The 116,985-nt window shown below is 54.1% G+C and overlaps 5 protein-coding genes across 8 annotated transcripts; 3 read left to right on the top strand and 2 right to left on the bottom strand.

The window, feature by feature from the left end:
* The first annotated feature begins 23,261 nt into the window (after positions 1-23,261).
* Positions 23,262-27,343, top strand: LOC142047565 (fibronectin type III and SPRY domain-containing protein 1-like). The gene is made up of 5 exons (XM_075071358.1): positions 23,262-23,333; positions 25,671-25,766; positions 26,280-26,411; positions 26,506-26,607; positions 27,200-27,343. Exons 1-5 carry the CDS (start codon positions 23,262-23,264, stop codon positions 27,341-27,343), a joined length of 546 nt encoding a protein of 181 aa, XP_074927459.1.
* FSD1 (fibronectin type III and SPRY domain containing 1) lies at positions 26,864-35,329 on the top strand. Its single transcript, XM_032806539.2, has 9 exons — positions 26,864-28,113; positions 28,491-28,612; positions 30,104-30,313; positions 30,808-30,906; positions 31,653-31,812; positions 32,247-32,326; positions 33,021-33,272; positions 33,764-33,852; positions 34,709-35,329. Exons 1-9 carry the CDS (start codon positions 28,004-28,006, stop codon positions 34,817-34,819), a joined length of 1,233 nt encoding a protein of 410 aa, XP_032662430.2. The 5' UTR covers positions 26,864-28,003; the 3' UTR covers positions 34,820-35,329.
* Positions 35,330-38,708: 3,379 nt separating this feature from the next.
* Positions 38,709-51,018, bottom strand: STAP2 (signal transducing adaptor family member 2). Its single transcript, XM_032762301.2, has 14 exons — positions 50,913-51,018; positions 47,909-47,980; positions 47,135-47,263; positions 46,994-47,050; positions 46,079-46,230; positions 45,426-45,557; positions 45,017-45,086; positions 44,147-44,249; positions 43,408-43,485; positions 42,830-42,946; positions 42,440-42,481; positions 40,849-40,926; positions 39,817-39,924; positions 38,709-39,580 (listed from the first exon to the last, which is right to left on the bottom strand). The coding sequence occupies exons 1-14, from the start codon at positions 51,012-51,014 to the stop codon at positions 39,522-39,524; spliced, it is 1,299 nt and encodes a 432-aa protein (XP_032618192.1). The 5' UTR covers positions 51,015-51,018; the 3' UTR covers positions 38,709-39,521.
* A 10,883-nt stretch (positions 51,019-61,901) lies between these two features.
* Positions 61,902-72,589, top strand: MPND (MPN domain containing). Of its 2 annotated transcripts, none has more exons than XM_032803298.2 (12): positions 61,902-62,113; positions 62,776-63,006; positions 63,793-63,952; positions 66,310-66,394; positions 66,970-67,066; positions 67,948-68,020; positions 68,207-68,283; positions 68,495-68,663; positions 68,993-69,063; positions 69,561-69,650; positions 70,524-70,616; positions 71,546-72,589. In XM_032803298.2, the coding sequence occupies exons 1-12, from the start codon at positions 61,967-61,969 to the stop codon at positions 71,630-71,632; spliced, it is 1,380 nt and encodes a 459-aa protein (XP_032659189.2). In that variant the 5' UTR covers positions 61,902-61,966; the 3' UTR covers positions 71,633-72,589. The 2 variants fall into 2 exon arrangements, with proteins under 2 accessions (XP_032659189.2, XP_074926975.1); XM_075070874.1 differs by having other exon boundaries at positions 63,793-63,856.
* A 59-nt stretch (positions 72,590-72,648) lies between these two features.
* Positions 72,649-88,817, bottom strand: SH3GL1 (SH3 domain containing GRB2 like 1, endophilin A2). 3 transcript variants are annotated; one of them, XM_032774719.2, is made up of 10 exons: positions 88,727-88,799; positions 88,556-88,628; positions 87,575-87,718; positions 85,116-85,249; positions 83,612-83,770; positions 82,855-82,958; positions 79,440-79,564; positions 78,868-78,921; positions 74,443-75,805; positions 72,649-74,387 (listed from the first exon to the last, which is right to left on the bottom strand). In XM_032774719.2, the coding sequence occupies exons 1-9, from the start codon at positions 88,733-88,735 to the stop codon at positions 75,609-75,611; spliced, it is 999 nt and encodes a 332-aa protein (XP_032630610.2). In that variant the 5' UTR covers positions 88,736-88,799; the 3' UTR covers positions 72,649-74,387; positions 74,443-75,608. The 3 variants fall into 3 exon arrangements, with proteins under 3 accessions (XP_032630610.2, XP_032630522.2, XP_032630695.2); XM_032774631.2 differs by having other exon boundaries at positions 78,868-78,924; XM_032774804.2 differs by lacking the exon at positions 78,868-78,921 and having other exon boundaries at positions 88,727-88,817.
* Between the last annotated feature and the right edge of the window lie 28,168 nt (positions 88,818-116,985).

Below are 116,985 nucleotides of genomic sequence, written 5' to 3' on the forward strand. Positions count from 1 at the left end.
GGAGCAGGGCTGGGGGAAGCCTCTGGGACACAGACAGATGCTGCGGGCTCTGCTCAGCCAGCGGGTCCTCCCCGGCCCTTCCCACCGCGCCAGTCGGGGTGACTGCGCCTTGCAGACCCTCACCAATCGCCGGATCTGGGCAGCCCTTTTCTCCCCCACCTGGACACAGCCACCCACCCACAGTTGGGCCTGTGCACGGTGCTGTATGAGCGGGTGACAGGCTGACTCCAGGACACGTGCACACACGGCTACAGACACATCAGCCTGGGCACGGTGGTGCCACTGGGCTCTGTCCCGATTTTTCATACAACACTGGCTAACATGGGATGCATGTAAGTCCCCCTCCCCAGGCCTGGGGTGAACCCCACCCGCCCGCCAGCTCATACCCCAGGGGACTGGCCCCTGCCCTGCAGCCGCTGGCCCGGCGGGGGTCACATTCTGCTTTGAATCCAGCGCTGCACGGGGGGGGTGGGATTTCTGATTAATTCATAGACCCTTTTGGCATCCAAAGGGGGGTGCAACCAGTGCCCCTCCCACCAGCAAAGGGGGGACAAGCTCTTGCCTCCCCTTTTCTTAGCATCTGACTTTGTCTGTCTCCCTGTCCATCCGCCTCTGCCTGTTTCTCATTTCTCATCCTCGTCAGTTCCAGCCCCTCAGCCCGGCTCCATCCCACCCCGGCTCCTGGAGGACACCTGTCTCCATAGAAACGGGGGCAGCCCGCGAATCGCAGCTCCTGTCACTTCAAGGTGAAAGATGCCTGGCGCAGAACAATGGCAGCCAGGCGGCTGGGACCCGAAAGCGTCTGGTTTCTGTCCATGCTGACGCCTCGCCTCGAAGGGCACCACTGGGGAGCGCGGAATAAGCTGGCGCGTTCCGGCACCGGAGCTGCTCCTGGGCGACTCTCATGTCCCCCAGACCGAGCCAGGCCCCAGCGCCCGCGCTGCCCAGCCAGCCTCCAGCCCGGCTTGGCACACAGGGGGCCATGCCACCAACAGAGACACCTCGATCAACCCATGCCAGGCACACAAAACCCTACTCCCCAGCTGACAGCGGGGCAGGGATAGGCAGGCCCCCGGCCAGCACCCTGGGCTGCCCTGCTGAGAGCTTTGGCTAGTCTTAGTAACGTTGTCCTGGATCAAAGAGCGTCTAATTTAAGAAGCCTGGGCTGGGGGGGCGAGAGAGAAGGGGTGGGGGGGCATCAGAGCATTATGGGTGGGAGGGTGGCGGCGCTGAAGGATGAGACGTAGCCCTGGGAGGCAGGACACCTGGGCTCTATTCCCATCTCCCCCTTGCTGAATCACCCTGTGGGCCACAGCGGCCTGCCTCAGTTTCCCTGTTGGTAACATGGGACGTGTCAGATCTAAGGGTAGAAAGCACTCGAGGCTGGAGCGGGTTGATGTTTATTTCATGAAGAAAAATGGCTTTGGGCCCAACCCCAACATTTTGAACCAGAAATCGACACTGTTTGAAAACTGTCATCGCTATGAAAATGGCCTGGCCAGCAAAACAAGAAAACGTTTCTTTGTAGCTGGCCACAAACGTCATATTTTCATGGTTTTGGTTCATGTCCCTGTGATGGAGTAGGGGCTGTGTGTGTGGGGAACGGGAAGGAGTAGGGACTGTCGGTGTGGGGAACGGGAAAGCAGGGGATGTCTGTAGGTGGCGGACAGGTAGTCAGGGGGTAATCCGAACCCGGCAGGGGGGAGGGGGGAGCACCTGGGCGGAGGAGAGGGGAACAAAAGTTTTTTCGGCCGGAGGAGGAAAGGCAGGACAGTTTGGGTTTGGGCCGTGGGGAGGAATTCAGGGGATCCTAGCTGGGATCCAAGCACCCTGAACCCCCAGAAGGACTCAGTGGAGGGGTCCGGACTGTGCCTGCAAGCTCTGCTGTAACCTGTGTTCCTGTTGTCCAATAAACCTTCTGTTTTACTGGCTGGATAAAAGTCACTGTGGGTCCCAGGAAGAGGGGTGCAGGGCCGGACTCCGTGACAGTCCCTCCCTGTCTCGCCCGAACCAGCACGGTCCCATGGGTGGGCTCTGGGCTAGGATGTAGGGTCTTGACCCTTATTCTGCAGCAGGCTTCCTTGGGCAAATCTCTTAGCCTGTCTGGGCCATAGTCCCCCAGCCGTAAAACAGGAATCATCCCTGCCTGACGGGGCCTGAGGTTTTGAGATGCTCAGGCCCAGAGCCCCAAGGGATTGAAATCAGTGGGTGTTAGGACTGTAAATACTTGGAAAAGCTGGGCCTCAGATACTCTAGCGCTGGTAGCTGGAGACGTATCCACCACCGCTACCCAGGTGGCCCAAGATAACACCTAAGGGCCATTTGTTTCCTTTTCACACAAAAAAAGGAACATTTCTGGGAGGAAAATATCTTTTGAACCTCCCCCCCCTCCCCCCCGAGAAAACAAGGGTTTCTTTTGAATGCTTCCAGCGGGGTGGGCCCAGAACAGCGTCCAGAGCTGCTGTCAGTGCGCCAGAGACAAGCACCCACACAGAGTGTCTGGGGGGGTCAGCGCAGGAGCCCACTGCACCAGGGCTGGGGGTGGAGGGCTGCAGAGCTGGAGTCCCTGCAGTGCAGAAACACTCTCCCCGGTGCACTGCTCCCCACGGATTGCCGACTCAGCAGTTCCTGCCCTGAGCATTTCCAGAGCTAAAGCAGGACGGGAAGGTGGTAGAGGGGCCAAGACACACTGGGGGGAGGGGGGGGGCAGGATCCTGATGCATTCCAGGTCAGGAGATAGGAGGAAGAAGGAAAAGGGGGGTGGGATTTGATACTCACACTCCAGCTGCCTCCCCTGCCTGCCGTCCTGTCTGCAGAGCGGGGGCAGGATGCCCTGCGGGGTGTGTCCGGGGTGTCTCAGCAGATGCTGTCCCAGGTGTGTGTGGCAGGGGGCGGGCAGCAGCCCCTGCAGAATGCCTGGGAGCTGTGGCTTGATCTCGGCAAGGGCTTGGAACTGATTGTGCCCTCCGCTTCCTCAGCTGCCCCTCTCCAGAGCGTCTCTCCTGACACGAGACTGGGTGTCCCCACAGCCAGCGATGGGGCAGTGGAGTCCTGGCGCTCCAGAGCTGGCAGCCTGGGCACACGGGAGTCTGGGCCCAAGGGGGGACTCTGGGATCCAGACTGCGCCGTGGGTCTATGACTCTGGGATCAGGGCTGTGGGTGGGTGCCAGGCCTGTGGCGCTGCGATCTGGGCTGCGGCGTCGCAGCTCTGGGGTCCACCAGCGGCATCAGGCGTTCAGGACCCAGGCCACAGGGCTATGGGTCTGGCTCCATATCTCAGGGTCCAGTGCACCGGACCCCACAGAGGGGAGACTCTGAAGTGATCTCACCCCAGTTTTGTTTGAGCTGGCACTGCCTGCAGCTCCCCAGGCAAGTTGCTGCCCTTGCAGATGGGGGGGCCGTGGGCCCCTGCTTTCAGCAAAGGGCCCATCCCCTTGAGTGACAGGTCAGAGGGGCCATTTAAGGGGTAATCAAATGGAATCAGATCAGCCTCTCCATTCACAGCTCCTCCACCCCACCCCACCCCACCCCATGATTGCAATGCAGCCAGACACCCCAGCCCCGTCAGGCCCTGTTCCCCTTTATTACCTCCACCGAGCCCCACGATGCCCCACGCCCAGCCCATGGACCCCGCTGCGGGAGCCGCAAGGCAGTCAGCAGGCGTGAGCGCTGGGTATTTTTAGTAAGTGCCCCACTTGTGGGGCTACGGGAGCCCTGCCGGCTGATTCACTATTAAGCCGACATGCCCTGGCACTTCCCGGGGCTGAATTATGGATGGCGCTCGGGGCCTCGGCCCTCTGTAACAATTAGCCGTCCCTAGCTAGGGGGACACAGCTCTGAAAGTTCTGGCTTCTGCTTCCCCGGCCTTCCTCTCTTCCACCCCCTCGCTCCACCATCCCCCTCTCCCTATTCTCCCCCCAGGATCTCAAAGCGCCCAGAGCTAGGAGGACTCTGGCTTTGCACAGGAGTTGCTTTGGTGTGACCCCACCTTGTTTTAGAGGAGGGGAAAGTGAGGCATATAGAGGTCAACTGATTTGCCCAAGGTCGCGTGGCTGAGCAGGGAACAGAACCCAGGAGTCCTGATTCTTCTCCAGCTGCTCTCAGTAGCCCTTCCCCCACCCTCGAGAGTGGGGACAGAACCTCACCTCCCGGTGGGATTCGGGGTCAGCGGTATCTGGCTTGATGTGATAAGCTGTGAACGCCAAGCGGCAGCGCAGGGGAGGCGCTCACGTCTGGAGCTCATGCTCACACCAGGCCACGGCGCTGGGACTAGAACTTGCCACCTTCCCAGCTGGAAACCCAGGCCTCCCCCCTCCGAGCGCAAGGAGAAGCTCCCTTTGCTCCTAACAGTAGTAGTAGGGCCCTTATCCTTGCTGTGGTCTGTGCTGCCACTAGGGGTGAAATAAATATTTGCCCAAAGCTTGGGTCGGCAGAAAGGAGGTGGAAGAGCAGCCACCAGGCTCTGCCAAGCTAGGCCGAGGATAATTAGCTAGAGGCTGACAGCTGGCACGGGGGTATGGGGGGGGCTGGGGAGCGAGGCCTGGAATGCAGCAGCCTGGGGCTGATCCCCATCGGCCCGAATTCACAGCAGTTCATTAGCTGGATGCACATGGGGGTGGCAATCTCATGTGTAACCCCCCCCAACACACACACCCTGTCCCTGGTGCCATCCCACGCACCAGCTGCCATGGGAGGCTGTGCCCGGGGAAGCTGGCTGGGCCCTGATCAGTAACAAAGAGACGCAGCCCCTTCACAGAGGAGATATTACAGGAGCTTTTTCCGTTGCACAAAGGGAGTCTCCCCCTGGGGATCAAAGCCGCTAACGAGCAGCTGGTCTAATCAAAGTTGTCAGAGAAGGAGCCAGGGCAGCAGAATGAAAAACTACCCAGCTCCTGCTATTGATCGCCTTTCCGAGGTGCTGGGGCAGGGGCCGATGGGCGGCTGGAGACTGACTCTTGGAGGGGTTCGATGTGAGGAGAGGTGGCCACGTGTGGCTCTTTGCGATGGCAGATACGCGCAGCTGGAACCCTCACCTGGACGCCTCCCTGGGAAATACGCCGGCTGGACGAGACAACCCGGTGACAGGCCTGGCACTGGGGGGTCACGCCCGGCATGTGACGAAGACCGGTTATCAGCGGTGACCGGCTCAGGAGCCTGGGAGAGCGACGTCGTGTCCGATATTGGCACAGACCCGCCGGCTGCATTGTCTCGCATGGCTTCGTCTGGGCCACTTACTCAGCCCCCGCTTCCCCCCAGCTACATGTCACACAAGCCTGTAATGAAGTTTCCCAATTAATTACTGCCATTAGGAATCCAATTAGTGTCTCAGAATCGCTGGCAGGTGGGGGGAGCTGGGGGAGGGGGAGCTTGGCACAATGCAGAAAACCGGCGTGGAATTCTTGCCGCTGCTCGTCCCCTGCCTGCACCCCGGCACAGCACCTACCCAGGCCTGGATACTGCTCCGCCCGCACCGGGGCAGCACCCAGAGCAGAAGGGTTGGGGGAGAACTTATCTGGGTGAATCATGTGGGTCAGATCACATGGCATAGGCCTGTTTGCCTGAGCGAGGCTGCGGCCGCATGCCCTGTGCTCACCTGGCACGCAGCATCTGCAAACAGGGCCTCTCCCTGCCCCCACCTCAGCAGACCCATGCAGCCTACGACCACACCCAACAAAGGCACCCCCCTTTCCCAGGCTCGCACCCACAAGTCTGGGTGCCCCCACATGCATACGCTGCACTCAGTCGCAACTAAATTACAGCCTTGTGTGCACCCAAGATTCATTCGTGCCTAGAATCACATCCCGCATGCACACGTAACATCCGTTCACACCTCGACTCACGCCCATGTATGCACCGACAGTCATTTGCAGCCAAAATCACACCTGCCTGTACATACCCTAGGCAGCCCCAGCTAGAATCACACCCCTGTGGACACACTGAACTTGTTCACCCTCAGAATCATACCCATAGGGCTGCAATCCACTTAAACCCACCTAGAAGCACACTCTTGTGCGTACACCGTGCTCGGTCACACCCAGAGTCACTGGAATGGCCAATCACACTCATGCACACCTAGAATCACCATATGCATGTGCAACAGGCACTCCTGTAAGCATGCCCAGGTGCCTACATCCCCCTTCAGTAGTGACTCTAATCGTGTGTGTGTGTGTGTGTGCTGGGCAGCCTCCCCACCACCCTGCAGCAGCCACACCTTCTGGGCCCCCACATGGATTTACCCAACAACACCCCCCGCCCCACACCCCGAAACTTCCTCACCAGCCACAGCGGAAGCTGCTCTGTGTCCTCGCTCCCCAACCTGCGCCATTAGCAGGCGCAGCACCCAGCCCCCATTGATCAGCCCGGTTTGAAAAATGAGCCACAAAGGACTCTGCTAATGAAGATAAATCAGGCCTGTGGGCTCCCGCTGCCTGCCCCAGAGCTGGGAATGCAGCCCGTGGCAGGGACCAGCACCCTGGGCGCTCCTGGGAGCCCCCCACCAGCCCCACACGCCGACAGGCCTTGGGCCGCGAGTTAGTGTTACAGGCTTGCCTTGAAAATTCAGCATCATCAGGGCCCCGTCCCTGCCAGATCAAGGGTGAGTCACTGAGAGCACGAGCCAGCCCAGCACCTCTGTCAGTCATCACACACACACAGGCACATTCCTACCTAGGGACACACAGGGCGCACCCACCCCTGAGCACCTGCCCACAGTCAACCTGAGGTGTGTACACACACACACACACGCAAACTCCTGCACATACCCATGCAAACCTTTATATACACACAAACACACACACACACACTTTTGCATAAACATAGCAGCTCAGCTTTCCCCAAGCACGCACAGGTGCACACCCTGAATGCAGGCATAGACACACTTTTGTGCACACACACGCACACACAGAGGCTCCTGTACTGGTGAACGAGGAGCAGAAGCCAGGTAGGGGGGCAGGTGGGAGATGTAAAATAGAGAACCCAGCACAAGTTCCTTTGTTAGTGTGGGGGGGAGGAGAAACATATGAGGGTGTATGTGTGCATTATATAGGGGGTGACATACAGGGGTGTGCGTATGGCCTATGGGGTTCATGTGTGCATGTAGCAGGGTGGACTCCTGCTCCGGGGGAGAAGGGGTTAAAACAGCCCTGGCAAGGGGCCGTAGCTGGAGCCAGAAGCCTGGGCTGATGGCGGGAGTGGCTGCAGCTGGGGGGCACGCCCCCACACTGAGCCACAAGGCTGTATAAGAAGGCCAGGGAGCCAGAAGCAGGGAGAGTTGCTCTCTGACTACAGGCTTGGGTGCTTGGGGACTCACCCAGGGGACCTAGAGGAAGGCAGGGCTGGGGAAAGGCCTTAGGAGCTGGGAAGCCCTAGGCCGGCAACTCCCCAGGCTGCAGGGGCTAATTCTGGGCCTTCAAGGTACTGGGCTTGCAGAGGGGCAGCCGGAGGGCGTGTAAAGGCAGCCAGGCCAAACCCCCTTTGCCTATGATGAGTGGCTGATACTGCAGCCTGCCCCAGGGCGTGGGGGCTAGACAATGACTGGGCAGTAGCCAATACTGAAGCAAAGTGGGGATAGTGGGGTGGGGTTCCCCTGGGGGGGGGCAGTTAAAGGGGCACTGAGGTCCAGGGAGGGGCCCGGACTCAGCATAGGACAGGTGGATCACCAGCCTGCAGAGGGCGCTCCGTAGCTGGAATTGAGCTAATTCCCCGAAGCAACCAGCAGGAGGTGCTGCGGGGGTGAGTCTACCCATTTAGTGCACTCTATAGGGGGTAACATACAGGGGGGGTGCATATGGGGGGTACATGTGTGCACTATATAGGGGGTGACATACAGGAGAGGGCATGTGCCCTACAGGGGGGTACATGTGTGCACTATATAGGGGGTGACATACAGGGATGTGTGTGTGGCCTACGGGGGGGGGTTCATCTGTGCGCTATATAGAGGGTGACATACAGGGGTGTGCGTATGGCCTATGGGGGTGCATGTGCGATCACACGTGCACTGTAGGGGCTGGAGGGGGCTGTGTCTTGGGGGGTCAATGAGTAACTCAGCCAAACCACAGAGAGGGCAGTTCCAGCCCTGCCGCGTCCTGCAGCCAGTGCTCCATGACTGCTGCTGGCCCTGGTTGGACACACTGGCGACAACGCTGCTCAGGGTCTAATGGGCAAAGCTGGGGGCACAGACAGCCGCAGCCGACCACCGTGGCCAGCAGCTCAGCCCTTCCCTGCACTCGGCAAGGCCGGCACCGGGGGCGGGGGGGGAGTCAGAGGCAGGCTTAGCATGGCCGGGGGCTGGTGGTGGAGCTCGGGAGGGCAGACTGGGGGTGGAGCTGGGGGCTCAGTGACACGCTGCTCTCTGGAGCCCCTTTCACCAAGGGCTCACCAACCTCCTGGTAGCTTTAGGTAGGCCCTGCAGTAAAATGGGGAAACTGAGGCACAGAAAGGGGTATTGGCTTGCCCCCAGTCACACTGTCCAGAGACAGGACTAGAACCCAGCAGTCCCGAATTGCAGTCGCTAACAGTGCCCACTCCCTGGGTAAATGATTCTAGGATGCTCCCGCTCTCCACTCCCCTGGGCACATCCAAAGAGACACACACACGCTCCAAGACTGGAGTCTCGATGTCTCTCCAGACATGGATCATCACAGTGCGCTCCCTGGCTAAGATTTCCCGTGTCTTACACAGCACTTGCCATCAGCAGGTCTCAAGGTGCTCCAAGTCTCTGACCCTCTGTAACCCCCCACCGCCCCATTGTGCAGCTCCCAACCCAGACCCAGGGGGTGGGGGACAATCCCCCCAGAACAGCCTAGCTCATCCCTGATCCCCTCGACACTGAGTCCACCTGCTCTGGGCTGCAGAAGGGAACCAGATCCCTGCAGTCCCCAGCTCCAGGATCCTGCCCCCCAGCTCCCTCCTCTACCAGCAGTGCATGGAGCTGGGGGGCTTGCGAGGCACCGAACCGAGGGGTGCAGGGGTGGCTGGGACTGACACGCTTGGGCTGACAGCGTCCTGGGGATCAGGCCCTCGTCCTCTGGAGAAGAGGAAGAAAGGAAGAGCAGAGAGGAGGGAGAAGCAATGGAGAAAGAGAGAGAGCCAGGAACTGAGCGCAGCAGGGAATCTCACACCACAGCCGCCCCCAGGCTAGGATGCGGTGCTGGCGCTGGTCTGTGGGCTCAGAGTGCCCTCCCCGGGCAAAGCCAGGCACTGCACCATCAGCACCCATGTGATGCAGCTGCCAGGGTCTGCGGCCAGAGACCCATCAGGGCAGGGGCAACCAGGAGCGGCGCCAGGGTTTTTGGCACCCTAGACGGGGGTCCTTTCGCGTTCCCAGTCAGCGGCAATTCTGCGACGGGGGGTGGGGGGGGGTCCTTCCGTGCTCCAGGTCTTCAGGGCACTTCAGCAGGGCGTCCCGGAGCGAGTGAAGGACCCACCGCAGAATTGCAGCCAAAGACTCGGAGCGCGAAAGGACCCCCCGCCGCCGAATTGCCACCAAAAGCAGCAAAATGCCGCCCCCCCCCAAATCCTGGCGCCCTAGGGGACCGCCTAGGTCAGCTAAATGGAAGCGCCAGCCCTGGGGGCAACAGGCACCGAACTCCAGCCAGGGCCTGTCCCTGGACTGCTTGTCTTAGCTATCGGCGCCTGTGCCAGTGCCAGGCTGGACGGGGATCCCCAAGGGATGGGCTATGTAGAGCAAAGGAAGCGATTCAGGAGAGAATCAGTCCCAGTATCGCCCCCCTCTGTGACCCAGTTACACCTTGGGAGACACTGCTGGACACCTGGGCCGAGGCCCTGGGGATGCCGCTAGCCACCCGGCTGCCTGGGCCGAGGCCCTGGGGGACTGCTGCTGGCTACCCGGCCACCTGGGCCGAGGATGGTATGGACTGGAACCTGGAGATGGCAAGACGGGGGAGCAGGGATTGGCAGGCCCCAGTGCTGTGCAGTCGTGAGCTGGAATACGTGGTCCGCCCCGGCCTCGTCTGCACTGGGCACGTAGACTCCCACAGCCTGGATGCAGCCTGCCCCCCCCCCCCCCCAGGAGGACCTGCAGAGCCCCAGGGCTGTCAGGGATCTCTGGCACATTGACACCGCGGGGGTCGCGTGAAAGAAATGGAGTTCAGAGCTCAAGGGCTGAGGTGCTCATGCCATGCATGCTGTTACGCCTTGATTCCAGCCACGTGCCCCAGAATCCTGCCCCTGGTGTGGGGTTGAGGCCCCGCTGGCCAGGTGAAAACCATGCAGGCTAAGAATCAGCCATTGCTGGACTGATGGCCCAACGCTCTGTTCTAGGTAATAATCCCACACAGAATAAATCTCAGTGTTGCAGCCAACCACTGTAGAGAGAGACTCTACTCCCCTCAGCCCCTCTGTCTGCAAGCTTAGCTGCGCTCATAGATTTTAAGACCAGAAGGAACCGTGGTGATCATCGAATCGGACCTCCTATATAACACGGCCTTTAAATCTCCTCCTCGACTCCTGCATCAGGAGGGCAAATGGGGCACGGCCCATTATAGCACCTCCACGTGTTTTATTTTAATGTGGTTTTGTGGGCTTGAGCTTGTTTGTGCCTTACAAATGTTGTCTGGTCTTCCCTTGTCTTGGAGAACTCCTGGGAAGAGCTGGAGATGCGTATTCAAGGCTTTCTCTGCCTGTAATTGAACAGATGGGACATGGACTCGAACACAGAGCGCTTTCCACCCAGCTGTTCGTTAGGCATTTGAGTAAAATACATTAACAAAAATCAAACAAAACCCAAAAACTTTTGATCAGGTTGGGAAAAAATCACTTCTTCCCTCATTTAGTCAAATTTCACTTCCCTGGTATCTATGATTCTCTCCACCTCCTTTTTCTGCAGAGAGACTTCCAGGAAACAAGGAAAGACAAAATTCAACAAGCAAGAAACTGGCCTGCATTGTGCAGGAGGTCAGACTAGATGATGATAATGGTCCCTTCTGACCTTAAAGTCTATGAGTCTATAAGAAACAGGGAAAAAATTGCTCTTTAAATAAACCTGTCAGAGTGGGGCAAAATTTTTCAGACAAATCATTTATTTACTGCAACATTTCATTACCACGTGAAATTTTCTTCAACTTTTTGATTTGCTGAAAAATTATGGAAAATGTTGTATCATTTGATCTGATTTTTCCCCCAAAAAATTACCAGTGAACTGAAAAATCCATTAGCCACCCAGCTCAACTTTCAGGTCCTCTATGCATCAGAAGAGGCAGGAAACAGCCTTAAAGCCAATCCCCACCTTCTAAAACCATACGCAGCTTTGCTTGTTTGATCAACACATCTGCTTTTATTTTAACAATACAAACGTCAGACGCACACTTGAAAAAGCCGTCAAAGCCAGCCTGCATCTGAACAAGCGTGCAGGGAGGTCAAGACATGACAGATGCCAAAGGACAGTGTTGCATTCAGACAGCTTTTCTTTAGAGTCCATTTTACAGAATCCACTGAGAAGAAAATATATATATAAATAATATAGACAATAATTATAACAGTAATAAAAAAACATTGCATTTACAAAAGCATCTTTCATCCAAGGATCTCAAAGTGCTTTAGAAAAGTGGGTAGGAATTATACTCACATCACAGAGAGGGAAACTGAGGCACAAACAGGGAAAGTGATGTCTCTGATTTCACAGTGAGTTAGTGGCAGAGCCAGGATTCCGAGCCAAGTCCTCTGCTCTAACCACTAGACACGGTTGCCTTGCTACATGCTTATTACATACAATGTGCAACAGATATTGCAACTGCATGCACAGTCTTTGGAGACCGTATTGTGTTACACAGATGAATGGTGTATGTGCTGCTTGAGGGCCTGGGCATGTAATTAGAGGTGCCAGGCCTCCAGGATTGCTCTGGAGTTTCCAGGAATTAAAGATCAAGCTTCAATTAAAGATGATGTAACATGACAAAAACCTCCAGGAACATGTCTGACCAAATTTAGCAGCTATGGCTGCAATTGCCAGGGCCTGTGTCCAGGAAGGCAAAGGTGGAGAATGATTAAGCTGAATCATTTAAGATTATAAACACCTCCAGAGTCTACTTAACACCCCCCCCCAACCCCAGGCGGGAACAGACTGATTCAAACTGGTTTTTTTCAGACATCAGCCAACAAAGAAAGGGCTTTTGGCATAATGAGGCTGGGTTTAAACTGCCTCAGGGCATCTTTCTGAGCCAGCCAGCGGATGGGAGCGTCTGGCCCCAACCCTTCCAGAAAGACCTTGGCCTGCCAGGGCCCCATGAGACTGATGAGTGACGGCCAGGCAGCTCCTAGCATGTTCCTAGCAACTTGTCTTTCCAGGTTTACTCTGTAATGGTGTCGCCTTAAGAATGAAGGTGCTTGTTCAGAGCTGGCTGGAAACTTACAACTGCAGGCCCCCCTGTTTATAGCCCTCGGGGGGGAAAAGCAAAGCCCAAGCGCTGGCCTGCGGGCAGACCAGCTCGCTGGGATATTACATGTACAGCAGGAAGCTGTGCAGACTGAAAATCCCCATCAGGCAGAGGAGAGACGCCCAAAAGAGGCGACCGCTAGGAACTGGAAACCTTAAGTGGGGGCCCTCCAGGGAGCACCGAGGGGGAATAAAGGTGCAGTTACCCCGACACTGCGACGCCGTTTACACGTGAACAGTCCGGAGAAGAGTTTGCTACATTTTCTTCATCGGTCACCATGGACAAGTCGTCTGACAGCCCGTCCGCCTAGGCACTGTAATCCTAGCCAGGCCGGTGGGCATCCCAGCTAGTCCCTGTCTCACGAGGGCTCCCCTGCCAAGCCACAGGGCTGAATGAGAAGCAGCACACGTTCCCTCCGGCAGCCCAGCTGGGCAACGCCAGCAGGTGGCTGTTGAATCATGACTGGGGTGGAGAAAGTACACAAGGAAGCGTTATTTGCTCCTTGTCCTAATACAGACCTAGGGGCCTCCAAATGAAATGACTAGGCAGCAGGCTTAACGCAAACAAAAGGAAGTATTTCTTCATACAATGCACAGTTGAGCTGTGGAACTCCTTGCCAGAGGAGGTTGTGAAGGCCAAGATTATAACAGGGTTCAAAAAAGAACTAGATATATTCATGGAGGATAGGTCCATCAATGGCTATTAGCCATGCTATGCCGTGTGCAGCCCCGAGCACATGGGCAGCACTTAACCCCAGTGAGAGGCAGCCCCAGGGTCCAGGTGGAGAGAGGCAGGGTTAGAACCACAGAAGCAAAGTGGGCAGGGCTCTGACATGGGGGCATCCGAGTGCTGTATGGATCTTCATGGCCTTTCCGTTGCCCTCTGCTTGAAGGAGGAGGCCTTTTTGGAAGCTTTCGTGGGGCCAGGGCTCCGTTCTGTAACTGGAGGCTTCCAGTTGTGCCCGCTTCTCTGGAACTCCTGGATGTAGAGGCTGGTCTGCTTCATCTCGCTACTGGCTCGGGAGCTGTCTTTCTTTCCCTCTTCCTTTTTGCGGAACAGAACGTTCACATAGATTGCCTGCCCTGGATTTCAAACAGAGGTTATGCCGAAAAGCGTTAATGGCTGCCGTCCAGCACAGATAGTCACAGACCTGGTCAAAGCCGCTGCGTGTGCTAAGCATACTTATTTCAGCCTAAAAGAAAGGAGCAAGTAAGTCCTTTTGTGGCGTGAGATAGCTGGAGATAGTGGGAGACAACAGAAGCCACCGCCCAAGGCAATCGACCCACATGGCAACACCTGTGCAGCGCTAAGCCATGTGGCCTGAGGGGTTTCCCTTGGACTGGTTGCAAATGCATAGCCGAGGGGATTGCTTGGCAAGCTGCGTATGTCAGTGAGGCAGAAAAACAGCAGTTATTAAGAGAAGTCTTTGGGAGCATGGTGCTGAGAGGGTAAGAGAGAGCCCCGTGGGGTATAGGCCTTGGTGGAAAAGCAGGATTGGCATTCATGAGCGAGCAAATTGCCTGCAGTTGTTTGTTCCTACTGTGTTCAGGGAAACAGGACTTTGTTGACATTGCTTGTAAGTAAACAGGCTTGCCCCCGAAGAAATCTCTGACTCATATCATCAATCTCTCCTCCGACTGGAAACCACCCAGCCAGGCGCCACTCAGGCCAAACACACACAGCAGAAATGATCTTCTGTTACCCCACGGCTTTTCCTCCTGGAGGAGTTTCAGAATTATTTGCAAATGCTATACCCAGGAATTGCATTCTCCTGCCCCATGGAATGCAGCCCATTCTGGGGCAGGACACAGCAGCTATTTAACAGCTACACAACAATGGCTGCTTAGGACAGGAAATGAAAAAGGGTCCTGCGTCTGAATGAGACAGCACGGCTGGTGGGTTGTTTCAAGAAGTGGAATGGAATCCGTACAAGATAGCCAGGGCTAACGGCTTCCCCTGTTGGTAAATACCTGCTGTGGCCTTTAACATCCAGGAGGGACGTCACCACTAGCAGCGCTGTGCCCCCTGGCGTTAGGGTGACCAGATGTCCCGATTTTATAGGGACAGTCCCGATTTTTGAGTCTTTTTTCGTATATAGGCTCCTACTATCCCCCCACCCCGTCCCGATTTTTCACATTTGCTGTCTGGTCACCCTAACTGGTGTCACACTGGGATACTGCCTCAGGGAAGAGTGTCATCCCCTCAGCCATCAGCACCCCCTTGGAAATTTGCCGTCCCAGTGCAGACCCTAGCTCACCCTGCTTGGTTTGCACCAGCTGAGTAATCCAGAGAAGTGAGGATGCAGGAAGCGAGTGCTAGTGGATAGGGACCAGTGCAGCAGCTTCCCAGTTGGTGCGGGAGGGATACCTCAGTGGTTTGAGCATTAGCCTGCTAAAACCAGGGTTGTGAGTTCAATCCTTGAGGGGGCCATTTGGGGAACTGGGGTAAAAATCTGGGGATTGGTCCTGCTTTGAGCAGGGAGTTGGACTAGACACCTTCTGAGGTCCCTTCCAACCTTGATATTCTATGGTTCTGAAACTCCGCTGATGGGTAAGGGGTGATTTTAACCACATGCCCTCTTGTATGTAGACACGGCTTCTTTAAAAGTCCCTGCTGTCTGCCCCCTGCTGGAGGGCAGCACTGCTCAGCCAGCCCCCCTCGGTATAGGAAGAACAACTGGGATCTCTGCCCAGGTGACTCCCAAGGCAGGGAGTCGTTCACTGAAGTGGCCCAGGGGGTCACAGAGCCCTGGGGGATCCTCGCCACCTCTCCTCCAGGCCGGCAGTCTCTCAGCCAGCTAGCCACTGCAAGGGGCAGGGTCCCTGCTCCATCCCTGGGGACATGGGCTGCCCCGGTAGTCCTCAGGGGCTCTCTTACCTGGATCTCTGCGGCTGCGTTTGTAGCAACAGATCACGGCTGGCAGCAGCAGCAGCGCGGTGATGGCCAGCGCTCCAGCCAGGCCCAGCCACAACACTAGATCTGAAACAGCAGGACAGAGCCATCAGCCTCTCCGGGTGCCCCACGCGTCCTGTCCCCAGCACCCTCCACCTGGAGACAGGCAGCTCTGTCCCTGGGGAAGTGCTGGCCTGGCCTGATGCTGCGACTCACTGCAGAGTCCCAGGCAGTGACTTCTGCTCCGGGTTCCTTGCTGGGGCACCATGTCCTGTGACGATGCCACAACTTGCTGCCATGGGGAATGTCCGGGGCTGGGCCAGGCATGGGCAGTGGGGGCTAGACAGGGGTTTCCCGACTTTGGATGCCAAAGTGGTGTTCCACAATCAATTTCAAGGGCTTGTTAGCCACAGGAAGGGGCTGGCCCAGGTGTAGCAAGGAGAGATCTGGAGGCCGTAGGAGAGTTTGGCTGGGTGTGACCTGGGTCTCCCGGAGGGGCAAGGCGGGGGAGGTCTGGATGGGTGTGACTCTGGGGTCCCCTGGGCCCATGCCAGTGTAATCCTGTGGGTTTAACGCCTCTCACCTCTGCTGTGATTCCTCAGCCAACCTCCTCCTCCTGCTGCTGCTGTCAAGAGAAATAAACACCTGTCACTGGGCTACTTCCCCAGCCCCCCTTGCTCTGTGTCCTGGGGGAAGGGGGCTGCCCCAGCCAGGGCTTACTGTGCTCCTGGAGTCTGCCCTATTTCATTCGTGACCCCCAGCAACCACGGATCCCCCATACGAGGCTCCCCCCACCCCGCCCCGCCCTTTGGATCTGAATTCACTTTCTCTGCCCAGTGCACGGTTCTGCAGACCTTTCGGTCGCACCATTAGCACTGCACAAACACGGAACATCGGTGAAGTGTGAGAGGCCACGGCGGCCGGACTCCACGTCTGCAGCAGTTGCGTTACGACTTTCAGTCTTCTGGATTTTACACCTGAGGGCTGGTCGGCAGAGACCTTCGCAGCTTCCCATAATCGTTGAGTGTTTATAACGCTCCAGCAAATTTCCTTTAAACAAATAGGTCTGCTCCGGCTTCTCCAAATGGCCGCTATTGATAAAATCCCATGATTTCTTTTCCGTGATTTTCCATGTCTTGGCCACAACTCGGCCTCAATTATTTGAGGACCCTCCCACCTGATTCCTGAACCATGCCCAGGGCTGCCAGACGCCACGGTGATGGGCACGTGAGTTACATTAGCCAGGCTTTGAAGGGGAACATGCCACAACTTCAGATATTTCCATGGCAACCATGTGATGTGAGAGAGAAAATTCATCACAACCCGTGAGGTTACCGCCTTTCCCGTGGCGAATGCCACGACAGCAGCATTTTCCAGTGCCACGCACTGCGAGAGCCCAGCACGGGCAGGGTCGAGGCCAAGCCCCTTGCTGGTGCTGGCTGAGTGGGGGGCACTACCCACACAGACTCTATGGCCTGGCTTCCCCTCCCGTCCCCAGGGGCTGCTGAGAGGGCTGGGCAGCTGGGGACCCAGCGAGCCAGCTGCAGGGAGCTCGCTGGGCACCGCTCAGCAATTAGCACACAGGCCATCTGTGTTCCTCGCTCACTGGCCAGAGGGTGCCCGGCTGGGGAATTCTTTCTGCAGGGTTCCAGCCAGCCCCGAACTGGGAGCCGCTCCCAGCATGGGCCCAGTTGGGTGCAGTGGGGGGGAGGTTGGGGGGTGGCCATATGGGGCCTGGAGGAGACACGCAGGCAGACATGGTCTGCAGTGTGCATAAAGTCACAAGGCAGAGAAGCGGGTGCTCCCTGGAAGAGGCTGGCAGAAGACAGGCTGCAGAGCCCACAGGGGAGAGGGGCCCGCAGGGAGCAGGTAGGGCCCAGGGCCCGTAAGGTGGGCATGCAGCCTGCCGTGGGGAGGAGAGAGACAGCCGAGGGGGCTGCAGGATGCAGGGCCCCGGGCAGGTCGTGCTGTGGTTTCAGCACTTCACGCTGTGGGTGGCACATGAGAACGGAAGCGCAGCCCTGATGGGAAGTGAGAAAGCTGACATCCGACCAGGGAGGGGGATGGAGAGACCCCCACTCGGCACCATGCTGTGGGGTGCAGCTTGGGGGAGACGAGGGGCTCTACCAGTAAGTGGGGCTGTAGAGAACTGCCCTCCCCAACTTCCCGTAGGGAGCAGGCAGTGCTCTCAGATGCTGCCCCATCCATCTGGAGCCAGATCATCCCCCTCACCTAGGGGCTGATCCTGTTTGGTGCTGATCCCTGGAGCAGGCCCACTGGCCCGACTAGGAGTGAGTTGCAGGTTCTCTCCCCTCTCTGCCCTGGCAGCGCCCCTGCCCCCCTACCTGAGATGTTCAGCATTGTCCCGTTGCCCATGGCATCCAGATACACCGGGATCTCCACGATGGCTTTGCACATGTACCACCCCACGTCATCCTCACTGATGTTGCCCATCCTCAGGGTGAACTTAGGGGGGTGCCAGGTGAAGCTGAGGCGGGCGTCATCACAGACCCCCAGGCCCCTGCAGCAGTTGGAGACGCTGGTGTTGTTCAGCACCACCTGGCAGAAAACCGTCAGGGGTCTGTCCCTCTGCCACTCTACACGGAGCTGCTTCCAGCGCTGGGTAGTGTTGATCTGGCAGGACAGCTCCACCGAGCCCCCCAGCGGGGCCAGGATCTGGGCAGGATCTTGCCTCACTTTCAGGGTCCCTGCTTCCTCGCTGGCTGCTAGAAGAAAGGCTGAGGGGAGGAAGCAACTGCATAGAGACACTTCCACCATGGATCTCAAAGCACGTCCCAATGATGGGTTTTACCACCCTCAATTTACAACTAGGGAAACCCAGGTACAGAGACAGGCAGTGACTCACATAAGCAGACACAGTTGGTATCGAACCCAGGCGTTCTGACTCCTGGTACCCGCTAACCACTAGACCACACTCAGTCCCCGAACCAAGTATAGTCCTGACCCCTCGCCTCCTGCTCTAACCACCAGATGACGTGGCCTCTGAACCAAACTTTTTTTCTCAAAGGCACCAGTTCTGAGATCCCATGTACAGCCTTGGGGACCCCATCAGAACAGCTCTGAGCCTGACTGACCCCCAGACCAGCCATCTTGAGTCACAAATCCCAGGTCCGCCCCCCTTGTCAGAACATCTTTCCCCTGAAGAACAAGCCCTGCCGGTGCATCTGCCCAGGCACCAGTGGTTTGAAAGCTCGATCCTGTCTCCACAGTTCAAACCAGCTCCTGTGTTTCTCTCACCCAGAAGCAGAGCGGGGACGACTTTCGGGCTTGGCTGGGTGTGTTACGCTAGCCCTCAGCAGGCATCGCTGAGGGCCGAATCCAGCCCTGGACTGGCTGCTTAGCCCGGAGTTAGGGTTAGTTAGAAATGAATTTGTTGAGCTGGGAGGGTTAAATCATATTAAACCCAAAACCCTCAAAAAGGAGACCAGAGGTTTTTCAAAACCCCTAACCCCCCTGGGTGCTCCTGCCCTTGCTGGGGAGGCTGAGAAAGGCCCCGATCCTACAAAGACAGTCTTCACATCCTATTTTTCATTCAGTGTTTGTGCTACACCAGGCATGATGTGGTCCTAGTCTCTGGCTCCGAGGAAACACACCATAACGATTCTAATTAACTCTCTGCATGAGAGCAGCCCCACTGGGACTATTCAAATACATAGTCCCTGGATGACTGATCAGGGCCGGAGCGTGCCTAGCTCGTGGCCCCGATCCTGTGACTGACGATGCTTGGGCATTGATTCCAGCTGGGTGCTGTTCCAGCACCACAGGCCGCCTGCCCGCTGTCATTCACAGGATTCGGGGCCACCATGGGCCAAGCAGGCCACGAGTGCAATTCCCCAGCAGTTTTACGTGGAAACCCAAGGAAGGCAAATGCTCCCCCCACCCTGGATCCATCCTGCCTAGTTCGTGAGCTCTCTGGGACAGGAACTGTCTAATCTCCTGTGTTTGTTCACCTCCAGCACAGCGGGACCCGATCTCGGCTGGCCCCTAGGCCCTGTTGTAACAGACATCATTAATAATAACGTGGTGGCTGCGCTGAAGACAAGAGGAGATCGGCAGCTCTGCAGTATTGGGCGGCCCTGAGATGTCACCAGCCCGATGGAAGTTTAGTCCTATAGGTTTTGCACGAGTCCTAGGACAAATGGGAGGGGGGGTCTTTTAGGATACCTCCAAAGTACCCAGTTTCAATTAACAGAGGGAGGGACGGGAGAAGACCCCCTCCCTCTTCTGGAGGGGAGGGGGGGTTCACTCTGCCAGCTGGAGAATCCTGGGGCCACAAAGGGGACGGAACAAAGGGGTCACAACAGGAGGTGATGGGACAAAGGTTGCTACGCAGGCCAGGGGAGGGGCGGGAGATAGGGGTGCAGTAAATTATCCCCAGGGAGAAGCTGAGACAAAACGGCTGCTGCTGGGGAGGGAAAGGAGAGAGGCTGCAGCAGCAGAGCCCCCCCACCCCCCGCCCATGGCCCCGTGCATTCTCTGGTGGAGTTGGGGGGGGAGTACACGACTCTCTCCCTTGCCTATCTCCCAGCCTCCCCTTCACTCTGTAGCCCTACAGGAGGCATTGAGAGGGGATTGGGGTGTTACCAGTGTCCGGTGTGATAGGGCCCCGGTTCTATGAGGCTGGAGAGTCCCCAGACCCGGTTAGACAGCGCCTAGATGTTACCACTGCCCAACGGGCACCAAGCGAACTGCAGTGAATCCCTGACTCCGGGAAGGTGCGTATCTGCCATGGCCACTCATAGAATCATTGAATCTCAGGGTTGGAAGGGACCTCGGGGGGTATCTAGTCCAACCCCCTGCTCAAAGCAGGACCAATCCCCAACTAAATCATCCCAGCCAGGGCTTTGTCAAGCCTGACCTTAAAAACCTCTAAGGAAGGAGATTCCACCACCTCCTAGGGAACCCATTCCAGTGCTTCACCACCCTCCTAGCAAAATAGCATTTCCTAATATCCAACCTAGACCTCCCCCACTGCAACTTGAGACCATTGCTCCTTGTTCTGTCATCTGCCACCACTGAGAACAGTCTAGATCCGTCCTCTTTGGATACCCCTTTCGGCAGTTTGAAAGCAAGCTATCAATCCCCCCCATTCTTCCTTCTGCAGACTAACATCCCAGTTCCCCAGCTCGCTCATAAGTCATGTGCTACCAGCCCCCTAATCATTTTTTAGCCCTCCACTGGACTCTCCAATTTTTCCACTTCCCAGCACAGAGGGCTTCCTGCCTCCTGCTTCCCTGGAGCTTGGCCAATAGGCTGGAGCATCCCCGAACTTTGCCTGGCAGGCAGGGCTGGAGCTGGCCTGGCCCTGCAGAGAATGTGGGGATTGAGATCCAGCTGGCTGGGTGGATTGGAAATCCTAAAAGCGGGCCCTCGTGCCTCCCCAAATAGGCAAAGCTTAGCCCTAACGCCTGGGCTTGATCAGTGCTGTGCACCACTGCTAAGAGCAACAGGACGGAGACTACAATCCCCAGCCTCTGATTGCAGCTTGTGGGGAGGCGTGGCTCGTTAGTGGCTCTCTGGGTGTCTCCACAACTGGTTGCTAAGTCTTGACTGACCCTCCGGCCTGAGATCTAAGAAGCGCAATCTCTAACCTCTCTCACCCTCTCTGCGCTGTGCAAGACACTGAGCTTCTGCACACTGTCACCAGCATGACTATCTAGCAGGGAAGGCAAAGAGGCAACGTCTCCAGCCAGGCCCTCTGCTCTCTCAGCTATGACAGGCTGGGCTCAGGGGCATTTAATGGGTTAGGTGGATAATAATCGCCTTTTTACAGATAGGGAAACCGAGGCCAAAGAAGCAATCAAACTCAAGGTCACCAGTGCTCAGCAGCAGAAGCCAAGAAAGAGCTGGAGTCTGGCTCCCAGCCCAGGGCTCTGACCATAAGAACATGCCAAACTGTCAGACCAAATAGTCCCATCAGCCCATGTATCCTCGTCTTCTGACATGGTCAGTGGAGATCTATGAACAGAACAGGCAATTTATCAAGTGATCCCATCTTCTGTCAGACAGAGTTAGGACACCCAGGAGCATATACTGACCATACTCGGCTAATTGCCATTGATGGACGATCCTCCAGGAACTTATCTAATTCAATTTTTGAACTATTACAGTTTTTGGCCTTCACAACATCCTGGCAATGATTCCACAGGTTGACGTGGCGCTGGGCGAATACTTCCTTCTGTTTGTTGTAAACCTGACTGCCTATTCATGGATGATTCCTGGTTATGTGAAGGGGTAAATAACATGCCTTATTCACACGCCTTTATGATTTTTAGATCCAATCATCATCCTGGCCCCCTCTTTCCAAGCTGAGCAGTCCCCTTGTTTTAATCTCTCTTCCTATGAACAGCTGTCCATACCTAATATTTTTGTGCTCATATCTCTGTACTTCCACTGCCCCATTTATCATATTTGAGATGAGGACAGAATACAGGCAGTATGTCAAGGTGTGGGGCCTACCATGATTCAATATAGTGCACTATGTATTTTCTGTCTTAATATTCTTCCTTTTTCCTAATGGTTTTCCTAACAATTTCTGTTTGCTTTTTTTGACTTCTGCTGCATGTTGATCTCCAGCCAAACCCTCTGCCCCAAGCTGGAATAGAACTCAGGAAGTCACCTGGCTGCGTAGTCCCATGCCTGAACGAGGCAGACAACTCCCTTTGCCTTCACCTATCACTCACAGCCTCGAGTCTGGAGGAGGGTGAGGTAACGACTCATTGGGATTGCCTCCTATTCCTGACTGCAAAGTCCCTAAAGCACCCCCTGTGGAGTAAGCTGGGACTGGAGAACAGCCACGAGCTCCCTGGTCCCCCCTTATAAGCTAACACCCTCAGCAACATCCTCCTAGAGTGCCCCTTCTGGGAGAGTCAGGCATTGGAGGGCCCTGAGTTTCCCCACCAGCTGACTTTTAGGTGACTCTGCAACACACGGAGGCACAATCTGGAGACAGCCTCCCCAGAGGCGAGCGATGGGACCAAGGTGAGCTGCAAAGTTCTTCAGAGAAGAAAGCGAGAAACTGAACAGCACTCCCTCCCAACCATGACATCAAGGCCTCCACGCTCCCGCTCGCAGAGGGACACAGCCTCTAGGCAGCACACAGAACGTGGTCTTCATTTGCGACATGTAGGTTCAGTGACCAAGAGAGCTCAGAACTAGAGCAACCTGAAATGGCATCTTAGCTGTGCAAATTGAGCCCACACCTGCTACAACACAGCAGGGTGCACTGGAAGCAATCACCTCTGCATTGACATCACAAACTGCCAGCTACAGCGGAGAGCCAGGCTGTTGCACCAGTCATGCCACCCTGCACAGGGGCAGGATAAAACCCATGCAACAGAAAATTTACCCCTGTTGTGTGCTCAGTCACCCCGCCATGGATACCAGACACTGAATCACCACTAGGGTATACAGAATCCCCACCCCCTTGCACAAGTCAGTTTCGCTCGTACCAGCCTGGCGTAACTCAGGATGCAGGAGCAGAACACACACACCCCGTGTTAAGCGGGCCTGATGCCCCACCCCTGCAGAAATAACCAGCCGGCCGAGGGAACAGGCTGCAAAAGTACAGTCCACGCTGCAGAGCGATGCTTCACAACACTTGAGCAAGGGCCACCACACTGGTAGCACGGAATCACACCTCACCGAGGCAGCAGAGCCACAGGCAATGGCAACACATCCTCAAAGCGTGGGCATCGTCTTTCCTCGTCCACCAACTGGGCACATGCTAGCCAGCTCCTACCCTGCTAACCCAGCAAACTCTAGCCCCCTCCTGGGACTCTCTCTGACTCCCAGCGACCCTCCCACTACCCTGCGATTCTAGCCTCCCTTAGGGTGACCAGATTCCTGATTTTTTTAAGGGCCTATTGGGGGTCTTTTCTTATAGGGTCCTAGTACCCTCCCTCCCGTCCGATTTTTCACATTGCTGCTGGTGACGTCCGACCCTAGCCCCTAACAATGCGCCATCAAGCTCAAGACACCTTCGAAGCAGGGCTGGCCCGTAGGACTCCTGCCTCCCACCCTGAAGGGGTAAGAGCTGGGTGGCCTCCCTAGGCAGGACCAGAGCGGGGGCTGTGTGTGCATACCCCACCCTCTACTTCTTGGGCAAGGATACACTTCCCAGGATGCCCGTGCACCTGCGCACTGGGAGAGCAGTGCAAAGTCCCAGGCTCGGGGATTTGCGGCTGCTTTCCCCAGCTTGTGGATGCCGGAGGGGAAGGGCCGGGCCGGGCGCGCGGCACACCGGGCACAGAGCCCTGCGACGCCGCTCTCTCCATGCGCCCTGCCACCACCGCACACTGCTGGGCTGGGCAACGGCGCTCTGAAGATGGGGGACCAAAAAGGTGAGCTGGCTGGGGGGGATGCATGGCTCGGGAGAACGGCGCCAGGGGATCTGCAGCAGGATCTGGTTCCACAAGGCTCGGGATGGCAGGCGATCTGGCAGCGCGAGCGTCTCTCCCGTGGGGGGGGCCCCGGCCGGGCCGGCGGGGAGCAGAGCGGAGATGGTCCTCGGCTGGCTCCGTCCCCTCCGCGCAGCTGGGGGCTCGCATGGCCTGCAGCCGTGTTCCAGCACCCGGCTTGTCAAGGTCTGTTCTTGCACGGGCGATGGGGGACAGGGGCTTCCTCCCTCCTCTGGAGGGCGCGTGGGGGGGGGGGGGGGCTTGTGACTCTGAGGAGGGCTGACTTGCATTGGGGGGTGTGGTGTAATTCAGTGGACGTGCAACAAAGAAGGGTGTAACATCCCTCCGCAGCTTCATCCCTCCAGGGAATGAGTTGGGAAATCATCCCCTTCCTCCCTGCACGGTCGGTGGGTCAGAAATGAAAGCAGCTTGGCTGGACATGAATAACAGACACCCCAGCCTGAGACTCAAGCGGATGACTAAGCAGACCCCCCCACTACCACAAACTGGATGGAACTAACGACACCCCTCCCTCTACAACAAGCTGGATGGAACTACAACTCTCCCGCCCCCCCCCCCGCCGCCTATTACCACAGCTGGACAGAACTACAGACCCTCCTGGCATATTCCCCAGCCCCTGGCAGGACAGAACTCCAGACACTCCCGTTTCCCAGCCTTCCAGGTCATCCTGTTGTAATGAGAGCAGATCCAGCTCCCCCAGATCTCCTGCTGGCTCCAGGGGGTGTTCCCAGTGTGCAAGGAGCTTCTTTGGTGCTGAAAGTATTCCCCCAGGGAGGAAAGACGGGCTAAGCTCTGCCCCCGACTCAGCCCACGACCCTGGGACTGGATCGACATAAGCGGATGAGAGTCTGCCCATGTGGCTCCACTCGTAGCGCGGGGCCTGCCTGGGTGACCTTGGCCTGCTCTGCAGAGGTGCTGAATCCCCTGGACTGCAGCTGGAGTTGTGGGGCCTCGTACTTCTGAAAACACCCACCCTCTGTGTGCCTCAGTTTCCCCACTGCAATGGGGGAGGTTGTGATTCTCACACACCTCCTGGGGTGGGGACATATTTGAGCTCCACCAATGGAAGGTGCTGTGAAAATTCTAGTGTCCGTCATTCATTAGTAACACAGACCCCTGGCGAAGGTTCGTCTGGTGATGGTGGTGGTTTTTCAATCATGAATCAAAATATAGGTACAGAAAGAGGCTCTGCTCTGTACAGGCACATCCCAGCCCGAGACAGTATTTTGATTATTTGCATTAGAGTGACATATAGAGACCCCCAATCCAGATTGGAGCCCCACAGTGCCAAGCCTGGCACAGACACCTACTGAGATACGATTCTTGCCTCAAGATCCTTACAGTCAAAATAGACAAGACACACTGCATGGGGAAGGGAAACTGAGGCACAGGGACGGGACTTGCCCAAGGTCACCCAGCAGGCCAGCAGCTGAGCTGGGAATGGCACTGGGTGCCCTGTCCATAAGACCCCACAGCCTATAGCCTGGGGAAAATAAATGCATTTGCCAGTCTGATGGTAAATGTAATATCTGTGCGTAAGCAGAGTAGGGAAGGGTCATACTTGGCATAAGAGAGCTGTGGGAGGAGAGAGATTAGGAGTCCAGACTCCTGGGTTCCATTCCTGGCCCCTCCATTGAGTTCCCATGTAACCTTAGGCCATCTGTGCCTCAGTTTTCCCCACTGTTTATAATATAATGTTACTCCTCGAAAGTGCTGTCAGCCTAGGCACCTCGTGTCTGGGGCATGTATTGAGATGCTTAAATGGAAGGCACGAGGGGCAGCGTGGCACAGCATGATGCGTTGTATCCCTGTCCCAGTCAAGGGGCCCCCCGTGGAGATCTGAGCTGGGCCCTGAGGGACAGTGATTTGCCCCCGGCTCAGGAGCAGGGGTGGGGGTGGGAGCCCAGGGGTGCCACTGTTGGCAGGCGTTGGTGTTTTGGCCTAGGACGCCCTACGGAAGATCATCACCACGCTAGCCGTGAAGAATGAGGAGATCCAGAACTTCATCTATGCCCTCAAGCAGATGCTGCAGAACGTGGAGGTAATGGGAGGTCCAGCCTGGCTATGTAGGGCTCCCCTTGCCCCAACCCCTGCTCTTTGGGGGTTGGCATCACAGCACCCCATCACCCTCCTGCATGACACTTCCTCCCATCATCTCCTTTGCATTGTGTTGGCATGACAGGACCCCTCCTCCACCAATCCCCCAGCATTGGCATGACAGGACCCCTCCTCCACCAACCCCCCAGCATTGGCATGACAGGGCCCCACCTCCTCCAGCTCCCCAGCATTGGCATGGCAGTGCCCCCCCATCACATCCATGCCCCCTGCACTGGTGCTGGCCTGGTGTTTCCTTGGGGATAGAATTCGCCGCTCGAACGAGCCACTTTTACGAGCGTCGTGAAGGGTGAAGCCGAGGGGCCCTTCCTGAGTCATCTGGCTAGGGCAGGGGCCTGCTGGGGCGGGGACCGGGAAGGGGGTAGCTCAGTAAGCCCCAGCCGGGGTAGCCATCCTGAGCTGGGGCCTGCGCTGCTCTCCCCCGGCCTGTCTCCCCCAGGCGAACTCCACGAAGGTGCAGGAGGACCTGGAGGGGGAGTTCCAGTCCCTGTACTCCCTGCTGGATGAGCTGAAGGAGGGCATGCTCATGAAGATCAAGCAGGACCGCGCCAGCCGCACCTATGAGCTGCAGGTGAGATGCCCCCGCCCCCCACTCCAGCCGAGCCCCTGGCTGCCCCTGCCCGTGCTGCCCCTCACTGGGCCAGGCTCTATCTGTTCCGCTGCAGAACCAGCTGGCAGCCTGCACCAAGGCGCTGGAGAGCTCCGAGGAGCTGCTGGAGATGGCCAACCAGACGCTGGAAGGGGCCGAGAACCACGACTTCAACCAGGTGCGCCCCCACTCCCCGCCCCCCGCTGGAGCCAAGGCCCCCTGTGGTGGGGCTGAGGGCGAGCTGGGGGGGAGGCAGCAGTCAGGGGCACTTCGTGGGATGCCCCTTCCTGGTGTGGTGAGCAGCCTCCATCACTGGGGGAGGTGGAAGGCCAGACCCTAAGGGGGCGTCCAGTCTCTGGCATCCGTGATCCAGTGTCTGACCCCCCATGTCTCCCCCAGCTCCCCACCCCAGCCACAGATGAATGCATCTGGGCTGCTGGTGTAGGTTCTCCAGGCCGTGCCACACTCTCTGCAGGGGACATGGGGCTTGGCCTGGTGCAGACTGTACCAGCACCCAGCCGTGTTCAGCCACATAGGCCCAGGCTATGGGAAAGGTGAAGGGTGCAGCTAAGCGGGGGGGGCCCAGTGCAGAGGGTTATTAAATCCATGCCACTCATTGCACCGCAGGGAGGGACCAGGGTGGGTCCATGGTGCAGGTTTGTCCCACTACAGTCCTCCTGGGGTGGCAGTCAAGATTTCATGCTCCTTATCTATTCCTGTCCTGGACCCCTGGCTATGCCCCCTATTCTGTTTTCCCTTAATATCACAAGCATTGCCACACTGGATCTTATACCATTGACCTTGCCAGTCTGGTCCCACCAGTGGATGCTTCAGACAAAGACCTCTTCTCCTCCCCACCCCGTAATGCCCTGGATTCTGCAGTGTCACCCTATGGAGAGCAGACACCTTCCTGACCCCCGGCTCCCCGCAACCCAGAAGCATGAAGGTCGCTTTACCTTGTAACTGTGGAGGCTGCGCTTATTCCTGGGAATTCCTACTCCTTTCTTGAATTTTACTAAGCTATTTGCCTCTGTAATCTCCAGCGGCAGTGAGGTCCGCAGGTTAACTCTGCGTTGGATTATATGATGATGTAGACTGGGATCACCCCATCCCAGGTGAGAAGGGAACTGCAGCTCCTGTGAAGGTAACTTAGGCCTGCCTCTACAGAGAAACGGGCCAGACTGGAGTCCTGGGATGTAGCTTAAAACAGAGAATTGCTGATTTCAGGAAGACTTGGAGGTGATACCTAGTGGCAGAGCAGGAACCAAGCGGCGGGATTCTGAGTTTCTAGTCCTGGCTCTGGGATAGTGTTACCTAGTGGGTAGAGCAGCGGACCCAGGTTCTACTCCTGGCTTTGGGATGGGAATGTTGTCTAGTGGCTAGATAAAGATGGTTGGGAGTCAGGACTCCTGGGTTCTCTTCCTGTCTCTGCCGCTGACTTGCTCACCTGGGGAAAGCCACTTTCCTGCTCTGTGCCTCAGTTTCCCCGTTGTGGATTTGTGTCCCTGACGGGCTCGGAGACCTTCCGCTAGGGAGCGCTACAGCTGCACAGAGTATGGTGATGATTATTTATAATGCACCTGGCTGCCCTGGCTGACTCTCTCTCCCTCTCTCTTTTTTGTTCCCTCTCCTCTCTCTCTCTTTTCCTCTCTGCTTCGAAGGCTGCCAAGCAAATCAAGGATAGGTACGGTGCCCGCCGCCCCCGTCTCTCACCCCGCCCCATGCCATCACCCGTTCTTACTAACATAGTGCAGGCTAGCAGGTAGCACCATCCTCTCCCTGTTGCCCTGAGCCCAGGGGGTGAACCCCCAAGGCTGGAAAGGAGAAGGGAGCTGGATGTCCGGTCACTGAAGACGACCCCAGCATTCCTGGCGGGGAGGGGAGATCAGGGACATGTTGAGTCCTGGCTGAGTATGAGCACAGATGGTGGATGGTCTCTGATGAATCTGGGTGCTTCCCGGCTCCCCCTAGTCTGCAGGGAATGGGGGTGCGGGGGCTCAGCTGTGTGGGTGCATTCTGAGAAGGGGCCCTTCTGACTCTTGTGCGTCCCGTCCCCCCCAGCGTGACGATGGCCCCGGCGTTCCGGCTCTCGCTCAAGGCCAAGGTGAGCGACAACATGAACCACCTGATGGTGGATTTCACCCAGGAGCGCCACATGCTGCAGTCCTTGAAATTCCTCCCAGGTAAATGGGGCCCCACCTGGGGTTGGGGCAGCCACCCTGGGCTGTCGTGGGTGCCAGAGGGTTTCCCGCAGCCAGGCCAGGCCATACTGGGAAGACATGGGGGTTTGAGAGGGGCTGGGCCAGGCCGTGGCTGGTGGGGGGTGATAGGGTTTGGGAGGGGCCAGGCCGGGCCGTGGCTGGTGCGGGGTGGTGGGGTTTGGGAGGGGTCAGGCCATGGCTGTGGCTGGTGGGGGGCGATGGGGTTTGGGAGGGGCCAGGCCGGGCTGTGACTGGCGGAGGACGATGGGGTTTGGGAGGGGCTGGGCCATGGCTGGTGGGGTGTGATGGGGTTTAGGAGGGGCTGGGCCTGGTCGTGGCTGGTGGGGGGCGATGGGGCCTGGGAGGGGCCAGGCCCTGGCTGGTGAGGAGTGATGGGGTTTGGGAGGGGCCAGGCTGGGCCATGGCTGGTGGAGGGTGGGGGGGTTTGGGAGGGATCAGGCCGTGGCTGTGGCTGGTGGGGGGCGATGGGATCTGGGAGGGGCCAGGCCAGGCTGTGGCTGGGGGGGGGGGGGGGGGGTTCCAGTGCCTCCATGACCCCTGTGATGCTCCCGTACAGCGTTGTCAGGACGGCGCCTCTGGCGTGGCGGCTGACAGGGTCGTGGGCTCTGTGGGGGGGCTCAGATGGGGGCCTAGAGGAGGGTGCCAGCCGAAGCGCCCTCTGGCTGGTGCCGGCCCACAGGCCAGTGACTTGTCCCATTCTCTGCCTAACAATTTTTGGAGGCTAGTGATGCAGTTTGGGAGTAGGAGGCGACCAGGCTGGGCCATGGATTCGCCCTTGGCTGGAGACGTGCAGGGGGGTTTTGAAGGGTGAGTACATCGGTCTGCTGTTGCATGCTCTCGATGCGTAGAGCACTCCAGGTGGGCTGGTCCTCTCTTCACCCGCGGGGCCCGCTGATCGGACGGGATCTGTCGAGGTGCAGTGCCAGCGCTGGGGTACATCTCCAGCGTGACGTTAGTGCGTCTTGGATCGTTTGCGGCGTGTCCTTCGTCGCAGGTAGGTCCTGCCGAGCCAGGCGTTTGTGGCACGCCATATCGGGCGCGCACAGGCCTGCAGTGACTGTGAGCTCGGTATGTCAACCTCCAGCGCTGGGGATGAGGCTTAGTTGAAGAGTGGGAGTATGAGCACAGCGGATGGAGCCTAAGCGCCAGGCCGGGTGCGCTTGTGCTAGTCGCGTGCGGCTTGTCTCGGCCAAGAGGCTTCTCAGTGGAACTGGCGGCCGCCGGCCGCGCGAGCCACGGCCGTGGGCCTGCGGCCAGCGTTGACCGGGCCGGGCCGTGGCTGGTGAGGGGTGTTGGGGGGTTTGGGAGGGGCCGGGCCGGGCCGTGGCTGGTGAGGGGTGTTGGGGGGTTTGGGAGGGGCCGGGCCGGGCCGTGGCTGGTGGGGGAGATGGGGTTTGGGAGGGAGCACAAGGACCGTGGCTGCCATCCCTTTGCTCTCCCCCTTTCATCTAGTTCCCAGCGCCCCGGAGATTGACATGGCTGAGTCACTGGTGGCCGATAACTGCGTGACGCTGGTGTGGAGGATGCCCGACGAGGACAGCAAGATCGACCACTACGTCCTGGAGTACCGCAAGACCAACTTCGAGGGGCCCCCGCGGGTGAAGGAGGACCAGCCCTGGATGGTGATCGAGGGCATCAAGCAGACCGAGTACACCCTAACTGGTGAGGGGAATGGGGGTGCCTACTCACTGCAGCCCCAAAAATTGCTTACAGAGAATGGGATAAGTGCACTGGCTGTGGGGGGAGCTTTGGCTTCTCCCATACCAGCCTGTCCCAGCAGGGGGCGCTGTAGGGAGCGGGGCAGGAGCACTGGTAGTGGGGCCAGTCCCTGGCTACCCCAGTCCCAGCCTCACCCAGCAGGAGGTGCTGTAGGGAGGGGGACAGGAGTAGGGAGCAGAGGCAATGGATGTGGGGGCAGTTCCTGGCTACCTCAGTCCCGGCCTCACCCAGCAGGAGGCGCTGTAGGGAGGGGGGGCAGGAGCAGGGAGCAGGAGCACTGTCTGTAGGGGAAGATCCCAGCGACTCTGGTTCTAGCCTGTCCTACTAGGAAGCGCTGGAGGGTGCCGGGCAGAGGGATGGCTGAGGGGGGCTTGCCGGCCCTGCTGAGTGCTGACATGGGTCCCCTGCTCCCGTCTAACCCCGGCGACTCCCCTCAGGGCTCAGGTTCGACATGAAGTACATGAATTTCCGGGTCAAAGCCTGTAACAAGGCTGTGGCGGGCGAGTTCTCCGAGCCAGTCACCTTGGAAACCAGAGGTGTGTTGGGGGGGGGAAGGGGAACAGAATTAGGGGGTACAGCCTGCATCAGTGACACCCTCTGCCACTCCCATCCCACTCTCCTGGGTGGAAGTGGACCCCACTGGACACCCCCCAACACTCCCACACTCGCCTGCGAGTGACACCCATGTGGCTGGGGGCATGGGGCAAGGCTGGGTGTGCCTTGCAGAGCCCCTGGCACCATTGGGCTGCCAGCCCATAGGGCAGCCTCTCCCTTACCCTGACTGGCACTGGGGGAGGACAGAGGGGTAAGGCACCCAGCGTGGGGACCCAGGGATCCTCAGCACCACCTGCGAATCCCCCTCACCCCCCATCTGGGACACCTCACTGACCTCAGTGATCCCCTGCATGGGTGGTGAGTCCCCCTTGAGATGGGGTACAAAGCTGGGGGAGGGGTCCTCCCTGCAGTGTTTGGGGGGTGGGGTGGAGAGAAGGTGGAGCTATGGGGGGGGCTTGTCCCTGGGAGGGAGTGATATGGGATGGTGGGGAGCGGAGTTCTCCTCAAGTTGGGGATGAGATGAGGGGGTGGGAGCAGGGAGCTGGTGGAGTTTGAGGGGATGTGGGAGGGGTTCCTGCCCAGGGTGGGGTGAGATGGGGTGGTGGGAGTGGGGCTCCCTGTGATGGGGGTGAGGCGGGATGTTGGCAGGGTAGCACTGTGGAGGGGGCTCCCCCCAGGACAAGGGGGCTCAGTCCAGGTCTGACTGTGCCCCGGACTCCCTCCCCAGCATTCATGTTCCGCTTGGACGCCAGCACCTGTCACCAGAACCTGAAGGTGGAGGAGCTGAGCGTGGAGTGGGATGCCATGGGGGGCAAGGTGCAGGACATCAAGGCCCGGGAGAAGGACGGGAAGGGCAGGACAGCGTCCCCAGTGAACTCCCCTGCCAGGTAAGGCCCCGGCCCTCTGTAGCACATGCTCACACCCCGCAGCATGGAGGGAACAGAGAAGCTGAGAATAGCGGGAGGCTCAGGAGCAGACACATCCTGTCCCAAAGTCCTCAGCCCCTAGGCCCTGGGGCAAACCCAGCCATGCAGCCAGGGGAGGGGGGCTGGAGTACAGGCTCAGTCATGGATCAATCCCCCGGGGCGGATCCAAGGGGGTCATGGAGGAAGCCGGGGTGCAGGACCCACCCTCTAAGCCGTTCTCAGGGGACAGGACCTGGGGAGCCTGGTCGGAGCCGGGGGGTTGGGCCCCGGCCTGTCATTGGGAGATGACAGAGTGAGGGCAAAGGCCAGGAAGGAGTCTCAGGGTGAGGGCGAGGGGACCCTGTCCCTGGGGCAGGAAGTGGCTGCAGCCTGTTTGCCTGTCCCACCTTCTGTAGGTGCCTGCAGTCTCCGAAGAGGATGCCTTCGGCCCGCGGGGGCAGGGACCGCTTCACGGCCGAGTCCTACACAGTGCTGGGTAAGGGGGCAGGGAGTCTCTGTGTGCGGGCATGGGGCAGGTTACACTGTCATGGGGGACGGGGGGGGCGGAATAATGTCGCCTGCTGGCAAGCGGGACCCCTAGGGGGCCCGTGAAACTCAGTCGCGTGTGCCAGGCGCTGGACTCCTGATCCGATTTAAATCCAGACTATGTGCTGGGGGGCGATCGAGGGGTAAGGGGATGGGGCAGCCAGGTGCTGGAATCCTGATCCAATTTAAAACCAGATCGTGTGCTGGGGGGCAGTCGGGGGGTAAGGGGGTGGGGCAGCCAGGCGCTGGACTCCTGATCTAATTTAAAACCAGACTCTGTGCTGGGGGGTGATCGGGGGGTGAGGGGGCGGGGCAGTCAGGCGCTGGAATCCTGATCCGATTTAAAACCAGACTGTGCTGGGAGGCAGTTGGGGGGTAAGGGGGTGGGGCAGCCAGGCGCTGGACTCCTGGTCCGATTTAAAACCAGACTGTGCTGGGGGGCAGTCGGGGGGTAAGGGGGTGGGGCAGCCAGGCGCTGGACTCCTGATCCGATTTAAATCCAGACTGTGTGCTGGGGGTGATTGGAGGGTAAGGGGGCGGGGCAGCCTGGGATCCCCATGGCCCCTGCTCCCTCCACCCATACACATGTGGGCGGGTGGGTGCTCGGATCCCCGTGGGCCCCCCTGACCCCCATCCCTCCACAGGCGACTCGCTGATCGACGGGGGAGACCACTACTGGGAGGTGAGGTACGACCGGGACAGCAAGGCCTTCGGCGTGGGCGTGGCCTACAGGACCCTGGGCAAGTTTGACCAGCTGGGCAAGACCTCGTCCTCCTGGTGCATCCACCTCAACAACTGGCTGCAGGTCAGCTTCACCGCCAAACATAACAACAAGGCCAAGGTCCTGGATGTGCCCGTGCCCGACTGCATTGGCGTCTTCTGCAACTTCCACGAAGGTGACAAGAGTGTGTGTGTGTGTGTGTGTGTGTGTGTGTCCCAGCAGAGTCCCCAGGAGGTAGCGGGGTGTTCTGTCCCCCCCTGCCCGAGAGCCCCTGCTTCTCTGAGTTGCCACCAGCCGGGAGCTGTGTCAGGGCACTGCCAGCCTCGGTTGAATCCAGCTGGTGACCTGGGGCTGGGCTGCCCAGTGGGATCCTGGCAACTGCCTGTGGGCTTTGCCCGGATGGGGCTGCATCAGGGTAGAAATTCTCAGAACTGGGCAGCCCCTCTAGGCCGAAGGTTCCCCACACGATCAGACGCTGACGCGCTTCCCAGGCCGCTGGGGCTGGAACGGCAGCCGGGGAGGGGGTTGCAGTTTCTCAGGCTGGGCTGGGTCTGACCCAAGGGCTGAAGGGGAGGCCAGGGGTGAGAAATCCCCTCCTCTCGCACCGTACACCTTTGCTGGGCTGCTCGGCCTCCCTCTTCTGACTCTTCCTGTGTCTGCCCGCAGGTTTCCTGTCCTTCTACAATGCTCGAACCAAGCAGCTGCTCCATTCCTTTAAGGCCAAATTCACCCAGCCGGTGCTTCCTGCCTTCATGGTAAGGGGTTGTTCACGGGGTGGGGGACACTGTGGCTTGAGGCTCTGGGAGAGGAAGCTGGGGTCCAGATGCTCTTCCCTTCCTGATCAGGGAGGGTTACTGCATGAGCCCAGCCCTTGGGGTGGTAATGGGGGTGGGAAAGGAGGAGGGTGGACCCCACTACAGCCCCTCCCCAAGGAGGGCTCACTTTGCCTTGTTTCTGTCTTGTTTTCTGGGCCGGGGTCAGACCCAGCGCCCAGCAAAGCCCTCGGATGCTAGAGACTAGATTTAGATGGCTGGCAGAGGATGGCCCAGCTGCCTCTGCTGGGGACACTGCTGTGGGGGGAAGCTCGCAGCACCAGAAGGCCCAGCTGTCTTAGAATGGGCATAGCTCACCAGACAGTTGCTAGCTTGGTGGCTAGCAAACCGTGGTTTGCCAGAGGACAGCGAATGGGAGGGGAGGTTTCTACGGGACAATCTCTCACTGGTAATAATAATTAGTTTGATAGAGTGCTTTTCCTTAGACCGTCTCCATGCGCTTCACAATCTTTAACGTATGCGAGGTGGACTGGGCTTCAGGAGACCTGTGTTCAAGTTCTGGCTCTGCCCCGGGGGGACTCTGGGCAAGGCACTTTGCTGTTGCGTTCCTCAGTTTTCCTATCTGTAACATGGGGATAATCTTGCTCTGCCTCCCAAGGACAGGTGGGAGGTAAAAGCCATGGCCGGGAGCGAGGCACTCAGAGCGAGATAAATACCTGGCTGCCATGACGCCTGCAGCCCCCCTTTTCCCTGGCTGTGGCATCCCCCGCATGCTATGTCTACTGGGGATGGCGCCCTCTGCAGGCGGCTGCAGTAACTGCCTCCTTGTCCTCCCCAGGTTTGGTGTGGCAGCTTCCACGTCTATTCTGGACTGCAGGTACCCAGCGCTGTCAAATGCCTCCAGAAGCGAAACAGCGCCACGAGCAGCTCCAACGCTAGCCTGACTTAGATGTACGTGGCCCCCAGGTGCGGTGGGACCGGGCCACCTCCTGGCTTCCTGCAGCCAGGGAAAGACGCACTGGGGCCTGTTGAGTTTTCTTTCCTCCCAGTTCCTGGAAGGCTGCTCAAGGCGGAGAGGCTGGTGCTGCAGCGACTCGAACGCTCTGAACGTACCGAGACTTACCTACCTACGATTGTAAACCCCCCTTGCTCTCCCAGAGCGTCCCTTCCCGCCGCCTCAAACTTGCCTTTACGAGACGGGGACGTCCACGAGCCAGCCTTGTGCCAAAAGCAGGCCCTGCGGACGACCGCCTTTAAGCGCACCGTGATCTCGAGTCCAGGGGATGGGGCCTCCTCTGGCTGAAAGCGTTTGGTGGTTTTTGTGGGTTTTTTTGGTCCTGGCAGTCATAAAGCCTGACGCTTAAAGGTGGTCCCAGGAACGTGGGCACTCATCTGCTTTTAGAGCCCGTTAGCCTCTCGGATGGCAAAAGCTGCTTCTGGCCTTAAGAATAAACCTAGCTCTCGGCATAGCCTTCCCCTCTGGTGTCAGCTTGTGCTTGGGCGAGCCAGTGGCGGTCAGGGGCCAGGCGCAGGGAAGGGACAACGGCGTCTTTGTCCCTTGCTGCTCCCGCCTCGAGGCACCATTAAAATCTGGCGCTGTGCTGCCCGCATCATACATCTGCCTCACATCTAGTCTGTCCTCCCCCCCACCCCACCCCCAGGTGGGAAGCCACCAGCCAAATCACTGGGTTCTCCTGAAATTCCCAGCATGGGTCATTGCCATCCACAGCAGTGCTCAGCAGCCTGACTCCTGCCTCCCAAGCGGCTGGCCCCCACCAAGGACGGGGGAAAGGCCTGATGCGGGTGGAGGGGTTGACTGCTGAAGGAGGTTTTACATCTGACTCTTCTGTGCACCACCCCCTGTAACAGAGAAGAGCTCAAAGCAACCCCCGCAACCCTGCTTGGCCTGATATGGGCTGGAGTGCAGGGCAGTAGCTTCCCACAAAGAGGTAACAGCTTCTCTCTGTATTAGCCACAGTCCCACCCCGGCTGTGAGCAGTGGAATAACATTTCTCTCTTCCATTTGAGGACCGTGGAAGAATGGCACGGGGATGGGTAGCGAGGGACGGTAAGCTGAGCTCAGCTCAGCTCCCAACCCAGGGGCCCCTGGGGGGAAAGGTTTAGTGGGGGCAGGCAGCGCAGGAGGGTGGGCAGAGGGTTTCCAGGCTGGGCTCCGTACCGCTCTGGTGCATGTAACCCCTGTGAGGGATCTGCAGCCATTAGGGCCTGGAAAAGCCCTTTCGGTGCAGAACAGAGCCCTGCAGCCCCTCCAAGCTGAGTCACACGGCATGGCCAAGCTGGAGGCCTTCCTGGGGCTCCAGGCTGGGATTGCATAAGGGCCCACCTGGCTGCATGCCAGTATTGACCCAGGATGGTGCCAGCTGGTCATGACCCCCTGGCACCCTGGTAAACAGACAGGCCAGCTCGGGGGTGGAGCAAATCAGTGTGGGCCAGCAGCAGGCAGAAGGACGACAGTGAATTCAGCCACGCTTACTGTCCGGGGCAATACCTCGGTCCCCACAGGAATGAAGCCGCTTCCAAAATGACCATGCATGGAAAATAAACCCTTTGGGGTGTGGGCGCAAGGCTGAGCCGGCCCCCTCAAAACCCACTAGTTAAGCTGAATTTCTGTTCCAGTACAGGCGAGCTGTGAGACTGCAATCCAGGCCTTCGGTACTCAGACAAAGGGCTGGGCCCGCTGGCCATGGGCACGCTGCTTTGGAAATAAACAAGCTTGTTCTTTACAACGCAGCCGGAGCCTGCTGGCCTGTGACAGCTTTAGCACACTGCTTACTCAGTGCACAACACTGCAGATCCCCCCGCAAGCAGCTGCCATGGCTAGCAGAGGGAATAGCATCCAGCTGCCCATTCCAGCTGCCGTTTGCCGCGTCACCCTGCAGCAGGCTGGGCTCTCCCACAGATCCTACCAGCCCAGCTGAGCACCTGCCCTGCCTACCAAAGTAACGCTTGGTACCGCTGTGGATCAGCCCCTGACGCTGCAGCCGCCAGCGGGGGCTTGGGGAACCTCCCCAGGCAGGGTGGTGGAGCTGGCCGCCAAGCGGCAGGATGGTGCAAGTAGAACCCAGTCAAAGATCTTTTATACATTGAACACCTAGTGTCACCTAGTGAAAAACACCCATCAGGGAGAAGAGATCAAAGCAGCTTCCTGGCTGGTTTGCATCGCCCCTTGGGAATCCAACATGATAAACCTACCGCCCCCATGGTTAACCCCCTGCCTCCTTTCATAGCGAGAGTCACATCCTACCATTCCTAAAGCACCTTCTCAGTTAGCTCGTGCGCTAGTTAAGTCCCAGTGTACAGCCTGGCTTTGGGCCCAAAGGGGGAAGCCCAAAAATTCTCAAGCGGGCCCTGTGCTGTGGGGTACCCAACCTGAGGCAGCTGGCACCTGCTCTTTAAAAGGGCTGAGCCTCCCGCTGCTCCCACTGCTTTCCACAGGAAGTCGGGATTCTCAGACCCTCTGAAAACCAACCCCAAGCGGTCTCAGGTTGGGCACCCCAAAATCACGAGCGACTCACCCAAGGTCACACAGCATGGCGGTGGCAGAGCCACGCTTCAAAGCCAGGAGGCTTGACGCCTACCATCTTGCTCTAGCCCCTGCACCCCATCCCCTCTCCCCAGCCGACGTGTGCAGTTAGGAGATGGCTGCTACTGCAGGAGGCTGGGGCTAGCACCAGTGAGTCGAGGGGCAACAGTCGCTTTTATTAGCAATGTATGCAAAGTAGGTAACAATCACACTGTACAAATCCTTTCAAAAGCACAGGCCCCCGTCCAGCCGGACAGCCAATGAGCCCGTCCTCAGCTGGCATACAGCGGCACGGCACCGCCGCTTTCAAGGCGCTATCGAGTGCAACGTACAGGATGGAGGGGGACGGGCCTTGCATCACTCGGTCCAGCATCATTGCGCACCGTGGCACGTGCCAGAGACAAGCTGCCCAGGTCACTGCTCGGAAAAGTCCGGTGCGCAGGCCAGGCCAGTCACTCTGGCCGCCTGCTTGCAGGGGTTAGCAGGAAGGGAGGCAGCCTGTGCAGATCAGAGAATTGCAGGGGGGGTTCTGGGTTGGGCCCTGGCCTAGGAGAGGGAATGATTCACAACTGAGGCTTTAAAGGGAATTTGCCATTTGGAAAAAACACTGATTCACCCTGAGAGGAATGAAGGATCTTTTCTGCACAAAGGGAATTAGGAAAATTAAGGATCTAAATTAGCTGTTACAACCTAAGAAAGATCTTGGAGCCAGTGTGAATCATTGCCTGAAAACATCTGTTCAATGTGCAGCAGCAGTCGAAAATGCTAAACAGTGTTAGGAACCATTAGGAAAGAGAGAAGACAAAATATCACAATGCCACCCTATAAATCCATGATACAGACATACCTTGAATGCTGCCTGCAATTCGGGTTGCCCCATTTCAAAAAAGATATTGGAATTGGAAAAGATATAGAGAAGGGCAACAAAAATGATTAGCGGGCTGGAACAGCTTCCATAGGAAAAGAGGTGGAAGCGATGGACTTTTCAGCTTGGAAAAGGGATGACTAAGGAGGGATATGATAGAAGGAAGGGTTATTTACCCCTTTACATAACAAGAACCAGGATTCACCCAATGAAATGAACAGGCAGCTGGTTTAAAGAAAACAAAAGGAAGTATTTCTTCATCCAGCGCACAGTCAACCTGGGGAACTCATCGCCAGGGGATGTTGTGAGGGCCCAAAGTATAACTGGGTTCAAAAAGGAATTAGATCCGTTCATGGAGGATAGGTCCATCAATGGCGATTAACCAAGATGGTTAGGGGGGTCACCCTATGCTCCCTGGTCAGCCCTGCCACTGCCCCATAATTCTAGCTTCCAGGCCCCCTGGCATGCCAGCCACAGGTGTGCCACTCCTGCCCCCCAGCTCTGCCTTTGGTTTACTGCACTGTGAAACACCCCTAAGCAAACTAGGCATAGGAAGGCGTCGCCCGTCTCCCCCGCCGCCCAAGTCTTTTAACTCTGAGCCGCAGCATGCAAAGGGCCTGACCTAGGCAAATGAGGCCGAGCGCAGCACCCAGCCCCTGGCGCTTCCTCCTTGATCTGGGGGCGGGATTAGCCCCTCGCCCACAGCCCTCCTGGGACTGCGGGAATCACATGGCTATTAAAGGTGCTCGGGCGTTACCCGCAGAGACCCCCTTGCTCTGCAGCAGGGCCAGTCACAGCCTGCCGGGGTCTGGATTAGCTTCCTCTCTGGTGGCGAGAGGGCCCATGGGGCATCTTTCCCTCCCTTTGGCCCTTGCTGCTTCTCTAGGCACGTGGCACCCACAGACCACCCCCTACCAGGCTAAGGGGCAGCCACTTTGAGCCATGGAAGGGGGACAGCCAGGGCCCATGCGAGGTGGCAGCCTTGCCCCTAGAAAAATCACTGCGAAGGACCCAGAGCTAAGGCTATCTCGGGGGGGCTGCAGTTGGGCAGAGGGTGCTGGGAGCCCTATAAACCCGTGTTTCATGGTGCTGGGAAAGGGCCAGAGAAGCAGGGCTGGGCCTTGGGTACGTGATCAACGCTGCACAAGAGCCAGGAGAGGTTGGGGGCCAAGGTTTTGCTCCCCGAGAGGATTGGAACCCTGTGTCCCCAGCAGACGCCTCCTCACCCGCCAGGCCCTCGGCTCAGTTCTCAAGGTTGGCTCTTCGCTTCTGTAGCTTCTGCGCCAGCTCCTCAGAGATGTCTATGGGGAGAGAGAAGGTGGGTACAGGACCCCTCTGGAGCTGGGACTAAAACCCAGGGGTCCTGACTTGCTGTCATCAGCTCTAGCCACGAGACACCACCACCTCCCAAAGGTGGGACCACAACCCAGGACTCCTGGCTCCGACCCCTGCTCCGGCCACACAGTAACCAGCAATGCTACACTCAACTGAAAGTCAAGGGCAGTGGGCCACATCTCGTGCCAGGGGGCCCCCTTACCTGGGGAGAAGTCTCCGACCCATGAGGTGGCCTGGTGGGAGGAGCTGCTACCATGTTTGAGGGTGCTGCTGGGGCTGTTGGGACTCCTGGTTAACTGGCCTTTAGTGGCTGGGAATAGAGAGTGCAGAGCTGGTCATCAGAGCATGGGAGCCCCCATCCTCGCCTCCGGCCCCATCCTGCTCCACCTCCCAGGCCGGAGATCCTTTCCATGACTCCCGCAGCCTGGGATCTGCTTGCATGGGTAGCCCTTGGGGAATCCTGCAGTGCACTGTGGGGGATGGGAGGGAGCCTGGTGCCCTGGGCAAGTCACTTCCCTTTTCTGTGCCTCCGTTTCCCCCCTCTGTACCATGTGGCTGGTGATACTGAGGGTCTGTGTTTGTGGGGATATACAGATAGGAAGTGCCAGAGAAGCACTCGGGGTTATTACCCACACTGCTGGAGGTCAGGTCTCAGTTCAGACAGCTGTACGGGGTTTCTGGACGCTGGGGTCCCAACCCAAGAGGGTGAAGTGAAAGCACCCTAGGGACTCGGGACAGCTCCCCCTTTATCTCCACTCTGGCTGGGGCACATCCCCCCACCCCCACCGGAGCTCTCTACTGTGCGCCCACCCTGCTCCCCACTGGCCTGGCCAAGCGAGGCAGAGGGAGATGGTGGCAGAATGAGCTTTGCCTTGGGGTTGCCAGATCCCCAAGGTGTAACGGCCAGCTCCAGAGGCAGCCCCGTGGGGCAGTCTCTGCTCCTGCGTGGGCCAGTGGGGATGCGGGAGGGGGCAAGTCGAGTGGCTCCCAGGGCCTGAGCAGAGCCAGGTCAGGCCCCAAGCGAGTGGGGGACAAACTAGGCTTATCCTGTTGGAACCTGCATCTCTCGCTGCCCCAGCAGGGGCGTCCTTAGCGGCCAGCTAAGGGCTCAGGCACGAGCTCTGGCAAACGAGACAGGAAAGGGGGGCGGTTAGAGCACTGAGGGTGGGGGATGGAGAGCAGAGAGCCCTGGGGGGACAGGGGCGGGCACCGAATCAGCTGGCAATGGCTGTACCTGGCTTGCCGGTTGGTATAGGCAGCGAATTGGTCTGGCCGCTCCCTCCCCACATCACCTTCACGGCGCCCGCTGGGGCTGAAAGCAAAACGGAAGACGCTCAATCCGCTGGATCCTCCCAGCACATCCCCCCACCCTAACCCCCCAGAGCTTGTCCCTGCAGCTGGAGGGGGAACCCGCATCTGCCCCGGAGAGAGAGGCCAAGGAACACCCCAATCCAAGTCACTTCTGAGCACTGGGAGTGTTTGGAGCCAGAGTAAAACTGAGCAGCCCAAGACGACCCCTGAAAGCGGGGCTATGGGGTCAGCATCCTTGGCAGGATGGGGGCCACCCACCCAGCTCCTCGCCCTCATCTGCCCATCCCAACTCATCCACCCTCCCTCTCTGTGCCCTCCCACTGTGACATCCTCCCAACTCCCAGTCCAGCAACCGATTTCAGCAGGAGTTGGGCACCTAAAGACCTTTGAGGCTCTGGGCCTGGGCAGCTAGGATGCAGTTTCCAGCAGTCCTTGGCCACGTAGTATCGCGGCTCCTGTCCAGTCCCCAGCCAGGCTGCCATGTGTCGCCCTACCCCAGCAGGAGGCTGGGGAGGGATCCAGAGGACAAGAACCCGGCTCAGATGCTACCCACCCTGAGCTGCATCCACACTCTGAACCCCGGGGTACTGAGCCCCCTGCCCAGGGAAGACCCAACTAGCAGCCCCCACCAAAACCGCTGATGGGCCCAGGCACACTAGTTCCGCATGGAGGAAATTCCAGGAAGCGGCTTGTGCCAGCCAGCAGCACCCAGCCTGTCACTACCACCAACCCCTCTCTCGTTCTCTGCTTCCGGCTCTGACTCGGATTCCTGGCTTTCCCCCGGCTCCGCCCTGAGGCCTGACTCAGGATTTCCAACTCCGGCTCTGCTCCCTAGCCTGGCTGACTCCTGCACCAACCACCCGGCCCTGCTTATGCTCCAACCACTAGGCCTGACTTCTGGTCCTACCCGCTAGGCCAACCCACCCACGTCCTGGTCTTGCCAGGCTGCCCCTGCTGGTCCTTTCACCTCTCCCCTCATGTCACGCAGATTTGCCTCCTCTCTTTTCCCTGGGATTCCCCCCCTTCGCCAATCACTGTCAGAGAGCAGCTCCTTCTCCTACACTAGCTGTCCGGGGACCAGTCTCCCAAGGGAGGTGTTGGAAGCACTAGACAAGACCCATCCCACCTTGGGAGCCATGGGAAATGGACTGGAGGGTCCAACAGCCTTTTCTGTCCCTGACCTCTGGGAGAGCACTCGGGGCTCCAGGCGGAGCAGTGGACTTGACAGCCCCCAGCATCCACCAGTGCGGCTAGCTCCATTCACCCTCCTCTGGGCTCCCAGGGGTGCTGCATCTCCCAGTTGTATGGCTGGTCTGGGGCAGCAGATTCTGCAGGTGGCAGGAGCATTTCCCTGCCCCTAGGGCAGCCGTGGGGAAAAGGGGAGTGCAAAGCCCAGGTGTGGGGGGCAGGGCGGGGGACAAGACCCCGGGTACATCCTCTGTAGCAATGTAGCCTCTTGTGGTGACACAGTATCTCCATTTTAAAAGGTCTTGCACAATCGCCTGTTTACTCACAGCTGGCTGACTTTGCCTTTGTTCCCGTGATCGCTGCCACGTCTGGAAAACACAATCGAATGAGAGAAGGGGAAGGAAGGGGGCGCCTGAGCTGGGATCTCCGGGGGAAAAGCCAGTCTGTGACTTTTCTCCAGTACAAGGTCCCATTCCCACTCCCTGGTGCCAGCCTCTCCCTCCTCGGGAGGGATCGTGCCCTTCCATGCGGCACCAGAGATTCCTCTGAGTAACTGCACCAGCGTGGTGGCCCTGGCAGGCTCAGCAATGAGGCCAGTGTTATTTTATTCACCCGCCAGCAGGGGGAGCACCATTTTACCCAGCTGTGCCAGCACAAGGATAGGACCCAATCTCCCCAGATTTGGGGGGCCCGAGGCAGGGCAGACTCCAGCTCACCTTCGTCATTCATGTAGGCTTGGTCTTCATCCTCCTTCCTCATCTCAAACACAGGGGTAGGGGCAGGGGGCTTCACCAGGGCACTGTTTCTGAAGCTGGGCGGAATCGTTGCATCCACTTTGGCACCAGCAGAAGAACCAGACGGGCACAAGGTTAGGCAAGGGGCACTGGTACACAGTGCGGAAATACAGATCCTAAAGTACAGAGCTCTGGGTGAGCTGCCCAGGCCAGGTCGGAGCAGGGGGGTATTGTGGGGGATGCGATAGTGTGGGATGGGCACAGCGAACATGTTAAATGCAACATCCAAATGGTGCCAACAGACATCAGGGCACTGCTGTGGGGGGAAGCTCGCATTGCTGGGGTCCCAGCTGGCAGGGGTGGGGCACTGCTGTGAGGGGAAGCTCACAGCTGCCCTGTGCCAGCTCTTCAGAGCTGCGTTGGGGTCAGGCTGTGGGAGGTCTGTGGGGCCTTGCATGCAGATTCTTCACAACTCAACAGCCCCGAGCCCTGGAGGAACAAGCCAGGTCCCCTGAGCTGCAGCCAGGAGCAGGCACCTGGAGCAGGCTGGGCACATTCACCTCTGGAGGGCTTTGGGCAGGGGGGCAGGGACGCTTTCCAGACGCTCTCGCCATTCTCCTTATCGGTCTCCACAAACTCTGCAAAACACGCCAGAAACAAATGGGTCTGAGAGCTGGGGAGGACGGGGGGACTGGCCATGGGGGAACATGAGGCTGGCATGGGACGCTGGGCAACCCCATAAGGGCAGGGGGCAGAAGGAGAGGTGGCTGGGGGCAGGGGGGAATCCCAGCTCTGGGAGGGAGACCCAGTGTTGGGGGGGCGGGGGGCAGCTCTGGGAAGGAAGGGGCCTGGATAGGGAGGGCTGACCGGGCTTGGAAACAAGCAGCTGAGGAGACTGGGCCAAGGTCCCCTACACACAGCCTGGCCCAGGGACCGAACCACTTCCACACACCCTCCAGGCATCAGCACTTCACCCCACCCAGCAGTCATATCCTCCCCGCTGTCCCCCACCCCCGCATCCGGGCACCCTCTCCCAGACACACTGCCAAATGCGCGTGCCCCCCTGGGCCCACCCTGCCAGCCCTCATTGCCCACCCACACTGAGCCGTCCAATGTACATGCATCCTCCCCCATGTGCACCCTTCCCCCACCCCACACTCAGGTGTCCCTCCCCTTGAGGTATCTGCCACATCCCCGTATCGGTGCCCCTTGCACTGCCACCCGGCTCACCCACCCATGCAAACCCAGCCCCCGTGCCCAGAATTCGCACCCGGAGCCCTTGAGGCGGGGGAAACCCACCTAACTTCTCCGAGTAGTCCTCGTCCAGGATCAAGGGCACCAGAGTCTTCTTGGTGTTGGAGACGAAGTACTGTACCACCTCGGACAGCGAGGAGCAGTGGTGCTGGGGGGGGGCGGGGGGAGATCCTATCAGCAGCAGTTCTTGGCCACCCTCAGGCCCCTGCCACTGAGGGACTGACCAGCCTTTGCACAACCCCCTCGGGGCTCCTGCTCCTGGCCTGCAGGGCTCTCCGTTCCTAGCTGACACCCCCAGTCACTGCTGGGAGGAGGCAATGGCCCCAGAAAAGTCCGTGAGCTGCAGACAGTCACCCCCTGCCTCAGAGACATCCTAGCCTGTTGGGCCGATGGAGCGGATCAGTGCATCCAAGCCGGAACGCCACCTCTCCCCGTGACAAGCGCAAGCCCGCCATAATGCACTTACCTGTGCAATATCCCCATGGGGAAATATCCTGCCTGACCCCCAGCTGGCAGCCAGTGTGTGCCCTGCAGCATGAGGGTTACCAGCCCCTGGTACTGTTATCCTAGCTGGCGTAACGGTTGAGATTATTCATATTTCTACACCTGTGGCTTTTGGGGGATCTTGATGAGCCATTTGCCACATCGTTGGTTCATGACATAGGGATGAATGGGGGAGCAGAGCTGGGAACTGCTGCCTGGAACTGCTTAGCTGTGTGTGTGTGTGTGTCCTAGGCCCTGTAGAGCTTATGGAGATTCTCCTGTAGCATAGGTGATCAAGGCCTGGCTTCTACGCCTGCTATCACCCAGATGTTCCTTGGTGGCTGTGCTTCTGGGAGCCGTTTGATCCCCCTGGGGCCCAGACCCAGGTCCCAGTTTCTGCATAAGGTGGAGATGCAGAACCGGCCCACTCACCGGCTGCTCAACGTCGACGACGTATTGCTGTCCCACGCGGCTCACTCTGTAGTGCTTCACAAGCGGGGTGCTGCAAGAGAAAGATGGGGAGATTGCTCAACCCAGCCTTCACACTGCTTGTGATCACAGCCCGTGTGCACTGGGATTCCCCCCTCCACACTAGTGCCAGGATTCACACTCCCAGCCCCGTGTGCACTGGGGTCACCCCCTCAACACTAGTGCCAGGATTCACACTCCCACCCCCGTGTGCACTGGGATCACCCCTCTCTCTCTCACACACACAATAGTGCCAGGATTCACACTCCCAGCCCCATGTGCACCCCCTCAAACACTAGAGTCAGGCCTGTCCCCTTCCAGCCCCCAACCATCCCCCCAGCAGGTAGCCCCCGACCATCCCCCACCTTCTCACCCGTTCAGCATCTGACGCGTGGTCACCGAGATGCTCTTCCCGTCGCCCCCCGGGCGCAGCAACATGTTGCCACAGTCCGGGTTCCTCTCCAGCAGGACCTGGGCCTCTGTCCTGGAGACCTTGAAATAGCAGCTGTGAAACACAGGAGAATGGTGCACTAACTGGGTCCTGTCCTAACCCTCCCTGTGTGACCTGGGACTCTCAACCCCCCAGAGTCGCTGGCCCATGGCCCAGAGCCTCTGGTTTATTGCAGCTCTGAGACCATCAGGACAGGGGAGACGGTGAGCTGCAAGCCAGCCAAGGCCCCTGCTGCTCAATTCCCCACCGTGGGCTGGCGCGAGCAGGGGCAGCTAAGGTAACGGGGCCAGACGACTCTGCTGCCCCAGAGCATGGACAGAGGGCGGGAGAGAACTGGACAACGAGGCCATCAGATGGCATGAGCTGGGGCAGGGGAAGCACCAGGGGCCACTTGCAGGGCAAGATGGAGGAACACCGGACAGGCTGGCCTGGTGGCCTGGCCTGACACGGGAGGGGAATGCCAGACAGGCGGCCTGCCCTGGCAGGACATGGCAGGATGGAGGATGCCAGTGACACGCCCGCGGCACCTGCCCACGACAACCTTGGGTTCTCCCTCCGGCCCAGGCCCCACTCACGCCGGCATCTGCTCCTCCACTGACTCGTAGTCAAGGGAGCTCATGGTGCAGCGCTGGCTCAGCTCGGCCCGTCGCTCCTGCTCTTTAGAGAGGGCTTCGGACATCATGTAGATGTGGCCGGGCAGCAACATCAGGCTGGAGGGGACTTTCATCTGCAGGGACAGGACGACACACGAGTCTGCCCCGTGACGTGCTGTGACCACGGCCTACAGACCAGACTTCCACCAACTCCTCTCTCTTGGGACCCCAGCGCTGCTCCCATCCCTGGCCCAGTGGGGGCCTCACACCGGCTCTCTGTGCGGCCCACGAATCAGCCAGCAGGAGGCGCCAGCGCTGCTCCCACCTTCCTTCTCCTATCAGTCCCGCCACGGCGCCAGAGCCCTGGACTCTGACCAGCAGGGGGCAGGCTCTCTGCAAAGGGCCTCCAGGGGCTGAATCTGACATACGACAAGGGGGCTGGAAACCACTGGGAGGAGAGCCCAGAGTGGGCTCAGAGCACCCGAGGGAGACCTGCCCTGACAGGGCTGTTGAGAAACACGGACTCAAGGCTGGACAAGGGCTCTAGGGTCCTTCAAGGACGAGCTCTCGCCACGCAGGATAGCTGGGGGTGAGAGACGGGGGGCAGGGGGGCAGGGCTGTGTCTGCGCGCGCAGGTTTGGGGGGAGGCGGGTACTGGCGAGTGTATCTAGGGAGGGCAGGGGCTGAGTGTGGGGAGGGGCGGGGAGGACAGGAACGAGCGGGGGGGCGCGTACGCAGGGTGAGCAATGGTGTGCGTAGGCTGGGGGTGTGGGGTGGGTTGTGCGGGGATGGGGTGAGCACCTGGGGGTGCAAAGGCTGGGTCGGGCAGAGGGGGGCCGAGAGGAGGGCAGGCCAAGGGGGCGGACTTCTTATTCTAACATCAGACGGGCAAGTTACCTCCACCATGGTGAGGATGAAACCCTTCCACATCTCCCGAGCTTCCAGGCTCTCAGCCTGCAAGGGAAACACATGTTACTGGGGTAAAACCCAGAGCATGTGGGGGAGGAGGGAGGCACAGGTCGTGCAGGGCGAACGTACCTTTAACTTCACTTCCTGCCCCCTCAGCTTCAGGTTGAGCCCCACCTCATCATCGCTGGCCCTGGGGCCACTCCGGAGGCAGCCGTCAGTCAGGGACACGAAGGTGTCCAGGTCGATCTTCTCCACGTACTGCAGAAGGCAAAGCATAAATCAGTGCTGGTGGGGTGGCAGGGTTGGCCAGCCCCATTCTTGCAACCCAAAGCAGGGCCCTAGGTGCCTGCTAGGGAGCCCTGCCTGGCTAGCTGCCCCCCAGCTCTTCTCTGGGATGGGTGTGTGCGAACACTTCTGGGTTGCTGGTTCAAACCAAGCCCTGCTCAGAAGCATGGCTGACAGGAGTTGGCTGGGTCTCAATGGGCTGGTGCCCACGTCACCAAACCCACCCCTGCCATGGGCACCAATTGGCTCCCCAGCCACCAGGCCCATGGCCGCGCAGGCTAAGCGAGCCCCTCGCCCTTAACGGCGGCTCGAGGGAATGGCCGCCCCCATGGGCAGAGGAGGGGGAGGGGGACTCTTTCCCAGGTCAGACGGATCGAGGCCCTTGCCACCTGGACAGCATGGGAGACCCACAGCAAGCCGAGCCTCCCCAGGAGGGATGTCCCACCAGGAGAGTTGAGACAGGTGGGCCTGACCCACAGAAGTGCTGAGCTCCCAGTGGCTGGGCACCTGCCAAGATCAGGCCTTGAGAAGACAGACCCCCTCTCACCCCCGAGGCTTTCCCAGGTCGGACCGGGGAGCACCACACAGCAGCTCATCCGTGGGGCAGCTCCTGCCTACCTGCACATCTCGGCTGGCGTGGTAGAAAAACAGCGTGAGCCCCCGCAGGCCTGTCCAGTATTTCTTATACCCCTGCAGGGACAGAGCAAAGGGGCATTGGAGGCTGGGACCGGAGGGGGCCAGCCAAGGGAAGGGTCGCTCAGGTGAGTGGCACAAACGCACTCGGCCTCGGCAGCGAGGGAAGCAATAACGACCTATTGACCATGCACTGTGCAGATACCTGCCCCCCAGCAATGCCCTAGCCCTGTGCTGAACCTGGCATGGCCAGGAACCTGCAGTGGGATGTTCCCGGGATGTTATGGTGGGGGGGATGGCGAATCAGTGCCCACCCCCTCTCCCTGCAGGCTGGTTTCATCTCTGCATGGTGGACCCTGCCCTGCCAGGGCAGCTGGTCCAGCCAGGCCCTCATCCCCACGCCCGGGCAGAGGATTGGTCTCTGAGGAGGCTGCTTTGGCTTCCTTCAGCACCTGAATGATGCACTGTGGTGTGTTTTCTCCAGCTGTGTGGGAGCCCTGGAACAGGGGCAGCCTGGTGGGAGCCAGTTGCTGCCACTGGGGAGATTCTTGGTGCGAGCTGATGCTGGCCTGACACGGCAGCCCCCTGCCCCAAGTCGGAATCAGCTGCCAAAGCCCGTGAGGGAGGGCAGAGCCCAGACACCTTCACGCGTGGGCTGGTCGGGAGGGCTCAGGAATCAAAGGCTCTGTTGTTCGCTGTTTGCCATCAACAGCCGAGTGTTGTGACCCAAAATAAAGGTTCTGCTGCCTCTTCCCCTGCTGCCCACCCCTGCCAACAGCTCTGTACTGGCCCCTGGGCCAGCTGGGCCCCAAAGTGGCAGATTCACCCATGGCAGCGGGCACACCGAGGGCACGCACACGCCAAGATCCTGCCCCTTTGGGCCGCCACAAAAGGGTGCCGACAGCTCACGCTCACCAGGAGAGCAGCCTCACACACAGGTGGGTACATGTCAAGGCAACGCGTACATCAGGTGTCAGCATCACCCAAGTGCAGCCATGTCACGGTCACACGAACCAGGGATGTCACACTCACGTGTGGCTGTGCACAACTTCCACTTGTGCACAACGGGAATTGAAGTCCCGGGTTTAACAGTTAGAGGACAGGCCTGGGAGTCAGGAGATCGGGGTTTTGAACCTGGCTTTGCCACTGACTCACTGGGTGACCTTGGCCAAGTTGGTTCTCTGCTCTGTGCCTCAGTTTCCCCATCTCTAATATGTAGCTAATGCGCCTCACCCAACTCTGTAAACCACCCTGAGATGTAGGGCTGGAAAGGAGTTGAGCAAGTGCAATGTATAGTTTGAAGGTTATTCCTACAGGGCACGTACAGGGTCAATGCCCATCCCCATACTAACGGGACAATGCCGCTCTTCACAGCTCAGTCCCACATTCTGGGGGCCTAGAATTCTCCAGGCTTCTAAAGAGACCCCAGATCGTCTCAGCCATCCCAAGAGGATGACATTGCCTGCTGAGATGTCCTTATCCAATGCCAGCAAGCTAGTGAAAGACCCATCCAGGGCAAACAGCCTGCGTGTCACACAGCCTGACTGGAGGAGCGCCTGCCCCTGTCCCATTAGGTTTATGGCGTGAATGTGACAGGTATCTGATCTGCATGCCAGAAACAGCTGTCCTCAGCAATCCAGACAGCAGGAAAGTTCAGGGGCCATAAATGCAACCAGGTTAATGAATGCAGCCCAGGCAAATGCGTTTAAATGTCCAAGTATGTTTCAGCGGCGGATTGTCTGTGGTGTTCGGAAAGAGAATTGCCCCCTCTCGGGCTGTCAGGTTGGCACCCAGCACCTCGGGCCCAATCCAGGGCCTGGTTATGTCAATCAGCGTCTCTACGCTCAAGCTCGTACTTCATCCAACAACCATCAAAAAGAATGACCCAGGCAAACCACGTGGTAGAAAGCCACAGGGAGCTCAGGTTTGGCAAGAGGAGGGTTTGCAGTGCAACAGACGCCGGAGAGCACAGGGAGCCTTCACAAGGCAGACTAGACAAGCATTTCCACAGAACTGGAGGGAGTATCACCTGTCCAACACCCCACCCACCGCCACTGCGCCCTGCGCTCCCTTCTGCGCACCTACTCCAGGATTTCCCAGCCATTGCCGCTTGCATTGCCCCAACTCTGGGGCTAGCTGCACCGCGCAGGGGCTGCTGTTTCTAAGAGCCGATCTTGGTGAGACAGTCGCACTGGTTGAACTCAACGGGTGAATTTAAACCAGGGCCAGAGCCTGCATGGATGTCCCTAGTTCCAGTTAAACCAAGCGGATTTCAGTTTAGCGAAAGTCGATTCGAAACGGGCTTGAGCTAAACTGAAATAAGTGGGTTCATACTACCCAGTGCACTTCTTTAAATCCACACCTTAGGTTAAAGCAGTGCAACGTTCTTGCCTAGACAAGCCCTTAGAAACAGGCTCAAGCCAGAAAAATCCACTCCGGATTCGAAGGACCCCAAAGCTTGAGGTTGTGCCTTAGCCTGTTAGGAAAATAGGGGCAGCCGGTAACATCTGGCTTTGCAAGTTTGCATTTGGCTTCTGCCTGGTATCGTCTACACTTGAAAGTTAATTCAGATGAAGGTAGGGAGTGGATTTAAAGGGCTATCTTTATGCTAGAACAACAGCGCACCTAGGCAAGCCCGATTCGGCAATGGCAAGCGTTTCTAGGAGGTCTGGGGCCTTGGCACCTGAGCACCCAGAGCTTGCCGGGGGCAGGCACCTGGAAGATCCAAGCTGGCTACAAAGTTCAGCCCTGGCTTGGGGTTCAGAGTCTGACGCAGAGTCCTGGAGAGCCTGGCTCTGGGCTTTGGGACCGGGACCAGGACCACTTCTGGGGGGGGCTCTAGCTTCTTTCGCCCCAAGCCGGCTCCCCACCCCGATCTCTCCGTGCCAGGGCCCCGGCTCGGGGGAGACATGGCACCAGAGGTTCCAAAGTCACAGCTCAGCCCTTGGCAACTCGGAGGCTGCCCTGTCCCAGCCGGGGGGGGCCCTACCTTGTCCTGGGGCCCCTTCTTCTCCAGGAAGCCCTCGTAGTAGTGCGGGGGCGAGCTGGGCTTGGGCTTGGCGCCCCGCAGCGACGGGGGCAGTAGGGCCATTGGCCCCCGGGCAGGGGCGCAGGGGAGGCTCCCGCACGGAGCCCGCAGTCCCGGAGCAGGAAGCGCAGGGGAGGAATAAACCAGGCGTCGTGGGGATTTTGCAGCCCGGGCGGGGTCCTCCCATGCGCGCACCTGATTGGCCCGCCCGGCTCCCTCCTGCAGGTGAACGGGCCGGGAGGCACGGCCAGGCCACGCCTGGCTCGCGGGGCGACTCCACGGGGGGGACTGCTCCTGCTCCCGCCCCGGCCTGGGAAAGCAGAGCCCCCCAAACACAACTAGCTCCTGGGAAAGCAGAGCCACCCCCTCGCTCCTCCGCTCCCCCCGGCCTGGAAAGCAGAGGCCCCAGACAACGAGGACTGCTCCCCCCTGGAAGGCAGCGCCCCCCCTCTTCCTGCTCCCCCCCACTGGGAAAGCAGAGCCCAACACAGCACTGCTCCCCTGGAAAGGCAGAGCCCCCCCACTGCTTCCTGCTCCGCCCCCACCCTGGGAAAGCAGACCCACACACACTGCCCCCCTGGGAAAAGCAGAATGCCCCCCACTGCTCCCCTCCCCTGGCCTGGGAAATGCAGAGCGCCCCACAGACCACAACTGCTCCCCCTGGGAAAGAGAAGCCCCCCACTGCTCCTGCGCCACGCCCGTCCTGGAAGGCAAAGCCCCACACACACTGGCCCCCTGGGAACCGCAGAGGTCCCCCAACTGCTCCTGCTCCCCCCAGCCTGGGAAGAGCAGAGCCGCCCCAGACCCACTGTCCCCTGGGAAAGCAGAGCCCCCCACTGCTTCCTGCTCCCCCCCGGCCTGGGAAAGCAAGCGCCCGCCCAGACACACTGTCCCCCTGAGAAGCAGAGCCCCCCCCCATGCTCCTGCTCCCCCCCGGCCTGGGAAAGCAGGCCACAGACAGCACTGCTCCCCCTGGGAAGCAGAGCCCCCCCACTGCTCCCACTCCCCCATGGCTGGGAAAGCAGAGCCCACACACACACTGCTTCCCCCCTGGGAAGCAGAGCCGCCCCCACGCTCCCCTCCCCCCTGGCCTGGGGAAAGCAGAGCCACACACATGGGTCACTAGCTCCCCCTGGGAAAGCAGAGCCCCCCTCACTCCTCCCCTGCCTGGAAAGCAGGCCCCCCCCCCCCAGCTGCTCCCGCTGGCTGGGAAAGCAGAGCCCCCACGCTGCTCCCCCTCCGACCCCCTCGACGCTGGGAAAGCCAGAGGCCCCTCACACTGTCCCCTCCCTGGCTGGGAAAGCGAGCCCCCCTCGCTGCTCCTCTGGCCAGGGAAAGCAGAGCCCCCCCCACTGTTCCCTCCCTTGCCTGGGAAAGCAGAGGCCCCCCACTGCTCCTGCCTCCCCGGCCTGGAAATAGCAACCACCTCCCCCCAGCCTGGAAAACCAGAGCTCCACCCACTGCTCCCCCTCCCCTTATCCTGGGAAAACAGAGCCCCCCTCACTCCTCCCTCCCTGGCCTGGGAAAGCAGAGCCCCCACACACTGCTCCGCCTCCCCCCAGCCTGGGAAAGCAGAGCCCCATCACTGCTCCCCCTCCCCTTGGCCTGGGAAAGTAGAACGCCTCCCTCACACACACACACTGCTTCCCCACTTTTCCCTGGCCTGGAAACCAGAGCCCCACACAGCTCCAGACTCCCCTCCTTCAGTCTGCTTGAACCAGCTGCCCAGCACAGCTCCCCACTGCTCTATGCACCCTCCGGGCACGCAGGAATTCAGCCCCCTGAACCAATGGCCCCCGCACGCAAAGCCCAGGGAGCTGGAGTCAGGTCACTGGCCACCAGGGAGGTGATTTGCTTTGATCTGGTGATCATGGTTTTCATGCAGGAGCCGGCATTGGAATGAGCAGGGTTATCATTTGTACTGTGGCCGCCTAGGGCTCCCGCCTCCCCTGGCACAAACAGAACAGAGAGTCCCTGCCCCAAAGAGCTGCCAGGTTCAGTATGAGATCAGCACCAACCGGTGGACACAGACAGAGCACAAGGGAACAGCAAGACAATTCTGACCACAGGCCGGGTACATTAGAACCAGCGGATGCTGCTTCGACCCGAATGGAGCCGGAAGCCACACGCTCTAGGATCTGCCTGCGGTTTGGGAGGGAGGGCGAATCGCCGCTAAACCCAGCTGCCTCTCCCACGCGAAACAAGGGCCCGTTTCGGCAGGTGGTCACGCTGTGCTTGGCTGGTACGGTTCCTGTTCCTGTGCCCAGCTACTGCCTGGGCCTGGAGGTTGCAGTTTGTCCACACGGCCTGGTTCCTGTCCCAGTCAGTGTCACAGCTGCTATTCTGAACAAGGGAGCAGCAGTCATGGGAAGGTCTCCCATTCGTGGGAGAGGACCCCACCCCACAAATAAAGGGGGAGGGAGACAGCAGCAGTATAGTCCCCCCCCCACAAAGCTATAGTGCTAGGGGAGGAGGAGAGGAGCTGACCCCAACAATCAGGAGGCTGATGGGACGGGCGGAGAGAGTAGGACGCTTTCTCCCAGCTAGAAAGTGCAGCCGGAGGGGTCCTGAGAGCTTCCCAGGTACGTACGCATAGTAGCCCGAGGCTGATGTGATGGCATCACTCAGGTACTGCCCTGCTCAGCGCTCGGTGCCGTGAGATTCCCGTCTTGGACTCACGCAGCCCCATTACAACAACCACGCTGCTTGCACACAAAAGGGTGGGAGAAGGTAGGAGCCCCACAACCCCCCCGCACTCCCCACCCTTCCACAGCAGCTTAAAAGAGAAAGGAAGCAAAGCAGCTTTGGCACTGTGTGGTGACGGGCACCATGGGGAATCTCTCCCATCCTGGCTTTGTGAGGGTTGCCCCATGGTGACCCTGCCCTGCTGGGTAAAGGGTTAACAAAGGGAACCAAACACCTGACCAGAGGACCAATCAGGAAATGGGATTTTTCAAAGCTCAGGGAGGGAATGTTTGGGTCTGGGTCTTTTTGTCTGGCTCTCAGCTATGAGAGGGGATTTTTCTTTCTTTCTATCTTCAAGCTTCTAATCTTCAGTTTCAAAGTTGTGAGTACAAAGGTAGAAAAACAATAGGCTGTTCTTGTTTTTTTTTTTTGTATTTACATGTGTGTAGTTTGTTGGAATGTTTTAAATTGGATATCTTTTTGAATAAGGCTGTTTACTCATATTTTTTTTCTTTTAAGTAATTGACCCCTGTATTATTGTCAACTTGATACAGAGAATATTTTTATGTCTTTTTTCTTTCTTTTTTATATAAAGCTTTCTTTTTAAAAACCTGTTTGAGTTTTTCTCTGGTTAAGGCTAAGGAAGAAGGGAGGGGGAAATCTCTTTTGTGTTAGCTTGACTAGGTTTGAATCTGCATAGCTCAGGGGAAGACCGGAGGAGGGGGAAGGTAAATTGCCCTCTCTGTTTTGCATTCAAGGAGTTTAAGTACAGTATCGCCCAGGATAACCCAGGGAGGGGGAGCTGGGGATGAGATAAAGAGGAGACAAGGGGAGGAGCTTGTTTTCCCTTTGGTGTGAGACTCAGGGCCTCTGAGTCTTGGTGTCCCCCAGAGAAGGTTTTGGGAGACCAGAGAGGGAGTCAGGCCCCGGAAATTCCTGGCTGGTGAAAGCTATATCAGATCTAAGCTGGTAATTAAGCTTAGAGGGTTCATGCTAGCTTCTCAGTTTATAAACGCTAAGGTTCAAATCTGAGTAGGAAGCTACAACACACAGTCCCTTTGCTGCCACCCCCTTTCTTGCCCTGTAGGGGTAGAGAGGTGGGGTAACTGCTCCATGCAGGTGCGCCCCCACTGAATTTTGGCATGCCCCTGTCTGGAGGGCAGCAGTGGAACGTAATGGCAGGGGCCAGTGAGGGGGGGCACTAGGAGTATATGGTGATGACCTCGCTACTGCCCCCCCAGCACCAGCCCCTGCTACCTGGCCTGCAGTTGGGGATGTGAAAGTGCGGGTATCTGAGGATGCTCCGTGGACTCCTGACACTTCTGATCTCCCTAGTCCCATCCCACAGCCTGCATGTCCCCCTCTGCTGTCTCTGCCTCTTGCACAGAAGCTGCCTGCTCCTCCACACCCCCAGTCTAATCCTGCTCAGAGCAGAGCACTGGCCTGTCCCCACCAGAGCCCAACTGGTGCAACGGGGAGAGATTTTAGGGGGGAATCTCAGCATAAGCCAAGCCCAGGGGCCTGCTCCCACAGAGTTAACAGCACAGGCCGGAAGCCTGCAGAAATAACTAAGCAACTAAAGGAAATCCCCAGAAACACATGGGCTAAACTCTTCTGAACCTGGCAGCAGAATGAGGAACTTGGCAGAGCTGAAAACAGGAATTGTTGAATCCCCAACCACGAGAAGGTCAAAATTCAGATCCAGGCTGTGCTACTGGGGGCTATGCCGTGAAGGGCTGAGCTTCCCAGAAGGAGAGGCTGGGCGGGGCATTGCGCCGCTCTTGTTATGCACAGACCCTGGGACAGACACCCGGAAAGCGATCTCTTGCAAGCACCGAGTGATGACCGAACACCACGTTCTCCAATAAACACCAGGAAAACCCCAGTTCATAATAATGATCAGGGCTGTCCAGAGGATTCAGGGGGCCTGGGGCAAAACAATTTTGGAGGCGTCTTCCATTAAAAAAAGTTGCAATACTATAGAATACTATATTCTCGTGGGGGCCCCTGCGGGGCCTGGGGCAAATTGTCGCACTTGCTCCTCCCTGCCCCCCCCCCCCCCGGCAGCCCTCATAATGATCATAAATAGGCCAGGAAGGATTCTATTGTTTCATTTTTAATTAACTCTTACACATATTCACTTTCATTTCCAACTCTTGGTATATCTTATGAATTCCAATTTCAACTTAGTCACTCAACACGATCGTTTCTGTTTTTAAAAGCCTCAGACTCTAGTCATTATTTTCACGGAAAAAAGGTCAGATTGGGGCCATAAGGACCGTAGAAGGGGAGAATCAGAAACAGAATAAAATACAATCATTGCATTTCCAATTAGTTTCTCAAATGACTAACAGAGTCAAAACTGGCAACAAAACGGGGCCTTTGACATCTGAAATTTGTACACAGCCTAGCCAAATCCAGTTGTAGGATCAGATCCCATAGGAGTCTAACTTTGCGTCTTGCAAGTTTGTTTCCAGTGGCTTTTGGCTGCAGAAAGAAAAAGAGGATAATGGACTATTAGTGCTTACAATCAAACCTTTCCGGCCTTAACTCCATATATCAGCCCCTGGAATTCCTCCCAACCCCTTAAGGAAAACAAACCTTAGCAAGAAAATGGTTTAAAGGGTTCTGGACTTAAGGAACCAAAAGATGAAGGCTGAAGCCAATGGGAGTGTTATCGATTTATCCTGCTTGTAGTAGCCATGGGGTTCAGCCTGCTTCATGTTCCCACTGTGCTAGTTTTGTACAAACAGGTAAGTCTCTGCCCCAAAGCGTTTGCAATAAGATCTGGATCTAATCCAAGATCAGTTAATTCTTGAGTCTCCTGCTTTAATTGGCTGTGTCACTTGCCCCACGTTTCATGCACCAATGGGGTCAAAAATTGATTGGCTGCATAATTGTCCTGGACTTCTGATCAGAGCTTCTTGGAACTGATGCTGGTTCGTGCCAATTAGATTAGTCATTTCAGAGATTAGAAGATTAGAACTACAGAGGGGGCAATGTCCACTTAAAAATCAACCTTGTGCCTTTGTTACCTCCTGGTGTGACTAGCAACCGCCAAAGATGGCACGGCCTGAAAGAGATTAAAGGAGAAACATGTTTTCTTGTCTGTTTTCCTCTAGCTTTGTGCTTTTGACAGGACGCTGCCTGCAGCCTGTGTCGCTGCCTGCCCTGTTGTCCATGTGGGTCTTTCACACAGACACAGGAGAGAGGGAAAAAATTAAAACCACAAAAAACCATCAGCTGCAGACTCCTGTTATGAAACTGAGGCCATTTCAAGGTGGCGCTGGCCCTTTAAGGCCCAGTCTTGGGTGGCTGGCTGCTGGAGAGTGACTAGTCGGTATTATCTGTGGCTGGAGTTGGATTTTGCCCCCTTTAGCCCTGCATGCACCTGACAGGAAGACAGCGCCTCTGGATCCTGTTTGTTGCTAGAGAAATATTTATTTCATGTCTTCTGCCCTGCTGGGTTACAATGCCCCAGACACAAAGAGCAAGCGCCCTCTGGTGGCAGAATGACGGTATCACGCTGTCAGCAGCCTTGCCACCGCAGCCCCCCAGCACAGGGTGAGCTGCTGATGGGGCCGCCCCTGGCTTATGCATAACTGAGGTTACAGATAACTACAGCCCCTTTCACCTTCAGAGGTTAACTTAACCTCACAGCGCGCTGTGCGTGTGTGTGGCGGGGTTAATATTCCTCCCCGCCCTGGTGTACAAAGGCGGGAAACTGAGGCACAGAGTGAGGAAGCCAGAGTCAGGGACAGGGCTGGGAACAGAACCCAGGACCCCGGAAATAGTAACTTCTGGACAAATGAGTTGATTCTAAATGAATAAGGGAGGGGAGTGGGGGTCTAATGGTTACAGCGGGGGGAGTGGGAGTCAGGACTCCTGGGTTCTATTCCCAGCTCTGGGAGGGGACGGTGAGTTGGTGGTGAGAGCAGGGCAAATGGGAGCTAGGGACCTGCAGCTGATTCGATCCAGTGTTTGCAAAGTGGGGGGCTCCATGCACCCCCTCACCCCCCCAGGGGCTCCATGCACCCCCCCCCATCTCCACCGCCCAGGAGCTCCATGCCCCACCACACCCCATCTCCCCTCCAGGCTCCATGCACACCCCCATCTCCACTCCAGGGGTTCCATGCACCCCCCACCCACCCCATCTCCCCCAGGCTTCCATGCACACCCCCATCTCCACCCTCCCCACTACCCCCATCTCCACCCCAGCGGGCCTCCATCCCCCGCCCACCTTCCCAGGAGCTCCATACCCCGCCACACCCCATCTTCCCTTCAGGCATCCATTGCACCCCCACATCCACTCAGGAGCTCCATGCACCCCCCACCACACCCCATCTCCCCTCCAGGGCGCCATGCACCCCCCCACTACCGCCGTCTCCACCTCAGCGGGCCCATGCCCCGCCCCACCTTGCACCCCCAGGAGCTCCATGCATCCCTCGCTCCTGGCGAGGGGCCCCTCCCGGGCGGGCTCCCCGGGCTGGGTGCCCCGTCGGCTGGGGGTGGAGGCGAGAGGACAGGTCGCCGCATATTCATGCTGGGAGAGCAGCCGCCGGAGCCAGTGTACTTGTGTCTGATTCACTGCGCCGAGGGGTAACAGAACAGGAAGGGGTGAGCGGACAGCCTGGGCAGGTAGCGGCCGGGGCGGGGGGCGCCTTCCTTGCTCCCCCCATGCAGCGGGCCCTGCCCCCTGCCACGCCCCCCCTCACCTTGCGGCTCCACCCCCCGCCTGCCACCTCCCCCACTGCTCTCCTCGCACCCGCTCAGACCCCACGGCCGCCCCCCCAGTCCTCTCTCGAGCTGCCCACTCCCCTCTGCCTGCCCCCTAGTCCTTCCCCCGCATCCCTCGAGCTGCCGATCCCTTTCCAAGGTCCTGTTCCTGCTTGGAAAGATCCACCTGCCTCGGGTGTCCCCTTGCTCCGCTGGGGGGTGGGAGTGGTCTGGGGGTTGCCCCCCCCATGTGACACAGACACGTTGCTGTTCATCAGTTCCTGGGGGAGGCTGGCCTGGACCAGTCCTTCCTGAGCCATGGGGGATTCCTGGCCCCCGGAACAGCAATGGAGCCCCCAGTCCTGCAGCGGGTGGGTGCACAGAGCCCCCAGTCCTGGGGTGGGGGAGGGCTAGAGGGGGGACTTGGATCTCCCAGCCCCTGTAATCACCACTTCTGTTTGGGAGGGGGGCAGCCACCTGCTCAGCAAGATGAGTGAGAGTTACATGAACTCCCCCCTGCCCCCCCCCATTCCAGCCCCGTGTGCCCCATGGCAAGGGACCTATAGCACATTGGGGACCCCGCCCCGCCCCCCTGAGTTTAGGGCAGTGGCTGCTTTCCTCCTGTGGAACAAGGCTGGGAGTTAAGGCCCAGCTCAGATTGTTACCAAGCTTTTCTCCTGCCCTGGACAAACTTGCACCCCGGGTAGAGGTAGCACTGGCCATCAGCAGGGACTAGTGACAGGTTTGTCCCTGCGGCTTTACGGCTCCTCTGGGCCGCAGCCTCCAGATGGCCAGGGGGGGACGCAGACGCAGGCACTGGGCGAGAGCAGGTACAGGCACAGAACGCAATAGGCCGTAGGCTACGGGTGGCCCGAAGAACATTCTATTTTGTATTGACACAGTCCTCCCGGGGCCACTCCCCTGGGGCGTTTCACGTGACGCGTTGGGAATCTGCCCCATTGCTGTGGGGAGGCAGTGTCCCTTGCAGCCTCCCCAGTTACCTCCTATCGCCTTGCACCGCAGTTCCAGGAGCAGCTGCTGTCCCATTCCATCCCATCCCTGTGGCAGCAGCTCGGTAGCGCCCCCCCACTGGTAACCTGTCATAGCCCGGGCGGCTCTGTTGCCTGCTGGGATGTGGCAGCCCTAGCCAGGGTCAGAGCCCCACCTGCCCGGAGCTAGGCAAATCGGTTAAATATTGACTGTGGCCTCTGGATCACGCTGAGATAATGTGGCCAGCCTGGAGCCCCCGGGCTAGTGAAGAAGATGGACGATCGGAACCAGAAATGGGCACCGCATGCTGACCCCAGCAGATGTTCCCCCTTTCCCCAGCTTGCGAATGGTCCGCGAAATTCTCCAATTTGTTCCATCTTGAAGATTCTTCATGGATCTTCCCCTCCCAGTCCCAGCACGCGCCCGATAGCCCCCAGTCATGCCCTGTGGGGTTAGCCAAGTCACAGGGTAACGTTGCTGGTCCTTGACTGGGCGGTTTAGGTGACTGGCTGGAAATTTTATTCTCAAATAGGCCGTTTAGAATTTGGCCTTGGTGAATATTCCGGCTCCAAACTCGCTTTTGGAGGGATGTGCCCTGGGGATGCTCTGGCACTTGGCGGGCCTCGTGTGTGGCCGGGAAAGGGACCGAAGGCGACTGCGTCAGAACTCGCCTTTGAATTCAAACCAGGATTCTCAGGCAGTTTGGACTCAGCTCTAAGAGGGAGGCTGGGCTGTTGGGACGGGCAAAACCAGCTGGCAGGCGGTTCAAGCGAAGGGATCCGCGCAGCCATGAGCTGAGATGGTTTCTGTGCCAATCCCCGCTTTGCGTGAGTCGTACGACCAGGACCCGCCTGGCTGGCAGCGCCCCACCCACGCACACACACCTGCTCTCTGTGCTCGGGCATCTCTGGCTGGGAGCCAGGGGCCACATGGCCAACTCCCTGGGGTGTGGGGGGAGGATTCTCCCTAGCTAACCCACCCAGCACGCCTGCCAGCCATTCAGAAAAGCAGGTGGTCGGTGCCTTTGTCTGGTGGGTCATTCAGCTCTGTCTGCTCCCCAAGGGGTCCAAGCAGGGACACTTTGGCAGGGTGTGGGAGGGTGACAAGGGTTGGATTGGTATAACCAGGACTCTGGGCTATGGGTGGTGGAGGGGTGCATGGCAGCCCGAACAGCTGGTACCTGGTTTTCTTTTTTCCTTCTAAAGGGCTTGTCCTGGTACTAGTGAAACCGTCGCAGGAAGTTTGGGAAGTTGCTGCTACCCCGCAGCTAAAGTGCTGTATATGGACCAGGTGGCCTGTTGCCTCTTATTTATTTTTTTATGCCCGGCTTTCAATCTCTTTGGGCTAGAAGCCCCCCGAGAACTAAACAACAGGGGGCCAGCTCCTTGCAGAGGAAAATCAGCAGCGCTCCATCCAGGGCAGGGGCTAGGGTCAAGGACTGGGCTGGGTCCTAGAAACCTGGGCTCAATTCCTGGCCCCGCCCACACACTCCTTGAGCGACTCACTTAAGGTGGCACTAAACTAGCCTGCTGGTTTTATGAGAAGGATAATAATTATCATCCCTAGCTCCTCTGTGGGCCTTTCCATCTGTTGACCTTAAAAGCAATTGACAAATGAGGGCAGCAGCACGATCCCTGTTGTACAGATGGGGAAACTGAGGCACAGGGGGGCAGTGACTTGCCCCGGGTCCCCCAGCAGGTGTTTTCAGAGCCAGGGGGCTGCCTAACCCCCTCCTTCTCTTTTTTGGGACTTAATAGTGAAGAGCAGTTTCGGGGGGGCAGATTTTTCAAAGGTGACATGGGATTTTGGGGGCCCAATTTGAGACCCTTCAGAAGGGGCTGATTTCCAGGAGGTGCTGCATGCCCGCCTATCAGCCCCTGTAAGGTGCCTGAAGATGGGTGTGCAAAAATCAGTAGGCCCCGCTAAAAATGTCTTTTGTAGTTTTAAAAATTGCCCAGGTTGTTAAGATCTCTGGTAAAGCCATTATATGTTTGGGGTTTTTAACAGTGACCCTTTAATAGACTCATTGGTTTATTCTCATGAGCTATTAATTATACTGATCCTGCACCATTCCATACCCCACCTATCTGAGGATCTCAAAGCACTTGGCAAGCTTGAGTGAGTTCAGACTCCCCAACCCCTTGTTAAGTAGATCAGCATTATCATCCTCAGTTTAGAGGGGGAAACTGAGGCACAGAATGGGGAAGCGGCTCATCTGACACGACACAGGTGGTGAACTCTGGAGTGAGACCTGGGCTCTGTGGACCTCACGTCCTTGCTCTAACCACTAGCTATGACACTTAGAGATGGGGTTTTAGTGGATAGATCTCACTCCTTTCTCAGAGCCAGGAAGAAAACTCAGGAGTCCTGAATCCCAGTCCCCTGCCCTAACCACTAGATATCACTCCCCTCCCAAGCAGGAAATAGAACTCACGACTCCTGACTCCTCGTCCCCTGCTGTGAGCCATAGACCATGCTCTTTTCCGGAGCTGGGGAGGGAACCCAGGAGTCCTGACTCCCACTTCCCCAGGTCAGGCTGTGGTGTTTGTTTCCCAGCTCTGGATGCCGATTCCCCCGGAGCGGAGGAGTGTCTGGAAGAGGACGAGGAGGAGCTGGAGACGAGCATGGAAGACCCAGAGAATGAAAGTGCCGGGAAGCCGGCCCCGGGGGGGCGCAGCTGCATCCTCACCCGGCGCGGCATCACGCTGCGAGTGCTGCTCAAGGATGGTCTGATCGAGCCGGGGGAGGGCGTGCTTTCCATCTACTACCTGGTGAGGGCAGAGTGCACCGGGCTGGTGCTCCTTCACCCCTGGTGGATGCCGGTGCTCCCCAGGGGACTGGGGGTGCCTACGGCTCCAGAACTGCTGCCCGTTGTTCCAACAGCCTCTTTAGTGGTGACTGAGATGCTGGGGCCCAGCCTGCAGCCATAGGGCTGAGCAGAGGTGGACTAGCCTCCAACAACCCGGGGGACTCTGTGATCTTCCTCCTGCTTCTCGGACAGACTCCTCTGTGCCTCGCCATCCCTTCCCCTCCCCCTCGCCTCCAGCTTCTTCCCCACATGCAGGCTCCTGGTTCCCCACCGCTGCACTGAGCCCCCTTCACACCCCCCAGGCCTGGGTCTTGCCTGGATCCACTTCAGGGGCCAGAGCGGGTTTTTGGGGCTGGTGAATTTGGCCTGGGGAGCCATTTGCTCCTGTACCAAGCCCGGTGAGTGGCGGGGAGGGGAGAGCCTGCTGCTCCCAGAGCCGTGTCTGAGAGTCAGTGGAGAGCAGGGCTCCTGGGTAGGTGCCCTCACACCCTCTCGAGGGCCAAATCTTGGGGCACCTCTTATGACAGCTGAATCCCCACCACCACCACACTGGGCCTTCCCCAGTGGGTTCCTTCCCATGCCGTTGTGTTAACGGAGCCTGCTGCTTCCCTCCTGCTCTCCCAGGGGAAGAAGTTCCTAGGGGACTTGCTGCCCGATGGGAAGATCACCTGGCAGGAGACGGGGCAGGTGTTTAATTCGCCCAGCGCCTGGGCCACGTACTGCAAGAAGCTGGTGAACCCGGCGAAGAAATCGGGCTGCGGCTGGGCCTCGGTAAGGTACAAGGGGCAGAAGCTGGACCAGTGCAAGGCGGCCTGGCTGAAGAAGCATCAGCCCAATGCCTCCGCGGCCGAGGAGGTGAGCCGGGCACCCCCCTCCTTTGTTTGCCTCCACAGCCCTGGGCCCCGGGGGGCTTAGGCAGCAGGAATGCCTCTGTGGGGCTGTTACACCCCATTGCTGCAAAGAGGGGCACTCATCCCATAGCTTTCCAAGTGGCGGTGTAGCTGCGTTGGCCCCAGGATATTCGACACAAGGTGTGGGGGAGGTAACACCTGTTGTTGGACCAGCTCCTCACGGCGAAAGAGACGCATGTCTGCATATACACAGAGCCAGACCCGGAGGAGGGCGCGGCGTGGCTCGAAATCTGGTCGCCTTCACCCCCAGAAGTTGGGCCAGTTTCATAACGGGCTTTTCAGTCTAGCTGAGAAAGGGCTGACCCAGAGCCTGGCTGGAAGTTGAAGCTAGACACGTTCACACTGGAAATAAGGGGTCAGTTTTTGCCAGGGAGGGTGATTAACCCGTGGAAGGATTCCCGTGAGAGCAGCTGAGCTCTGAACCCCAGGAGAGCAGGAGGGAGGCTGGGAGTCTCCCGGCTGGACCTTATGCACCCAAGACGAGCCCTGGACTGGCAGCACAGTGGCCGTGGGGCACTGCCAGCTGGGATCAGACCCCATGTGGGTGCTGGGTGGAGTTGCTTCTTGGTGTCATTGTGCCAGCAGAGGGTGCCCGAGAGGCCCTGCCCCTGCAAAATAGCCATTTGCAGGGGGCAGAGAGCGGGACCCGGGGGCATAGGAATCCTTGGGGGTGACGGGGGGGCCTGTTTGTCTTGCCACGTCCCCTCCTCTCTCCCTCCCTGCCCTGCAGAGTTTGGTGAGCGAAGGGGAGGAGGAGGAGCTGGCCGAGGAGGACGAGGCGGAGGCCCGGGAAGGTAAAATCACCCTCTCGGAGCCTGCGCTTGGCAAGAAACTGGAGGAGAAAAGCAGGAAGCACCAAAGCAAGAGCCTGGTGGAGCAACACAACACTGGTAACGCTGGGTTAAAGGCCCAGAACAGCCTGCTCCATGCTGGGGGTGGGGGAGGTCCGGGAATCTGGTCTGCTCCAATCCATGGCAGGAGTCTAAAGGGTGGGATTTGGACTGACCAGGGTAATTCTTAGACCTTGCATCTCGCGTCTCCCTTTGCCCGATTCCTCTGCCCATCTAGCACCACCGCCCCTGCCTCGGCACTGGGCGCGAGAGCCTTCCCCTCTGCAGCCCCTGCCTCCCTGCATGTCTCCGCCTCCTCGCTTATGTCTTCACTACAAAACACAGACAGTTTTCACACAGCCTTGGCGATCTCCAAGTCTAGCAGAGAGGAGGTTTCTACCTTGCTGTCCCTGCTCCAGGCCAGCCCGAGGCCCCTCTCCCTGGGGTTGGCCTCCACCGGCTCCATGGCCCGAGGGCCACATCTGGGTATGGAAATTGTATGGCGGGCCATGAATGCTCAGAAAATTGTGGTTGGGGTGTGGGAGGGGGTCAGGGCTCTGGTTAGGGGTGCGGGCTCCTGGATGGGGCCAGAAATGAGTTCAGGGTACAGGAGGGGGCTCTAGGCTAGGGTATGGGGGGGGCTCCAGCTGAGGGTGCAGGCCTGGGGTGGGGCTGGGGATGAGGAGTTTGGGGTGCAGGAGGGTACTCTGGGCTGGGACTGAGGGGTTCAGAGGGCCAGGAGGGGCATCAGGGCTAGGGCAGGAGTGTGGGGAGAGGCTCAGGGGTACAGGCTCCAGGGGTTCAGAGGTGGGGAGGGGGATCAGGGCTGGGGCAGGGGTGTGGGGAAAGGCTCAGCGGTGCAGGCTCCAGGGGCTCAGAGAGCGGGAGGGGGATCAGGGCTGGGACAGGGGCGTGGAGAGAGGCTCAGGGGTGCAGGCTCCAGGGGCTCAGAGGGCGGGAGGGGGATCAGGGCTGGGGCAGGGGCGTGGGGAGAGGTTCAGGGGTGCAGGCTCCAGGTGGCGCTTACTTCAAGCTGCTCCCTGAAGCAGCAGTATGTCCCCCCTCCATCTCCTGTCCGCAGGCACCATCCCTGCAGCTCCCATTGGCTGCTCTTCCTGGCCAATGGAAGCTGTGGTTCCCAGCCAATGGGAGCTGCAGGGGCAGCGCTTGGGGTGAGGGCAGCATGCAGAGTGGAACCCCCTGGCTGCCCGGGGCTGGGCCGCTGCTTCCAGGAGCTGCGTGGAGCAGCCCCCGACCCTGCGCCCCAGCTGGAGTGCCGGAGCGGGGCAAGCCCCAGACCCCGCTCCCCAGCAGCAGCTCGAGGGCTGGCTTAAAATGGCTGGTGGGTCAGATCCAGCCCATGGGCCACAGTTTGCCAACCCCTGCTCTAGGCGGAGAGAACGGCAGAAGTTAAATGATCAGCACCAATAGCGCGGAGCCAACTGGATTTATAGGAATTGCTACCCTGGGTCGGACTGGTGACTCCAACAAGTCTAGTGTCCTGCCTGTTCTTCAACTGAATTGTTTTTGATGGCAACGTTTCAGGAGTAGTCAAGACCAGGGCCCCACTGCACTAAGCGCTGCACAGACAAAGCAGTAGATAGCTCCTGGACAGCTTAGAGTTTAAACAGGCAGAGCAGACATGGGGAGGTAGGAAAACACCTCGCATGGTGGTCCATGATTGGGGGCACCGAGGCACTACTGCGATACAAATCAGAAATAAGACCGCACAAGCAGAGTGAACGTGCTGGCAGCAAATGGGACAGTGGCAGCACCAGATGCTTCAGAGGAATGCTGCATAGGGCAGTTACAGTAGAGCCTGCCCTTAGGGGAGGTTTCTTCCTGACCCCAGCCAGGCAGTGGTTCTCTTATGCCCTGAAGCATGAAAGTTATATACAATTTTATCCTGTCTAATGGGCTGTTTGTCCTGTTGTAGTGATCTCAGGTGGTCACATATAGGAGGAAATGGGTTATTTGTTGTTGTTAATAATAATCCCTAGCTCTTATCTAGCCTTATTCATCAGTCAATCTCAAAGCACTTTAAAAAGATCAGCATCATGAGTCCCATTTTACAGATGGAGAAACTGAGGCACAGAGAGGGGCTGTGACATGCCCAAGGCCATGCACAGGCTAGTGACAGAACCAGAATCAGACCCCAGGTCCCCTTAGTCCACTCCACTGCTCTGTCTACTAGGCCACACTGCCTCCCCTTCAGCTGGAGATCAGCTCATCAGGACAGCAGATGTAAACGAACGGTTAATTCTGGCTGGAGAGTTGCACAGGAAGTGAGATGAATCCCTAGGATCTTGTCTCCACAAAGGCTCTCTCCCCACCTTCCCCTCCCTCTCCTCGGTGTGTCCTAAAGGGGCCGGGGTGCGAATCGGACTGAGTGGGGACTGGTCTTTTTGCCTTTGCAGATAACGGGCCCCATGGGAAGCGACTGGAAAGCAAGAACTGCACTCCCGTCCGTTACTGCACGCTGGGAAGCCGGGACTCTGCCAGGTAGCGCCCCACTGCAGCTCCCTTCGCAGCATCCTCTGCCCAGCTGTTGGCAAAGTTCTCGGGAGAGCTAGTCGTTCTGGCAATGCCAACGCACCCCTCCCATCCTGACCTGCAGCGCCCCCTGCTGACCCGCTCCTAAAGCTCTGCCCTTCCGTGGTATCGGCCCCTGCCATTCTGCTTCTGAGGCCACTGCCCAGCTCAGCGGCATCCCTCCTATCCCATCTCTCAGCACCCCTGCTAGTCCAGTCCTGGGCTTGTCCCCCAGCACACAGCTGTCAGTGCTCCCTGGGAGCAGAACAGGACCACCTGCCTGAATCCAACCTAGTCCCCATCTGTCGCCCCCCTGACGATTCAGCGCCAGCATCGTCTCCTTCTCCCTGTCTGTCCTGGTGAGCCTAGCCCCGGGGAGAGGGCCTGACTCTCCCACAGGACAAAAGGCTACTCCGCCACCCCCAACTCTCCTGGTCCTTGGCCCAGCATGCTGGGGTTCAGAACAGACAAAGCCCGGGGGTGTCAGGTCAGCGCAGGCTGGGATTTGGGAGTGCGTGTTGGAGAACGGGGCTTCTCTGTTCCAGGAGTCCGCACACCCTGGTGGAAGTGACCTCCTTTGCAGCAATCAACAAGTTCCAGCCGTTCAACGTGGCCATCTCCAGTAACGTGCTGCTGCTGCTGGTACGTACCAGCCTCCCCCTTGCACCCCATCCCTGGAACGCTCCCTCCAGCATGGGTCTGGTAGGCTAGGCCAGGCTCATGCAATTGCCTGCATCCCTGTGTCTGGTGGCACCCACAGCCAGCGGGCAGAGAGGGGCACCACCAGCTGATGGAAACTCCCATTGGCCTCTGCCTAGAGCATCCCCGCTGCTGCCCAGGCTGGAACGGCTGCTGCACAGTCCGATTACTAACCATAGTAGGGGCAGTTTAAGGGAGGAGAGGGATGATGGCTGAATAATGGGCCTCGATGAAGGATTTGCTGGTTGCCAGGAGAAATGTGGCAAAAAGTCTGAGTTGTTGGGGTGAAGGCAGGCAGCCACGTGCCGTGCCTGTGACCGAGAGACCTCGCAGGCTGGGAACTTCATCAGAAACTACAGAAAATGATCTCCCCAGAAAAGGGTGGCCAGCCTTTGTGCACCCCATCTCCTGCAGGCCACATCAACGTGTAGATTATTAGCAGTGGCCTGAGAGTCCTTCAGGATCAAAGCAACACCCTGGGGCTGCACCATGTTGAATTAATGTTGCCTCGGCCAGGTGGGCAGCTCCCAAGGAACAGGCGTGGGGCGGGGGAAGAAATCCCAGATCTGCATGCCACAGGGAGACATGTTAAACCGAGGGTTTGACACCCGCAGACTCAGGGCTGAGATGTCACCCAGACACCTCCTGGTGAAAGCTCATAGGTAAGGGGGGTGCGGTGCCTTTGGATGCAGGTGGTGGGAACCGAGGAGCGGGCTACGGGGTGATGGGAGAGGTGCAGGGGAGAGGGTTGTAGAGGGGTGGGACCAGAGGGAGGGCAGGTGGGAACAGTCCTTGTTTTAAACTCTCCCCCGTTCCCTCTTTAGGACTTTCACAGCCACCTAACGAGGAGCGAGGTGGTTGGCTACCTTGGAGGCAGGTGGGACACCAGCAGCCAGGGTAGGTACTGGCCGAGGTTTGGAGGTCTTTTCACTGGGGCTGTGATGGCCGTGCCAGGCCCTTCGTAGGCTGCCTTGGGCCCGAGGTTCAGCCCCCAGGCTCGGGGCGTTAGCTCTAACCAGCTTTTCTCGGCTGGATGGAATCTGTGACCAGCTGGGATGAGCTGATGCCTGGCGTTCCTTGCAGTGCTGACGGTGCTGCGAGCGTTTCCCTGCCGGACGCGCCTCGGAGACGCCGAATCGGCAGCCGCCGTCGAGGAGGAGGTAACGGCTGTGGGGAGCATTCGCTGGCTGTGGCCTGCGCCGTCCCCCTGAGAAAGCCACTGGGCCCACAATCCAACCCCATTGTCCCCAGGCTGCGTGGTATCCCTGCAGGACTGGGGTGGGCTCCGGGCCTGAGGGAGGGCTCTGAGGAACATGGTGATCCCAGACAACCGCTAATGGGTCCTCCCTCTTTTCTGTGCCTGGGTCTCAGATCTGCCAGAACCTCTTCATGCGGGGGCTGGCGCTGGTGGGCTGGTACCACAGCCACCCCTTCAGCCACGCCCTCCCTTCGCTGCAGGACATCGACGCCCAGATGGATTACCAGCTCAAGCTGCAGGGGAGCAACAACCGCTTCCAGCCCTGCCTGGCGCTCATCTGCGGTAAGAGCCGGGCCGGGTAGGGGAGCCGGGTGTGGGGCCTGAGACCCTGTCCTTCAGCACAACCAGCTGGGGACCCAGCTCCCCCCCCGGGGCACCATCCGGCAGCTTGAGGCTGGAGCCCCGTGGTTCAGGGCGGCGGGATGCTCCCCCGTAACGGGCTGCGAACCTAGCGGGGTGGGGGCTGGACTGCAGTCCGATGCCACGCGGTCTCTTTCAAACCACCTCCCGGCGCTCCAGGGAGCTGCATTTAATGCCCTGGGCAGGCAGGCTGGGCTGCGGAGGGTGGTAACCTTGCCCTCAGTCCAACTCCTGGCGCTCTCTCCCCACAGCACCATACTATCACGGCAACCAAGGCATGGAGTCCAAAATCTCTCCCTTCTGGGTTATGCCACCTCCGGAGGTGAGTTCCACATGGCGCCAGGGCCAGGCCTGGCGCCTCCGCCCCTGCTCCCGCTGGCTCTCCGGGCCATGCAGCCTGCTGCCGGCTCTTCACGGGGGTTCTTGGCAACACCAGACGTAGGCCTCTGCTGGTTCCCGTGGCGCAGGGGTGTTTGCGGAAGGAGAAGACCCTGGGCTGCTGGGGGCTACTGGATCGGGGCCCCTGCTGGGGTGTGGGGGAGGCCCCACTCTCTCCAGCCGGAGAAGCAGTCGGACCCCTCTCTGCCCTGGATAAATATCCTGGGCCCTCAGGGAGCCGTGGCCAGGAAAAGGCCTTTTCCTGACACTTGGGCTGTGACGCCGCCAATCACGTGTGCCTCGGCCCCAAACTGGCCCTTCCCTGAGACTGGGCTGAGTTAATGCCCGCGCTTCAGCCTGACCTGGGAAGCTCCCGGCTCGTCCTGCGCCCTCCAAGGCCGTGCCTGGCTGGAAGCCACTTTGCTTCCTTTCCTCTTGCAGCAAAGGCCCAACGATTACGGCATCCCCATGGAAGTGGAGGTCACCTACGTGCAGGATGGGTTTCTCACCAATGATGTCCTCCATGAGATGGTGAGATCCCCGAGCAGGGGCTGCGTGGAAGACTCTCCCCCACACACACACCTGGGAGTATCTAGCTGTCCAGGATGGTCTCAGTAACTTCATGCTACGTGTGTATAGTCCCTCTCCCCCATAGGACCTTTGTGTCTCCTTCCCCATCATACCAGTTGGTGTGTTGCTTTGCCTGCCTGTGAAACGCAGCCACCTCGGGGTTGAGAGCTGCCTCGGGTGGTGAACCAAGCCTCATCTCCACAGACGGGCAGGCGTGGGGAGGGTGGCTCAGGAAAAGGCTCTGGGGTGACACACGCATACCCATGTCTGTTGTCTTTAGCCACACGAGGCAGCTCTACCAGGCTTTCTCCCTCCACCATACCTCCAGCGAGTCCTCTCAAACCTTTTGTCAGAGCCCTTTCAGAGAAAGGAAATCCCACGGCTTGGAGCAAGGCGAAACATGCAGACAAAGAGCCTGTACAGCGGTCTGGGGTGTAGTCGCCCTGTGGGTGAGCTGAGAGACTCAGATCCATTACCTGTCAGCCATCCCAAGCAGCAGCCCGGGCCCCTGCCCAAACCAACTCCCCTCTCCTGTTAGCAGTAAGGAAGAGCTGGAGAGGGGGATAAGCAGAGACCATCACTAGAACCAGCTGGTCAGAGGCCTAACGTCCCTCCAGGTCTCTCTAGATTCCAATCCTAGGTCTTGACAATCCACTAACATTCCTTCTCCATGGGACAAGCAAGCTCAGGGTTTCTTGGAGCTGACAGGCTGATCCTCTCCCCTCACAGCTCTTCCCCTCCTGCTGCAAAACTGCAGGGTGCAGGTGCCGCTTTCGGTGGGACTTGAGCAATTGTTTGGCTTCTGCTGACTCCGCTTTCCTTTTGCGGCTCCAGATGCTGCTGGTTGAGTTTTACAAAGGGGCTCCAGACCTGGTGAAGTTTCAAGATATATGGAGCCAGGAGCAGACCTACTTAGATAAGCTAAAGGTGAGCAAATGGGGTTGAAATGGGGGGAAAAAAGCCACCCCATAATATGCCACCTGCAGAGATGGTGGAGAGGACATTCTGGTGGCTTTTTCTGCCATGTTTTCTAGGCTTGCTCTGAGCTAGGTGAAGTATTGTTACCTCCTGTATGTTGGCACTTCCATGGTTGGGGAAAGTTGGATCAGTTTTCTTCCTTGTAGCCGTACTCTCTGTGACTTGCACTGAGGTATTAAGCTGCACTGAAACAACTCCTGCAATGTGGATGGAGCACATGGAGGGGAGGGTCTAATAGCTTATACCAGCCCCACTTCCGCAGTCCTTACTCAAGCAGAGTCATTGGAGAACAGGTCTAGTGGCCGGGGGCAGATCACTGAGCTAGCTTGTCCATGGTGAAGATCCGCTGCATTGGGTGGAACTCTCTTCCCTTCCCTTTTAGGTGACCAGGTGCTTGTCCTATGGGGATGGGTTACCGAGTGGGTAGTTCTGTACAGCTAGGCCCCTCCCCAAGATGGAAGATAGAATCATAGAAGCTCAGGGTTGGAAGGGACCTCAGGGGGTATCTAGTCCAACTCCCTGCTCAAAGCAGGACCAACCCCAACTAAATCATCCCAGCCAGGGCTTTGTCAAGCCTGACCTTAAAAACCTCTAAGGAAGGAGATTCCACCACCTCCCTAGGGAACCCATTCCAGTGCTTTGCCACCCTCCTAGCAAAATAATGTTTCCTGATATCCAACCTAAACCTCCCCCACTGCAACTTGAGACCATTGCTCCTTGTTCAGTCATCTGCCACCACTGAGAACAGCCGAGCTCCATCCTCTTTGGAACCCCCCTTCAGGTAGTTGGAGGCTGCTATCAACCCCCCCACCCCCCGCCGCCCTTATTCCTCTCTTCTGCAGACTAAACAAAGATAAACGAAGCTGTTTCCATTTCAGGGCTCCCTCGCCTCCAGGACTCCCAAAGATCAGGGCTTCGCCCATGTCTTGGAACAGATCTACAGCCTCCTCAAGCAGAGCAGCTGAGGCAAGGCCGGAGCCTGAGTTGCAATGAACTCGTACCCAGGTGCCTTTACACCAGGTGGGACTCAGCCTGGCAGCCCCGTGCTTGGAGACACTCGAGTTTGAGCTTGGCGCGGAGCTGTCTTATTAATCCAGGTTAGCAGGGACGTTGGAGCTACAAGCCTCGAGCAGCTGTTACGCTGCAACAAAGGCCTGCGAGTTCGAGCCATCCTGCAGACGGTATCGGCGCTGGGCTCGGGTGCATTTGTTCCGTGGACCGCCTAGGCGAGTGCTACTCCTGCAATATGACATTGTGGTGTAGCGTGTAGGTGTGAATGTGAGGGGACGGTGGCAGCCTCTCTCTGGGTGTAAGTTATTTGTGGATGTGGTAGTTCTGATTAAAAAAAAAGTTGCTGACCTGTGTTGTGAGAGAGCAGCTCTGGGCCTATGGCTTAGAAGGGAACCGCGCCCCACCTATGAAAAGGGAGAAATGGGCTTGGGGAAACCGCTCCCTCTGTATCTGTTGGAGACTCCAGAAGGGAATATGTGCATAGAACACGCCTGCTGGGATTGCGTGATGATAAATTCCACCCCCCAGGGGAAAAGGAGCAGCTGGAGTCAAAGCCAAGAGACATGACTGCTCTTTCCTGGAACAAGCCCTCCCAGGAGGTTTTAAAGGCACAGCCTGCTGCTAGAGTGACTTCCCATCCCCACGAGAGGTTCTCTTCAACAGACAAGTGAAGTCAGTGCTGGAAGCGGCTGCCTTGGCGAGCCACGGGAGGCATGGGCAAGCTTCCTCTCCCCCTAAGGGGGTTGGTGGAAGGGTCAGCCTGGCTGGTCCACTCACTCTGTGGCTCCTTTGGGGCATCTTCACCCCGTGGACCAAGCAGTGCCAGCCACAACAGGAACTGGAGACACACACTAACTCGTGAGCGGGTAATGTGGTGGTTAGCCAAGGGGAGGTTCTATTTCCAGCTTGCTACTTGCACAGCTGCAGGAGAAGGAGGCCCTTGCCCTACCCCACAAGAGAAGGCCCACGCTTTAGAAAGAAAACATTTAATACTTTTATTTAGAGATTACAAGTCAAGATGGGTTGGTTTTCCTCCCTAAAACCAGGAGGAACCATAACAAAAGTTCTATTAAATTGTCCCAGCTCAAAGACTTATTTTAATCCAACTGAATGTTCGCTGGACCATACCAAAGACACGAAGCGGCCAGGCCACGGGTTTCAAAGGAGAAAGTTAGAAGCTACAACCTCAGAAAATACTAATCAGCTCTTAGGGCAGATCCACCATAACAGATGGGGGGAACTGAGTCTGCCCAGCAGCTCCAAACCTGAGGCTGGACCCTACTCCGGCTGGCTTAGTGGAAGCAGGATTGGGCCCCTGAAGGCTACCAGCTGCACAACCAGGGAGCCTGGGCAGCTGTATGAGCCAGCTCTGAATAAAGCACCTGCAAGTCTTGGCCTCTGCTGGGAGTTGGGTCAGCGACAATATTGACGGGAGTAATAAACGTACATCAACATGCATGGTTAAAAAAGTTAAAAAGGTTCTGTTTGTATATGTAACAGGACACCGAATCTGGCTAGCGAAAAAGGTAGAGGAAAGCACTGCAGCATGAGACGATTACATAGTGACAGGCCAAAACCCCCCACCTGCCAGCAGAGATTTGTTTGCTATTAAAAAAATACAGACTCTGAAGCAATTCTGGGGCTGATGGCAGGAAAGCCATGGGGCCAGTGTTACAGCTGTGCTGTGCCAGGCCCTGCTAAGGGCAGGAAGACACCAAGCCCTGGTTTGAGGGTGATGTGAGCTGTGGGCACAGAATGCCCAGGCTGCAACAGTGGCACCACGGGAGCACCCGTCACCAGCTTCAGTCCCTTGTGCTTCAGCTCCCTCTCAGCAAAGGTGGGGCTAAGGAAAGCGGGGTAGGTATGTTCTGCAAGATGTGGCTTTAGACACCCCCTGTGAGTTCCCCTTGGAAGCAGCATCTCCCTTGTGCTGCGGTTCAGAGAAAGTGCAGTAAACCTCAGAGCAGCTCCAGGGGTGAGAGGGAGTCTCTCCAGCCAGAGCTTCTCTTAGCTTCAAGCCCATCTATCCTGGATGCAGCTGGGAGAAGTGGGGCAGCTACAGGAGCCACCGATGCCCCTCATGCCCCTCAGGGGTTGCGCTTTGTCCCATTGCCAGCAACAGGATAGGTGCTGTGATGGAAGCATATTTACATACTGAGAGGCAGAAGAGAGTTCCCTCGTGATTCCACCTAAACAGACAACGCCAGGCCCCAGCAGATACCACCTCACGTTCTGCCTAACTACCAAGTCCCTCTGCCAAGCGGCTGCTTCTCGCCACCTGCTCAGGGAGCGGCTCACCACCACTGCTAGAACAGAGCTGCTGGGCATCAGGCAGGAGTGAAGTATTGCAAGGAGGTCCTAAGAAAGGGCATGAGAAGAGGAGCGCCCACGGCTTCCCCCTGGATGTCCTTTCCAGGAGATAAGAGAACAGGCCCTGAGTTAGAAAGTCTAGGAATACAGCAAGGCCTTCTCCCATCACACCAAGACAAGCAGCTCCTAGGTTCCAAAGAGCCAGGGGGTGAAGGGAGCTGGGAAAGGCACATAAAGACTAGATCACGCCAGGCAGTTTCACCTTGGCCTCAGCCTTACTGGGATTTCTAGAGCTTTCATGGGATGGAAAAACCACTTGAGCAGGAGACGATAAGGGCATGTTGGTTTGTGCCCATGCGCTACGGGCTAAGTAGCTGCCTTCCCATGACCTCTCATCTACTGGCAATAGTGCCTTAGTCATAATTTGACTATGGCATTATCCCACGCCCCACACCATACGAGAGCCACTGGTACAGTCCTTCCTGGCCAAACCAGCTTCTTCCACGGGGAAGCAGCAGAACCAATTCATCTCTCCCAGTTCAAACCACTTCTCTGTGGTCAGAGGTGGAGTCTCAAGGTTGGTGGCCATTGAACAATGCAGACGCCAGAGACACTATGGGCTGACCCTGGCCCTGGAGGAGGTACACAGCCCAACACAAAGCTGAGTGCACAGAAAGCAAGAGGTGGAAGCGAGGGGTGACAACAAGGAGGGCGTATTTAGTGTTTTCAAGCTGCTTAGTAGTGTTACTCTGACATATAATCCCTCATCTAAGCCCTGTCCTTACACAGGAGCAGGATGGGTGAGCAAGGGAAGCCCATAAAGGCAGCAGGCCATGAAGCAGCCATGCTTCTGCCTCCCTCAGCAGCATAGAGAAATTTGATCCATCACAGCCCCTGTAGCACCCAGCTTCAGTGTTAGGACAGGTGTGAACTGTGGCCAAACAGGGAGGATGGGTCAGTGTCTGACCTTCACCCGTCACCGATGTGCCCTTTTCCTACAAGGAGAGCGAGGGGGCTGGTAGCGTTCAGTAGAAGCCAACCCCACCCAAGCGAAGCTGCGCAAGATATTTTTCTTGCTGTTTGATGTCTAGAACCCCCCCTAGAACAGGCTGCGTGGCCCCTTTCTCTCCCCCTCCCAACACACACTGGCGGTTCTCATTGGACTTGCCCAGTGCTCGGCCCTGCATGGGGCCCCTCGTGCTTGCCCGCGGGTAGGACACCCGGTGCACCCACGTTCACAGGATCTCCAGCATGGCTGACCCACTTCACCTGCTTTCCCCAAAAAAGACAATGACACCCAAGGAGATGCTCAATTTGGCTTATTGTACAAAGTGGAAGGAGCCTGGTGGGGTTGAAAGTACCTAGTTCGAGGCCCAGAATGAAGAACTTGAATGGGGCTGCCCAGCCCTTGGGGCTTGTTCCCTGCTGCCACCCGTACACCGATCCAGCGCCCGTGCAGAGCGAACACCATTCCGTTCTCACAGCCCCGCCCCGCAGAAGAAGCCTAGTGTTGAGTTACAAAATGGAATGCAGGAGAAGAGCAGGGCTCGCCCGGCCGTGAGTTTGTATCTGGTGGGGGAGGAGGAAGGGGAAGGGCCGGGGGGTGGGGGAGATGCAGTTTCACTGAGGTAGCGGGACCAGCACTTCCACATAGTTGAGCGGGAAGAACCCGGACTGGCCGTTGATCATGCCCTCGTACCAGTTTTCGTCAATCTGATTGGTCAATGTGATGATGTCACCCTCCCTAAAGCCCAGCTCGCCGTCGTTTTCAGGTTCAAAGTCATAGAGCGCCTTGCAGCAGGGCTGGTCTAGGTGAGCTGGAAAGAGACAGACAGAGCCGAGGTGAGCCTAGCGCACAGACCAAGGGAGCCTCCCCGGGCAGCCTCACCCCCTAGGACTCCTTTACCCCAGAGCAATCTGTTCACGACCATTCGCCTTTGCAGGGTTTCCTGTCCACTGCAGCACTAAACTTTCGGGCAGAAGTTCGATCCAAGAGTCATGCTAGGCTCCCACCTCCCTGCCAGGGCCGACTGTTCCCTCCTGCTCAGTTTTAGTTCTAAGAATGCCAAGCAACGGGCTCCCACCCTCCCCCTGGTAGCTATTCCGCAGCATAGCAGGGAATTTCTAGTCCAGGTCTTCCTTTTCCACCTGCCATCCCATGCACCACCCTAAGTTACTTCGCCCTCCTTGAAGGGAGTTAACACCAAGCTGTAGACTCAATTTCCCTTAGCCCATCTGCTTCTCTGCCTTCCTAATCTACCCATTCTTAGTCCCTCCAGCCCCCTGAGCCAGCTTGCTGCTCTTCTCTAGTCAATGAAGATGATTAAACTCCAGCCAGAAGGATCCCCCCTGGGAAAGGGAGAGGAGTGAGGCAGTTTTCCTTCAAGTCAGAAGTGAGAGTGTTACTGTTTTAATGATCACCATGGGGAAACCAACAGTCAGTTAATCTGTTAGTCGGTGACCAGTTAGACTCAATACTGGATGGTAATGGAGAGAATATGGAGCCTATGGCCCAGATTGCCAGGATGGACTAGCGATTCCGGGTGCCTCTGTTGTTCAGTGCTCACCTGGAAACACCATCAAGGGGCCTGATTTGCAGAAAGTGCCAAGCACTTGCCCCTCTGAAAATCAGGCTCCTTAAAGGTGTGTCATGGGGGGCACCCAAACATCACTAGTGACTCTTCAAATCTTGGCATGTGAAGCCAGATCATGGAGCAGTTTCTGTGATAAACCCCCTCCCCTTCTCCCACAGACCAATTTTCCACCAATTTTAAGGTGAACTTTAGTGCCCTGGTGGATAGCCCCGGAGAGCACAATCCTCGGTTTAGTCAAACAGATCCAGCATGGATGACAGTAGTTAAAGTGTCCCCTCTACCCTGCTCCACCCCATCTATATGCATCAACTCCAAGGCAGAGGCCCTCCTCTGGGTGAGAGGGGAGTTTCGTCTCTGCAGCCCAGTCAGTCCTTGGTGTCTGTGCTGAAGCTACCGACAGACAAACGGAGGGCACAGGAAATTGCAGTTTCAAATACAGGTGAAATGTGTCCCTACTACCATCCTATTCAGTTCCTAGAGCCTCTTCCTCCCCACGCTTCTGCTAGGGTAAATACACATCCTAGGCAGTTTGGCTTGGATGGACACACCCCTCTCCTGCCCCACAGAGGAGCAGCCTCTTCGAGGGGCTTCACATTTGTGCAGCACTTCTTATCGGGTCTTCAGAAGCAGCAAATGGGGAGATTGAGGCACCAGGGACTTGCCCAAGGCCACAAACGTTTTTTTGGCAGAGCTGGGAGTAGAGCCTAGATCCCCTGATTTTCAGTCATGTGCTCAGCCACAAGCCCCTCCTTCCCCATACACAAGGAATGGGAATCGGGGGCATTTCGCAAAGGGGGTTTTGACCAAACTCGCTAACGTCAGGAGGAAGAACAAGAAGGCTTTCAGAATCTGTGTCTCAGGAGCATTTGCCTCATCACCTGGAGCCCAGCATTTACCCTCAGGACCCGTTCCAGGAGCAGGCTGCGTGAGATGTGTTGTTGTAGGGTCCCATACACCGGCCCAGGCTCCCACTGCACTACAAGGGCCCAAGTAACCCAGCAAATGGAATCCGAGAGAGGAGAACACAGCATCTCCGTCACTCCACTTCACTGAACAGCTGGAAGTTCCCAAGTGTTGAGTGGGGACTTTCTAAATGGAGGGGGTGACTGGGGCCACTCCAGGTAGTTGGATATTAAAAGCCAGGAAAACCCGACACTGGGAGAGAAGGCAGGAAACACCACAGGCAGCAGCAGGTTTATTTTTCAGAAGAGAGACTTTCCAAATTCACTCCGCATTTCCCAGCTGCAAAGGTTTCCCACAGGCAAAACAGCTCAGCCCCACACACTGAAGCGAACAGCATGGGTCAGGCCACACAACAAAGTCCCTTCCCGAGTGCTCAGTACCCTGTCCTCTCCTCCCCAACACGGGGCTCTGGACTGACAACCCTCATGCAAAGCTACTCGCCATCAACATTTCAACGCCAGCCCCCTCATTTTTTCCCCCCAGTATCTGAGCCCACCCCTTCCGAAAGCAGAGGCACTCCATCCCTACTCTCCTGTCTGAACTGTGTGCCCAAGTTCCAGAACCACTCCAGCACCTCCCCAAACAGATCTGTTTGACCCTTCCTCCCCCAAAGGGAAATGCAAGACCTGATCTTCTCCCTGTTCTGTCTCTTGCTCGATATCACCACTTTCTGCCTGGACCTCCCATCACCCAGGAAAGTAACTGTAGAAACCCCTCAACAGATCCACACTGAGCCCCCCACAGTTCTCCCACTTCTCCCTTATCCTACAAAACTTTCACAGCATGCCCAAGTGCTCCTTGCTTTCTAACTGGCCTCTGGCTGCGTTGGCGTGACTGCGACAGTTCCAGGAGGAGTGAAAGAAGGAGACAGCGTATTTGCTGGATGGGTCATATGTAACAGCAACTTGTTTTCAAACACTTATGTAAGATTTCCTTTGTGGCCAGAAATATTTCTATGGACAAAATGGGGTGGGCGCGCTGGCAGAAGAAGAGGGGAAAGAAAGGCCACAAAATAGATGTTTCCTTCCATTGCATCCAGGTGTGGGGGGGGAACTCCAGGCATTTTGTCCATAAAAATGAAACAGACAAGGGCCCAAATCTTTCCTTCGGTTACAATCCAAGTCAATTGGCTGCGCAGGAGTCAGCAAGGGCAGAATTAGTTCAAAGGTTTTTAGTGGACAGACTAAAACCAGGCTGAGTTATTTGGCAGACAAAGTGTTAGTGGCTCGAAATGGCAGCTTACGTGAGAGCAGGAGCGAGGGGGGAGAGAGACAGAGGGAGGGAGGTCACACTGCATGCAGGGTGTGTGTGGGGGAACTCACAAATACTCCTGCTGGGGGTCCGGGATGGCTTGTCGGATCGAAAAGAGGAGGAAGCTGCTTCCAAATAAAGAGAGACATGCTTAAAACCAATCTATAAAAAAAAAATCCCTGGGTACAGCCCAAAAGGAAGGGGTCTGTTAGTGGGGAGGGATATGGTATCCTACATCCTGAGTTAGGTCAATTACGGGGGCTGGAGTGTGCAGGGGGGAAGGATGACACAATTTCTCCTGGCCACCACTCCGAGACCACCATTTGATGACACCACAGGTCTAAGTAAGGTGGGCCGTTCCAGAGTCAGAACAAAGAGGCAGCCAGCCAGCACCGGCTGAAAATGGTCCCACTGGCACCAGTGCCAAAGCCAAGAATAGGGAGGATGTGTGGGCCATGACAGCAACGGTCCCCTGCTTCTAAACATTTCTGCCACCTCCTGGGCTGTCTGTGGCATGTCCGGCACAGGAACATTCTCGTCTCCTCTGACAGACTGAATCCCCTCCATTCCCAGTGCTGCTTGCTATGCCAGTGCCTACAAAGCACCTGTGACAGCATAAACAGCGCACCTGTGACATCTTTACCTGAGACTTTGGGGGTGGGGTTGCAAGAAAAGCCTCCATTGGATTGGTCGGTGTCTCCAAAATCGTACGTCTCTCTGGGTTTAGGTTTGTACTCCCGCTTGGGGCGTGAAGAGGCCTCCTTCATTCTGAGGAGGCAACAGAGACAGGGTGAAGTTAGAGCGAAGCTGCGTCTGCGTACAGCGAGAGACTCGAGCAGCAACAGCCAACTCATCCTGCTCCCCTAGCCGTGTTTCCATTGGTCAGTGGGAACCGACTCAGGCCCCAACTATAGTAAGGGGCCTTGCCAGAGACAATGATGCCGTCACCGGATTTCAAAGGAAATACCCCATTAGGGCCTCACCTTGTATGATAAACTCTTCGAGCAGGGACCTTACCATCTCACCTAGCACACTGCTGAGGTTAACACACACAACCATCTCTCCTGTCCCATTCACACATCATTCCCTGGTCAGGTGGGATGAAAGCTGAATATTCCCTACCACAGTTGTGCCCACGCAGATGGAAGAGTCAGACTGTGACTATCACTATTTCAGATCCAGGTTTGTCTACATCCTACACAGAGCCTGGGAGATTCGACAACATCGCTCACAGAAATTAACACATGAAGCTCTGAACGTTCTGCTTGTGTCATCCACACCTCAGCCATGGCAGGTCAAGGGGTACAGCACTAACTCAAAAAAGGCATTAGGAATCAATCCTTCAGACACTGATATCATCGAGCACTTGATTTAGCAGTTCCATAAGGAATAAAGGGTTTGAACCATGCTGCAGAATTTCATACTGAGAAGGAAAAGGTCCCATCCCAGGAGAGACTTATTGGAAGAGACAGGACAGAACAGTGGTTCTCAGACTTTGCACTGGTGACCCCTTTCACATACCAAGCCTCTGAGTGCGACCCCCGCCTTATAAATGAAAAACACTTAATATATTTAACACCATTATAAACGCTGAAGGCAAAGCAGGGCTGATAGCTCACGACCATCCATGTAATAACCTCACAACCCCCTGAGGGGTCCTGACCCCCAGTTTGAGAACCCCTGGGGTAGAAGAAGGCATCAGTCATTTTGCAGCAGGGATGAAAGTTAAACTCATGAGACTCCATATCCCACGCACTTTTGGAGGATGCCACGTGTGGAATCGTTGTCTGAGAAAGAGTGGTCCCTTCCTTTGGGAAGAGGTTACAGAACCACCTTCTCCACCCAAGCAGATACAGCGAAGGGTTCTGAGAGGCTGAGGTTTGTGTGCAGGTGTCTTCTAACCACAAAGATTCACCAAGAGTCTGTGTACTGGCTGGGGGAAGTGCGTCTAGATGAGTTGCACAGAATTCAGTTCCCCTCTGCCTTGCTCCTACCTCAGCCTCACCTGGGTAGATCAAATTGGTTGTGGAATCCAGTTCCCCAGAGTGACCAGCATGAAATCTGTCAATGGAGTCCCACAGCATGACTGACTGACTGTTCCACACCCCCCTCCCACCCCCATTACCCACTGGATAAGGTTCCCCAGTTACCTCTCTCAGGCAGCGAGGGCAAATTCCCACCACTCTTGCTTTAATGGAAATCTCCTTTCAGAGCATTATTACTGTTTGGCCAGCAGAGGCCCCTGTTGCAGTAGTTTGCATTCTCTAACTTTCCAGGATATTCCCATCTCGGGCTTATATTAATTTAAACCAGAGACTGCTTGGCACCCGTCAATTCTCATGCATGAAGGAGGAGCTCAAAACACAAGGTAGAATAGTCACACTACTCTGCAGGATTTCTGGGGAACATGGCTAGGGGAAGAAACCCCAGCAGGCAGCTCAACACAGGCCCGCAGCCCTTATCTTGCACATTCTATCTGCAGATCTCCAAGTGCTTTACAAAGGAGGTCAGTATCATTAACTCCGTTCTACAGATGGGGAAACTGAGGCACAGGGGGAGGACAGGGGGACCTTGCCCAGGATAATGCAGCATGGTGGCGGCAGAGCCAGGAATAGAACCCAGGTCTCCTGAGACGTTGTCTGGGGGCTCTAACCACTAGACCACACTGCCTTCTAGTGTGACAAAACTACATGTACTTAGTTCTTTCAGTCTCTCTGTGACTCAGTCCCTCCAGCAGAGCAGCCTAACAAGTATGCCTAGGAATCCAAACACATTTCAACAACACACAGAGACAGAATCTTTTAACACCTCGTTTGAAGAGGAGGTACATGTGACTGGAGTGTGAATAAAGTTACATGAGGGTTAAAGGAAAAAGCTGGTAACAGCAGGCGGATTGCAGAATTAGCTGCTTGTACGAAGATCCTTATGGCTGGCTGATATTAATCCTACAGCCTCTGGCTTCCAACAGGCACAGTCAAGATTCCACAGCCCAGGCCAGGATGCCTCCGAGCCCCAGTGCAGAGTCACTTGGGGAAAGCATTTCCTCCTGCTCCTCCGCACCAGACACTAATCTGTATTCCATTTACAGGAGTGTGCTCCAGGGTTCCATCTAAAACATTCCAGGCAACATATGGAAGTCATATGTTTCCAGCACAGTTTACCAAGATGTATACGGAGGATAGGGCAAGAGTTTGCTGAAAAATAAGGAATTACCGAGATCCACCATCTCTGCTTTGCAGAACTGTGCTTTATTTTAGTGGCTGTCTCCACTCTGTTATTACTGTTACTCTTCTTCTTGCCAGCTTTCTGCCGTCTGCTTGTGTCCCTTCTTTAAATAGATCACAAGGCCTTTAGGGCAGAGACCCTGTCCAACCACGTGGGCCAGCACGTAGCACAATGGGGCCCTGATCCAGATTAGGGCCTTTGGATGCTACTGTAATAAATCAGACACGGAGCCAGACAGACAGTCAGATGGCAAGGGATGCCAGAAGGGGCTAATTCAAAGGTATTAGCCTGTTCATCAGTGGAGGAGGCAGGGTCTACTGAGTCGAAACAGAATCGGATCAGAAATGCCAACAGCATTCTGCCCACAACTCCTACATCCAACACCAGCGGCCTCTTAGGAGCTGCAATGGTTGACATTAATACAGGATTCGGTGTGCACTCTGCCCTGCTCCCCAGCCTTCCTCCCTACCCTCCCCACCCCAGCTCAAGAAGGTATCAACTTGCATCTTCTATTTCATTGGGAGCATTTGGGATCCACAGATGGCCAAAAGCAGCAAGAAACTATTTAACCCACGGAGTATGCAGAGAGGGTTCACAGCAGATGCCAGAAAGTACCTTTTGTAGATAATCGTTCATGCAGACACACTCACTCACCATGGAAGTCTAAGAGATGCACTGATAAAGCTACCCTCAAAAGTTCCTACAGCTTCTACTGCCAGGGAATGAACCGTGGAGGAAGGAGCCAGATATTTTCTCGCCCCAAGTTCCCAAGTTACAGTTTCCACCATGCTTCTCTCCTCCTGCAGGATCCACAGGGGCCCTAGGAAGCTCACCTGCGTTTGAGTTTCTCCGCGAGCTCATCCAGGATCTGCACAGCTTGTCTGTGGTAATCTACCTGGGCATCCACCAGGGCTGAGAGTTGGCTCACTTGCTCAATCTGAAAAGGTCATAAACTGCGATGAGTGGCTTTCACACGCTACTACGGGAGGCTTCTATTGCTCCACTGGGTCCTTAAACACACTGGGAAACATGCAAAAAGCAGCTTGAAATTTACAAGCAGCGAGAAGTCTTAGAATTAGGGACCTTTAAATTCAGTCATTTGCTAAGGCTCAGCAAGACAGCGGCCAGTAGCTTGGCACCTCAAAGGACACGGGTTTAGCTGACATTCTGCATCATGACTGAATGAGCTGGTCAGCCATGTCCTGACCAAACATGTTCACAGAAGAGTCTCCACACTGCCTCATTCATATAATTATCAGTCTCAGCCCTGGACTGCATCAGCAGGGAGGGGGCTACGGGGTCAGGACTGAAGGGCATTTGCAAAGCTGTTGGGGAGTGGGGGCAGAATGATGGAAATATCAGGGTGAGGGGTGCAGGATCACAACACGGGCCCACTGGCAGAGGCATGACAGAAGATTTGGTGTCATTTTTTATGAGCATTAAAGCACCAGACACACTCCCCTGCCCCCCCAATAAAAACACACAGCCTCCTGCTGCCCCAGACACACATACAGGAGTGCCGCAGCTCAGGCAGCATCCCAGCAGCACACAGACGAGCGAAGAGAGCAGAGACCTCTAGGGGACACTCACGTCAGTCTCCAAAAGGTTGTGCATACTAGTCTCAGCTATTTCCTTGGACTCTTCAAATTTCTCCAGGGCCTGGCGGAGCTCCTCATCTGGGATCTTCCCCTGACGTTTTTTCTTGTAGTCAAAGTCCAGACGCCTGCCCTCCAGCTTCTTAAGATGATGCTTTGGAGAGAAGGGTTCTGAGCAGTTAAACTAAAACCATGGGCGGGGGGCACCCAAACTTTTCCCAATGAACACAGAAAAAAACCAAACAACCCAGCCTCCCACCACTCAGAATAGGCAATTGCTGGCATCACCTTCAGACAGGCTCCCCGCAGACTACAGGGCCCAGTGCGCAATGCTCCGCAGGGGATGCTGGTCAGGAATGAAGAGCAGTGCGAGGGATGAGGGAAATACTTGAATCCAGTTCAGCAGAGGATTTATGATTGCTGTGACTATGGTTTCTTTTTCATTGTTTGGAAAAAGCCATAAAGAAGTTGGCAAGACGGTACATTTCCCCACCCCTTCTGTTCATAAACTGGAGGGGAACCAAACTGCCGCAGTTCAGCATGGGTCTGCTTGCCATAAATCACTTTGAAAGGAGAACTGCACAGCTGGTCCCTTGCCTTCGGTTCGCCGCCGGGCAGTCAAGAGTCTTTAGACGCAACACTTTGGTTATAAGCCCTGGGCTTAAAACATCTCTTCTGAGACTGAAAGCAAGCGAGGATCACATCTGTCTTAATTTTGTCTCTACGGCACCTAACAAGCTTATGGTGCTCAGTAAATCTGTGTTATATTGCTAGTTCGGGAGTCAGTTCATATAGGACACATTGTAAGCGAGAACCTGTTCTCAGTAGATTTTAACTGGTTTGATATAGGTTTCAACAGTTCCCACTGCAAAACCTTGTGATGTTTAAGAGCCTTGTCTCTTGTGAATGCGAGGAAGGTGCTGGCTAGCTGTGAGCAGACCTCCTCAGCAGGGACAACTGCTATGATTAAGCAGCCTTGTGGGGTTGTTTCTGGGCTTCTCATGATATGTAGGTGAGCAAGAAAGAGACATGCAGCCCTAGATCTATGTTTCAGGATATTGGGACACTGGAACTGAAAGCTGATCAATGCACCCAAGGCAACGTTCCCGTTTGTCAGTCTCAGGAATCCATAATGCAAATGATCCAAGTATCTGCAGCTACACAACATAAGTCGGGAAATCTAAACTATATTATGAAGGTAGCTTAGTGTGTGAGTGAATAAATTTGGAAACTGTTGCAAGAAACATCCCCCCCTCCATCATGGGCTGGTTAAGGAACAGCAGCGGTGGTGGCAGGGGATGTTAAACACACCAGAAGAAAATGCTAGTGGAGCCAAGGGAAACACGGAGAAGGCATGCAAAACGCAGGGTAACAAAACTAGATGCTGCGCAGACTACTTCAGCTCCTGCAGCAATACCGGTCATTAGATCAGGTGCTAAAAACCTGAAGAGGCCAGAGTCTGAAAGAGAAGGGGGAAAGAGAAAAATCTTCTGAGTTACCTGGATCTCTTTCAGGTCTTTGTCACACAGGTTCTGGAGAGGATCGATAAAGTTCTGTTTGACTTCAATATCCAGCGAGTCTTTCACTTCAGCCAATCGTTTCATAGCTTCACCAGCATCAAGAAGTGCGTCACCTTCAAGTGAGAGAAGAGAGGAAAAAGAGAGAGGGTGATAGAGGGAAAAAAAGAGAGCCAGCCAGTTAAAGCCAGAGTCTGTGGCAGCTGCATGCAGAGCCGCTCTGCTGAGACACTCAGCATGCACAAGTCCCAGTCATGTATCAGACACCCATAAGTTCTCATTGGGATCAACTGGAGCAGCATGGCAGGCAGGGAGCACGATCTAGTGGTTAGAGCAGCTGGTGTGGAATTGGGACTCCTAGCTTCCATTTCCAGTTCTGAGACAGATGATGTGATCTCTGGCAACTCATTTCACTTTTCTGTGCCCCATGTTCCTCACCTGAAGGAGTGTCTATAGAAAATGGTTGGAACTCTCTGACGCAAGGTGCTACAGGAAGGGAAAAATGCTATAGTGCACCCAGTTAAGTCTTAGGATTAATCTCAGGGCATTTTGATCCATTTTTAAAATAAAACTTCCCCGGATGTTGGCGGCAACCCACGATATTTTATAGGATCTTTAATTTTGGGTGTAAATTGAACCTAACAGTAATGGATCTGAGTTAACTATCTAAGAATGAATGAAAAAATGAAGAAAAATGTGTTTGCACAAAACCCTTCTATTTTCAGTTTTTCCTATGGCCCTTCCCCTGCCAGGGTGTCTAAATTCTGACAAGCTAATAATGTAAGATGAACAGAAATGCTTCTGTGATTTATTTTTTTAAATTCCAATGGAAACATTTATGAATTAATAAAGTATCTCCTGCAGTGTTTGCAACCCACGCATTTCAGCACTGGGCTAGGGCAAGAGAATGTGAATCTATTTTCACTGCCCCAGCGAAACAAAAACGTGCAAAAAGTCAACTTTTAAAAAGTTCTTTCAGTGTTAATAACCCGAGATACCATAACACAGGGAAGGCTGCGTTACTAAAACATACACTTTTAAGCCTGATGATGTCCCTATAAAGGAGAGGCTGTTTAAGGTAGCCATGTTTTGTAGGATCCTCTTAAAACTTATTTCCCCCTACTACTTTTCAGATCCTGCATTGCAGCAATGTCATCTTCTCCAGCCAAGGAGAAACCTAGCCAGGGAATCACTGGAGTACAGCCACTCCCCCAGAAAACCTAACTGTTTAATCTCCCAGATCAGGGAACGTTATGCCCCACATTATGATGTGATCACACAGCTGTAAGCTGTCCCGAATCCAGCCACATGGGAAAGCTGCAAATGTTTTGGTGGATTAATACTGCTGTCATCAAATGGCTTCATTTCTCCACTCCCACATCCCCACAAGTCACACATGGTTTGCTTTGTGGGAATGAGGCAGTGCCACACGGGAAGATTTTTGGCTGTGGCGCCCTCAGAGTCCAGTTGCAGTTAAAATTGCATTGTGGGTCTCTTGATCTCTTCCCTTGCTACTTTCCATGTCAAATTTGCTCAGTTTGAGTCGGAAGGTGGCTTCTCCTAGATGCAGAGTTTTCCCTGAGGTTTTAAAAACCAAAGGTGGTTTAGCAGATGAGGCAGTTGCCTGGGACTTCGAAGTTCTGGGTTCTAGTCCCTGCTCTGCCAGACGCCCTGAGCCTGGGCAAACCAGTTAAATGCTCTGTGCCCCTCTTGTAAAATGGGGATACTGCTTATAGGGTGTGGAGAGGATTGTGACAATGCAAGGCACTCATTGCAACGCTGGGAGCTGCAGAAGTCGCTACGGTGAGTTATATCAGTACTATTAATAAGGATTTGATGCTCTTATCTGACACATCCAGCGCACCTGGGAGCCCTAGAAATATAGACTTGGTCTGATCCTGCACAGCGCTGAGCACGTCCCATGAGGTGTTGGGAGCAGAGGGTGCTCAGTGTTTCCTGGAAGGTGCTCAACTCCGTGCAAGGTCAGGGCCAAAGCTCAGATCATCCATAGAACTGTCGGCTGCGAGACAGTCTAGACTCCAGCTCACTTTTCTGTAGATGCAGCCACTCCACAGCACTGACCAAGGCTAGGCTGTGGCTAGGAATTGAGAAGACACCTGAAAAGCAGATTAAAGTAGCAGAAAGATGGCTGGGGGCAGGGTTAAGGGTCCAACAAGGCATATCAGGAGCTCAGTTTGCATACACCACTTCTTTAAGAGGAGCTTTTGGCATCCCCTAATCTCACTCCTGACCCCAGTGAAATGTCATTTCCCTATCTGCATATTAGGAAAGGTCAGTTTCCTTTTTTTCCTCCACTTGACTCATGCAAACAGGTCAGTGATTTACAGTAAGATTTAAGGAAACTCAGGAACAGGAATTTACTTCTTATCAGCCCACTTAGGGGCTGGCCAGCCCAAAGGAACACTTCAGGGAGCACTCACCGAAATTGGATTCGTCACCCAGCTCCTTTCCATACCGGATCATGCTCTCCCCCAGGAGCCCTTCCGACTGTGGATAGCCGGGGTTTTTCACCTGCCCTCGGATCTTCGACATGGTGTTGAGCATCGTTAGCTTGGCTCTGGAAGCTGGCACAAAGAGACAGCCCCATCTGTGTTTGCAATTAGTGGACTTGCCAGCAAGCAGTGACTGTTTGCCAGTTTTTTTTGTTTTGTTTTTTTAAGTTACTCCACTAGCCAAGAAAGCTTATTGTCTTAGCCTCCCAGAAATATCACTGGCTCTAAAGAACGGCCCCTTCCAAGATAGCAAGCAGAAAATAGTTCAGAGCTTGCCAGCAAGGTCTAAAGAGAAGTTCACCGGCCCTCCTGCATTTCTAGTTAAACCCTAGTGTGCTGGAGTCAATGAGACTGACTGAACTTTAGCAGGAAGGTAGTCAGGCTCCAGGAATGACCGCGACGTACTCGCCTCCCACCTCACAGAAGACAACTCCATTCCTAAACACCCCCGAGTCAGTAGCCTGTCTATTGCATCTCGAACCCAAAGGACATGGGTGACTATTTGACAGTCAATTTGATGTTCTGGGCTCAGAGAAAACATTACAAGGACGCAGGCTTCCGTTGAATGAATGGAGGATGGACAGGGGCATAATTGCCAAGCGCCAGCTGTGGCAGTCTAGAGATGTTACACAAGGTGGCAACAAGATTTAAACTCAGGTTCACATGGGCCCCAAAGCCTGAATGAGCTCACGGAAGGGGAGGACACGGCTGTCACAAAATCCGGGTCAGCATATTTCCAGTAGAGGCCAGCAATGCTTGTAACCCAGTAGCCTACTGGGAAGGGGTCACCCCAAAGCCAACTAGGCTGGCATTTCTGAGCTTTCTGCGTGAAATGGCCTCTCTCCCCTTGTGCAATGGGAGGAGCACTTGCAGGATCCTGGCAGAGCAGGGCTGGCCATGGGCGCTTACCTGGGTTGGGTTGCAGGTATTCTGTAGTTCTGGTTAATACTTCTGCGACCGCCTTGCTGGTAACGTCCACTTTCTGCAGGGAGAAGATGATCCAACAGCAGTGTAATCCAATCAGTACCCACCTCGGAAACACGCGGAGAGGCACACAGAGCCATCTGTTACCCTACTCACCTTTTCCATTTCTTTGAAGTCATCATCAAGCTTGGTCCCTTCAGCTCCACCGACCTTCTCGCTGACCAGCTGTAGAGACACAGTGAACAAGGGAGGGACGTGTCAGTCACATTAGGAGCAATTCCATTGCAGCTCTGACTGTGCTCTTCCACTCCAGAATGACGCAGACCCCAAAAGCACCCAACTTGACAAGGTTTAGGATGTTGTAACCCTTATGGGTCTGATCCTGCACCCCTTATACGCACTGAACCTCAGTGGCAGTTAGTGGCCTGAGTCCCTTACAGCTGCCTGATGCTAAACACCACAAAGAAATGTGGTTCCTTGAAGCTGCAAACGCTGGTGGTTAGAGTCAGTGCTTCCATGAGAATCTCTCATGGGTTTATTTTCTTTTCTTTTTTTTGATTGCGCTTGAATGCAAAGTGATAGCTTTCGAACACTCCCTGAAAGTTGAAACTGACTGGCTGCAATGTTCCTGGTAATGGTCATGACCCCATTGATTTTGGGGAACAAGCAGAACCCCCACCATCCAGTTAGCTGAGCAACAGCTTCAAGCCCCAATGGTCTTTAGATTAAGGGACAGGTTGGTGGCATCTGTTAACACCTTCCAGTTAATACCTCTAATTCATCTCTGCCCCTTCGCCCAACAGAATGTAACCTGTCAACAATGTAAATACCTTGTCTCCCTGACAAAAGAGAAACAATCAGGGTGGACGAAGGAAGTAACGGGGCACAGGATTCTGGAGCCAAGGGAAGAGAAGCACATAAACTCCTAGAATAAGTGTGCAGAGTTCCTGGCATGGTGGGAGAATGAGGGGCACACAGAGCCCCTGAAATGAGGGCAAGGGTAGCACTGAGCCCCTGCAATAGAAGGGAGCTCGTGGGATTAGAATGGAGGGATGCACGGAGCACCGTGTGTGTGCAAGGAGGTTGGCCTAAATGAACAGCATTGCCATCCCTAGTAATGCTGCTTCAAGGTTCCATTACAGGGTGCAGGACAAAACCTTCTAATATCGCAGCAGCGTCTTCAAATGCACGTTTAAACTTTCCCGTGTGGCTGCAGTTTTGGTCATTCAGATCACCCGACAAACCGCATTTTCCCAGCCTTGGAGAAGCCACAATGCAGCTTCCGAAATTACAACAATCAACTGTTTCAAGTCAGCTGTTGGGGAAGGGCGGGTGCAAGATTTAATCAAGGTTTGTTTAAATATTAAGCAGGATACAATGCTGCTTCCACCTCACTTTGGACCATCAGGGTTCCTGATTACAGCAAAGAGGAACCTCAGCAGCAAACAGACCAGAAGGAGAAGTACAGAAGGATTCTCTCCTGGTGGTTAGGTCCAGGCTGCGGTTTATCCCTTCTCATGTTGTTTAGATGCCAAACCTGTAGGACATTTCAGGTTGCACCTGCAAAGCAGGTGACATACAGAGAAGAGCTACAGCTTTGCAGTCGCTTGCATAGCCTAGGACAGAGTATTATTTTGTGACAGTGAAATGTGTGCTCATGATCACTGAACAGTCAGTAAAATTCCAGTCCCACTATATTAAGCAGCACAGTATGGTAACAGGAGGTTGCGTAACAGAAAAAAATATATAGTAGCCTTTTGATGGCCTCTAACAGGTTTGCTTTAATAAATATTTAGAGTCGTGTAAGCACGCAAGGCCCTGTACAAACACAGATGCTCCTTGGGGCAGGATCCGCTGAGATGCACAGTACACAAAGAAATATTAAAATATAAAGGGTCACGGGTGATCAGAGATTTTTGAGCAAAAACAAAACAAAAAGTTTTCAAAGGACCGGCAAACAAAGGGGAGAGGGTGAGAAATTGTGCTCGTGCCTCTTTTTGTGCATGTTTCTAACGTAAAGGGGGTCTGGAAGGTTTGCGGTTTTTTAGAAACTTCTCTTTTGCATTTCTTATGTAAAAAAGAAAAAAAACACGAAGTCTCCACAGGCTCACCAGTAAAGTAGGAAGGCAACGCCATTAGGAGCAAAGCCTGATTGAGAGGGAAGTGGTTTTGATTCAGATAATAAAAATAAGAAGCTTTTAAAATGAATACCCATGTAAAACGTAAGCACTGGGGGAAGATGGAGGGTACAGGATCTTAGTCCCCCTTCTGAGCTCCTCAATGCAGGGCACTGGGAGCGCTCCCTATCCACATCATAGATCTCCAGTGAGTCCTCCAGCAAAATAAGGGGAAGACCAGACCTTGCATGCATATTTTTCTAGGCTTCTTAACACATCAGAAAACAGAGAAAAAAAGTGCACAACCCCGTTAACCTCCCTTTGAGGCGCCAGGGGTGGCAGTTCTGCAAAGGGCTACATTCACTGAGGGGTCCACCATTTGTCAGATTTGAAATTAAAATGAAAAACCTTCTGCATTCAGGTTAGAAAGGGCCCGTGCTTACGTTCTGTTCTTTCACTTCCTCAGAGGGGAAAAAATAATCCCCCATGAAGGTTTCCCTTGCATATTTTTGCCTTAGAAGACACAAATAATATTTTGTGCTTCTATTCGTCTTTCATTCAAGACTCTCAAAGAGTTCTTAACAAGCTGCACAGCTCTGTTTTGAGGTAGGTATTAGCCCCATCTTACAGGTGGGAAACTGAGGCACAGAGCCACACATAAATTACTAACTAAAGACTACACAGCAAATCAGGATAACTGGGCATAGAACAGAGGCCTCTTGACAGAGCCCTTCTCTAAATCTCTAGACCACAACCCCTTGCCACACTAACTGGGAGATTCACCAACAAGCACTGCTGTAGGAAGTGAAAAAAACAAAAACGAAACCAAACTCAGTTTCTAAGCAAAGGACACCAAGATCTGTAAGAAGCTACAGCAAAACGTAAATCCATTTACCAAGGTGTCTGCAGAGCCCATGTCAAGGTGGATGAAAAGGTGAGGTGTTTGAGTAAAAGAGAAAGCTCCCATTTGCTTGTCCAGACTAGGGTGACTAGATGCCCTGATTTTATAGGGGCAGTCTCAATATTTGGGGCTTTGTCTGATACAGGCGCCTATTCTCCCATCCCACCCCTCTGCCACACACGCACTCCCTGATCTGATTTTTCACACTTGCTATTTGTTCACCTTAGTCCAGACAGAAGGACCTTGCAAAAAGTGTATTAAATCCAGCAAAAATAACAGTCTTCCCTGCAGTCCAAACAGAAGGAACATTTTCCTCCCAATGCCACTCTGATTGTATGAGCCGATGGCAGTGGAAAACACTGAGCAGACAATACCCCTTGCCTAAGTGGCAAAGGCAGTCAAGTGATTTCTTTATTCAGTGGTTCTCAAAGGATGGGACAGCCCTCCCAAGGGAGGCCCAGGAATGTGTCAAGGGAGGCATGAGCTGTGATTTGTTTGTCTGTTTTTTGTTAAGAGCTCTGGCTGTCAGCCCCAGCTGGCTGGGGCTCCTGCAGAAGGGCCATGCACACCCATGAGGCAGAGATAAAGGGGAGAGCTGGAGCCCCGCCACCCAGGCTGGGGCTCTCCTCCTCTCCACTCCTAATCCTGGGGCTCTCCTCCTCTCCACCCCTAATCCCTCACCAGCAGACAGTGGGGCTCTAGCTGTTGGCCCCGGGGTGGCAGAAGCAGAACAGAAGTAGGTGGCAATGGGGAGCTAAGTCTGCTGTGAAGAGTAATCTTGGCAAATATCACTTTTCACATTGCCACCTTTACTTCTGAGCTGTGCTGGCATGGTGCCGCCTTCAGAGCTGGGCACCCAGCCAGTAGCTGCTGCTGCTCTCCACTCTGCCTTCAGACACAAAAAAGGGGGCCCAATCAAATAATTCTGAGAACCACTGCTTTAGATGATTTAGCAGTGCTAGGCTCCAGAGGGAATTGTGCCCTGGGATGCTTAGCAAAAAGAGGAGGAATGATTGTAACGGGGTGGAAGGGTGAAGAGACCTTCAGTGTTCCAAAGAATCCCCAGACCTCAGAACCAGGGCTAGCAGGAAAGAGAAGGGAAACTGGATACTGCACAGTTCAAATGGTTCTTAGTATCAGCTTGCAGGGGAATAGATCAGGAATCTGGGGACTACAGGTTTGTGATCAGAGGACAACCAGGATCAACAACAGCAAAGCACTAGAAGCAGAAGATGCATCTCCTTCTTTCCTTGATATTTACAATTTTGAAACATCATCAGGCCATTCATAGCTGCAGAGGGCGGCACAGATCTCTCCGGGGGAGAAATGCTTCGAGAGCAAACAGCACCTCTGTACCAAAAGGATACAGTGCTGATCAACAGCTGCAGGATAAATCCTTACAAGGCAAAAAATACAATAGTTCAGTGAAGCTGACAAAGGAGAAGCCTGCACTTGGACCTGGCTTCAGTAAGTGGAAGCGAGGTTCTTTTTTGAGGAAGGGAAGCTGTGGTTCGGAAGAAGGCTGCAAACACTAGTCAGACAGGAGTTGTTTTACTTAACCCACAGACATTCCAAATACTGGGAGAGTGGCTCATGCTTCTGCTGTCCAGTCCACCAACCATGACTCTTAACTGGAAATGACACTTGTCAGGTGAGATTCCTGTGTACGTGTAAATCATGTTGGTCCAGATCACGAAGGGAAATTTCACCAGACTCTCCAGACTCTGTTCTGAGCAATTGTCATCTAATGTAATCAAGCTTTTCCCTATTTACTTTGCTTCCACTCTCACAGAGAAAAGCCAAAAATAGTGAAGATGATGGAAGCAACATGCCTGGGATATTGACAGGTGGTGAGTACACACACCTAGGAAAGGGCTCTGACCAAGCCCATCATGCTCCAAACAGAGTCAAGTCATTTACCTGAAAAACATTCTACCTGTCCCCCCACCCAGACTGGGGCGTCTCCATGGAGATGTCCTCCCCGATCTACTTGCTGGCAGCAAACAAATGGAGCTTGTCTTTTTGCAGCCTTTTGAAGGGGGCTTTTTGCACGGACACAGCTCAGAACCCCAGCACACACTTCCACAGGGCAACTACTAAACTAGAAAGAAAAATGAAGACATTCCTTACTAGCGAGACTAAAGGTTTCTCTCCAAAGCAGGGAAAACATAAATCTCTGCCTTCCATTTCCCCACCACAATGGGCAACCTAGGATGGGTCTCTGGATTGGCAGAACTAAGATGCACATTTCCAGCAGCCAGGCTGCCTTTCCTGCGCCTCTCACACTCGCCAAATCAGAACAGATAAGACAATCGTCCTGCAATCATTACAGCCAAACAGCCCTCATACGAAACCCATAACACCGCCCATGCAGGCTGCACCTGTACAATTAGAAACCTCTCCTTTATTATTAGTTACTGCATTGGAGACAGGTGTGACTAGCTCTACGCAGTCCCATTCCCAAGTCTCCTCCCTACCCATCCACCCACTCAGATTTTCTGCCCAAGAAGCTGCAATAGCCCCAGTGAGGTAAGCTCCCATTGTGTTCAGGAAGGCACTGCATGCCATATAAAATGGACCGTTCACCACAGTGATTCTGGATGTTCTAAAAGCCTCCAAGATCAGAGAGTTTTTCCTCACTCACAGATTAAATGAATTCTCCTTTTAACATTCAAGGAATCCTACTGGTATACCTCCTGGGTGGGAAGAATGAGACAGAGGCTACCTCCCTGACTCGAATTAAACTGGGAGGCTTCCTTAAGGGAGGGAGGAGGGAACATACGGTAAAGAGCTACTCCTTCCCAAGGAAGGAAACAAATCAGGCTGCATGCTGGGAAGCGAGCCACTAATTCCCGTCTGCCCAAATCGAGCTGTGATAGACTTAAGAAGAAAACCAGCTTCTGAAGATACAACAGCCTTAACTCAGAGTCTAACTTGAAACCAAATTTATAAGCACCACATTGCCTTTCCAGCCAGACTACCCGGATAGACTCTGCAAAGTCTAGCAAGAAGAAGGTTTCTCCCACCTCGGAAGTGACAGGGAGAAGGGTAGCACAATCTTGGCCAGAGTTTTATCTCTTTGCTTGTGGGGGAGACAGAGAAAAGTATCTACACATGATCCCTTTACACTCTGGTTTCACTGAGCTGAACTGCAAGGGTGGTGGTCACTGATGCTTGGAGGCATCTACATCAGATCAACCAACATCTGATACGGAACAGACATGACAGCAATCTCTGCTGAGAAAGAGAAGTCAAAGATGGAACAGGGAACTGCTGAGTCTCTTAAGATACTGACCAAAGATGTAGTGGATGTTGGCTTCTGTCTATCCTCTATGCCAGTGGTTCTCAACCTATTTACCGTTGTGGGCCGCACTTGGGCCTCAGGTTGAGAACCACAGTGTGCCCCCCCGATTCCTCCCCACAGACCCCTATGCCCAGCGCCTCCTGCCCAGAGACCCCTTCATAAAGTGGGGCCAGGAGTGGAGCCCTGGGTGGGGGGCCCAGCAGCAGGGACCTCAGATCCTGCAGTGCAGGGCCCAGCAGCAACCCCTCCACAAAGTGGCGCTGGGTGTCCGGACAGCAGCCCGGACCCCGACCCCGTGGCAGGCTGGCAGCCCCGACGCCTACCCCGCCACATGGAGCCAGCTGGGCCAGCAGCCCCAGACCTTGCCATGTGGGGCTGGCCATGACCCTGACCCCACCATGCCCTGCCCAGCAGCCCGGACCCTGTGGCGCTGAACAGTCAGGCAGCCGGTAACCAGAACCTGCGCATGTGCTAATTCGGCCACATGCAGCCCACGGGTTGAGAACCGCTGCTCTATGCAGTATGGGAGAGAGGCCAAATGAAATGCAGTACCCAAGACTTTAGGCTCTCTCTGATGCCCAGAGATCTAGCTGTCCCAAATGGATCCCCCGAGGGCTGGCTGAACAGAAGCCTTACACTCGGTTCACATTTTCTGCCCTTCCTATTTTCTTCATATAATTTTGAAATGGAACAACGACAGCAAAAGAATAGGTCATAGACTGAGATTCTGAGCAGCAGAGAGAAGCCAACAGAGGTTGGAAGGTCCAGCAATTGACCATTCTTTGTCAGTTGCTGGGACCTGATAGACACCATTATGAGGCAGGTGAACCCTTCAGTCTGGGAAAAGGTCGATTCAAGGGAGCAGACGCAGAATCATCAGCATTGCTCAGGTCAGCAGACGGGAAAGAGGAGTGAGCAGGACTGTAAAATTCACACTCATTGGTTGCTTTTCTTTACCCCATCCCAGCAGGGCTGGAAGATCTACTCAAATATGCCCCTGCTCCCAGGTCCCTGAAGCAAGATCAAGATCAGGGCAGGAACACAAAGCCAAACTCCTCATCCCCCACCCAGCATTCCTGTAGCAGCAGAGGTGGAATGTTTTGTACAGCAAGTATTGACACAAGGTGATAAAGTTGCATGCCCTGAACCAGCACAAGACAGGTGATTTCCCTGAAGGGCTGTGAAACTCACAAGACAAGGGCAAATCAAAAGACAGGAGGAAAGAGACCCAGAGATGCTCAATTATAAAAAGTAGGGAATAAACCTCGCACGGTGTATCCTTTTAGATAAAGATTTAACAATTAAAAATATTCCCGAGATAGCTACAAGCGTCATTTACAAATGACGGGGGGCGTAGTGTACACCCTGTCTAGCTCCTCCAGCTCCCCATCACCAGAGAGGGGGATGAGCACCACTGTTCAAAACCTGTTTTCACCCCTGGCCCCTAGGAATCAGAGACAGAAGAGACTCGTTTGGTCACATCTAGTCCATCCCCTGCCAGTGGTGGGCTGCTCCCGGCAGTATGTTTCCTATAGTTTTGTCCAGCCTTCTTTTAAACACACCGAGTCAGAGGTCTTCCACTACTTTCCTTATGGAGCAGGGTGGGTATCAGAACAGTCAAGGTCTTCTCCTGCCATTTAAAAGGAATGGAAGGGCTGTGCGTGGGGGAAGATGTTCAGAAGTGGAGAGTCTACATCTTACACTGATTACTGCAATAGGGAGTAAGTCAAAGGAATAAGAAGGGAGTGGGTATGCAGGTCTGGGGTTAAAGAATCATGGGAACTTCTCCAAATATATCTACGTGAGGTAAGATTTTAAAGAGTTCAGATCACACACAACCCACCACTCACTCACCAACCAGTTTATGCCCTTGCTAGTCAAGTGGAGGGCACCAACTTGTAAGAGAAAGGATCATAAGGGAGACACTTGGTACATTGTGCTGGGTACATCCAATAATTACCAACTGGAGGAATGAGGAAGCTCGGTTAACGCTATAAAGCAGATGATGACACTTTGTTCTGCCCACTGATGCCATGACAGTTTCTAGAAACAAAAACAATGTTTTGAAACACACACATACACCCTTCAAAATTCCCTGGATTATATTTAGTTGATGTCTCTGCTGCACCTGCTGTGCTCTCATTATCACCCAATCACACTGCAGTGACTAGAAAGGTGTGTCAGGACACATTCCACAGCCTGGCACATGTGTTCTCCCAAGACACGCTCAAATACAGCCAGCAGCAGCAAACATTACAAGAGATCATAGAACCACTAGTTTGTGAGGGGCTATAGTCACCCCTCAGACAGCAACTGGATTTTTCTTACAGGACTAGGTCATCAGTATGAGCATTCAAGTACTGGCTGCCACCAGAGCAGGGGTTGGCAACCTTGCAGAAGTGCTGTGCCGAGTCTTCATTTAGTCGCTCTGATTTAAGGTTAAGCGTGCCAGTCATACATTTTAACATTTTTAGACGGTCTCTTTCTATAAGTCTATAATACAACAATAGTTTAGTTATATATGTAAAGTAAATAAGGTTTTAAAAATGTTTAAAAAGCTTCATTTAAAATTAAATTAAAATGCAGAGCCCACCGGACCAGTGGCCAGGACCCAGGCGGTGTGAGCACCACTGAAAATCAGCTCACGTGCCGCCTTTGGCACGCATGCCATGGGCACGCATGCCATGGGTTGCCTACCCCTGCACCAGAGGAAGGATGCCAGAGCAGACTGACTAAAGACTTACAAACAGTTACTTGAGTGTGATTTTTTATATTAAGTCACTGGCAGAAATTTTCAAAACTGCTTAGTGATTTTGGGGGTGTCTGTTTTTGGTACCCAACTTGAGATATTGTAAAGGGGCCAATCTCACAAAGGGCTGTGCATCTGCTATCTGAAATTAGAGGCCTTGAGACGAGTAAGGTTTTTTGGGTGCCCAACTTGAGACACCCAAAAAAATCATTAGTCAGTTCTGAAATTTAGGCCATTCTGATCGGCCTGCTACCATACACCTTTTCCATGTAGTTTTATATATTTGATTCTTCTGAGGTTTTGCTCCTTTTAAACTATTAATGGCAGTGATTTCACACTTTTCTAATTGAAAATTAACTTACGATGTTGTGGGCTATCACTCTGCCTTCCCGCCCTCCCCACCCCCCTCAGAAAGCCCCCTCCAAGATTTATTTCTTTTGCATTCTTTTGCTGGGACAAACACATGCAACCAATGAATTCAAAACAATGTCCTCACTATAATGGACACATATCCTTCTGGATCCTGGCATATCAAAGCCTTCCTGGTGCCTACAGCAGCCTTCTGTGAATACTGATTCCCAACAGGAAAGTTAAACAAACAAAAAAAAATAGCCCCACACCACCACCCCTCACTTGCTCTCGCCCAATAGAAAGGGAGGAAGTGCAGTGGGAAGAGCCAGCCCACAAGCTGCTACAATGTTTTGAGTCCAAGATCAATATGCTTGGAACAACAGGAAAGCCCAGTAGAGAGAGAGACACAGCAAGTGGTTAAGAAAAGAAATTCTCCTTAAACACACATGTTTTTCTGTAGGCTGTTCATATGAATGCTCAAGAAAGCCACTCTTACTAGCATAGTTCAGCAGGGGAAAACTCTTTAGAACTAAGCGTAATTCAGGTCATCTTCAGTTTCGAGTTTCACGGATCGAAGTAACAATTTACTCTGGTGCTACGATTTGGAGTAATGGGCACTGTCATTCACAACCACAATCTTAATGTACCCTTTATTATGGTACTGGACAGCTGAAGCATTGGTGCTCACCCCACAGGGTTAGCAACTGACCTCGCAGTGCATTATATTTCTATTGCATGCTCTGAATGCGCCGTGCAGGGCACTGTCGGAGTCAATTACACACTGCAGCACCGCGGTGGCTCTTGGAAAACGTGTGTGTTCCCAAACTTGCAAAGTTTCTGCCTCTTTAGTCTTTGTGCAGTGGAACCATGGATTGCAAGGCTCCTAGCAAACCAAGCTGCTGAGGGGCAGTGTCCCGTGTACATAGTAATCACCTTATGGGTGTTTACAGAGAAAGCAAATCTGATATTGAAATTCCATGGCCTTGTTGTGGCACTGACAGTCTTGTGAAAGATCAGCTGCCACCTTCCAACCTGGTGCAGTCCCTGGAAATAAAGCAAGAATCAAGAGGCATTCATCTAGGTTAGTCTAAATCCACCAGAACATTAGGTTGTGAGCATAGCTTAAGATGCAGAGAAGCTTCAAAAATGTAAGCGTGACACTCTATACCTTGGGGGAGGGCCCTGTAACCCCCATAGTCATCGTATGTATACGACTGTGATAGGGTATCATGGGAAAGAACAATCGCTTTCAGCAGATCATAACTGATCTCAGTGCTTCTCAAACTTTTTTTTCCCCCAATTTTTTGAAAATTGCTGAGGGTCTCGGTGGATCCTCTTAACAATTTTTGTTCTACAAATAAAAGCACACATCTCATGTTTTAATATCAGTAGTCTTCCCTTTCTAATTTAATGGATGTGCCCTCTCTCCCCCCCTGTGGCAGCCCCCAAGCTGGGGCTGGGAAGGAGGGGGGGGGGTCTCTCCCTCTCTTGCCCACCATGGCAGCCCCCGCACTGGGGCTGGGAAGGAGGGCCATCTCTCCCTGGCAGTCACAGCCCTGGAGCTGACGAAAGTAGCCTCCTTCTCTGGCCACCACAGCCCTGCCCATTCCAAATTCCCCCACCCTCTCTTCTCACGCCACTGCCTCCTCCCACCCATCCACTATTCCCCCCAAGGACACCACCTCACCTTATATGTGCGTCTTCTCCAGGGTCCAGGCACCTAATTAGTGGAGCCATGCCTGTGCGGCTCCACTAATTAGGTGGGTGGCCACTGAGCCTTGCACCTTAGAGGCAACTATCTGCAGACCACCTGAATGGAGCTCGTGGACCACAGTCTGAGATCCTCTGACCTATCTAAATATGCATCTTATTAGTCCATATGAAGTTATGTGTATGGTTGTCAATAAAATATGCTGTGAGTTGGGGTACTGCCCAGATATTAGATCCCCAGAGACAACAACAAGGGAGGTACTCAATGCCTGGGCGGGTGTGGAACAACCATCAACAGCCACTGTCCAGCAAGGGAGTTGTAATTCAGTGACTCTCTTGGACAAGGCCGTACCCAAGGGAATTGCGCAATCTTGCCTGGTGACTCAGCTACGGCCACCAGATATGCCTGACTTATGTTCTGCCTAGTCTCTAGGTCAAGAATTTCAATTGCGTGCTTATCTTTTCGTATGGTAACTACGCTGACTTTTTGCCTCTCTTTTGTAATCAATAAACTTATTCTAGTTTTTATACTTACCAGTGAGTTTGACTGAAGTGTTTGGTAAATCTGCTCAGGTTACAAAGGTTGGTGTATGTCCACTTTCCATTGATGAAGTGGTAAACCAATTAATAAACTTGCACTGTTCAAGAAAGGGTCTTGAATAGTGCAAGACAGTGTATCCAGTGGTTCAGGGCTGGGAGCTGGGGAGATCTGGTCGGTGCCTTTCTCTGTGTGATTCATGAGTAGCTCTGGGATTCAGGCTGTCTAGCCAGGTGTGGGCTCCACATGTGTTTGTACTGAGTGGTAACAGCATCTGGAGGGGTTTAGTGCTTGCCACCAGTAAGGCATTGAGAGAGACAACCCAGAATGGTCAGTAAAGGGGATGCAGTGATCCCACAGTCCCAGGTTGCATTTCAGGGATCCCATTACAATAAGCCACCAAGAGAACACAGAACTGAAGGAAGTTAGTGGATAGCATGGAGTGAACTGGTCTGATGAAAGATCAGCATTTGTATGACAACATTTCCACCAATCATGGAAAAGGTGCACAAAGTTATGAGCCTTATTTGTGCACAATAAGAGATGAGTAACTATTACAGAGCTTATGAGTAAGTGGAAAGGAAAGAAGAAAAAGGTAAGTTTTAGTGAGGAATTCTCCATAGGATCCCCAGTGTTTGGGGGCTTTGCACAGCTGGAGCATCTTAGACCTGTCTGCAATTCAGAGATCAAATAAACAATTAATTTATATAGTCATAATGCCTAGAGGTGTCATTGTGCTGGCCATTGTACACAGAACTCATAAGAAAGTGCTCTTGCCCAGAAGAGCTTTCACTCGAAACAGAAATGGTTGAAGCAGAAATGCCTTCCCTACGATCACACAACAGGCTGCTGGTAACGCTAAAAACAGAGTCCGTGTCTCCTGGTGCCCAGTTTCTGACAAACACTAAATCGGGGTTCCCAATCTGTACCACCAGTGGTGCACATGCCACATGAGCTTGATGGTCAATCCAGTCGCTTCACAACCATTTTTTGAAGAGAGGGTATGTAAACCAGTAAAATTTGGGGGTCGCTGTACTAGGTCTCTCTGCCTCTCAGACCTCACTTCAGAAGGAAGGGAGCAATGAAGAGGAATTGAGGAGATAGATAATAGTGCTAGAAAATCTAGCCTGATCTTCCCATAGTGTATTTGTAGCTTATTCATTACATCATTCCTGTTACTATCTTATTTAACCTGCCATTGCGTATCTAAGGACCCTGCAACTTCACCATTTACCTTGGTTGTCTATTCCACTGCCAAGCTGCTCATATTAGGAATTCAGCCCTATCATCTAGCCTCAACTTTTCCTTCCTCAGCTTCATGCAATTGCTTTTTACACTGCTTTCATCTGAGAGTACGAATAATTCCATTCATTATATCTGAGCACTGGTAACATTCTTGTGCAAACTCACGTGGAGACTAATATCAGTACCTTTGGACAAATGCATTATGGAACCATGTCTAGAAATAATAAAAAAAAAAATACTCCATTCCACACACTGCCTTCGCATTGTCCAATCATAAAGGAACTTAACAGTGGAGGAGTGATCAGTCTGCTAAATGGACTTTCATGATAGGTAGGACAAAATTGAATCGTAGAATCACCTACAAGAGAAACTGAATCCCAGCCAATTCATCTCCACCCAGTTGATGGCTCAAAGCAACCAAAACAGGATTCCTCACTATGAACTAAGGCCTGGTTTACACTATAGAGTTAGGTAGATGTATGCTGTCTTAGGGTTAGGGTTGAAGCATGAAGGGACATACGAATCTTTAGTGCATCTGGCATGTAAGCAGCACAGAGTCTATACCCACATTCCATCAACCTAACTACATCAACACTGATTGCCTTTCATGGAAGTGGAGTTATTAAGTTGGTGCAGCAGGGCAGTTATACCCATCTCATTGAACTGGAAGGGAACCTGAAAGATCATCGAGTCCAGCTTCCTGCCTTCACTAGCAGGACCAAGTACTGATTTTACCCCAGATCCCTAAGTGGCCCCCTCAAGGACTGAACTCACAACCCTGGGTTTAACAGGCCAAAGCTCAAACCACCTCCATGAGAGGCAGTCAATGTTGATGTAGTTAGGTTGACGGAGTGCAAATGTAGACACTACGCTGCTTATATCAACTGTTACTGGCTTTCAGAAGCTGTCCCACAATGCCCCCACACTGGCAGTACAATCGGCACCAGCGCTCCTGACGAAGATGCTCACCAAATCAACACAAGGAGCAAAGTGTAGACACGTAAAAGCGATGTAATTACTGTGGTGGCTGTATGCCAATATAAGTTAGGTCTACTTAATTCATGCAGCTAGTTAAGCAGTAGCCATCAGGACACATTTGTAGTGAAGATAAAAGCTGAGTAGGAGGCTATTGCCCTGCCATTGCAGTTTTCCCATTTTGTCAGAGGGTTAATAATGTACTGTTTCAAACACAGTCAAACTATGAAAGCCGAGATTTGACCCCTTCTTATGTAGCTGATATCCCCCTAGGAGATAACTGCCAAAGGTCTTGCTTCTGCACAGATGTGGCATTCAGCAAAAGTGGTATGAACTAATTCATTATGAACACGATATTATATTACACAAATAATTAGCCACTCAGTTATAAAATCCACTGAACAAATCAGAAGACCTATCCCTGCCTCTCCCAAAACACACAATCCTTTTCCTGCTCACTGGCTACCACTCTATGCACAAGAAGCCTTTCCAATAATGTTTCATCCTTGTCAAAGTATCAATGTTTTCCAAGCTGCCCTTTCAACAAGAGAAAAACGGTCCCCTCTTTCTAGGAAAGGAAAAAAATAACCTGACAATTTGGCCTTGTCTTGGCTAAATCTAGTTAAGAATAAGTGCACTGTGCTGCATTCGCAGAAAAGAGCAACTGTGCTTTAAAAATTGACTCATACTGGAGGAAAAAATAATTTCAACATCCATTTTCATTTCAAGTCTCTACCCATATTTTCTCGACATGTTAAGCCTCAGTTGGCAACAAGGATTTGCACGATACCCTTTTTCCCCCCCTATTTATCATTTCCCATGTTCTCTATATACTACAAGACAGCCCTTGACTCAAATTTCTTATCTAATGTATAAAAATTAGGGCTGCTGAGTAATTAAAAAAATTAATTGCGATTAATCACGCTGTTAAATAATAGAATACCATTTATTTTTTGGCTGTTTTCTACATTTTCAAATATACTAATTTAAATTACAACACAGAATACAAAGTGTACGGTGCTCACTTTATATTTTTATAATAAACAAAAATTGTACTTCAACTCACCTCATACATGTACTGTAGTGCAATCTCTTTATCATGAAAGTTGAACTTACAAATGTAGAATTACGTACAAAAAACGACATTAAAAATAAAACAATGTAAAACTTTAGAGCCACTCAGTTCTACTTCTTGGTCAGCCAATCACTCAGACAAATAAGGTTGGTTACAATTTGCAGGAGACAATGCTGCCTGCTTCTTGTTTACAATGAACAGGCGTTCACATGGCACTGTTGTAGCTGGCATTGCAAGATATTTACATGCCAGATGTGCTAAAGAGTCGTATGTCCCTTCATGCTTTAACCACCATTCCAGAGGACATGCTTCCATGCTGGTGATGGCTCTGCTTGATAACGGTCCAAAGCAGTGCAGACTGATGCATGTTCATTTTCATTATCTGAGTCAGATGCCACCAGCAGAAGACTGATTTTCTTTTTTGCTGGTTTGGGTTATGTACTTTCCGCCAACGGCGGCTCTAGGCATTTTGCCGCCTCAAGCATGGCGGGCAGGTTGCCTTCGGCAGCTTGCCTGTGGGAGGTCCCTGGTCCCACGAATTCGACGGCAGCCTGCGTGAGGTCCGCTGAAACCGCGGGACCAGAGGACCCTCCGCAGGCATGCCGCCGCAGGCAACCTGCCTGCCGCCCTCACGGTGACTGGCAGAGTGCCCCCCGCGGCTTGCCGCCCCAAGCACGTGCTTGGCATGCTGATGGCTGGAGCTGCCCCTGATTTCCACATCAGAGTGTTGCTCTTTTAAGACTTCTAAAAGCATGTTCCACACCTCGTCCATCTCACATTTTGGATGGCACTTCAGATTCTTAAACCTTGGGTCGAGTGCTGTAGCTAGTTTTAGAAATCTCACATTGGTACCTTCTTTGCATTGTGTCAAATCTGCTGTGAAAGTGCTCTTAATACAACCATACTGGGTCATCATCTGAGACTGCTATAACATGAAATATATGCAGAATGTGGGTAAAACAGAGCAAGAGACATACAATTTCCCCCTCAAGGAGTACAGTCACAAATTTAATGCATTTTAAAAAAAAAAAAACGAGCATCAGCAGCATGGAAGCATGGCCTCTGGAATGGTGGCCGAAGCATGAAGGGGCATATAAATGTTTAGCGCATCTGGCATGTAAATACCTTGCAACGCCAGCTACAAATGTGCCACGTGAATGTCTGTTCTCACTTTCAGATGGCATTGTAAATAAGAAGCAGGCAGCAGTATCTCCTGTCAATGTAAACAAACTTGTCTGTCTTAGTGATTGGCAGAATAAGGAGGAGGACTGAGTGGACTTGTTGGCTCTAAAGTTTTACACTGTTTTGTTTTGGAGTGCAGTTATGTAACCAAAACAAAAACCAAAAAAACTCAAGCATTTGTAAGTTATACTTTCATGATAAAGAGACAGTACTTGTATGAGGTGAATTGAAAAATACAAATTGTTTTGTTTATCACTTTTACAGTGCACATATTTAATAAAAAATATAAAGTGAGCACTATGCACTTTGTATTCTGCATTGTAACTGAAATCAGTATTGAAAATGTAGAAAAACATCCAAAAATATTTAATAAATTTCAATTGGTATTCTATTGTTATAAGTGTGATTAATTGCAATTAATTATTTTTAGTTAATCACGTGAGTTAACTGCAATTAATTGATAGCCCTAATAAAAATTATTGGTGAAGATAAGTGCATAAGAAAAAGAGAAGTAACAGGTTTCCACTACTCAGCCAAGGACCTGAAATACTGCATTCAGTTCTGGATATCAACAGAAAAAACACAGCGGGGAGAGCTCATGGGAGAGCAAAAAAAGATACGACTTAAACAAGGTCTCTTCCTTCACTAGTTTCTGTTCTTGCAGGAGCATTCAAACATGCTGCAGTATTAGGGTATGGCATGTTGTGTCACACCACTAGCCTTAACATCAGGACGACCTTAGACTCATCCCAATGTTATTTTGCCTAGGTACAGCTCATCTTGGCTAATCATCAAGATAACTTTGCTAACATTTTCATAATGGTTTAAATGCCGACAAATGCTGCAGCTGCTCAGAAGATCATTTTTATTCCTAAGGGGACACTATCAAGATTTTAAAATGTATGAACAAATGCAGTCCGCTTGCCTTGCTGCTACAATCATGGGTACATTCAAAATCCTGAGTCCAACTATGTAACTATGCCCTGCAGGCACAAACAGGAGTCACCCCTTAGCATTTTACTCTTCTCTGATACACAGAGGAGTTTTAAAAAAGTGATCCCAATATCTGATTCTCCAGGTTTCTGCCAGACCAATCTCTCATGAATCCCCAAAAACACATGCGCACAGCTGTGCGTCTGGGACAAAAGAGGTTGTGGGTGTTTTGTTTTTAGATGTTTCTCCCGTATAGCAGTTTCAATGTGGTTAAGATCAGAAACCTGTTTACGTGGGGAAAAAGGCATCTTCTTACTCAAGAGATCTGCTCTGTGGGTGTATATTCAGAATGATATCTGCACACACTTCTAAAGGTTACTTTTGTTTGTTTGTTTGTTTGTTTAAAGTACTGCTAGCTCTAGAATCAACGGAACTTTGGAGAATGAGCTGGACTCTATTTGACTTCAGCAATTGACTGCTTAATACTTTTTCATTGCTGGGCATGATGCCTGAGCTAACAGGACGCCCGCTTGACGTTCAGATCCTAGCGTGAATTTTGAAAGGTTGTCATAGTTAGAAAAAGCACCATTAAAACTTGTTAACGGAGCAAACTTGACCTTGTAGCCACTGAATGATAAGACTACATCCTGGGGAGTCCATGTTTAAGTCACTTTTCAGAACAGCACACTAAATATTAGTGACCCTGTCAGGTGTGGTTATCTGGCAGTTAGTATGCAATAAGAGGATTCTGAAACACACAGCGGCTGCAAGTGACAAGGGTTACTAATAAGACAGCAGCAGCAAAGCTAATTAAACAAGTTACACAATAAAAGGCCTTCTTTGGAGAACACAGTAGCATGGTTCTTAATGACTTTCTTGACTGTCATGCAGTATTACTAGGAGAGGGTTGAATCCCAGTAGCCCAGATGTCTCATAACAGACTGAATCAACACGGGCCTTGCTACCTCTGGCTGCTGAGTTTCAAACCTGCGCATATCAGTCTCAGAGGTGGAGAACTTGTATGCGCCCTCACTCTCTCTGGCAGGATGGTTACCATTTCTACAAACTGAGACCCAGTTCCTGATCAGTTCACACAATACTGAGATAAACACACACCGTTACTGGACTGGATCCAGGAACAATTTGTTTATCCTCTCTCTAGCTTAGGGATCCGTCACTGCTCAGTCCCTGCCCTCTGAGCGCATCCATTTCCTGTCAACAGCAATCCATTTCTGAAAGTGATGGGCTTGCAGTTTCACAGGATGGGAGAAGGAAATCAGACACAGAGAAAGGATGCTTTTCTAACCAGAAAGAGAGGCCATGACAGGGTCAAAACCTGAAGAAGTTATAGGCATGTCACAAACAAGCCTGTCGAGAGAAAAGCAGGAGGTGCCTTTTGGAATTTCTAGGGCTTCCCAAGGGCCTACATCCTTCTCTATCTGTCACAATTGAGCACAGATCTAACTCACCCCTTCCCTGCTGAAGCAGTCTGACTCATGATTTTGAGACAGGATTTCTGCATATGCAGTGAGAAATGAGATTTGGCAGATAGCAGCCATGGGGGATAATATATTAAATTACCCACATTCACAGGGTAAAGGTGGAGTCACTCATCATATGTTAGGCTCCAATCCAACAACTTGCCTATGGCCCCATGTTAATGATTTATAGCAGACAGCAGGACAGACCATATCAGAGCTACAGCAAAAAAGGTTGCTTGTGAAACAGCTCAGCAGTGCCCCCAAAGAACCACTGAATTTCTGCACAAGCAGACTTCAGCGGATGCTGTTAACCCTGGGGCTCATCAACTGCAGGTTGGTTTGGTTGCTGTTCTTTGCTGAACATTTGGAAGCATATTTGGGACAGGTAAGGAACCAGTTGAACTGTCAGAGAGGCAGCATCACACTTCATCAAGTTGGGCTGCAGCAGATTCTCACACTGGATGGGCACCCTCTCCTGTCCTGTTTCAGAGCAAATCCCCAATGACAGTTTCATGGAGGCACAGATACTACTGTTCTGGAAACTCCACATATCAGAGGAGTGCACTGTTTTCATCTGTGCATGGCATTTCATGGGCCCCTACTGCAGAACCTCTGCAGAGTAGTGCAGGATACATGGCCTCAACAAAGGGGTGAGATCACTGGAAAAGCTGGGGAGAGTGTCTGTTAAGGAGCAGACTCCCCCCCCCCACAAAACATGCCTGCAATATGGCTACAGCCCAGAACTCAAAGCCCCACATCTCTGCTGCTTTAAAATCAGAGTGGGATTGATGGAGAACCTTTTCCTTTGGCCTAATGCACATCTTCCCCCAAAAGAACTGCAGAAACAACAAGCTGGTGAAATCCACAATTGTGCCTTGAATCTATACCTGTGTTACAGCGATTCCTCAGAGACGGTTTACCTAGTTGGCTCCAACCACTGCAGAAAGGCAGAAGACCTTCTGTGATGAGGTTGGCAGTTCCTCCAGAATTGCTACCTGTTTGATGGATGTGCAATGGGGCAGCAAGCCCACATAAAGGCATTAATGTATGCAGAATAAGGGCGAGAAATGAGGACGTGCTATAGAAATGAATCCATTTTCACAACCCGGCCTGCCTGATCTCATCCTTATTTTGCTCGTTCCGAGAGGGTGGGATGGGGGTGTTGGTGGGGAGAGATGGGAGGAAGTATTTCCTTTCTCTGCATTCAGGAACCTATCCCCCAGCACCTTCCTGTTTCCTGACACTTTCAATAGTTCACTGACACTCACCCATGACCTACTGATCTTTTATAAAACAAGGACAGTTCTCAACTTTAGCACATTTATACAGCTACAAATAGGGGAGAGTGGTGTGGCCCCATCAGTGAAATGAGAACAGGACTAGGAGCCAGAACTCCTACGTTCTATGCTTGGATCTGCCACTCTGGCCTTGAACAAGCTGTGTATCCTTCCTGGGTCCTGGATTCCCTCATCTGTAGGGCCCGACCAAATTCACGGCTGTGAAAAATGCATCATGGACCATGAAATCTGGCCTTCCCCATGAAATTTGGCTACTGTAGGGGGCTGCAATACTGCCACCCTTACTTCTGCACTGCCTTCTGAGATGGGCAGCTGTTGGCGGGGCACCCAGCTCTGAAGGCAGTGCAGCCGCCAGCAGCAGTGCAGAACTAAGGGTGGCAATACTGCAACCCCCCTACAATAGCCTTGCGACCCTTCCCACACTTACAACACCATGAAATTTCTGATTTAAATACCCGAAACCATCAAATTCAAGATTTTTTAAATCTTATGACCATAAAATTTACCCAAAATGGACCATGAATTTGGCAGGGCCCTACCCATCTGTAAAATGGGGATAATACTTTCCTCATTCATAGATGAGCCTGAGGAACTGAGTTGTGGGTACCGAGCTAGTACTTCTCTCAACTGCCAACTTTGGGATCAAGAAATCTACCAAGACTTTATGGTTTCAAAGGAAACCTTTAAAACATGAAGGGATTGCAACCAATGCAGCAGCATCTGCTCGAGTTTGCACACAGGCTGAAACCATAGCTCAGAGAGTTGGGGCTGTCAATGCTGATCTATGAAGATAATGGGAACGGTGTTATTTTAACTACTTCATTGCCGACAAAGGATGCAAGAAAGGAGAGGGCCAATTGTATAAGCGATAATATTAAAGATATACTGTGAGCAATGTCTCTTTTTAGGTGGCTGCAATGGCATATGTTTGTATAAGTATTTTTACCTAGGATAGACTGGTAAATTCACTGCCAGCCAAGCTCACTGTGGAAGAAATGGGTGTAGCAGAACTGAACGCTTCTATGCTTCCCAACACTCCCATCTCCACAGATGCACACAGCTCTGATCTCCAGCGATAACCACCTCACAGGAGCTCCATGTCTCTCTGCATCAGACTAGGATGACCAAATGACGTATAACGAAGACTGATTAGCTGAATAGGAGCATCCCTCTCTAACATCTTCTCATCATCATACTGGATTCCATGCTGTGTAATACATGATTGCCATGCTATACAAGGGACACAACGCTGTCCCATGCTTACGCTGTGCTTAAACAAGTCAGGTTTTCCCCAGGTTCTGTCCCTCAGGAGCACATTAATGCTGAAAGCCAGACCTGGAGGACTGCAGGGGATTCCTGGCTAGGTTAATATTAATAGAACCCGTGTCCCATGAGTCATGTTCATTGCTGCCAGCATAATACAAATGTTTAACTTCATCAATTCAAGCTCTCACACCTTTGGATGGGACAACTAGGGCCCTAACCTGCATGGTGCTGAGCACTCCTGATTCTGATGGGAATTGGGGTGTTCAGCACATCACAAATTTGGACCCTTCTTCTGCTTTCAGTCTTGATCATTAGAACATATAAAAACTCACACGGCTCTACTGATGTCAGCGTAACCTGGGTTGTCTTGAAGCGACTTCTCCCAAGAACTGTTTGGAAGTAAAATTGAAGTATTTGAACCATTGGTTTGAAAATTGGAAACTAACACGACAGAAAAGTCCAGAAATCGTTACAAGGGCAGCAAAGTTAGAACTGAGTGTTGTTTCTAAAAACCCATCCGCTGTGATGATTGCAGAGAACGCCTTTTCCATGCCAGGTCGGACATAATGGAATGCTATATCCGAAATAAGCACATAGGAGAAAGAGTACACTCTCATTTAGTGACTTTCTAACTTTGCCATTTAATATCATCTTCCTTCTTCCTGTTGCAGGTCCTAGTCTGCTTCACAAAGTATTTTCATGTTTCCATTGATTTTTCCTCAGAACTATTTATTCCAGAGTGAATCTGACACTGAAAATGAACAGCTTGAAAATATTGGTTGAATCTGTCTCTCTCTTCAAGTCATTCCTTACTATATTGTAATTCCTTTTCCCAGGCTGGTATCACAACTGACCACGTTGCCAATTTATTTTAAAATTCATCTCTTGTGAGACTACTCACTCCACAGTGTAAATATACCTGCTTAGCATCAATTGGCAATTCCCCACTGAAACATTAATGAGACAAGTCACCAATTTCCTGTTCCAAAGACCCCTCATGATCAATGTTCACAGGAAGTGAAAGTGGGCTTTCAACAGAAAACTGAATTTTGAAACCAGTGGCAGCTTAAGGTTTTCCATTCTCATTGGGGGTGGGGTTGTACACCAAAACACCAAGACAGGAACCCCGGTTTTATTTTAGCATTGCATAGCTGGGAAAAAGAAGCCATATGTTTAGCGACTCTGTTCTGGGGTTTGATGAAGATCCCAGATCTCTTACAAAATCCTGATGAACTAAAAAAGGGTTGAGGCAAAATGATCTCCTTATTGGCAGTCTCAGCAGAAGGGCCAGATACTGAGCAAGCCACAGAGACTGAATTCTCTTCTCACTTCCTGGACTCAATCCTGCAGAACAAGACTAAAGCACACCTGCAGGAGGTACCATGCGGGTCATTTGCCCTGTGCTGTATGGTCTCTGGAAATCCTTCAACACACCAGAGCATCTGAAAAATGTCTCTCAGAAAATTACTACACAAGCTCAGGCCTGTCAAGAGAAATTTGGGGACCAGATACATCACGTTTGCTGGGGCCCTACCTCCTCCCATTTCATTTTATTTACACAGATGTTTCTCCCCATCACTCCCCAAGCTTAGGGCCCCGGTACAGTCCCCCCGCCCCTTCTCTTCAGCCCTGGTTAAGTTTAAACTCAATGGGCTCAATTCTCAGTTACTTGGTTCCTGCATTTGGTGCCTTTAAGACACTTTTATGCTTCTGGGGTGAAGTCCTGGCCACATTCAAGTCAACAGGAGTTTTGTCAATGATCTGTTCTTCAGAGTCCTGCCTGGCACCCACTGCAGAGTTCTGGCAGCCTCTGGGATGCTCTCACTTATATTGATTCATCACAGCTTGTCCTAGGCATGCTGGGGTTTTGAGTAAGGATAACACAAAGTCCTATGCCCCTTCTACATAGCCAGGGAGGCCCCGCTCTGGCCCCAGAGCAGCCCCCCTCTGGCCCCAGAGCAGCCCTTACGTCCACTTTAATACCCCTGTGTACTGCCAGAGTGATCTAAAGAGACCGTAAGGTAACGGCAAGCTGTTTTGTTGTTTAATGTAAAGGATATCCTGCACATTGCAATGCTAACAACCCGTTTCCCTTCTACAAGAGGATCATATGTTGTGCAGCTAGTCCTGAAGTGACATGTTTCACCCGCAAACATTCCAGAGAAACCCAACACCTGGCTTCTGTATGCAGAATGAAGGAAGTGAGCAGAAAGACAAATATTACTCTGACAGAAGTGCTAAAGGACAACATAAGGAACTGACTTGTTACTGCTCTGCAGATTCATTTATATTTAATACTTCTTATAAAGCAGCAAACTCAAGAAAAAATGAAGATGCAAGTGTAAAGCCACAAGAGGAAGAACATCCCTCAGGTACACAGATCAAGGAAATGCCAGCCCAACCGGCGTGAGAATGGGAGAAATTCTATCCACCCTCACCCCCATCAGCTGCATTCTCTCCCCCGGCCACAAAACTGTCCTTGTACTGCATGCCTGGCACCAGACCTCATCTCCCAGGTATTTCAGTACATACCACCAAACTGCTGAGCTGGTGTTGCCAAATTAAGTGGAAGGAACTTCTTGGGACTCATTAGCAACTGGCTGGAGAGAGTGCACGCATGCAAATTGATCCTAGAGATCTCTTGACTCTTCCAGCTATAATAACTACCATCATGTTACAGAGAATTGTTCTGGTTCTTGGACTGCGCTGAAGGAAGAGCTCTTGCTATCAAAGGAAGAGATCATAAAAGCAGTCACCAGCTTCACGAAAGAGACCCTGTGTATGAGAGAGAGAGCAGAGTTACTGACACTTGGCACTTTTCAGGATTGCCAATATCTGCCACCAGGATGTGGGACTGTTAGACCTACCTACTGCTCCCCTCCTTCCCTGGGGTGATGGCTTTTGTGTTTCATACATGGGGGAAGAGATTGCTGGGCTTTGCATTTCAGACTAGGAAAGAGGGAGCAGTAACCCCCTCTCCTCCCCAAATCCTGCTGGGGGAAGAGGATGTGTCTTTATTTCACAAATCAAGCAGCACTGCTTTACTAGACAGTTCATCTTTTGATTCAACTGTTAGCTGCTGCAGCAAGGACCTCTGGGCGTTTGGAAGCCAGATGCTCCCAAGGATGGGATGGGCAAGAAGCTCTGCTCTAGTCCATCCAATGACTGGTTCGTGGACCAGTGCCAGTCCCTGAGATCCCCCTGGCAGTTTAGGAAGGCAGTAAACCGGTCCCTGGTACCAAAAAGGTTGAGAAACACTGGGCTAGAGGATAGAGAAGCAAGGTCCAGTGGCACTAGAAAAATCATCATTTGCTGAGCCAGTTTATAAAGAAGGCCAGGTTCAGCAAGGTTTGTGGGGCCAGCTTGATCAAGGCCAAAGCACGTCAGACCTGTTTTAGAAAGACATTTTGGTCTAGTCTCCAGCCTGTTTTAGAAACATGAAGAGTTAAGTTTTTGTTAGGCTGAGTCCATTACAAAAGCCATGCCAGCTGACAGACCTCTTGCTATGTAGATGGGCCCACAGAAGGGGTCCCAATGCAGTAGTGATGAGCTAGAGAAAGGGCCCCAGTATATCAGCCCTGACAGGATTGAGCCTGTGCAAGGTCTTGGCTTTGGCCCGTGCCGACTTCAAGTTTAAACAGAAGTGACCCAATTTACAGCCCTGCCTCCACTATCACTGAAATCGATAAAGAAGCCAACAGTTATTGCTAGCAAGATCTAGCACTGCTACCCCCAAGCAGCGGGGATGAGGAGTTTTCCCTAACAGAATCAAGCCTGCTAGCTCCACCACGGCCACGTCTACAAAAGGACATTTTAATGAAAAAAAAATAAATTAAATACGATCCCTCACGTTCACCTGAATCAGCTTTAGCAGAACTGGGAGCTTTAGTATAGACAAGAGTGGCAGTTTACATCACTTTGTACCACTGTTAGGCCTTGTCCACACTAGAAAGTTGTACTGCTTTAACAATACCACCGTCCATCCCACAATTCAGTGCGTCGGAATAAAGGTGATCATCATACAGGAAGGGGAATACCTGTACCACTATAACAAGATAATACCTAGCTCCTATGTAGTAGATCTCAAAGTAACTTACAAAAGGTCACCACAGAATCCTTATCACCATTTTACATGTGGGGAAACTGGGGCAGAGGGCAGTGAAATGACTTGCCCATGGTCACTAGTGACAGAGCTGGGAATAAAACCCAGGTCTTCTAAGTCCCATTCAAATGTTCTAGCCACTAGGCCACCTTTATACCACTATAACTGCATCCATCCTAGGGCTTGTACCAGTATAACCATACCAAATAAAAAAAGGCAGGGGAGGGAGAAATCACACCCCTATCTGACATAATTATAGCAGTACAACTTTGAAGGGTAGACTAGGCCTCAGTTAAACCTGCTATGGGGCAGGTCTGAATTAACTAAAGATCAACAAGGATTAGATATTTATATGGATATCAAGAGTTATCCTAATTAACGACACCAGAAGTTCTGGAATGGATAGCAAACTTTGTGTTTCACAGTTTAAGCCATCTCTGTCAGAGAGCAGGATGAGACCAATATGTGAGGCGGATTATCCTCCCATCTGCCTACTGCAGGGCTCTTACACCTCCCTGTAAAACACTGGGTACCCAGCCACTGTTAGAGACAAGATACTAGCCTAGGAAGACCTTAGGAACGACCAGACTGGCTCAGACCCATGACTGACACAGAGGTAAGAGCTACAATGATTTTCCCAAGCTTGCTCCCAAATCAAGATGCTGAAACTCAAAAACCAAACAGAAATCTCAAGGCTGTTTCTTCTCCTCGCTCTAGGGAGAAATCTGCATCTTTTTTTAAAAAAGGGACATTTAACTATGAAGCAGCAGGACTTGTTCTGCATGCACACAGGATAACTATTCACCACCCGCAACACTTTGCCAGTACGGGTTGTTTTGGATTGTTTTTTTGCTACAAGCTCCATTGCTTTCTGCTGCGGGGGATTCTGGCAGCTTCACCCAAGAAGAGTGCAAACCGCTGACGTAGAAGCCAAAGGCCTCTCTAAGGAACACAATGGGGCAGGATTAAGCCCTCTTCATGGCCATCAGCACCGCCTTGCTCAGCTGGAGGAGGATTTGGCAGCATGTCCTCGGTCATCGAGAGGGAGAGGATCCCATACTCACTAGCGCAACAACACAGTTTTTTTGAAGGGAGAGAGGATTGCTAGATTCCTTTATAGGCTTAAACTCTTCATACATCTTGCCCTGTTTAACAGCAGAAATGGAATTTAATACAGCTCTTTAAGAAAGCCACTGCCAAATCCATGTGTGGAAGATCCAATTCCTCCATGAGAGCTAAAAAACAACTAATCAGCCTGTGGCGTCTTCTATTCTCCTCCCTTCACCACCAGAGCACAGCAGAAGTGGGTGGGATACTGTGAGTGCATGCATGGGGGAGAGAAAAGGGAAACAGAATGGGTGTGACTGGTCCCTACCCCCCCCCCCCCGAGAAATAGACTCTATAGCTTGAGCCATTGTCAAAGCAACTCAAACACCTGAGAGTAGTTAGCCACATCGGGCCTCAGAAAGAGAAGTGCAGGACAGATTTCCTTCCTCCCACCTCACTGCGAAACATGCAGTTCACTTTTGAACCACACCATGAACATTGGCAACAAGCCTCCAATTAAACTAGGTTTTGCCAGAATTAGATCAGTTTCCAAATCTTGGCAGCAGCAGCAGGGAGATGTGAGAAAGGACTCCAGATGCAATTGCGCATACTCCTTATTGCCTGGTTTTTAAAATGGCCTTGGACACAGTCTAAATACTCAAATAAAGTGAAAAGAGAGGGACAGGTCACCAACACATTTCTGCACTGTGGCTATTGCTCACTTCAGTTCTGTGAGGCTTTAACATTCACACAAGTACACAGAACCTGGGATCAGTGTTTGTTTTACAAAATGAACTGAAAATATTAGGAACAAAAAAACCACCACCAAAGAGAAGTGGGAATTCAATTCATTTTAGATATGTCCCACCTGAAAAAAGCTCTCATCACGTGTTCCAGAGTGATGTATTTAGTCCTGAGAAACACATTGCTTTTGACTCAGATGAACTTTCACATCTATTTGCTCTGCTTAAAACACCACAGTGATCTATGACAGTGAAATCCTCCAACAAGCGATTCCAGCCGACCTTTCCCCTTGGACTATCTTAAAGCACATGATCCAGGAGTTTGTTTTAAGTAGCCAGGAGGAATGAAGTCTTCAACAATCTATTCCTTTGATCTTCCTTTTAAGCAAAGTTCTTTTTCATAAAAGGTAACCAAGAAAGGAGGCAAAACCACTTAGCAAACATACTTGTATTAAGACGCCCTTCACTGGAACTGTTTGTTTACACTTTGTGCCTGGAAAATATAACGAGTCTATTGGTAGAGAAACACACAATGTTTGACTGTCATTTTAAATGGGGGAGAATGGATACTGTTTAGGGATATCTGAGGGGTGCTTTTCCTAAAGAAAATTTTGTTGATACTTGGTGCATTCCAGTGATGATCTTAAAAAAAAAAAAAAAAAAAAAAAAAAGGGGGGGGGGGGTTCACTTCAGAAGCATTAATAAGTTATAGGGATAAGTCCTCTCTGACCAGGATGGTTAGCAGAAGCCAAGAGGACAAGGGAGAACTAGTGTGTGAATTCCCTGAGAAGCAGGAAAGTCATCCCAAGCCTCATTTTAGTTTATTTGGAGAATTTTGGATCCCATCATTGATTTGTGGGCAGGATCCCTTTGTAATGAAAACCTGAACACGCAATTTTTGCACTCAGTACCATAGTTTTTACCTGTCCTGTCAGAGAGAGTTTTTAAACTAACTAATTATTTGGCTAATAAGTCATTAAAAATTTGCACATTGGACAGGTTTTCTCCCAGAATCTTAAGACTGCCATTTCCTGTAAAACACACCCACCCTACCCCGAAAACCCAGATTTCATTCACATACCACAAAATCTTTTCCAGTTCCTGATGCCAGCTATCATCAAGGAAGAGGGAATTTCCTGAGGTTATGCTGCAGCTTGTTGCTACCCGTCGCTAGACCCCAGGTACAACAAGGGCTTGTTATTCCTAGTGACAACCCCACCTTCTGGTCCAGAATTTCACTCCACTTGGTACCTTTCACAGTCTTCCCAACTTCCTCCAACTTTTTTTCTTCTTCTCATCTTTTCAGACTTGTGACTTATTTTTTTAATTTCGAACTCAGTGTTCAGAGAACTGCAGCACATCTTATAGTTAGGCCATTTAGAGTTTTCTACTCCAATA

This window comes from Chelonoidis abingdonii, chromosome 11 (genome assembly GCF_003597395.2).
Source record: "Chelonoidis abingdonii isolate Lonesome George chromosome 11, CheloAbing_2.0, whole genome shotgun sequence".
Classification (NCBI taxonomy): Eukaryota; Metazoa; Chordata; order Testudines; family Testudinidae; genus Chelonoidis; species Chelonoidis abingdonii.

Coding starts and splice junctions, on each gene's coding strand:
- SH3GL1 (XM_032774631.2), bottom strand. Junction 87,719..88,555: donor ATACCTGCAACCCAACCCAG/GTAAGCGCCCAT, acceptor TCTTTGTGCCAG/CTTCCAGAGCCAAGCTAACG. Junction 82,959..83,611: donor ACAACCTTTTGGAGACTGAC/GTGAGTGTCCCC, acceptor TGACCTTTTCAG/ATTGAGCAAGTGAGCCAACT.
- FSD1 (XM_032806539.2), top strand. CDS start 28,004: ATGCACCTGGCTGCCCTGGCTGACTCTCTCTCCCTCTCTCTTTTTTGT. Junction 28,613..30,103: donor GTCCTTGAAATTCCTCCCAG/GTAAATGGGGCC, acceptor CCTTTCATCTAG/TTCCCAGCGCCCCGGAGATT. Junction 33,853..34,708: donor CGGTGCTTCCTGCCTTCATG/GTAAGGGGTTGT, acceptor TGTCCTCCCCAG/GTTTGGTGTGGCAGCTTCCA.
- STAP2 (XM_032762301.2), bottom strand. CDS start 51,014: ATGGCCCTACTGCCCCCGTCGCTGCGGGGCGCCAAGCCCAAGCCCAGC. Junction 47,981..50,912: donor AGAAGGGGCCCCAGGACAAG/GTAGGGCCCCCC, acceptor CTGTCCCTGCAG/GGGTATAAGAAATACTGGAC. Junction 44,250..45,016: donor TCGTCGACGTTGAGCAGCCG/GTGAGTGGGCCG, acceptor GCCCCCCCCCAG/CACCACTGCTCCTCGCTGTC.
- LOC142047565 (XM_075071358.1), top strand. CDS start 23,262: ATGCGCCATCAAGCTCAAGACACCTTCGAAGCAGGGCTGGCCCGTAGG. Junction 23,334..25,670: donor CTGCCTCCCACCCTGAAGGG/GTAAGAGCTGGG, acceptor GTTTTGGCCTAG/GACGCCCTACGGAAGATCAT. Junction 25,767..26,279: donor AGATGCTGCAGAACGTGGAG/GTAATGGGAGGT, acceptor TGTCTCCCCCAG/GCGAACTCCACGAAGGTGCA.
- MPND (XM_032803298.2), top strand. CDS start 61,967: ATGGAAGACCCAGAGAATGAAAGTGCCGGGAAGCCGGCCCCGGGGGGG. Junction 63,007..63,792: donor ATGCCTCCGCGGCCGAGGAG/GTGAGCCGGGCA, acceptor CCTGCCCTGCAG/AGTTTGGTGAGCGAAGGGGA. Junction 63,953..66,309: donor GGTGGAGCAACACAACACTG/GTAACGCTGGGT, acceptor TTGCCTTTGCAG/ATAACGGGCCCCATGGGAAG.